At 32.5% G+C, this 144,179-nt stretch overlaps 3 protein-coding genes and 4 long non-coding RNA genes across 7 annotated transcripts; 4 read left to right on the plus strand and 3 right to left on the minus strand.

The window, feature by feature from the left end:
* Nucleotides 1–7,039: 7,039 nt before the first annotated feature.
* On the plus strand, nt 7,040–7,474 carry LOC148766366 (uncharacterized). The gene has a single exon (XM_088827257.1). It carries the CDS (start codon nt 7,040–7,042, stop codon nt 7,472–7,474), a length of 435 nt encoding a protein of 144 aa, XP_088683383.1.
* Nucleotides 7,475–51,482: 44,008 nt separating this feature from the next.
* On the minus strand, nt 51,483–52,532 carry LOC148766367 (zinc finger BED domain-containing protein RICESLEEPER 2-like). Its single transcript, XM_088827258.1, has 3 exons — nt 51,929–52,532; nt 51,618–51,805; nt 51,483–51,542 (listed from the first exon to the last, which is right to left on the minus strand). Exons 1-3 carry the CDS (start codon nt 52,515–52,517, stop codon nt 51,483–51,485), a joined length of 837 nt encoding a protein of 278 aa, XP_088683384.1. The 5' UTR covers nt 52,518–52,532.
* Nucleotides 52,533–56,973: 4,441 nt separating this feature from the next.
* On the plus strand, nt 56,974–57,504 carry LOC105965768 (uncharacterized). The gene is made up of 2 exons (XR_016034910.1): nt 56,974–57,201; nt 57,301–57,504. It is a non-coding gene; the product is annotated as an uncharacterized LOC105965768 (long non-coding RNA).
* A 16,633-nt stretch (nt 57,505–74,137) lies between these two features.
* Nucleotides 74,138–75,229, minus strand: LOC105965764 (uncharacterized). Its single transcript, XM_012990328.2, has one exon. The coding sequence runs from the start codon at nt 75,227–75,229 to the stop codon at nt 74,138–74,140; it is 1,092 nt and encodes a 363-aa protein (XP_012845782.2).
* A 7,397-nt stretch (nt 75,230–82,626) lies between these two features.
* LOC148766368 (uncharacterized) lies at nt 82,627–84,241 on the plus strand. The gene is made up of 2 exons (XR_016035010.1): nt 82,627–82,893; nt 83,716–84,241. It is a non-coding gene; the product is annotated as an uncharacterized LOC148766368 (long non-coding RNA).
* A 1,903-nt stretch (nt 84,242–86,144) lies between these two features.
* LOC105971581 (uncharacterized) lies at nt 86,145–89,492 on the plus strand. Its single transcript, XR_001174075.2, has 4 exons — nt 86,145–86,257; nt 88,153–88,230; nt 88,360–88,434; nt 89,231–89,492. It is a non-coding gene; the product is annotated as an uncharacterized LOC105971581 (long non-coding RNA).
* An 18,209-nt stretch (nt 89,493–107,701) lies between these two features.
* LOC105971580 (uncharacterized) lies at nt 107,702–109,387 on the minus strand. Its single transcript, XR_001174074.2, has 4 exons — nt 109,199–109,387; nt 108,677–108,700; nt 108,132–108,570; nt 107,702–108,017 (listed from the first exon to the last, which is right to left on the minus strand). It is a non-coding gene; the product is annotated as an uncharacterized LOC105971580 (long non-coding RNA).
* Nucleotides 109,388–144,179: the final 34,792 nt, after the last annotated feature.

Consider the following 144,179-nt stretch of genomic DNA (forward strand, 5'->3'; position numbering starts at 1 on the left):
GTGGGGATGCTTTTAGAAAGATGATCCCCACGAAACAAATCCACAAATAGTCTGCATGAGATCAGCCCTTGATCATGTGCCAACAATTAACATAAAAATATCCAGTGAAGCCATCTCGATCCGGAGCACTGTCAGGAGATAAAGCTTTAATTGCTTGCAAAACTTTCTCTTCATCAGGAATTTCGATCAACTTCATATTCATGGCAGCCGTAACTCTAGGCTCCATGTGTGAAAAAATCTCAGAGTCTAAGTGATATGGCGATGCATGAAAAAGGTCAGAGAAATATTCCACCGCTTTTCCTCCAATTATCCTCTCGTTAGACGTAAAAGAACCATCCTCCAATTTAAGAGAAATGACATTATTCTTTCGACGATGTTTTATCCTTGCATGAAAATACTTAGTGTTTCGATCCCCCTCAATCTATTTAATCCTAGCTTTACTAGCTAGCAACTTATGTTCCCACACCATCTGTTGATTGAGCGATTCTTTGACCTTTAGACATTCATCGAATAATGCCACATTCCATGCAATCGAAATTCTTCACTCCAACTCCTCAATACGTGCCTGCATGGCCCTTTTATTATCAGGGATGTTGCCAAATGTGTTCCAATTCCAATGTTTTAAAGCCGTACGGAGATAACTTAGTTTGCCTTCGAAATTGATCTTCCCATCGATATGAGCCTGCTGCCAAGTGGACGAAACAAAGGTCTAAAACTCGTCGTGATCCAGCCATACTTTTTGAAAGTAAAAACGAGATTTATGATGCTGCAACTTGCTGAATTTTGTGAGCAAAGGAGCATGATCAGATTCCACCCGAGAAAGGTGGGTAACCGTAAAAGAGTAAGCAGCCACCGCCTCCGCATTCAGCAAAACCCTATCAATCCTCTACCAAATACACTTCTTACCCAGCTTATTGTTACACCACGTAAAAATATTTCCCACAAAACCTGCATCCGAAAGCCTGGCTTCAAGAAGGAAAGTTTTAAATTCATGCATCCCAAGAAGATGTGCATTGGACCCTCCCCTTTTTCTCTTCCAAAGTTTTAATAACGTTGAAATCTCCACCTAATATCCATGGTTCCGTAAATGAATTACTAAGATCACTGAGATATTCTCATAACAATACTCTCTCTTGGCGATTACATCTGGTGTAAATAAATGATAGCTTGCCACTAAAGTAATTTGGCAAACAAGCCTCCATTGTAATAGCTTGATTATGAATGCCAATCACCTGCAAACTAACCTCCTCCTCCAAGAAACCCATATATAGGGATTTTCTAAATCACCATGAAGAATTTTGTTGAAACCGATCTTTTAAGCAAATCGGGCAATTTTGGAATTTTGCTGCTTGGGTTCTAAAAGAACTACAATTGAAGCTCTCTGTTGAGAAATAAAATTTTGTAAACACAAAAGGGAATTAGGGTTCCCAATACCCTTAATCGACATAAAAAAAACAATGTCTTTAGTTGATTCCATGACGACTCGTTCCTTCCTTGGACGATCTGGACCTCGTTTATTAGTGAGAGGCGATTGATGTTGCTGATTTCCATCGATTGTAACTACCGCTTCCAATGGATTATCCAACCTAGTATTTTGTTCATCAGTCATCTCATAGTCCTCTTCCCTTTGTTGACCATCGGAGAGTGACCCTTTATCAACATATTGTAATTCAAGATTTGTGAAGAGATCCTCCTCCTCATTGCGTATAGTAATATCATCCATTATAATTCCCGTTGGTGAAGGAGCTGGAGTATTCTTAACTTGATCACCCTCGATTGTCGAAATATCTAACTCAGTAGGCGGTGCATGTAATGGAGACGGGAGCAGGTCTTCGTCCTCTACATTATCTTGCTCCAACCAGGATCGTCGCCCGTTAGGGATTGAAGCTAAGGCTTGAGGACCTTCAACCCCCATTGAGTTGTTTGGGGCATCCACATCGATTACCACGTTTTTCCTTACATCCTTAGTTAATATACAAACCCCCTTACGTTTCCATTCTGGATGATTTTCCTTCCTATTTCCATCCACATGACAAGGAGGAATAGAGATTGGGTTATTAACAAGAGGCTTACGATTATTCTTCTTCCTGCAAATTTCATGAGTATGGCCTAATAATCCACAATGAAGGCAAAAAGAAATATTAACTTCGTAATCTATCTTTTGCCAAAAACCTTTCTCTTTTGACTCCTCGATCAAAATTCGCTGAGGAAGATAAGAAGAGACATCCACCTCAACACACAAAGTAATGAAGAGTGAAATAATAAAACGGCAGCTTTGGTAGCCGTATCCAAGCAGCAACGCGGGTACTATCTTTATCAAAATTAAAGTCTCTAGTCCAGCGAGAAATTCCGAACATGGAGGTTCCGATGGAATTAGAATCTCGCGCGAGCGCCATTATCATATCTTCATATGATGCGGGGATGAGCAAGACATGGCGAGGATTGATTGAGCTAATCACCGGCTCTTTGGCAAGATGCCAAGATTGATATATTTTTTAGTGAATCTAGAGACTAGGTTGGCCACTGGAAAATTTCAATATCAAGGCGTGCTAAAATTTCTTTGTTGTCAGGTCCATCTCAAGAGGGGAGAAGAAACATGTTGGAAACTCCTCAATAGAAGTAAACTGTTGTGGTGGAAGCGAAGAAGCGATATGATGAAACCAAGAGGGAGGAGGCTTAGGGGATGTTGGGATCGTTACTTGAGTAAAAGTGCGACCCAACAGATTGATATTGTCCGACGAAGTTGGCGGATGTGAGGAGGACGATGGAGTTACTGAGGGAGGAGGACCACTGGCAAGAACCGGTGGTGATTCTAACATAAACTTAGGTAAATTAGGACGATATTAATTGCTTTAACTAACATAAACTCACTTTAAAAAATTATGATTTAATCGCATTTTTAATCTTGAACCCATTTTGTGCAAGGTTGATGTGACGATACTGAGAATCAGCTTGTTGAGCTGAAACAACATTTGATGAAGCTTGAGCAATGGGAGGCTGAGCTTCCACAACATGTTTCCGACGTTGAAAGTAACCCACCTCGCTCGAGTTGCCTCAGATCATGCTCCGTTGAGCGTCGCATTTGAGCAGGAACAACGTTCGGGATTTTAGAGTAGGTGACCAACAAGCCAACTTGTGGTTGTGGTCTTTCATTTATTATTGTAATAAATAATATTTTTTCGTATTAATGATAAAACACCTTTTGGCATTATATATCTTTGTCCCTTGCCTAAGCATATATATAGTCCTTACATTTATTATAATTACTTATATTTGATCTAGTAGGAACATGAAATACTTAGTTAAGTAATATAGCTGTTAAATCATGTTTCTAGTCAACGGGTTACGCCACCAATGAGGATATCGGCCTTTTCCATTAGAGTAGCACTTAGTTTATGTGTACTGGGTCTCATCAATAAACGGTATTGTGATATCGGCATGCATAAGTGGGTGCTCATAATTTGATGAGTTCACTGAACTCCCTTATCCTAAAAGTGGTTCTCAATAACCGAGTAGAGGTCTCAATGATATAGTTGTACACCATTAGTCCTTAAGATCCAAACATCACCGTGACTTCGCTAGAGGACCAGCTGTATCGTGACATGTCTCTGAGTTCCACCGAGGACCGCCCAAGGGCCAGTGGGAGGTCTGTGCATTATAGTCAGGGATTCAATCGCTGGAATAGTCTTGGATGTCCTGTGTGTTCTTATAGATTGTAATCATTAAGTTTCTGGCCAGAGCTGACAAAGTGATGATTAGGGAATGTGATTCTCTAAGTCATGCACGAACCGATTACCAAACTTAGAACGATCGTAAAATTATTGAATTATAAAGGGGGTCTCGATGAACCAATGCCTCTAGTTCAATCGGGACATATGTATCGAAGGGATCGTACTGTATATTAACTAATATCACATGTTTCTTGCAGGAACTTCATATGTATCTAGGGAATCATGATGCATAGTTGCTAGACGTCAATCTTGATTCTTTGGGTGATTAAGTTGAAACGAGCTTCATCTTAATCATAACTTTAGGCGAGCTTAAATCACAAAGGGTTGTGGGCCCACGGCTAGCTTATACCTGAATCATCGTGGGTCACACTGCTTGTGTACTCAAATTTATTAAATAAACGGTCAAAGATAAAAAAATGTTTAATCTTTGCATGATTGGAAGTCAATACGATTGAGTCCAACATTCATAATTGTGAATTATGAATTATAATAAGAAAAAGGAAAGAACTAGGTAATTATCTTAGTGAACTTTCTAAATTTGGATGTTTCCAAATTTAGCAAGTTTACTAAATTAGGGTTTCTACTTTTAGAAATGGCATATCGCGAATGGGCACTTGTATCGACGAAGACGTTACAATGATTCCAAAAATATAATTTTTATAATTTTCCGATCATTGGTTTGTGAGAAACGAGCATAGAGAACTAACGGGCTTAAGTTGTTGGGCTCCGTTCAACTTAAGCCTGTTAGGGCTTGTATACAAGACATTATAAATACAAGATTTATAGATCTTGTACACAAGAGAGAAACCGTAGTAGCCGCTCCACACACGTCCAGCGCCGCCGTCGCGCCGAAATTTGGCCCCATGCGTCGCCTACACCTCGGTAGCTTCTTTCTTTTGTCTTTATTCTTCCGTTTGTTCTAACTTTTGCGTGTATAGTGTGCCACATAACTGTAGAATTAGGTATACAAGGTGAAATCCGAGAGGAGGAAGACGAAGGAGTCAGACGCGCCAGCACGCGCCGCCCGAAGATAGCGCATGATCTGCACACGCCGCCGCTGACCCGCGCGTCCGTCGCTGCCGCTTCTCCCGACTGCATGGATTGGTTTCCGTGGCAGTTTTCTTCGAATCCGAGAGTTCCCCTCACGCTTCAAGAGGTAAATTCAGATCCGTTAGTATTTCATATATTTACTAAATATGATTAACTATAATGTTGATATTCGCAGTATGATTATTACTTGAACGATTTCGTGAAATTGTTTAATGTATGATATGTGATTTACACCGAGCATATTACGTGTTTTATGATAGCAAATTAATTATATATATGTATATTTGTAATTTACGCTGGAAGCGATAAGGTACGCAATTTATTGCTAAATTGTGCACATGGTTATATGTAAAGTATGTTTTTCATATAATTTTTTTTTGTTTTCCGCAACGTACACGTGTCTGATTCCAACACGGGACACATGCGTTACATCTTCCATCACATGTGGGCAGATCACCCTTCCTTCCTTTACGTGGTGAGAGAGACGTGGGATGTGCCTACTTTCAGATCAGCCTCCAACGTTTTCCACCAAAAACTTATGAATTTTGGGAAGGCGTTAAAGTGTTGGAACTGGGAAACATCTGGGGACATTCAGCGGAACATCAAGAAGAGTCAAGAAAAAATCAGGTAATCGAAACCAATTTCGTGCAAGATTGGTGCGACGCTACGGAGAATCAGCTTGCTGAGCTGCAACAACATTTGTTGGAGCTTGAACAATGGGAGGTGGAGCTTCTCAGCACGAAGGCGCGTATTGCTCGGGAGAAGGATGGAGACCATAACTCTGCTTTTTCCCATGCAAGTATGAATGATCGGCGTAAAAAATCTTTGACTCTAGTGGCTCGCTTCAATGGGACTATTACCATAAACCCGCAAGAAATTGGGAGTATTGCAGAGAGTTTTTTCTCAAATCTCTTCAAGGCTTCTGAGTTATTACCTGAATCATGATCTTTTTCAGAATACACCATATAGAGTTACGGATGGGATCAACAGGGATTTTCGCGATGTCCCAGAAGAGGGAGAGATCCTTGAAGCAATTGAGACGATGAACCCGACAACCTCGCCAGGAAACGATGTATTTACGGGCCATTTTTACACAATATGCTGGGACATAATTAAAATCGAGTTAGTGCATGTCGAGTGTAGATTTTACACTCAATACATTTACTTTACGTGGAAATTTTATTTACATTTAATTATATTTGTGCTTTAATTGATTGATTTTTGGTTTTATAGGTGAAAAATGAGTATTAGGTGTTCATGAAGGAAAAATGATCAAAAAGAAAGGTAAAAATTATTATAAGGATGTATAGGAATCTCGTAACAACTTTGGCAGTGTCCACCATTTCGAGCATATCTCACTCATACGAACTCCAAATTACTTGATTCAAGCGGAATTGGAAAGCTAACTCAAAGCGCTACAATTAGTATTTCACGCAACATTCCAAAATTCGTATTCCAACATGGTCAAAATCGGATTCAAAACCGACCGAAGTGTAGACAAAGCTTCAGACGGCCGTCCCAATTTTGTACTAAAATATGGGACGACCGTCCCGTCATGCGAAGTTGAGTAGTAAGCTACGGAAATTGAGATGGCCGTCCCAAAATGGTGAAATCTCAGACGGCAGTCCGAGACCCCAATTATGCATAGTTTGGAAGTTTTAATTGCACAAGGAAGCTCTTTCCTTTTGATCAAGTCTTAACCACTATATAAACACAATTCAATGAGATCCAAGACGAAGGAAATTCGACATCACAAAACGCGAAGAACGATGATCGAAGACTGAAGCATAGTTTTTCTTATTTCTTTTATTAATTATATTTTGTTTATTATAAGAATTAAGAGTAGCTAAGAATTTATTTCTAGGATTTTATTCAAATCCTATGTTGGATTTGTGAATCCAATTATATGTTCTTATGCAAGTATTTTAAAGTTGATTATTTTTTCTACTTGATTTATTAGGTGCATGAACTTGATCACTTTATGTGCTTATTGTTATTGTTGAATGCATGAATCGGAAGATCGGTTTTATATTAGCGTATATATTATATATATATTACGTATATTATTATTATTTATTATAGTTACCTTGTGTAATAGGTTAGGGTTTCCTATATGTAACTATATATATGATTAATATACGTGAGAGACATAATTCTCTCTTTCTCCAACTCTATTTCTCCTATATGGTATCAGACACTAGGTTAACCTAGTCGTCACCACACTCTTCCCTTCTCAACCGTCGCCCAACTTCTTGTCCATGGCCGGTGACGCTTCTTCCTCCACCGCTCCTCTCAATCCTTTCCACCTTGCTCATGCCATCTCCAATATCAAATATCTTATCCCCGTCATTCTAGATCTGAAAAATCCCAACTATCAAAAGTGGAGCCACTTTTTCACAATTACCGTCAGTCGTTTCTGCCTCTCCGATCTTCTCCATGGAAAACCCCGACCGGATTCAATTTCCGCCGATGAATGGCAACGCGCCGACTATCTCCTCCAATCTTGGATCTACGGCACAATCTCCGATGATTTGTGCAGCATGGTTCTCTCCAAAACCTCCACCGCTAGTGATCTATGGACGGCCATCTCTTCTCTCTTCACCGAGAATAAAGATTATTGGGTCATTCAACTTGAAGAAAAATTCAAGTCCCTCACGAAAGGAACTCTCTCCAAACACGATTTTGCCAAATAATCAAAACCATGGCGGACAGCTTGGCCGATGTCAGAAATCCAATCTCCGACAAACAACTCATCCTACAAACCCTACACGGCCTTCCGAAAAATTACGGGACCGTCGCCAATCTCATCTCCTTTCAGAATCCCCTTCCTACTTTTCTACAGACTCAATCGCTTCTTCAGATGGAAGAAACAAGACTTGCTGAACCTGAGCAGACTGCTGCTGTTTTCTACGCCTCCAACGCGAACTGTACATCCATCAGTTGCAACAGTTCCCGCGGAGGTGGTTCTTCGCGCTATCAGCGCAAGGGTGGCCGATCCAACCGTCGCGGAGGTCGCGGCACTAACCCTCACCCATGCAGCACTACGGCTACCATAGTGCTCATAGCCCATCTCAAATACATCGGGCCACCCAATTTTTGTTTTTTTTGTAAAATATAGTTGATTTTGCATTTTTTTGAATTTTTGATTTGTTATTTTTAGTAGCAGACTTTTGATCGACTATGCTTCATCATAGTCAATTAATAAACTTGATATAAAAAAATAAATTAAAGAACAATTTTTTTTAAATAAAGAATTTCCTTAATCGACTATGAAGCACAGTCGATTTAAGACTAATCGACTATGCTTCATAGTCGATTAAAAAAACGGAAAAAAAACAAATTTCGCGGAGCGCGTGTCCCAGTGATGAGGTGGCGAGCGGGGATAAAGCTGGAAAACATAATGGCTGAAATTGGAACATGGGCTTTTCTCAAATGGTCTAAAATATTTTGGGCTTATCCCCTTTAAAAAAAATATTGAGGGGGTTATGTCAAAGTGCCCCTTTAATATAAATCGGATTCCACTAATTTTTTTGAAATATGACACTCTAATAAATCACGCTGATTATAATTAGGGTTAGTGGGGTTATGGGTTCTGCTGGATTTTTTTTTTCTTTTTTTTTTTTCAATTATTAGAATCATAATTATATTTTTATTTAAACTATCCACGTGTCAATCATCCTATGACATCCGATTCTCCTAATAAAACAGACCATCTGGTCTAAATTTGCACCCTTATAATAATAATAACAACTATAAGTAGTTACGAATTCACAAATTTGTTATTGAATTTGTGGAGGTCTCGGGAAATGCCCCTAAAAAAATATGATTTTTTTGGGACAAAAACATAAAGTAGGAAGAAAAAAAATTAATAACAAAATTTAAGAGTTTTTTTTTTTTTTTTTTTTTGCATTAATTTGAATTTTGGGTGGACTAATAATAAAAAATGATTTTTTGCATAAATTTATATTTTGATTGGGCTAATTACTAAAAATTCAGCGAGCTAAATGGATATATATGTATAATATATGAGAAAAGTTATAAAATGAGGATGGACTCGCCCCGAACTAATAGCCAAATGAACCGGCTTCAATTTTGAAATCATATTTCACGGATTCAGTGTTTAGGTGGTTTATGTTGTGTTGTGAAATATATCGTGTACATTTTTACGATTCATCTACACACAATTACACATATTAACATTTGTGTGTTAGATCAGCGATAAAAAACAATTGAGTGTAATTTTCACTGATCGTAGAAATAACACACATTACAGCGAAAACACACACTAGAAAATATACATACACTACACCGTAAACACACACTTAAAAACATATACGCACTAGACCAAAAACATACACTATAAAAAATACAACACTACACCGAAAACATATACTACACAGAAAACACACGTTAAAAAGAATTACACACACTACACCAAAAACACACACTAAAAAATATACACACATTACACCATAAACACACACTATACCGAAAATACACACTAAAAAATATACACATATTACACCGAAAACACACACTATACAGAAAATACACACACTACACCGAAACCACACACTAAAATGAATTACACACACTACAAAGAAAACATACACTAAAAAAATATACACACACTACACCAAAAGCACACACTAAAATAAATACACACACTTCACCGAAAACACACACTAAAAAATTATACATACACTACACCGAAAACACACACTAAAAAAATAACATACACTACACCGAAAACACACACTAAAAAAATACACACACACAACTACACCAAAAACACACAATAAAAAGATACACATACGACACCGAAAACACACACTTAAAAAATATACACACGCTACACCAAAAACACACACTAAAAAATATACACACACTACACCAAAAACACACTACATAAAATTCGCTCACGACACCGAAAACGCACACTAAAAAAAGATATACACACGACACCGAAAACACACAATTAAAAAATACACACACTACCAGGCCCATTTCAGGTCCAATATTTTGGCCACTCTGCAATTAAGCCGGCACATTCCAGGCCCATTCAGGTCAATTTTTTGGGCGATTCCGTAAACAATCGGTCCAGAAATTGGCTCATTTCAGGCCCATTATACAATTGTTGGGGCACAAAACTGGCCATTCGAGGCCCATTTAAAGTGAAATGTTTGGGCCACTCCGCAATTTAGCCCATTCGAGGCATTTCATTTGCAATTTTTGGGCCACGCCGCAATTAAGCCAGGCCCAAAATAGGCTTATTTTCTTGCATGAATTAATTTGAATAAAATATGCGTAACTCACTTTAATAAAATATCAAGTATATAACCTACATGCTAGGAGTCGGTCTTATTCTAGTCACAATGTCATTACTCAAATCCTAGGTATATTTCATTTTAACTGCGTCTTTGTTGTTTTTCTTCATGACAACGGTAATATATGTGATATGCCTAATTGGGCCAACCCAATGGGCCTACAATTTCTTTACCTACTGGGCTACGAACCCAATATCGAAGACTAATATCACCGAGGCCCAAACACCTTCAAGTAAGGCTTGGGCCCAATAAAGCAAACCCAACCCAATAAACGACATATAAATAGAGGTTTTCCTCATTTTATTAAGGTACGTCCTATTAACTGAGCAATACAAAAACGCGTATTCTCTGGACTATTTCTATGATCAGCACGTCTGACTTGAGCGTCGGAGGGGTTTCCGCCGGATCAACCCCCGGCTTAGTTCATGTGTTCTATGATCGCAGGTACCTCAGGATCATCAAGTTGACAAGCTACTGATCTGCTTTGCTCTCCCAGTTCATTTTCTACACCACCCTAGGTGAGCTACATTTTAGCATCATCATTTTGGCGCCGTCTGTGGGAACGATGCAAACCAGATCACGTAGCCAACAAGATCCTCCTGAGGCGTCTGCTCGGAGAGTAAAAGAAGAAGAAAGAAGAAGAATTAGAAGAAAAAAGAAAAACAACAAAAAAAAGAGAGGAAAGGAGGCGCGCGTGCAGTGCACGCGCGCGCGCGTCAGCAAAAGCGCAAAAAAAAAAAAAAAAACAAAAGAAGAGGCGCGCGTGCACAGCACGCGCGCGACAGAAAAAAAAAAAAAAAAAAAGAGGAGGCGCGCGTGCATCGCACGCGCGCGTGGAGTACACGCGCTGACGCGTGCGCGCGTCAGCAGAAAAAGAAAAAAAAAAAAAAAAAAAAAAAAAAAAGAAAAAATTGCTTGGAGCACGTGCGCGCGCTTTCCAAGACACCCTTGGACTGCGCGTTCCCATCAAATCGCGCGCAACTTTGCCTACTCTCTACTAAATTGCGCGTAGATTTTGACTCGCTTCGCCAAATCACACGAAAATTTCAACGCGCTCAACGAAATTGCGCGAGCTCTCCCGCGCGCCTCACCATAACGCGCGCCTCCCAAGGCAACCTTGGAGCGCGCGCTCCCACTTAATTGGGCACAACTTTTACTACTCTCCACCAAATTGAGCGTAGATTTCACCCCGCTTCACCAAATCGCGCGAGAATTTCAACGCGCTCAACCAAATTGCGCGAGCTCTCCCGCGCGCCTCACCATAACGCGCATGCTCTCACACGGATAAAAAAAAAAAAAAATTATTTAACCACGCCATGCCAACGATTAACGCAAGACTACAGTACCGATCTACTCTCAATACGATCCGGTACTCCTTTCAAATTGGCTCCCACATCGTCTCGAGAGTGGGGGGCTTGCGAGACAACTCCCACGAGTAGCCAACTTGCTCAGTACTACCACCCGCAGCGAGATAACTCCCATGAGGAGCCAATTCCTTCGGGTCTACGAAACCATAGCGAGATAACTCCCACGAGGAGACCACTCGCTCCGTCCTATAACCCGTTGCGAGGTAATTCCCACGAGGAGCCAACTCCCTCGGGTCTCATAACCATAGCGAGATAACTCCCACGAGGAGACCACTCGCTCCGTCCTATAACCCGTTGCGAGGTAACTCCCACGAGGAGCCAACTCCCTCGGGTCTCATAACCACAACGAGATAACTCCCACGTGGAGACCACTCGCTCCGTCCTATAACCCGTTGCGAGGTAACTCCCACAAGGAGCCAACTCCCTCGGGTCTCATAACCACAGCGAGATAACTCCCACGAGGAGACCACTCGCTCCGTCCCACAATTCACAGCGAGACAACTCCCACGAGGAGCCAACTCGCTCGGTACTGCAACCCGCAGCGAGACAAGTCCCACGAGGAGCCAACTCGCTCAGTAATACGACCCGCAGCGAGACAACTCCCACGAGGAGACAACTCGCTCGGCCATACAACCCGTTTTGAGATAACTCCCACGAGGAGACAATTCGCTCAGAGCGACCTCAGTCCGCGCGCTCCTCAGTCGCGCGCCATCCGATGCTTTTACAACTCCCCTGCGAGACAACTCCCACGAGGAGCCAACTCGTGCAGTAATACAACCCGCAGCGAGACAACTCCCACGAGGAGACAACTCGCTCGGTCCTACAACCTCTTACAAGGAAACTCCCACGAGGAGCCAACCCCCTCGGGTCTCAAAACCACAGCGAGATAACTCCCACGAGGAGACCATTCGCTCCGTCCTATAACCCGTTGGGACAACTCGCACGAGGAGCTAACCCCCTCTAGTCTCAAAACTACACCGAGATAACTCCCACGAGGAGTCCACTCGCTCAATCCTGCAACCCGTTGCGAGACAACTCCCACGAGGAGCCAACTCCCTCGGATCTCAACACCACAGCGTGACAACTACCACGTGCAACCACCTCACTCGATAAATATTACTCACCGCGAGACAACTCCCATGAGGAGACAACTCGCCCGAAATTCACTATATAATCACAAGCTCAAGTTAGCACGATTACAACCCTAGAAGCATTTAGAGACATTATGAGAATCTATATAGCCTGGCCAGCTTGATTACTCAAATTTATCTACTTGTTGTCGATGGGTCATTCATTAAAACGTGGCCACGGTCCAAACATACTTAAGACCCACGAGGTCTAACAAGGGGCACGACCCCCATAAAAAAAATCTTGAGAGCCTGATCCCCTCCTCAAGTACATCACGCACAAAGCTATATGTAAACACATACAAGCAACGCGTCAAAACATTGACAATGTCGATAAATAACAACTCCCATGAGGAGAATACTAGCTCCGTGCTACTACATTATCACGAGACAACTCCCACGAGGAGATAACTCGATCAACTCTATTACCCCACGACGAGACAACTCCCACGAGGAGATTACTTGATCCGTGCTACCACATTATCGCGAGACAACTCCCACGAGGAGATAACTCGATCAACACTATTACCCCGCGACAAGACAACTCCCACGAGGAGATAGTTCGCTACTACATCGTCGCGGGACAAAACCGACGACTCAATTAACTTACATCGCGACAACCTTGTCGCGTTATGCGCCAACGCGCATTCACGCCCCTCCGACATACGCTCCAACGCGTTTTCGCATACCATTAGGCCATACGCCAATGATCGACTTCTCCAATTTTTACTCTCGACACGATTTGAGACCCATCACAACATGGCCCCCACATCGACTCGAGAGTGGGGGGCTTAATGATATGCCTAATTGGGCCAACCTAATGGGCCTACAATTTCTTTACCTACTGGGCTACGAACCCAATATCGAAGACTAATATCACCGAGGCCCAAACACCTTCAAGTAAGGCTTGGGCCCAACAAAGCAAACCCAACCCAATAAACGACATATAAATAGAGGTTTTCCTCATTTTATTAAGGTACGTCCTATTAACTGAGCAATACAAAAACGCGTATTCTCTGGACTATTTCTATGATCAGCACGTCGGACTTGAGCGTCGGAGGGGTTTCCGTCGGATCAACCCCCGGCTTAGTTCATGTGTTCTATGATCGCAGGTACCTCAGGATCATCAAGTTGACAAGCTACTGATCTGCTTTGCTCTCCCAGTTCATTTTCTACACCACCCTAGGTGAGCTACATTTTAGCATCATCAATATGTTATGCATATTCGGGCGCGTAACATTTGGACGACGTAAAAACTTTTACTTACCATGTGAATCAATTAATGCTAATCAGTTCAGCGACTGATCTTTAGCTGATCGATCAACTCGGTGAAAACAAATGTATTTTCACTTATAAAAGCATATGCATATGCAGCGGATTAACAATTTAAAGCATCTTTCGAACTCAGTTGTTTCTTCTGAATTAACTCTAGGCAAGTTTTTCGACACTTCAAATATTTCAGTTCCTGTGAATCCAAACCAAACACTTGAGCTATTCTATATGTTCACGGAAGGCAAATTCAACTGGATTTACAAGACTAATTGCAATTTTTTTTCTTTTTTCTTTTTTTCGGTTGGGTATACGTTGTTAACTGATAATTTATTACACACACAACATATTTGTTTCTCCTTGTATTTTTACAACACATATGTTATTTCAAGGGTTTAGAAGCAATAGGGGCTAAGCTACTACCTGCTTAAAGCCAAGGGAACGAGTGAAGAATCTGCAAACCGGGTTTTTTTAGTTGTTGTCCCGTCAAAGGGAAAGCTCGAGTGTAGTTACAGTGACAGTTGTTTGTGATTCTTTTAACTAATTTATCTCGTCATTTTTTGCTTCGTATGATTGATTTATACACAAGGATGTATGTATGATACGCAAACGCAAAGTAATGTCCAAGGCGATATTAGGAATACACGTAAAGTTCAACAATTATCACTGAACAGGAATTCAAAAAATAGTAATCACTTAACTTCAACCAGACCAAAACCTCCAAGGTTCAACTTTAAACACTTTCGGTCCTCGCCGTCATATATGTCTGTTAGCAAATAACGGAAAATACTATTTTGGGGCCAAAATTGATATTTAAATTTTTTTTGGGGTTAGAAAATAATTAGAAATTTAAAATATACTACTTATAGTTAAATTTTTAATTAGTTAAAAAAAGAAATTAACTAAATAAATTATTTTTAACTCTGACACCATAAAAACAAATCCCCAACCTTAAATCTCTTCAAAAACCAAACCACAAAAAAAAATCCCAAACTGAAAAAACAAAATTAATTAAAATATTTTTGGGCTGAAAAATAGTTAGAAATTTCATTTATACTTAATATTTTCAAAAATATAATTATAAGTAGTATATTTAGAATTTCTCATTATTTCGAGCCACAAATTTATTTTAATTAATTTTTTTTCGATTTGGGATTTTTTTTTTGTGTGTGTGGTTTGATTTTTGAGGAGTTTTAAGGTTGGAGATTTGTTGTTAAGGTGACAAAGAGTTTCTAATTATTAAAAATAATTTGGTTAGTTAATTTCTTATTATTATAAATAAATTAATTATAAGTAGTATATTTTAAATTTCTAATTATTTTTCAGCCCCCCAAAAATTCTAAAATTTCAATTTTGGCCTAAAAATAGTGCTTTCGGTTACTTGCTAACGGGCATGTGGCGGCGGGGACCAAAAGTGTTTAAAATTGAACCTTTGGAGGTGAACTTTGTTCAGACAATCTTCTGTTGTTTTATATAATTTGGTAAACATAACTGTACTAAACTATATAATCGGAATTTTTAAGTTGAAAATGTAAAAAACTGGAATAAAACAAGAAAATGACTACAGTTGATACAATCACATATAGTCATATTAGACTATAATCATATTGGGCGTAGTAAACATATCGAGAAAAAAAAATCATTTTTTTGTTTAAAAAAAATGAAAAATATTAAAAAAAATGCTAGATGAAGTCCGAAAATAATTAAAAAAAATATTTTTTTTTTATTTGGTAGCATATTTGTAGGAATTAGTTAATTAACGCAAGGGTAGTATTGGGAATAAAATTTCCAGGGGTTATCACAAAGAAATATTTAAGGGGTGGGCATATCACCATTTCTTAGTTATATGAGCGGCTTATTGCTAATGGTCCCTTAATTTTAACTAACAGTAGTTAGTTAGGAGATACTATGTTCACTTCTTATAAAGGGTTAATCGCATTTTGACCCCCAAACTTTAGCGTATTTTGCATGTTGCCCCCTAAACAAAAAAAAATTGCACTTTGCCCCGTAAACTCCACTAGTTGGAGCACCGGTCACTAAGATGGCTATTTATGGCCAAAATTTGCCCTGAAATGCGAGTGTGCTCCTCACACGTGATTTTACATGGGTAAAATCGTCAAAACAACTTTTGCTTTCTTAACCACCAATGGAGTTCATCCACGTCATCATCATCTTCATGAGCATTTTTCTTGTTGATCAAGTCAAGACTAAAAAATTTCAAAGAATATGGTAAACCGAATATTTTGAATCCTCACAGTGACCGTAAAATCAAGATTATTCTGCCAGAATATCAGAATTATCATACTTTTCAACTTCTTTTTCAAGAGCAGCACCACTCAACATTTTGGGCTCAACAGGCCCATTATTGTTGGTGGTAATAAAAGAAAATGTTGGTTTGATGATTTTACCCTTGTAAGATCACGTGTGAGTGGCACACTCGAGTTTCAGGCGAAATTTTGGCCACAAATAGCCATTTTAGTGATCGGGTGCTCCAAATAGTGGAGTTTGGGGGGCAATGTGCATTTCTTTTTTAGGGGGCAACGTGCAAAACACGCTAAAGTTCCGGGGGCAAAATGTCATTAACCCTTTTATATATAATACATTAATTATTAAAATAAAATTTTATTCATTATTATTTATTAATAATATTTCGGTATAAAGTACGGTAATAATTCGGTACAAATCTTTCGGCAGAGAATCAGTAGGATTCGGTAGGACGATGGGTTGGTAGCGCAATTTGGTAAAACAATCCACCCCTAAAAATAATTGGCCTACTGGTTTATAAGATGTTTAGTATCAAATTTTAATTTTTTTATCCCCATTATTTTATAGTATTTGATGTTTGGTTTCCTTAGCATCGACACAATTACTTAAAAATGACCGAATTACCCTTTCTTATTGTACCGCCCTTATATGCAATTTTCGCTCAAAACTGTATTTAGCATTTTCGTTCATTTTGTACTGAAAATGACTACATGTAACTATAGTCATTTGCAGTGATGTTCTTTCTTTTTACCCCAAATTTTTAGTCGACCAATTATGTACACTTACGAATATTGGCTTATACAAAAGAAATTCATAAAAACCAACAACAAAAATTCACAATTTCAATATTTATATTATAAATCAACTCATAACAAACAAATATTAATAAAAAAATACATAAATAGATGCATATGTTACATGTTACCATATGTAACTTGTAATGTATACAGTCTGTAGAACACTGTAACTTGAAGCAGATGTAACTTCAACCAATTTTTTTGGCACCTTCAAGGAGATGATCAATGGCTTCCATTAAGTTGCAATTTCAAAATAAAAAAATTAAAATTAGTGCAAACTAACAAAAAATGACGAAACATCAAAACACTCGAAAATCGATAAACACTGAGAGATCGAGAGATCGAGAGAGAGGGTTCATAGTTGCGAAATGCTACGTAGACAAACCGCCAATAACTCCCCACCCTAAGTGCCTCCTACCAAAACCCTAACCGCCGCTAACACCCAGATTTCGCGCTCGCAATGAAAAAAATTATATAAATAAATTTGACAATAAAAATATGAATGAAATTCTCATCAAAATATAGATCTCGACGAGAGGAATTCAACAGTGAGTAGCCCGTCGCGTTCCGACTGCCGGAACACAAAGTACACCTCCGGTAAGACTCGCCGTTGTCGAAATACGTGCCGACTGTAAAACGATTGCAGAAACAGACCCAAAGCTCCAAACTGTGCGAAATCACCACCCAAAAGAAAGAGCTCGATGAGAGGAATCCAACGGTATTTAAATTAAACCATTGAATTCCGACCACTAGAGTGAGAGTTATGTCTCCGGGAAGCAACATCGATGGTTGGAAACCTAAGGGGCGAAAATTTGGATCTAACTCTTGGAGAGTGAGAGAGGAAGAGAGAGATGGTTGTGAGTTGGCTAAGGTTTAAAACTGATTTTCAAAGAGCGTTTTAAGTACTTCATAGTGGCCAAGGGGTATCCCAAATTAATATAAAAAGGGAGGCGTATACACCAGGATCTAATCTCCTTGGGCCCTATTTGGTTGGCAAAATTAACTAAATAGTAAGGTTTAGATTGATGTTTGATTAGCCCTATTATTTTTCAAATCGACATGCCAAAATAATTTTGTCATGGCTTGTTTTGTCTAATTGTGAGATAACTAATTGGATCTTGATAGGTCCAATAAAATTACTGTGTTGTGATTAGATACGTTAATGACAAAATTGTCCTTCTAGGTTTTCATCTCTTTATCACAATGACATATTCAATTATTTTAAATAATTAATATAAAAGTAAAATAAATAAAAATCGAAAAAAGAAGAACCGAAAAAAAATAAACAATATTTTTTTGAAAAATATATTTTCTTTTCCAAAAAAAAATTCTGAAAAAATCGAAAAATATAAAAAAATAATAAAAAATATTTTTTTTGAATTTTTTTCGTAAATAATATTCTGAAAAAAAAATCGAAAAAAATAATAATAATATTATTTTTTTTGAAAAATAATTTTTTTTTACGAAAAAAAAACTTTGAAAAATGTAAAAAATATAAAAAATATTTTTTTTCAAAAAAATATTATTTTTTTCGCAAAAAAGTTCAAAAAATAATAATAAATAGTTTTTTTTCGAAAAATAAAATAAATATTGGAAAAACTGAAGAAAAAGAAATTCGAAAAAAAAATTGAACAAATATTATTTTTCTGTAAAATTTTCGAAAAATATTGGAAGAACTGGAGAAGACAAAAAATTCGAAAAAGAAATTGAAATAAAATAAAAAGTAACAATTATAAATATTAAAAAGAAGAAGAAAAATAAAAAGTAACAAATATAAATATTAATAAGAAATGTTAACTCAGTCATTTTCATGTAATTGGGTAGATGTTAAGGAAACTATACATCAAACACTATTAAATAATGAGGAGATAAAAATTCAAAATTTGATAACAAACATCTTATAAAATAATAGGGCTATTAGTTTATAGTGAAAATTATGTTATCTTGGATATTTCAAGGTCCAATTAGTTATTTTTCAATTAACCAAGATAAGCCATGACAAAAATTATTTTAGCGGACCGACCCAAAAAATAATAGCACCAAACACTAAACTAAAATTTTGGCGGACCGACCCAAAAAATAATAGCACCAAACACTAAACTAAATTTTATTATCTATATAATATATAAAGAGAGAATACACAATTGAAGTTTTGACATCTTCAATTTTGGTCCTAAATCTTTTCATCTCTTTTATTTGTGGACTTCTTTCCTTAATTAGTCCTTATTACATTTTGTCTTATTTATTATTTAACTTATTTCAAAAAAATGATTTCTTTATTAATATTTTTCATTTCATTCAATATGAAAAAAACGGATTGTAATAACGAGTTTATGGTAATCAAATAATCACGTTATTTTAATTATGGAAATTTTGTAAATATCACACGATTTTACTAATAATATATTTTTTATAGTTAATCAATATTTTCCGTTTTTAATATGAAAAGGAAAGACAATGATTATGGAAAACTATTTTAATATGAACCGGATTAACTATATTTTAGTCTGCTAATTCATCCCCGTGCATAACATATAAAAATCACCAATTCAATATTATAGAAAATATATTAATAAAATATTGAATTGGAATGACGTATGAAGATGGAAAATCAATAACGGATGTGATAAATGATTTCGTATTTGGGCAAGTAATCAATAATTTTCTCAATTAGCTCCAATCTTATCTGGATTTTCTCAATAATTGTATCAATTTAGTACATTAAAGGTGTATTTCCTTTTATATATATATATACTTAATATATATATATATATATATATATATATATATATATATATATATATATATATATATATATATATATATATATATATATATATATATATATATATATATATATATATATATATATATATATGTACATATATATATATATATATATATATATGTATATATATATATATATATGTATATATATATATATATATATATGTGTATATATATGTATATTATTTAAAAAATATATATATTAAGTATATATATATATATATATATATATATATATATATATGTACATATATATATATATATATATATATGTATATATATATATATATATATGTATATATATATATATATATGTGTATATATATGTATATTATTTATTTTTTATTACCAAAAACACAAATATAAATATCACACTCCAAATCCGTTCTTACTCATTCATATTCTCCATCCAAATATTAAGAAGCACACGAAAACAAGCAAGGGTATATACTCTAATGCCGTTTTCTCATTTATTTATTTATTTTCGCATTGTTTATATATTATTGTCTATACCCTAAAAATATTTTGATTTTTCTATGGTTTTCTGTTTAAAATTTACAAATTTCCTTTACATTTGATGATTATGTTAGTATTTTGGGTTTTATTTTTTACAAGATCTTCGAATCATGTCTTTAGCAGAAAGATTTATGTGCCGAAATTTATGGAGGAATGTCCGTTGTGGTATTACAAGGAGACATGAATAGTTCCGATACCGAAAATTGCATGGAATCGCCTTCTTCGTTTCTGGCGAATAATGTGTATGTTTTACATATTTTTGTATATTGTTTTCGGATTACAATTTATGGGAAAACAAAATAACATCGAAATTAATTATGTTTGTTTGCTCTGTACTTTTATATCCATTGCAACGTATGTGTCATATACGGCGACATCGGCGCGAAGAAGCCTTGCGTTGTTATATACAATGCAAGGATAGAATCCACATATATTGTATGGATGGATTGTTAAAAAAAATAATTTTGATTTTGAATATGTGGATTTGCAACATTTTGCTTCGACCTTTGAATTTGGTTTTTGAACCTAATTATTATCTTCTGATTTTGAACTATATATCAAATATTATTTGTTTTATGCGATCAAAGTGTTTTGTTTTCATACACGCTAATTCTTTACATTTCGCGTAACGGCACTTTCACCCTAACTTGGGGTCAATTTGTAATTACACCAGTTTGAGTAGCAGGCTCTAGCTGGGGCCATTTAATAATTTCATAATTTTGTTTTTCCTTAGTTAGGTAGTTTATTATCTCACTTTCACCCCATCATGGGGTTTTTATAGTCTTGCTTTTTAACCCCATTAGGAGGTTTTTATTTAAAATTCTGCTTAGGATTTAATTCGTTTTGCAATTTAATAAAATTTTAATTGTAATAAAACAAACTACCAAATATTATCGTCATATTTACAACTATATTTCAAATATTATTTGTTTTATGCGATCAAAGTGTGTTTTTTTTTCATACACGTTAATTCTTCATATTTAGCGTAATCAAACTAGAGACCCTGACTTGGGGTCAATTTGTAATTTCACCAGTTTAACTAGCAACTCTACCTCGGACCATTTTATAATTTCAGTAATTCTGTTTTTCCTTAGTTAGGTAGTTTATTATCTCACTTTTCCCCTATTAGGGAGTTTTTATATTTTCTATTTTTCACCCCTATTAGTGGGTTATATGTATGCCTAAATTAAAATAATATATATTGGCTTAATTATATGGGATAACAATGAAACAATAATTATATTAAAAATAATGTTGTTTCTATAGATAATAATCCAATATTAATCATTGTTAACCCAATTTAATCAATTAGATATTCTTTACGACCCTTCATTAGCATTAACATTAGTCGATTAGTATTACCATTAGCATATTAGTATTAACAAAAGTATATTAAGATTAGTATTAGCATTGGCATTAGCATAGTAGTATTATCATTACTATATTAGTGTTAGAATTGGCATTAGTATATGAGGATTAACATTAAATTACAATTAGCATATTTGTAGTAGTATTAGTATTACTGTATTAGTTTAGGATCAACATTAAGATTACGATCAAGATTAAGATCGAGATAATGATTAGGATCAGGATTACAATTATGATTATGATTAGAATTCAGATTAGGATTATGGTTGTGATTAGGACTATGATTAGCATTGGCATTAGCCTTTTATGATGAGCATTAGTATTAGCATTATCATATTACTATTAGCACTAGCATATTAGTATAAGCATTAACATATTAGGATTTGTATTAGCAATGTCATTAGGATATATTAGTATTAGGATTAGCATATTATAGTTATAAACTAATAATAAACATTAGCATATAAGGATAAACATTAAATTACCATCAACATATTAGCATTAATATTAGTATTATGATTAGGATTATGAATAGTACTTAGATCAGATCACGATGAGGATCAAAAGTAGTATTAGAATTCGTATTAGGATTAAGATTAGTATTAATAATATGATTAACATTAGGATTATAATTAGTATTAGTATCATAATTACAATTATATTAGAATTATGATTAGGATTACCATTGAGATTAAGATTAGAATTACCATTGAGATTAGGATTAGGATTCTGATTAGGATCAGAATTAGGATCAACATTAGGATTAGGATCAGGATCTTGATCATGATTAAGATTAAGATTATGATTAGGATTGTGATTGGGAATAAGATTCGGATTATAATTTATAGTAGGATTAGGATTAAGATTAACATTAGCATTAATATATGAGTTTAGTATATCAAGATTAGTACTAGCATTGGTGTTTGCATATTAGTATTACCATTAGCATATATTAGTGTTAAAAATTAAGATTAGGATTATGATTATTATTAGTATTAGTATTAGAATTATGATATTGATTAAGATATAGATTGAGATTATAATTAGTATTAGGATTGGGATTAGCATTAACGTTATGATGAAGATTAAAATTAGTATTAGCATTAACATTAGGATTAAGATTAGTATTAAAATTCTGATTAGGATTATGATTAGGATTAGGATTAGCATTAAGATAGTATTCGGATTAGCATTATCATTAACAAATCAACTTTTCTGTTGGGATTATGATTAATATATTAGTATTAACGTTAGTATTAGTATTAGTATTATGATTATTTTTACTAGGACTTGGATGAGGATTATGATTAAGATTATTATTATGATTATGATTATAATTATGCTTAGGATTAGGATTAGGATTAGGATTAGGATTATGATTAATATTAGGATTAGAATTAGCATTTACATTAGGATTACAATTAGAGTTTGCATTAGCATTATGATTAAACATTATGATTATGTGTAGGATTATAATTAGGATTAGGATTAGGTTTAGGATTAGGATTAGGATTAGCATTAGGACTAGAATTAGTAGCATCAATATTAGGATTAACATTAGCATTAGCATTGGCGTATAAATATTGGTTTAGTATTATGATTAGCATTAGCGTTATAATTAGCATATTTATTTGAATATTAGTATTGCGATTAGAATTATGATTATCATTAGTACCAACATTCTAATTAGGATTAGCATTAGCATAAGCAATAGTATTAAAATTATTATTAGCATTAGCATATTTGCATTTCTATAAGGATTAGAATTATGATTCGTATTATTATTAGGATTAGGATTATAATTAGAATTAGTATTAGGATTAAGATTAACATTAGTATTAGGATTAGGACTATGGTTAGAATTAGCATTATTGTAAGAAAATTAGTATTAGCATAGCATTATGATTAGGATTAGCATTAGGATTACTAATAGTAATAGTATTATTATCAGATTAATATTAGTATTAGTATATTACTTTCAGTATTAGAAATGATAATGGTAATGGTAATGGTAACGGTAATTGTAATGATTAGTATTGATATTGATATTGGTATTGGTATTGGTATTGGTATCGGTATTTCTATTAGTATTATGTATCGGTAATGGTAATGCTAATGATCTTGGTACTGATATTGGTATTGTTGTTGATATTAGTCATGGCAATGGTAACAGTAATGGAAATGGTAACGGTAAGAGTAACGATGTATTCGCCTTTTGTATACGGAAATTAAACCTTCGGTATTTAGTTTTTTGGGATTTTTATGCAAAAGTCCCCAACCAAGCATGTTTATTATTCTAGGTATAGGGGACATATCTCTTTCACCAATAAGCCCATCCCTTTAATATTTATTATAACTAAAGGAAACATTCATGTATATCCCAATATTACCCTCAATCATTTATACCCAATTCTTAATTGTAATCCAAATTAATCAATTTTGTCCATAAAAGTTCAATTTTGACCACAAAAATTCAATTTTGACTTTTTTTTGGAGTATAATTTAATATGCTCCAATTTCATCCTTAACTTAATTTAATCTCAATTTGACCCCAAATTTCACAAATTATTAAATTTTGACCCAAAATTTTTTTTTTTTCAAAAAATTTTTTTTTTTCAAAAACTTTTTTTTGCCGCCGGATTCCGGCGTTGACCGGCGGTCAACGCCGGTCTCCGGCGTTGACTTTTTAAACTTTTTTTTTTTTTTTTTCCTTCCGGATTTTTTTTCCGGATTCCGGCGTTGACCGGCGGTCAACGCCGGTCTCCGGCGTTGACTTTTTTTTTTTTTTTTTTTTGCTTTTTTCTTTTTTTTTTCTTTTCTTTTCTTCCGGATTTTTTCGCCGGTTTCCGGCGGTCTCTTTCTTTAGTGTTTTTTTAAGTTTTTTTTTTTTTGTTTGGTTTGTTTTGTTTTTCCACGCCCGCCGCTACACGTTGACCGTAATTGTGCTGTCATTGACAGTAATTTAGCGTAATTATACTGTCAATGATAGTTAATTAACGTAATTGTACTGCCGTTGACATTACATTTATGTAATTGTGCTGCCGTTGACAGTAAATTAATGCAATATTATATTTTTTTATTTATTATTATTTTTTTTTTATTTTTTTTGATTTGTTGACAAGTCAACGTAATTATATTACTGTCGTTGACAGTAAAATAACTGTAAACACAATAATATTACTGTCAACAACATCAATATTATTATTTTTTTGGGGTGTTTGTTTTGTTTGAGTTATTCACGGAGTAACGTATTAATATTACTGTCTATTATTGTAATATTACTGTAAACACAATAATATTACTGTGGTTGACGGTAATATTACTGTTGTTATAGTAATATTCCTGTCAACCACATCAATATTATTATTTTGTTTGGATTTTTTGTTTGTTCGAGTTATTCACGGAGTAACGTAATAATATTACTGTCTACTATTGTAATATTACTGTTGCTATAGTAATATTACTGTCACTCACAGTAATATTAATTCTTTTGGTTTTTTTTATTTTGTTTACATTTGTTGAACGGACAACATAGTAATATTACTTTATTATACAATAATAATGAATTTTGTTGTGTTAATACTAATGTGCTAGAGATTAATATAGCAATATCAATGTGTTAAACTATAGTTTAGTTAATTTTACTGTGTTTAACAGTAATATAGTTAATATTACTGTCATTCACAGCAATATTGCTGTTTAAACGGAGAAAAAAAAAAAGAAGAAAAAAAAAAAAAAATTTAAAAAGTCAACGCCGGAGACCGGCGTTGACCGCCGGTCACCGCCGGAATCCGGAAAAAAAATCCGGAAGGAAAAAAAAAAAAAAAAAAAATTAAAAAGTCAACGCCGGAGACCGGCGTTGACCGCCGGTCAACGCCGGAATCCGGCGGGAAAAAAAAGTTTTTGAAAAAAAAAAATTTGTGAAAAAAAAAAAGTTTTGGGTCAAAATTGAATAATTTGTGAAAGTTGGGGTCAAATTGAAGTTAAAGTAAGTTAAGGATGAAATTGGAGCATATTAAAGTAAGAGGGGTTATTTTAGTCCTTTACATAAATCTGGACCATGTGTGGACTTATTGGTAAAGGAGAATATTGTCTGGATCTCTTTATGAATAAGTTCCCACTGATGGGCTTATTTGTAATATGCCCTAGTTGTTTTTCACCTATGTTGTCTTAATTCGTTACTTACATGGAATCGATTTTATTACTTTGAATTGCACATCAACCATTGATTTTACTATTTCGAGAACTTTTTAAAATCAAATATTTATTTTAATGATGAATACCCCGTGCAATGCACGGGTGAAGTACTAGTTTAGTTAATATTAACTAATTTTTCCAACCTAATTGGGGCCTCAATAAAATGTCTTAGTTACGTACACTTTTGTTTGTTGTGCAAATTTAATTTGTTAAGAAGTATTATTCAAATCTCACTTAACTTCAGATTCTTATTAATAATCACTATAAACCCATCAAGTTCTGCTTCCTATAATGTTATGATACCCGATAATTATCGGTAATAACAATTTGTCTAAATTTGACTTGTTAAACATGAATAAATCATGGTATCAATTACAACCTTGTGGTAAGTCTTATTCCTATGGTGGGAAGTTCTGGATTAGATGACGTGTGTATATGTTGTTGTAAGGTATAATTAGTACATGCCACTAAAAATATTTGTTATTTTTTTATCATCTGATTTGCCACTAAAATATGTAACTTTTTGTTCAAGGCAATATGTCGATGGGTGTAAATTAATAATTAAGTAATATGTGAAATAGTATCATATGATTAGGGTGGAAAATTGCTATTATAATTTGTTTATGGTTTTATTTTTTTTATCATGCCACTAAAATATGCATCTTTTTGTTCAAGCAAAAATGTCAATGGGTATATTTGAAATTAATAATTAAGAAATGGGTTAAATACAAAAACACCCATGTACTATGAACTTTGTATCATTTACCCCCATTACTACATATAAATACAAAAATCTCCCTCACATTACATTTTTCCCAAAATATGACCAAAATACCCTTACTCAAGCGCGCGCGCGCGCACACACACACACACACACACACACATATATATATATATATATATATATATATATATATATATATATATATATATATATATATATATATATATATATATATATATATATATATATATAATGGTTTGTTTGAGACATTTTCCATTATATATTTTACCATTTTCAGTTAATTTTACGTGGGAAATTTTGGTATTTATATTTTTTTCTAGAAAAACATCCAATTGCTTAGATTTTTTTAATTTTATGAATAAAACATTTTCTTTATGTCATTTTGAGTTTCTTCATTTTTTTTCCTCTTAAACGTCTTCTGGTAGTTCAAACATCCTAAGATTACAAGCATCTTTACAAACCTATAATTGTTGAGAATTTGAACTACCGTAAGCCATTTAACAAAAAATGAAGAAATTCAAAATGATAAAAATAAAAGGTTTTATTCAGAAAATAAATAAATAAAAATCTTAGTAATTAAATGTTTTGGAGAAAAAAATAAAAATATCAAAAATTTCCAAGTAAAATTGACCGAAAATGTTAAAAAATATAGTGGAAAAATGGCTCAAACAAATATATTTATAGGCTTAACAGGGGTATTTTCATCATATTTTTTAAAAAATGTAATGTGAGGGGGGTTTTGTATTTTTGTGTAGTACAGGGGTATATGATACAAACTCTATAGTACGGGGGTGTTTTTGTATTTAATCCTTTTAATTATTAAATGAGAAATAGGAGTAAAAGGGGGTGTCTTCAGTTTGGTGATGGTGCTGAGGAACTCTTGGAGCGACGAGTTGTGAGGGCATAACAGTAATTTACGGTATGCTCGCCGTGGTGACATCGGCGGTGATGGTCGGAGGAAGATCGTCATATTTGCGGTGGCTCCGGCAGTCCTTGCCGCCAGCCTCGTAGGTAAATAAAAAATCACCACTTTGGTGAAATTCTTCTTCAATTGTAGCCCTAGAAAAGAAACATACAGATAGTCAAATTAATATTCAATTGTAGCCCTAGAAAAGATACATATGTCAAATTAAGGTTCAAAGCTTTTGGTGTTTGTTCCTCTTTCTTGTTATCCCTTGATTCAAGCTTAAATTAAATTAATCGAGAAGTCTCTTGTCAATTTTTCTTTCTAATAGGATATCGTTTAGGTGTTTAAGTATGAAGTGAGGGTTTCGGTCGAAAATCTCGAGATATCGGTACCATTTGTGAAGATCAAAGAGCAAGAAAATACATTCTTGGAGAATTAACAAAGATTGGTACTGTACTGTACTGTTTGTTGATTCAATGCATTCTAAAATTAATTCCGACGGTTGAAGGGATTTCAAACTTTTGAGGTCGATTTAATGTTGTCTGACAGTTGAAGGGATTTGAGTTCATCAAAGCCGTTCATCTCGACCCTACACCGTTCGACAATATCTGTGAGAATTAATCTTCGTATGTGACAATATTCAATCAGTAGAATGTTAAGTGTTTTTGCTTAAGAGATTCCGTTTCTACTTTTGCAATTTGTGCTTTAACTTTGGTTGATTTTAAAAAAACAGGGTCTTGAGGATTCAATTGTCTTTCATTACCAATTTATTTCGATTTGTCAATGGCTATTATCATTCAATCGATATGAAGTTAGGCATACTTGTCTTCCCACGTTTTATTTTATATTGTCTTTCATTACCTTTTGTCGGTCTTTTTCAACACACATTTCTCTTGAAACTATATACAAATGGTTAAGCTGCTTTGCTAATGTCAATATGATAGTAGAGTAGGTACCGTGTTTTCCACTCGGAACAAGGTTTTCTAGTAGCTCAAACAAATATTATGTTCACTCTCGTAAATTTTCGACTGACTATACGCCAGTTACGGAGGAGATAATTATTGCATGTAAAACTTGTTCGTACTTGGATTCATTGTTGTGACAGAAAACAATACGTAGAGTTACCGAAACATAAGACAACGACCATATCTACGACCACGACGGTCCCACCCTCATAAAGTCCGAAACGGGGCCCACGTCCGAAAAACTTCTCCACATGGCAACGTATCATTCGCCGTGTTGATTTTCTTTGGCATGTTCCATTTTCCAATAATTATGGGTTTTCAAGAGGCTATCAAGACTGTAACTTGAAATCGATAATGATCGGTTAAGCCTGGTCAGTGTATCCATATGGAAATTTGTGTTTGTTTCTGATGCAGAGTAGCAAGGGATGTTTTTATAAAATCATTTCCTGCATTTGTTTCCTTTCTCGATTCTTTTATGAGCTCCGTACATTCTTTAGTTGACATAAAAGCTTGCATTGCCAATCAACACTCAACAGTACAAAAGATTATATGAAGTAACACACAAAGAAAACGAAATAAATTAAGATAACTAAATTAAATTACAATAAAGTCAAACTACAAGTCTAAAACCAAACACAAGAAAAATCATGTTTACACACAAACTAGAATCTAGGAAAGAAACAATTTCCCGAATGTCATCACAATAGCCAATGCAAGAAAGAAGATGACCGCCTCGGGCATTGGAGGAGCTAGTGGAGGAGCCACGTCCTCGGCTGGTGGTGGAGCCATAGGCTCGCCCGCTGGCACTTCCTCGGCCGGTAGAGAAGCCATAGGCTCGACCGGTGGAGATGAAAGCAGAGGCAGCTCTATATCGGAGTCTGAGTCCGACTCGGGTAGAATCTCCTGTGTCTCTATATCGGCCTCCTCCAGTTGATGCAAACCTTGCTCGGCCGGTGGAGATGGAAGCTCGTGTAGCTCTGAATCCGACTCGGGTAGAATCTCCTGTGTCTCTATATCGGCCTCCTCCAGTTGAGGCAAACCTTGCTCGGCCGGTGGAGATGGAAGCTCGTGTAGCTCTGAATCCGAGTCTGAATCCGACTAGGGTAGAATCTCCTGTGTCTCTATATCGGTCTCCTGTAGCAGGGGCAAACCATGTTGTCTAATATAGAAATATAGATACAACATGATTTGTACCACTCCGAGAACTGCTCCAATGGCATTTGGAATATGTAGTTAAAATGATAGATTAATAAATTAAAATAATTTTTAGTATGAACTTACACTTCATATTTATATTTACTTACCAACAATGTCGTTTGCTGTGAGATGAGTGCATTTACCGAATATACTATCCCGTCTAGTGTTTGGAAGAATGTCAGCACGATTGGAAACATGTTCAGATTCTGTGTCGTGATTAGTTCTCGCTGTAAAAGATAATAGCATGTGAATAAATAGATTATATAAAATTCAATTTAGCAAATAAAGTTTGGATATCTTACCATGTGGCCTAACGGTCCCACGATCGCCACCAACCACCCAATGGCATAAATATATAATACGATCAGAACTCTTGCATTGCCTCTACTCCAGATGCACATGCAGCTAACCATACTACCAAAATGCTCGCCCATTTTATAGCTCGAATCTGAAAAACAAATGTATACAACAATTGTTAATTATTTATTATTGAACTAGCTATCTTATACAAAAAATGTTGATAGTTGATGCTTACCGTATGATTGTACACAACAAAGTACATGTACGTGACGATGTACACGACTTCAGCCATGCACCGGAAGACATCCAAGCCGATCTCTATAGGCTTTGCAACTCCCTCAAGAATGTCGTAGTACATAGCATAACAGAGGGGAACAACTCGATCAAGTGAGCTATTTCATATAACAGACAACTGTATTTTTCAACCACATAGTATATTAATGATTTCAATATAGTACATTAATTTGCTATGATAGTATATTACGGTTATAGTAGTAGTATGGGACGATCCCCATATATATATATATATATATATATATATCACTCTTTCCCAGGTTATTTAAATGTGTATAAATAAAATAGAAATTTGTTTTGTCAAAAACACGAATCGTGAACCCTAACAATTTATTTTTGCATGTCATGTTATCATATTAAATATTTCATTTATGTCTCTAAACATAACATTTACAAACTAATATTAAAAAATATCATATTCCGTTTATTTTGAATTATTATTCATTCCCGAAAACGCTCACGAGATAAATAAAGGTACGATTTGCACATATAATCACATAATATGCACAAGATCTGCACATGAATTTGGTTGGGAAGTCAAGCAAAATAGTGCGTAGTTAATATAATATAATTTTCTTACATAAATCATGAATAAATAGGAGAGACGACAATACCACGTTTGTTCAAACATAATATAATATATGTATGATTACTAGTGCAAATATTTCCGTTGTTGTTTTTTCATGGTTTATTTCTTATGAGATTTATCTTGCCATGCATTATTTGTTTGAATGGAAAGTAAACATAACATAATCTCCAATAAAACTTCTAAAATGTTCATAATTTTTAAAACATGCACGTCGATAAAAGTAAAAATAATAACTACTAAATTTCAGTTCAAAAAAATAAATATAAATAAACACAACATAATATCCAATAAAACTTCTAACAACAATTCATTATGTCAAAAATCCTAAAACAAAACTTATAGGTGTATTTTTCGGAAAGTAAGTATTATATAATAGATATTATTTATAGGTGTATTTTTCGGAAAAATATCGGAATTTTTCAAGGCTGAGAGATGATGATGATGTTTTGTGAAACTATTGTATGAAATGTATTGAATTACTTATTTGTATTGAATTAAACTATTGTATGTCACTCTTTCCCCGGTTAATGAAATGTGTGTGAATCGAATATACATTTGTTTTATCGAAAACACGAATTTTGAACCCTAACAGTTTTATTTTTGCATGTCATATTATTATATTAAATATTTCAGTTATGTCTCTGAACATAACATTAACGAATTAATATTAAACAAGATCATATTCCTTTTACTTTGAATCATTATTCATTCTTGAAACTCGCAAGAAAAATAAGTACAGATTTGCACGTATAATCACATAACATGCACGAGATTTGCATTTAATTTGTACGTGAACTGGTTGGGTAGTCAAGCAAAATAATTTATAATTAATAGAATTTTCATTCATAAATCCTACACAATTAGGACAGACTACAATACCACGTTTGTTGAAACATAATATAATATATGTATGATTATCAGCCCATTCAATGAATTATTGTAACTTACAAGTATCCAAATTAAAGCATTAGATGAAAATATTCGAATAACGTGCTTTAACAGAACATTATTAATTAGGATTAAAATACTGGTTTTATGAATTATTCATTTCTTGAAATAATTTTTACATGAAATTATATTTTGTCCATTTACTTGATTTTGTGTTATTGGACAAAAGATATATATATATATATATATATATATATATATAAGTTTCCAAAAGTATTTGAATAATTTGCTTTAAAATAACAATAATTAGGATAATTATAGTGGTACTTAGTGAAATATTCGTTTCTTGTAAATAATATTTACATGAAAACATATTTTATATATGTCTATTTGCTTGATTTTGTGTTATTCGACGAATTACATCCATCCTTAGGTAGTACCAGCTACCTCAGCTACCTCCCCAGCAACAACCATTTGTGTACGATACTTCAAGTACACACTAATTTGTCCAACTCCAAGTATGAACCCAACAATGTTGGCGACCTACAAACTAAATTTATAAGATTAGAACATTTATTTAACAAAGTTTAATTATTTATTAAAAAATTATATTTACTTACCAAAATATTATCATCTTCTAAAAGAAACCCATAAATTCCCCAGATGGTTGTGTTCCCAGTCAGAACGCGTGTCAATGTAATGGGGATAAACTCCACACTACCTCACTTGATAGCTCGAACCTTTTTTAAAAGGGAAAAAAATTATATATATATATATATATATATATATATATATATATATATATATATATATATATATATATATATATATATATATATATATATATATATATATATATATATCGCAAACAAAGAAAGTAGATGACTCCCATTCTTATGGGTATGTGAATTAACCTGCAAAGATATTAGAAATAAATACTAAAAATGTAAAACCAAAATAGAAGTAAACATATATATTGTTCGTTCCCATTTCAAAATACACACACCCAAATAACAAACATATGATTCACGCAATACATGTGGATTATACACGGATAAGTGGATAACAACACAACTATGGATGTAAAATGACCGAGCTAGGTTATTTTGGCGAGCGAGCTCTCTAGCACATTTGAGTTATTTTCTCTAAAATAGTTATATAACACACGATGTAACAGTGCAAAATGTCAATATTCCAAGAAACTGTTGTTCTACTTTCCAAATCTTGTTAAAATCACCAGAGGCAAGTTGAGGATTCGGCATGTATATTTCTGTTACTAATAAATTCATCCAAAAAGGAGGCTCACTTGTTAGCTATTACGATACTTTGTGTGTTTGTAAATTATCTACCTAAGTGGAATATTTTGTATGGAAAAAGACAGATCTAGAGAATGTACATCACTCGTGTACAATTCTTCAAGTGCAGGCTGTGTAATAATACACATACAAAAGATGAGCTTTTTTTTGTCAAAATACATATAAATACCTTACCTGTAAGAGAGAGAGAGAGAGATGGGAGGAGTCGGCATTGAGAAGGAGGAGACGAGAAGAGAGAGAAGACAAGCGGTCAGCAGAGAGAGAGAGATAGAGAGAGAGAGGGGTCAGCTGAAAGCCAGTGGCGGCAGAAGAGAGAGGAAGAGAGAGAGAGAGGGGAAGAGAGCAAGAAAGATATAGGGAATCTAAGTGCCAAAAATGGAAACCAGATTTGTGCTGCATTCTTCATGTATACTATTGCGGAAAGTTTTTATTGTATTTTTATTGCATCTTATAATTGAGAAATTTTTAAGGATTTATTGAGATTTTCTAATGAGGTGGATCCATTTGATTTTTCCCTTTTTGAGATACACCCAATTATGCCAACTTGGCACAATATATTATTTAATTTCCCTTTAATACCCCTATTTTATTTTTGAATGGCATTTATATCCTTAACAACGTGATATGAGATTGCTGATACGTTGCGTAAAATCACGGAGTAAAATTACGTGAGTATACTGGTGGTTTCATCGGTTTCGTCATTATCAAATCGCGTACAATCCGGCTACGAAGAATTTTTCACCGGCGTGGTAGTATTTTCGGATCTGAGCGTTTCATCGTTTTCCGTCGTTACGTGAGTATGAACAGTTTTTGTTCGTTTTTTTCACTGTCATGTGCAAGGTTGTTGTGTTATGGTGATTAGCCATTATAAGATTTGCGTTGATACGTTGATTCAATTGGTATTAAAGTAGATCGTTTTAAAAAAAAAATTACATCGTCACATATACATCCTTATTTTTGTCTGATGATGTTTGTTTGGAAGAGGATTCACATAGTTGCCAGAGGAGGTTCACGCAGTTGGACTAGAGTTGGTTTACCCAATAATCGAAATAAATGTCTGGTGTGGTCGAGTTCATGAAGTTTGACCCCGATTGATAGTTGTTTGTTTGTTTACAACAGTCGATTTTAGTGTGTTCGGTAGTACATTGAAATATATTTCGTAGTCTTTTTTAATTGATTTATCTGGATTATGCATTTTTAAGTTTATTTTGATGATGTTAATTTCTTGTCATTGAAATGTATTTGGCAGTCTATTTAATCAATTTTCAGTATTCTCCATTTTTAAGTTCGTTTGATGATTTTAGGTTTTTTTCGATGGCGAATTTTGTGCGGATTTTGTTGAGGTTTGGTGGGTTGGTTGCTATAAAGAGGTGTTCGAATGGGTTTTTTCGCGGTTCATTGGTTGCATTTGCTATTTCAAAGTGGCCACAACTCGATGAATGGGATATAATAATGACATATAGGCTGGATAACATTGGTGAATGTATTTTGGCTAATGACGAGGACATGATGTCGATGTTTGAAATGTTTTCAGAGCTTTCGTTGGATCGTATGGATGCTAACATTGTCTGCAACACTTTCGACACATCAAAAAACAAACATGTGATGAATAGCATATTACTGCAATCGATGATATAATCTCATCACAATTATGATTTTACATTAGTATACATAAAAATTTCATATAACAGACAACTGTATTTTTCAACCACATAGTATATTAATGATTTCAATATAGTAGATTAATTTGCTATGATAGTATATTACGGTTATAGTAGTAGTATGGGACGATCCCCATATATATATATATATATATATATATATATATATATATATATATATATATATATATATATATATATATATATATATATATATATATATATATATATATATATCACTCTTTCCCAGGATATTTAAATGTGTATAAATTAAATAGAAATTTGTTTTGTCAAAAACACGAATCGTGAACCCTAACAATTTATTTTTGCATGTCATGTTATCATATTAAATATTTTATTTATGTCTCTAAACATAACATTTACAAACTAATATTAAAAAATATCATATTCCATTTATTTTGAATTATTATTCATTCCCGAAAACGCTCACGAGATAAATAAAGGTACGAATTTGCACATATAATCACATAATATGCACAAGATATGCACATGAATTTGGTTGGGAAGTCAAGCAAAATAGTGCGTAATTAATATAATATAATTTTCTTACATAAATCATGAATAAATAGGAGAGACGACAATACCACGTTTGTTCAAACATAATATAATATATGTATGATTACTAGTGCAAATATTTTCGTTGTTGTTTTTTCATGGTTTATTTCTTATGAGATTTATCTTGCCATGCATTATTTGTTTGAATGGAAAGTAAACATAACATAATATCCAATAAAACTTCTAAAATGTTCATAATTTTTAAAAAATAAGAACATGCACGTCGATAAAAGTAAAACTAATAACTACTAAATTTCAGTTCAAAAAAATAAATATAAATAAACACAACATAATATCCAATAAAACTTCTAACAACAATTCATTATGACAAAAATCCTAAAACAAAACTTATAGGTGTATTTTTCGGAAAGTAAGTATTATATAATAGATATTATTTATAGGTGTATTTTTTCGGAAAAATATCGGAATTTTTCATGGCTGAGAGATGATGATGATGTTTTGTGAAACTATTGTATGAAATGTATTGAATTACTTATTTGTATTGAATTAAACTATTGCATGTCACTCTTTCCCCGGTTAATGAAATGTGTGTGAATCGAATATACATTTGTTTTATTGAAAACACGAATTTTGAACCCTAACGGTTTTATTTTTGCATGTCATATTAATATATTATATTAAATATTTCAGTTATGTCTCTGAACATAACATTAATGAATTAATATTAAACAAGATCATATTCCTTTTACTTTGAATCATTATTCATTCTTGAAACTCGCAAGAAAAATAAGTGCAAATTTGCACGTATAATCACATAATATGCACGAGATTTGCATTTAATTTGTACGTGAACTGGTTGGGTAGTCAAGCAAAATAATTTATAATTAATAGAATTTTCATTCATAAATCCTACACAATTAGGACAGACTACAATACCACGTTTGTTGAAACATAATATAATATATGTATGATTACCAGCTCATTCTATGAATTATTGTAACTTACAAGTATCCAAATTAAAGCATTAGAAGAAAATATTCGAATAACGTGCTTTAACAGAACATTATTAATTAGGATTAAAATACTGGTTTTATGAATTATTCATTTCTTGAAATAATTTTTACATGAAATTATATTTTGTCCATTTACTTGATTTTGTGTTATAGGACAAAAGATATATATATATATATATATATATATATATATATATATATATATAAGTTTCCAAAAGTATTTGAATAATTTGCTTTAAAATAACAATAATTAGGATAATTACAGTGGTATTTAGTGAAATATTCGTTTCTTGTAAATAATAGTTACATGAAAACATATTTTATATATGTCTATTTGCTTGATTTTGTGTTATTCGACGAATTACATCCATCTTTAGGTAGTACCAGCTACATCAGCTACCTCCCCAGCAGTAACCATTTGTGTACGATACTTCAAGTACACACTAATTTGTCCAACTCCAAGTATGAACCCAACAATGTTGGCGACCTACAAAATAAATTTATAAGCTTAGAACATTTATTTAACAAAGTTTAATTATTTATTAAAATTTTATATTTACTTACCAAAATATTATCATCTTCTAAAAGAAACCCATAAATTCCCCAGATGGTTGTGTTCCCAGTCAGAACGCATGGGATAAACTCCACACTACCTCACTTGATAGCTCGCAAACAAAGAAAGTAGATGACTCCCATTCTTATGGGTATGTGAATTAACCTGCAAAGATATTAGAAATAAATACTAAAAATGTGAAACCAAAATAGAAGTAAACATATATATTGTGATGAATCAATGAATTCTTTTTAATGACATAAAATATGTATACAAACTAAATAAGAACTGCCAAGAAAAATATGAAAAAAAAATTAATATTGTTCTAGAAAAAAAATAGAAAAAAAAAACAAAGAACAGCCTAGCAAATTAATGAACCATTAACAATTATCTAATATTGTTCTAGAAGAAAAAAATAACTATTTAATACCAAAACCTTAAGAAATTACTTACCATATTAATATTTAACACTTTTCCATCTCCACTGTAAGTTTTGAGAATCCATATTCTTCTTCTTTGTCTTCTTTTTTTTTTATTATTATATTTTTTTTTCTCCCTTAGTTTATAGAGTTGCTTAAATGTTTTAACAAGCAATCCTCTCCCTTTTATAATCTTATTTAATAAGGTTTTTTTGATTAATTTTCAAATACTAATTTTGTTTTCTAATTAAGTTAGATAATACTACATTTGGCCTTAGTACTAAATGAACACGTTTCTCAATAGAAATTGAAATATAAATATTGTCATTAGTGAAAATCTTACTTGAACTTAAATAGCTAGAGGCAAAAAAAAAAAAAAAAAGACAAATGGAGTAGTGGGGTTTTGATATTTGTAAAACCAACAAATATTGATAACATGGTCAAATTTAATAATGTAGTATTAATTTTACATATTGAGATTTATAATCCAAATATATAGATTAAGATTTAACCATTAGGGTAGAATTGTTCACGGTTTAGTTTCATTTTTGATAATTGAAAAAAAAAATTGGTTATCAATTAGTAGAGAAAAAATATTAAAAATAAATATTTACAGAAATACCATTAGGGTTTTATTAGAGTTGTCCAACGTTTATTTCTTTTATATATACTAGCAATTTTTCCCCCTGCGATGCACGGGATATTATTTAAATAGCGAAAATATAATCAATTTAATACATAATAAGAAAATATATTATACTAATATAGTAAAATTTAATAATGTAGTATATACTAATATAGTTTAAAATTTAAAATATATTACATGACTTTTAAAATAAGGAAAATGAAATCAATGACTTTTGAAATCCCAGTTGTGTTTGGTTCCTAAGCAAAATGGTGATGAAAATAATTTTGAGGAAAATCATTTTCTTTAGTTTTGTTTGGTTCTTAAGGGAAAATAATAGAGAAAAATACCAAGTAAAATGAAAATAAAAATGAATTGTTATTAAAAACTAAGGCTTTATTTGGATCATTTTTATTTCAAAATAAATTCTAATCCAAAAAAAATGTCATGTAACGAATAATGCAAAATGTAAAATAGGATGGATTTTAATTAATGCATTTTAATTATCAAAAAAAAAAAAGAGGAGAAAGAGACATAAGAGAGAGAAGAGAAGGATGACTGATGAGAGAAAAAAAGAGAGAAGAAGAATATGTAAAGAGAGAGATAGAATGACACATTTTTCTAAAAAAATTTTAGGGAAACTCATTTCTCTTGTTTTCGTGTAATTTTTTTCCACATTTTCCATGAAATTATTTTATATTGTATTTTACTTATCAACTAAACGAGAAAACTATATTACATCACTTTTTCACTATTTAACCATCAATGAACCAATTAGACCCATACTTTATTAATTGAAAAGAAAAACATATTCACTGTATTAAACTGGGAAAATAATTTATGTCAAATAGCTCGTACAAAAATCATTCATGTGTGTAAATTACACAGTTATCGAGCAACTGTACTGGTAAACCCCTAAACTATTCCCTATAAGGCGGGGTCCACATGCCACCTCATCAATTTATTCACTCTCTAAAGGTAATGTCAACTTTTATCATTCTCCAAATAAAAATGTGCTCTAGTAGTACATCTTAATCCTCCTTAAAATTAGATTTACACGTATTAAACTATAATATATATATATATATATATATATATATATATATATATATATATATATATATATATATATATATATATATGTATATATATATATATATATATATATATATATATATATATATATATATGTGTATATATATATATATATATATATATATATATATATATATATATATATATATATATATATATATATATATATATATATATATATATATATATATATATTATGTTTATTTTAATCAATATAATTTTCTTATTAATTTAAGTTTAAATATTTCATTGTCTTAATTATTTTTATAATTTTATCAGATTTGTGTTAATACTATATACACTTGGCTAGAGTTTGAAAAATATTAATCCAACAAAGCTGACATTTTTAAAAATATTTTATGAATTAATTCTAAAATGGTATGAATAAATGAAATAAACTGAAGAAAAAGAATAATAATTATATAAAATTGAAATATTCAATGAAGAAAAGAAATAATATTCATTAATCTTTATTTAGAAAACTAATAAAATCATACGAGATTTTATTATTATTAACAAAAGTCTGTTGGGGATCGTGCATGTATACGCAGCGGAATTTAAAAATTTTATATCGAACTAGTTTCGATTACATGCAATACTAATCACATAGTCAACGTACCTTAACGCTTCCGCCATACATATGGTAATTATCGATTTTAATTAAAATTACATAAAACCGAAAATCACGAAACATGCTTATTCATCATTCAATGAAATCGAAACACGTAATCATATATTACTCATAATCGCAAATTATAATTCATACAAACATGCTCGAATTAATTTACGAAAGTTTCGTTTCATTTACCTTTTGTAGCGTGCGATTTCGACGAATCGAAATCCTAGAACGAGTCACGTACAAGCTGCTAATTACCAATCCACGGGGCTGCACCTCACGGCTGGACCGAGCTGATCCAGCAGGCAACGAACGGCGACGAACGGCAGCAGCAGCGGCGGCGCGTGGCAGCGGCAGCGGCGGCGCGTGAGCGGCGGTGCGGCGCGTGCGGTGGTGCACGGATTCGTCGGGGCAGCAGCTCCTCTCCAATTAGGTTTCACCTCGTATTTTCGACCCACTCGAACTATAGCACTAGATATAAACGAGTTAGATAACAACACGAATAAAACGAAGGAGAAAGAGGAGAAAACCGGCGGCGTTTCCGGCGGTGGTCGGCGGTGGCGCGGCGGAGATGCAACGGCCGAGAGGTGTTGAGCGGCTAGGGTTTTTGTGCTGAAAAATCTGATCTCAAAACTCCTTTTGAGGTCTATTTATACCTAGGGTTTTCAACCCTAGCGGGCTTAAGTCATTGGGCTTGACCCACTGATGCATTAAGCCCATCCCCTTGTCGGCCTCGTTTCTAACAAACGATCGTCCACAAAATTATAACAAAATTATATTTGTGACGAGCTCAAAGTCCTCGTCGATACGAGTGCCTCTTCGAAATTTCCAATTTCCAAAATTGGAAACTTCCACTTCAGTGGACTTGCTAAATCGGGAAGCTTCCCAATTTAGAAAGTTCACTAAATTCCGCATGTCTCTCTTTCTCTACGTTTATTCCAATTCGCAATTCACAATTGCGAATCTTGGATTCAATCATATCGACATCCAATCGTTCAAAGATTAACACATTAATCTATGCTTGTTGTTATCAAGGATCTATATTACACGAGAAGTGTGACCCTCAATGGTTCAGGTGTATGCTAGCCGTGGGCTCACAACTCTTTGTGATTCGAACAACACATTGTTCTTATACGAACTCCTCCCAAGAGTCCCGATTAGAGTAAAACTCATTTTACCTAATCCCGATCAAATCGGTGCCCAACGAATCAAGATTGGCGTCTAGCAACTACGCATCATGATTCCCTAGATACAAATGAAGTGCCTGCAAGAACCTTATGATATAGTTAGCGTACAGTACGATCCCTTCGTAGCACATGTCCCGATTGAGCTAGAGGCATTGGTTCACCGAGACCTCTTATAAAGTTCAATAACCGTGCGCACGTTCTAGGTATTATAAATCCGTTCGTGTGCGACTTAGGGAAACACATTTCCCTAATCACCCCACTATCAACTCTGGCCAGAGATTCCATGGATTATAAACCGTCAGAACACACAGGACATCCATGACTACTCAAGCGCTCGAATCCCCTACTACAATGCACAGACTTCACACTAGATTTCGGATTGCACGAACGTTGGCCCTTGGAGCGGTCCGCGGTGGGACTCAGGGACAGGTCACGATACAATCGGTCCTCTAGTGAAGTCACGGTGATGTCTGGGTCTTAAGGACTAATGGTGTACAACTATATCTTAGAAACCTATTACTCGATGAATGAGAACCACTTATAGATTTCTAGGGCGAGGGAGTTCAGTGAACTCATCTAATATGAGCACCCACTCAAGTATGCCGATGTCACAACACCGATGACTGATGAGACGCAGTACACATACACTAAGTGCTAGTCTCAAAAGGGAAAGGCCGGTATCCTCATTATTGGCGTAACCCATCGACTAGGAACAAGGTTTAACAGTTACATTACATTGCTGAGTTATCTCACGATTCTACTAGATCAACTCACAGTAATAGAGTAACTCGTTAGGACTATATCTATGCTGCTTGCATGGGATAACAGATATAGAATGCCAAATAAGATATTTTATTATTACGAACGAAAAACGATTGTTTTATTACAAAGAAAAGAGAAAGACCACAGCCACAAGTTGGCTTGCCGGTCACCTACTCTAACAATCTCCCACTTGACCTAAAGCCAACTACTCATAAATCTAAGTCCCATCGACTCTCGATGTTTCTCGTGGACTGATCCTGACAATGGCTTGGTGAAGGGATCTGCAATATTGTCCTCCGAGGTGACTCTGTCTAGCTTGACTTCACCTCTCTCTATGATCTCTCGGATCACATGGTATTTTCTCAACACGTGCTTCGACTTCTGATGAGCTCTTGGTTCCTTAGCTTGCGCTACGGCTCCGTTGTTATCGCAGTACAGCCGTACTGGATCGCTAGCGTTCGGAAACACACCCAACTCTTGGATGAATTTCCTAATCCATGACCCTTCCTTTGAAGCATCTGATGCTGCAATATATTCAGCCTCGGTGGTGGAATCAGCCGTCGTGCCTTGTTTGGAACTCTTCCAACACACGGCACCCCCGTTGACCTTGAATATATACCCCGAGTTTGACTTTGAGTCATCCACGTCCGATTGAAAACTAGAATCCGTGAAGCCTTCTAATTTCAACTCGGTATCCCCATAGACCAAAAACAAATCTCGAGTTCTTCGCAAGTACTTGAGAATGTCTTTTACAGCCTTCCAATGGGCTGGGCCGGGGTCGGACTGATATCTGCTTGTGACGCTCACAGCATACGCAATATCAGGTCGTGTACACAGCATGCCATACATTATGCTTCCTATAGCGGATGCATAAGGTGTCCTTTTCATCTCCTCGATTTCCATTTGCGTTTGAGGACGCATGGATTTCGAGAGACGAACCCCATGGGACATTGGCAAGAATCCCTTCTTGGATTCTTCCATGCTAAACCGTTTGAGAACGGTGTCTATGTACATGGATTGGGACAAGCCAAGCAATCTCCTCGATCTATCTCTATAGATCCGTATTCCCAATACGTAGGATGCTTCTCCCAAATCCTTCATCGAGAAACGTGTGGATAACCATACTTTAGTCGACTGCAACATCCCTACATCATTCCCAATGAGTAGTATGTCATCAACATAAAGTACAAGGAAAGTCACTGCACTCCCACTAACCTTCTTGTAGACACAAGGTTCCTCCGGGTTTTTCACAAATTCAAACTCTTTGATAGTTGTGTCAAACCTTTTGTTCCAACTACGGGATGCTTGTTTCAATCCATAAATGGATCGCTGGAGTTTGCAAACCTTTTGCTCATCTCCAGAAGATATGAAGCCTTCCGGCTGCGCCATGTAAATTTCTTCCTCAATGTCCCCATTAAGGAAAGCGGTCTTCACATCCATTTGCCATATCTCGTAGTCATACCACGCAGAGATGGCCAGCAAAATCCTAATGGACTTAAGCATAGCAACTGGAGAGAAGGTTTCCTCATAGTCAACTCCTTGCTTTTGAGTATAACCCTTCGCTACCAATCTAGCCTTGTAGGTCGATACCTTTCCATCTACTCCAATTTTCTTCTTATAGATCCACTTGCAGCCTATGGGAACGATTCCCTCGGGTGGATCTACCAAGGTCCATACCTTGTTGGAGTACATAGAGTCCATTTCGGATTTCATGGCATTTAGCCAATGTCCCTTGTCTGTATCCGATACAGCTTCGTTGAAAGTTCTAGGATCACATCCTTGGTCAACTTCATCAACGAGGAATAACCTATCGGGCGCTCTCCGAACTCTTTCGGATCTACGCAGCGACGGTTCAGGAGGTATGTTAGTGGTTTGTTGAATTGGTTCATTATCTGATTGTTGTGCTTGAACTTCAGATTGTGGTTCTCGAACTTCTTCGAGATCAACTACACTGCCCTTTCTATCCGATAGAAATTCCTTCTCAAGGAACACGGCATTTCTCGAGACGAACACCTTTGCCTCGGAAACATAGTAGAATTCGTATCCCATGGAATCCTCGGGATACCCCACAAAATAGCATAGGTCGGATTTTCCATCCAACTTATCTCCCACTAGCCGCTTCACGTAAGCGGGACAACCCCATATCCTAATATGTTTAAACGTGGGTTTCTTGGAGTGCCAAAGTTCATAAGGTGTGGAGTTAACTGCTTTGGTATTAACCCTATTCAGCAAATACACGGCAGTTAGGAGTGCATGACCCCACAGGTATGTCGGTAGCTCGGTGAACCCCATCATAGATCGAACCATGTCTAACAGTGTTCGATTCCGACGTTCGGAAACTCCATTAAGTTGAGGAGTTCCAGGAGGAGTCCATTGAGACAGAATCCCATTCTCTTTAAGATAGTCTATAAACTCAGTACTTAAGTATTCACCACCACGATCGGATCGCAGTTTCTTAATACGTCTACCGAGTTGGTTTTCTACTTGGTGTCTAAAATCTTTGAACTTTTCAAAAGTTTCAGACTTATACTTCATTAAGTACACGAAACCATACCTAGAATAATCATCGGTAAAGGTAACGAAGTAGTTAAAACCACCCCTAGCACTAACGCTTAGTGGACCACACACGTCTGAATGGATCAAATCCAAAAGACCCTCGGCCCGTTCCATTTTCCCTTTGAAGGGAGTCTTGGTCATCTTTCCTTTAAGGCAGGATTCACAAGTTTGAAGTGATTTAACGTCCTCCAAGGAGAACATTCCTTCACTAACAAACTTGTTCATCCTTCTCAAGGAAATGTGACCAAGTCGAGCGTGCCAAAGTTGTGCGGGGTTAAGACTTATATCTTTTCGTTTTGCTGATATAACGTTAATAGGTATTTCACTTGGATTCAGTTCATATAAGTTGTTTATAAGTTGTCCCTTACAAATCATATTTTGTTCCTTTTGTATAATGCAAATCGAATTTCCAAAAACAAAAGTAAAACCTTCATTATCCAAAACAGGAATAGAAATAAGGTTTCGAATAAGTGACGGAACAAATAAACAATTGTTCAAAACAATGGAAAAACTAGAATCCAAAACAGAAAGATAAATTGTCCCAATGGCTTCAGCAGCAACCCTTGCTCCGTTGCCCATTCTCAGGTAGGTCTCACCCACATTAAGCTTCCTACTTCTTGTCATGAGCTGCAAATCATTACAAAGATGTGAGCCACAACCAGTATCCAATACCCAAGCAGAAGATTTAACGGACAAGTTAACTTCAACTAAATACGTACCCTTTTCAGAACGTTTCTGATCGAGGTAAGCCTTGCAGTTGCGTCGCCAATGGCCCTTCTTTCCACAGTGATGGCAAGCGTCATCAACTTGCTTGGTGACCTTGTCATTCTTCACTCCGCTCGACTCGCCCTTCTCAAGTTTCTTGCTCGGGCCGAAACTTCTTTCTTTCCTTTTCTTCTGCAAAGAACCTTTCTTCACAGAAGGAGCAACTAGGAGAACAGATTTCTCCTTCTTGATCGTGGACTCATAGCTGACCAACATGTTCAACAACTCATCCAATGGTGGATCGAGCTTGTTCATGTTGAAGTTCACTATGAACGATTCATAAGAACTAGGAAGGGACAGTAGGATCAAATCCACCGAGAGCTCGGCCGGGAGGGTGACATCAAGGCTTACTAGCTTCTCAAGGAGAGTGATCATCTTGAGACCGTGCTCGTGGACCGAAGCCCCTTCACGCAGCCTCATGGTGATCAACTCCTTGGTAGCTGAGTACCTCGATGCTCTAGTATTCTCACTGTACATGCTTTCAAGATGGTGCTTGATATCATAAGCATGCACGTGAGACTCATACTTCCTCGCGAGCTCTGGCACCATGGATGCTAGCATGTAGCACCTCGCATGGAGGTCGTCCTTCTTCCATGCCTCGAAAGTGGCAGTCTCGTCAGCAGTAGCAGTCGCAGGAAGAGCAGCGGGGGGACGTTCATTGAGCACATAGAGACGCTCCTCCACTTGGAGCACAAGTTTCAGATTGTGAAGCCAATCCAAATAGTTTGGACCGGTGAGTTTGTTTTGGTCGAGGATTGAGGAAAGGGGATGTTTGGACATTGTTGCTGAGAAAATTTTAAGAAGACAATAATTAGAGTTTAGTTCGTAATAATCGTTACAATTAAAATTTTGGACTTGTATGTTTTAATTGTTCTCCCACTAATTTTATCGAATTCCACCACCCTCTAGCAGACAATCGAGAAAACTTATTTTTCTTTAATGGGCTTTAGGTCCAATAGCGCAAATGTAACCCGTAGTTAATCTATCCCGATTACATAAGCCTAAAGGTAGAGTACTATCAATCACATCACTATGTGACCCTAAAGATCGATTTACCTCACACTTGATAATGACCTAAGTTAATCTAGCGAATATCAAAATCTTCGTGTGTCAAGTCTAGCCTACCAATATGAGATGTCATAGATCCAACTATATCGAACTAATGCAGTCCCTAGTTAATCTAGCCGACCACATTAATCCAACATAATTTTATCTATGACCGTATCTCCATCTAATGTCAATTAAATTACAGCTTATCCCACAATAGCACTCCCCGCTAACACGGCTTACTGCACTATTATGAGAGGCTACTCATAATCTAATTGTTGGTAGAAGGAAAGAAAAATTCAACAATTTGTTTTTTCTTTATAGCTTGATAATTATTCTTGATTAAGAATGAGGGATTTTATTTTTAAATCTTATTAGCTCATCGGAAGTTTAAGGTTATGATCGTTTGTGATTCCTACAACTATGTTCTCTAGGTATGTGGAAGCGCATATGGATCCTAAGAGAGACATACGATCATCATCGTACTTAATTACAATTATTCATCTCATGAATTAATTAATTAAAACGATTAATTGCAAATATTATTAACGGACCCCTTTCATTCATAAATCATTCAAATAAGAATGAAGTCCATTAATTATTTGCCATCTAATTTGTGTTCCATTAATTAAACTAATTTAACGATTAAATTAAATAATTAATCCAACACTATTCCTTGAATTCAAATTAAATTAATGGATCAATTATCTAATTGGGTTTAATTGATAAATAATTTCAAAAATTAAAAATCAATTAATTTTAATATTAATTCTCAGAAAATCGAATAAAATTTTTTTTTTTTTTTTTTTTTTTTTTTTTTTTGTTTGCGCTGACCGGACCGGTCGGACCGGTCGGACCGGACCGGTTCGGCCAGCTGGAAAAACAGCAGTGAAAATCCGAATTTTTCAAAAATTAAAAATTTTATATTTTCTGAAATATTCAAAATATTTAATTAATATTAAACCCCCAATTTGATAACACCAAAAATTCAACAATTCAACAAATCGAAGCATGCTTTCGAAAACGATAAACACGTTGACAAATAAACGATTAACCCGTGGCTCTGATACCACTGTTGGGGATCGTGCATGTATACGCAGCGGAATTTAAAAATTTTATATCGAACTAGTTTCGATTACATGCAATACTAATCACATAGTCAACGTACCTTAACGCTTCCGCCATACATATGGTAATTATCGATTTTAATTAAAATTACATAAAACCGAAAATCACGAAACATGCTTATTCATCATTCAATGAAATCGAAACACGTAATCATATATTACTCATAATCGCAAATTATAATTCATACAAACATGCTCGAATTAATTTACGAAAGTTTCGTTTCATTTACCTTTTGTAGCGTGCGATTTCGACGAATCGAAATCCTAGAACGAGTCACGTACAAGCTGCTAATTACCAATCCACGGGGCTGCACCTCACGGCTGGACCGAGCTGATCCAGCAGGCAACGAACGGCGACGAACGGCAGCAGCAGCGGCGGCGCGTGGCAGCGGCAGCGGCGGCGCGTGAGCGGCGGTGCGGCGCGTGCGGTGGTGCACGGATTCGTCGGGGCAGCAGCTCCTCTCCAATTAGGTTTCACCTCGTATTTTCGACCCACTCGAACTATAGCACTAGATATAAACGAGTTAGATAACAACACGAATAAAACGAAGGAGAAAGAGGAGAAAACCGGCGGCGTTTCCGGCGGTGGTCGGCGGTGGCGCGGCGGAGATGCAACGGCCGAGAGGTGTTGAGCGGCTAGGGTTTTTGTGCTGAAAAATCTGATCTCAAAACTCCTTTTGAGGTCTATTTATACCTAGGGTTTTCAACCCTAGCGGGCTTAAGTCATTGGGCTTGACCCACTGATGCATTAAGCCCATCCCCTTGTCGGCCTCGTTTCTAACAAACGATCGTCCACAAAATTATAACAAAATTATATTTGTGACGAGCTCAAAGTCCTCGTCGATACGAGTGCCTCTTCGAAATTTCCAATTTCCAAAATTGGAAACTTCCACTTCAGTGGACTTGCTAAATCGGGAAGCTTCCCAATTTAGAAAGTTCACTAAATTCCGCATGTCTCTCTTTCTCTACGTTTATTCCAATTCGCAATTCACAATTGCGAATCTTGGATTCAATCATATCGACATCCAATCGTTCAAAGATTAACACATTAATCTATGCTTGTTGTTATCAAGGATCTATATTACACGAGAAGTGTGACCCTCAATGGTTCAGGTGTATGCTAGCCGTGGGCTCACAACTCTTTGTGATTCGAACAACACATTGTTCTTATACGAACTCCTCCCAAGAGTCCCGATTAGAGTAAAACTCATTTTACCTAATCCCGATCAAATCGGTGCCCAACGAATCAAGATTGGCGTCTAGCAACTACGCATCATGATTCCCTAGATACAAATGAAGTGCCTGCAAGAACCTTATGATATAGTTAGCGTACAGTACGATCCCTTCGTAGCACATGTCCCGATTGAGCTAGAGGCATTGGTTCACCGAGACCTCTTATAAAGTTCAATAACCGTGCGCACGTTCTAGGTATTATAAATCCGTTCGTGTGCGACTTAGGGAAACACATTTCCCTAATCACCCCACTATCAACTCTGGCCAGAGATTCCATGGATTATAAACCGTCAGAACACACAGGACATCCATGACTACTCAAGCGCTCGAATCCCCTACTACAATGCACAGACTTCACACTAGATTTCGGATTGCACGAACGTTGGCCCTTGGAGCGGTCCGCGGTGGGACTCAGGGACAGGTCACGATACAATCGGTCCTCTAGTGAAGTCACGGTGATGTCTGGGTCTTAAGGACTAATGGTGTACAACTATATCTTAGAAACCTATTACTCGATGAATGAGAACCACTTATAGATTTCTAGGGCGAGGGAGTTCAGTGAACTCATCTAATATGAGCACCCACTCAAGTATGCCGATGTCACAACACCGATGACTGATGAGACGCAGTACACATACACTAAGTGCTAGTCTCAAAAGGGAAAGGCCGGTATCCTCATTATTGGCGTAACCCATCGACTAGGAACAAGGTTTAACAGTTACATTACATTGCTGAGTTATCTCACGATTCTACTAGATCAACTCACAGTAATAGAGTAACTCGTTAGGACTATATCTATGCTGCTTGCATGGGATAACAGATATAGAATGCCAAATAAGATATTTTATTATTACGAACGAAAAACGATTGTTTTATTACAAAGAAAAGAGAAAGACCACAGCCACAAGTTGGCTTGCCGGTCACCTACTCTAACAAAGTCATACAAAAGCAATTGATATTTAGGAATATAATATAATTAAGAAAATGTTTCGTTAAAGAAAATTGAGATAACATACATTTATGAAATAGATAATAATATAATAATGATAGAGGTCCACAAATCTCCATTTCTCCCCTCCCTAAAGGAGTAGTCAATTGATATTTAGGAATATAACATAATTAAGAAAATATTTCGTTAAAGGAAATTGAGATAACATACTTTAATGAAATAGATAATAAAATAATAATGATAGAGGTCCACTAATCTCCATTTCTCCCCTCCCTAAAGGAGTAGTGACTGTGGGGACCGAGTTAAGGATTGACTAAATTGATGGACTTTTAGGGAGCTACAAATCATCCACTAAAGTCTACAATTTCTCTAAAATTTGAGGACCTAACTCTAAAACGGTAATTGGGAGCTCCACTACATATGCTCCTAATGTTGCTATTTTTAGAGCCAACAACTCTCTCTCTCTCTCTCTCTCTCTCTCTCTCTCTCTCTCTCTCTCTCTCGCTCTCTCTCTCCCTTGTGAATAGATGCAGATCTTTCTGTTTGTGGTGTTTTATTCCTTATTCGGTTTTTTATTTAGTTAGAAGATTGCCCAAAACTCATCAATTATGGCCTTTTTTTCTTTTTCTTTTTTACTTGCACGGCTCATGATGCTCTGGTTTACGTAAAATGGATGTCTGAAATTTTCACAGTAAGAAAAACAAAAACAGAGACTTGTACATCTCTGGAGATTGGGACTACAACAATTTGAGGTTTATACGGCCTTTTTTGTACTCCAACGGTTTCAGAACCGTTGTATAAACACGTATTTGCTGTGAAATTGTCATATAAAGGTGTATTGTTGACGCTTTTCTAAACACTCCCGTTTAAATTTTTTACCGCATATAGAACTTAATAAAATATAGTAACCTAGTGTTCGGAAGGCCGAGGCAAGAAACGAAATAAATCTATATAAAATTATTTTTATATGATATTTTATAGTTAATTTAATTAAAAATGTATTAAATTTTAATTTTCAACTTTTTGGACAAAAGATAAAGCAATAGTGAACAATGAAACAATAGTATAGTTGAAACTTTTGAAATCCTTACACATAAACATAAATATATATAATACAAATTTTTTGAAGGCCTTTTGTCAAAAGAATAGTAGTTAAAGAAAAAAGGGGAAAACAAATATTATTAAAAAGTAATTTATACACTTGGCTCTCCTTTAAAGCAATAGAATTTGGGAATCTATAAATATATATTATGTTTATTTTAATTAATATAATTTTCTTATTAATTTAAGTTTAAATATTTCATTAATTATTTTTATAATTTTATCACATTTGGGTTATTACTATATACACTTGGCTAGTAGTTTGAAAAATATTAATCCAATAAAGCTGACATTTTTATAAATATTTTATGAATTAATTCTAAAGTGGTATAAATAAATAAGATAAACTGGAGAAAAAAAATAATAATTATATTAAAATTGAAATATTTAATGAAGAAAAGAAAGAATATTCATTAATATTTATTTAGAAAACTAATAAAATCATAAGATATTTTATTATTATTAACAAAAGTCATAGAAAAGCAATTGATATCTAGGAATATAACATAATTAAGAAAATGTTTCTTTTAAAAGAAAATGAGATAACATAAATTCATGAAATAGATAATAACATAATTAGGGGTGTAAACGAGCCGAGCTCGACTTATTTTGTGAGCTCGAGCTCGAGCTAGCTACAACTATACAAGGCTCGAGCTCGAGCTCGAGCTCGACGAGCCTATAATTTTCAGCTCGAGCTCGAGCTCGTTTTGTTGCTAAGGAGCTCGAGCTCGTATACAAAACGAGCCCGAGCGCAAGCTCGAGCTCGAGCTCGAGCTCGGCACAACCAAATTTTCATTTAATTAACATGTCTATCAAATCGAAACAAACTGCAAGTAAGTAAAATTATGCAATAAAATTAAAAAAAATACGACGAAAACTTTAATAAATCCACAAAAATCGTCTCCATAATTAAGAAAATATAGAAATGCGCCCATGCCACAAAATCTAAACACTTTTTATCCAAAAAAAGATAATCTCCACAAAATGTACTTAATTTGTATTTTCAAAAGGTTGATATCCAAAATGCATCTGTGCACTCCAAATCCATTATCCTTCAAACTTGGCAGATTATACTTGAGTACTCTAATCCACTTACAAAAATTATGGTTTTTAAATCTGCAAATAAACATTATCCAAATTAGTAGCAAACACACAATATTACTTTCTTGTCATTATGCTATAGAACAACTTAAACAATACAAAACTTACTAATGCAACACATAATCCACCTCAATCATGATTTCGGAACATCATCATCAACCGGAAGAAAGACTTGTATTGCTTTCTTCTCATTCTGCAACGCAAAACAAAGAATACTAAACAAAGACATAAAAATAATGAATAATTCAATCAATTATTCTAATTTTACCTTGGATTTCTTTTTTACCCCAAATTTTTTTCTCAACCAATCTCCTCCACACATCAAAACTTGCACCGTATCCGGAGCCAATGAGGCACGATATTTGTCGATTACTCTACTTCCAGCGCTAAAAGAAGCCTCTGAAGCAACTGTGGTGATCGGAATGGCTAAAATGTCTCTCGCCATTACCGATAATATTTTGTATTTCAAGGCATGAACTCTCCACCACTCCAAAACATCAAATTCTCGTCCATCTTCTTTATTGGACATATAACAATTTTCTTGAAGATACATATCAAGCTCGGATTTTTTTGGTTGAGCTGATTCCACGGACTTCAAATAATCAACATACTCGAACCAACCACATAAAGATTCAGAGCTTTTACCCTGCTGATTTTGAGAACTTCCGTTTCCTACTTCCCCGCTCGACTCTTCACTATTTTGTTGTGCCGCATACTCGACATAAAGTTGATATAAAGTTTCTCGAACACGTATAATTTCTCTCTCGCCCTGTATTGGCCCATAAATCTTGGGAAAACGAAATTGAAGTGCCCTCATCTTACATCTAGGATCCAACACAGCTGCTACAGACATAAGTAAATCAGACTCCCCCCAATACTTATCAAACTTGATTTTCATTTTCTTGACCATTTCCTGGATGAAAGAATCAGTATCTGATGACTTTTGATCCAACATGACCTTCACTCTACTTACTTCATTAAGAAATAAGTTTGAGGTTGGATAATCACTTCCAGAAATAATATGTGTAGTTGTCCAGAACACCTCCAATACCGAGCACACTTTCTCAACTTTTTTCCAATCTTCATTAGTTGGGCATTTTTCAAAATGAGGCTCTCGATCTGCAAACCGTGGAAGCACGTCTTTAAATTTGATAGCAGTTGCTAACATCTCATATGTAGAGTTCCATCTTGTCCAACAATCATCTACCAACTTTCTATCTCGCAAGTTTAATTGCTTCACAATCTCTGAGAATATCTTCAATCTTGCATCTGATCGTCGAATGTACTCGACACTATCACGGACAACTTCTATGATGTCTTTAATCTGAGAAAGACCATCTTGTGCTATCAAATTTAGAATATGTGAAAAACACCTGACATGGAACAAACTTCCTTCATAAAGCAGTTTTTTTTTTACTTTCGATAAAAATCTTTAAGTTGTCAATTGCAGTATCATTCGCTGAAGCATTATCAACAGATATAGTGTGAACCTTAGAATCGATTCCCCATTCTTCCAAGCACCGCCAAACAACATTTGCAATCTCAAGGCCTCGTCAAGGAGGTGGAATATGGACAAAGTTGAGCATACGTTTTTGTAAAATCCAGCTTTGATCAATCCAATGACCAGTTATGACCATGTACTCAATTTTTTGATTCTTCGACTTCCAGCAGTCTGTTGTAAGGCTGATTTTGTTCACATTCTTCAATACAAGTTTCAGTTGCTGCTTCTCCACGTCGTACACTTTCACGCAAATATTTTTTGCCGTAATTTTAGTAAATGATCTCCACTCAGGCATTCCCAGTCTCTGCATCAAATTAAATTCTTCATCTTCTACAATGGAGAAAGGATGCTCATGCGTCATAATCCAATGAGCTACCGCTTCTGTCATCTTTTCCATATCAAATTTCCCATCACGTAATGCTGGAAAAGAAGATAGCTCTACAGTTGTTGGAAGAAAACCAATTTGTGTTTGTGAAAATTTACCCTTATCTCGTGCAGCCTTTTCTTTTTGAAAAACACGACATGATTGCAAGTGCGTGTGAAATTGAGTTGTTGAAGTAGTCTTGTTCCTTGTAAATAGCTTTTTACAGTGGTTGCAACACACCTTGGTGACACCATTATCATCCTTAATCTCTGTAAAATCTGCCCAGATAAGTGATTTTTTTTGTCGCTTATTAATGTGAGTTGATTATGTTCTATTCTCCACGGCACCATCTGCTGTAATACCTACATCGGCATGCTCTTCACTATTTAAATGTCCATTATCCTGTCCCGTTGCTTCTCCAGGATGTGCAATAGTATCATCAAGCAACATAACTGCAAAAAACAAAGGCAACATGTCAATAATTGTTAGTCAATTTAAGTGTTGTTCAATGATTTATTTTTTATTATCTTTAACCAAAATCGTAAATCAGATTCTTATAACAAGAATTTCAGACTTCCACTGTGAACTTATATACATGTAGAGGAAAAAACTATCAAATTTTGGGTCAAACTTTCACATATTCTATACATGTACAGAAAAAAACTATTAAATTTTGCGTCAAACAGTCATCTATTCTTTAAAAATGAAATAGGAAGAATTTTTTGAAGATTATCTATCCTTATGTTTTCTTTTAATTTTGGAGTGTTGAAGAGGAACCACCTTCGCCTTTGGACAAATCTCAGCCGTCGTTGCACAAACAACCAATTTCTTGGGCTGCCTTTGAACTTGTGTTTTCAAAAATCATTAACGCACTCTACCATTTTGCTAGAATAACATTTGAAGAATTGAAAGTTAAATCCAAAGAGAAACTTTTGAAGTTGAACTTTGAAGAGAGAAGACCAAACCCTAAGAGAAACGGCGTTTGGTTGTTGTCTACTGAAGACTTACCATATTCCACTTTTTCATTTGTCTTTTCACTTTTGTGTTTAATTTCAATTTTCTTTTCTTTAATCAAATAATAAATTAAAGATTATAAAACTAACTAATAAATTTATTTTTTTATTCTAATGTTAATATCTTAGCAATGGTCTGATACTATATTTGTTTATTAATCTTTTTTTTCATTAGAAAAGTAATATTATTTTTTTCTATTTATTATTAATAATATCCATTATTATTTATTATTAATATATATTAAAAATATATAAAAAAGGTAAAGCTCGCGAGCCGGCTCGCGAGCTATCGAACGACTACAATGAAGCTCGAGTACGAGATTTTTTCGAGCAAGCTCCGGAAGCTCGCGAGCCGGCTCGTGTCATTTACACCCCTAAATATAATAATGATAGAGGTCCATCAATCTCCATCTCTCTCCTCCCTAAAGAAGTAGTACTGTGGGGACCGAGTTAAGGATTGACTAAAATTGAAGGACTTTTAGGGAGCTACAATCACCCACTAAAGTCCACAATTTCTCTACAATTTGTGGAGCCGACTCTAAAACGGTAATTGGGAGCTCTACTACATATGCTCCTAATGTTGCTATTTTAGAGCCAACAACTCTCTCTCTCTTGAATAGATGCAGATCTTTCTGTTGGTGGTGTTTTATTCCTTATTCGGTTTTTTTATTTAGTTAGAAGATTGCCCAAAACTCATCAAATATGGCCTTTTTTTTCCTTTTTCTTTTTTCGCTTGCATGGCTCATGATGCTCTAGCTTTTTTCTAAACACTCTCGTTTAATTTTTTTACCGTCATATAGAACTTAATAAATTATAGTATTACTCAGGGTTCGGGAGGCCCGAGGCAAGAAACGAAATAAATTTATATAAATTATTTTTATATGATATTTTATAGTTAATTTAATTAAAAATGTATTATATTTTAATTTTCAACTTTTGGACAAAAGATAACAACAATGAAACAATGGTATAGTTGGAACTTTTGAAATCCTTAAACATAAACATAAATATATATAATATAATTTTTTTGAAGGTCCTTTGTCAAAGAATAGTAGTTAAAGAAAAAAGGAGAAAACAAATATTATTAAAAAATGATTTATACACTTGGCTCTTGTTTAAAGGAATAGAATTGCGGAGTCTTGAAATCGATCTAGAGACGTGCAACAATTTCGTAGGTTTGACAAATTGATAAGATAAAATAGGGCATATAAAATGGTTATTAAATTTATTTTTCTATGACATTGTGAACAGAGGGGAAGAGCCTTGTGTGTGAGTTTACTTCTATTTTTCCAGCATTATTCTATTATTCGATTCTCCAATATTTGATTCATAATTTATGCAACTAGCTGCAAAGACTCGCTGCATCGACTGGAGCAGCATTTATGCTAAGGTTTCTGACGAGAAATTAGCGGTGCTTTTATCCAAGATCTGAAATATCCAACAATGGTTAGTGTGTGTGTGCGCGCGCGCTTCATGATCAACTTCGTGCATAATTTTCAGATTTAAGTTCCATATGTTTTTGGTTCTGGTAAAAAAAACAAATTACACAGCAACTGGTTGTTGCGACATTGAAAAGTTTGGGTGGCAGGTCTTTCTTTGGCCTTGCTAAACATATATAAAACCCAAGGGATAAACAATTTTATCTATGAATAAAAGTCGGATTAAAATCTGAAATCGATTGCAGCCCGAATACGTAAATGGTGTCAAATCATGTCAAATGTGGATTGGGGGATGAAGTTATGTGTCCGTGTATTAAGTGTCAAAATTTAATGAATAGGAAATAGTTTATGAACATTTGATAATGTATGTCTCTAAATTTCTCGGCTTCATGTTTGAGGAACATGGTATCTTTCGTGTGATAGTAAGAATTGTGATTTCCCTTTGTCTTCTTCTTAGGGTTTTGTGGAGCCATGCCTTTGAAGATGCATAGTTTCCCGAGTTGCGGAAAAAAATGGTAAGGAAAGAATATTCGCATTAGATTTTGAAACTATGAAAATTTCAAACGCAAAAAGCGAATGAAAAAAAAAATTAAAAATTTGTAGTACGTTTGGTTTTCTAAGGGAAGTAGTGATGAAATTGATTTTGTGGAAAAAAATTTATGTACTCGAGAAGACGTCTTTGTTGAGATTCTGCCATGCAACCAGTGGCGGAGCCAACATAGGGCTAAGGAGGGTCATGCCGCCGCCACCCCTCCCCCAACCATTTCTCAAGCCCTTACTATTTTAAATAGAGATATAAACTAGTCGCATATAATCTGAGCTATATTAATTTTTATTTAAGGAATCCTTTGTGTGATTTGTTTCCGAATATCTTGTTGGACCTCCATTTGATAATTCTTTGCTGAAGTGATAGTTGTAGAATTAGCTTTTATGTAGAATTGTTTACTTGATATGATATTTGGGCTGCTCAGATGCTTTGATATACATGTAGTCCTTTTGGTGTCACCTTCGAATTGATTTATGGAAAATTGCTCTGTAGGTGGTTAATGAAGCAGCCGATGTACGATGTTCTGTAGCAAAAGTGTCCACGAGATCGAAACTTATCTGTTTAAGCTGTAATAAGTACGCCAAAAATCAGATTGCCAGCAGTGAGACTATGAAGGCATTGTAACTGTGTAGGATGTGACTACTCGACAGGTAGCGTACTTATTCTTTTCAATTAATCAGTTTCTACATTTTTAGTTTTGTAGACTAAAGTAAATACTTATTTGAACTTCCTCTCGAACTATATTGTATGAATCCTTTAGCGTGATGGAGTATGAGGAGCATGAAAAACGTGCATGGAGTGTTGATTTTTTCATCAAATTAACAACTTGTTGAGGAAAGAGTTTACATCATATGCCATCTGCTGATACACAAGGCGCTCATGCACTCTCTGAGTCATGTAGCGTGGTTCATATGCCAGCTCAGGTTCAAGAAACTCAAACTCGGCAATTATGTGCGAATGACGTGTATAAAAGGAAATCGCTAAAAAGGTAAACTTTTGCTACCAGGGTTTTCTTCAAAAATATTTCTTTTTCATTACTTGATTTTAACTAGTAGTCCTTGTTGAATTTTGAATTTTTATTTTTCAGAAATGTTCGAAGATTGTATGGACAAATGTGAACTATTGCGGTGGCTAGAGTTTGTTTTTGAAATTCAGATAAACCAGCACAAGTTTGGACAATTAAAATATATATTTTAAATTAAAGAATCACTTATGAGTTTTTGTCATCTGAATACGTAAACCTTGAAATGATCATTTTCAATTTCAATAGTCTAATTCATCTATTTATTTAGTATTGGTCAGTTACTTTTCATTGTCTTCGAATTTTTTATATTCAATACAATTGATGGCAACAAGATTCAGGAAAAAAATGGATTACAATTGGCAGAAAACAGGAATCCTAGAAAAAGACACTATTGTCTTGAATCTTGGATTTGAATTTATAAGTTGTATAAACAATCATTAAGTAATAATATAGATAGAGTAAAAAATAGTTTACTCTCTAAATTAATCGTCGATTTGCACTTTGCCCCACCAAACAATTTATTTTTTGCACGTTTTTACCTGAACTAACTAATTTGTTGCACAATGCCCAAAAAGTGGCATTTTCAGGCAATATTCACCGGAATCTTAAGCATGCGCCGTTCACGTGAGTTTTACAGGGGTAAAATTGTCACTTTACTTCAAAATAAAAAAGTAATAAAGAAAAGGAAAAAAAAATGTATCTTTCTTGAATCATGGCCTTGTGGGAAATAGAAAACATCGGTATTTGAATCATGCCTCCGGCACCGGCGTCCTTTTTCACCAATTAAATTATTCTCTCAAATTTCTTCAAAATAGTGACAATAACAAAAATACAGTCGGTACTCAACCCAATACTCGAATTGGCAGTTAGATTAATAAAATTCCATTCAAAAGAGATATCCAAAGCATTAGCCAAAAAATTTGGAGTGCAGGGTTTGGACGGCAAAAATTGGATTAGGAAGAAGTAAATGAAAAATATATGTAAAAGGACATATTTGCCCCAGCCAAAGTCACGTGATTCGCGTGTGCCTTGGGTTCCCGTCAAAATGGCCTGAAAATCCCATTTTTTAGGCACAATGCAACAAAATTTGGAGTTCAGGCAAGAACGTGCAATTTTTTTGTTGTTTGGGGGGCAAAGTGCAAATTGATCATTAGTTTAGGGGGCAAACTGCTTTTTACTCATAAAAATATAATGAACATTTGGTTTAAAAAAACAGCGAAAAAATATGACAAGGCAAACTAAGCCGTGAGATAGAGATTGCAACAAAATAACACTATCAAGAATTTCAACAACATCTATTTAAAGGGCGAATGTCAAAAAGAAGACACGGCCCCGGGCCGGGTCGGGTCTGGATCCGGGTCTAAGTCCGGCTTTTAGATGACCCAAAACTGATCCGCGGGGAGGCGGGTCCGGGTCCGGGGCGGATCCACTTGGGTCCAATCGGTTCCGGATCGGTTCCGGGTCCAAACCTGATTTATTATTTTTTTTCAAAATGTGCTTTGAATGGGGTTCGAAGAAATATACTTGCAAGAATGATCACTTGTAAGAAATATATAGCATAAACAAATAGTGTAAAGTGATTATAATAAATAATGTTAAATGGATTATTAATTATCATATTCATAATTATTAAAGAATTTTAGTTAAATTATAACAAATATAATATAATTAAAAAATTAAAAAAAAAATTGAAAGAACTTGAGCTTAATCCATTTAAATCTTACGATTCAATTCTAATATTTGAATAAGGGGTTTTTATGCAAAAGTCCCCAACCAAGCATGTTTATTATTCTAGGTTTAGGGGACATATCTCTTTCACCAATAAGCTCATGCCTTTAATATTTATTATAACTAAAGGAAACATTCATGTATATCCCAATATTACCCTCAACCATTTATACTTAATTCTTAATTGTAACCCCAATTTATCAATTTTGTCCACAAAAATCCAATTTTGACGACAAAAATTCAATTTTGACTTTTTTTTGGAGCATAATTTAATATGCTCCAATTTCATCCTTAACTTAATTTAATCTCAATTTGACCCCAAATTTCACAAATTTCTCAATTTTGACCCAAATTTTTTTTTTCAAAATTTTTTTTTTGCCGCCGGTTTTCGGCGGTCTCCGGCGTTGACTTCTTTTAGTGTTTTTTTAAGTTTTGTTTTTTTTTTAAGTATTTTTTTCCACGCCGCCGCTAAACGTTGACCGTAATTGTGCTGTCACTGACAGTAAAGTAACGTAATTATACTGTCAATGATAGTTAATTGACGTAATTGTACTGTCGTTGACATTACATTTATGTAATTGTGATGCCGTTGACAGTAAAATTAATGTAATATTATTATTTTTTATTTTGTTTGATTTGTTGACAAGTCAACGTAATTATATTACTGTCAACAATTACTGCCGTTGACAGTAAAATAACTGTAAACACAATAATATTACTGTCAACAACATCAATATTATTATTGTTTTGGGGGTTTTGTTTTGTTTGAGTTATTCACGGAGTAACGTAATAATATTACTTTCTATTATTGTAATATTACTGTAAACACAATAATATTAATGTGGTTGACGGTAATATTACTGTTGTTATAGTAATATTGCTGTCAACCACATCAATATTATTATTTTGTTTGGATTTTTTGTTTGTTTGAGTTATTCACGGAGTAACGTAATAATATTACTGTCTATTATTTGTAATATTAGTGTGGTTGACGGTAATATTACTGTTGTTATAGTAATATTACACAATAATAATGAGTTTTGTTGTGCATGGATCGATTTTAACCACCAACCAACCCATTTTCGACCCACAATTTGTGATGGTTAATCAACCATCAACCGACCCATTTAAGTTGGGTCGATAATGTCAACCAACCCATGTATAGTTGGGTCGATAATGGTTTCTAATGTGCTAAAAAGTTGGTTAGTTGGTTAATATCGGCCAACCAACTTTATTCATTAATTTATTACTTATTAATTTTAATTAAAATATTTAATATTTAATATTTTTTATTTCAAATTTCTATTTTATATCGCATTTATTAAATTGTTTAATATTAACCAAAATCTTAAAAGCAATAAATCTAACCTAATTATCTAGTTTGAATTATTTTAATTTTAAGACATATAGTCTAAATATTTAGACGATTATTATTTGTTGAACTATTTATGTTTAATTGCAATATATATGCCCGTAATCTTTTGAGTCTTTTATTTGAATATTATTGAACTAATCGCATTTAATTTATAAAAGATATAGCGTTGTAATAAGTAATAAAATATTAAAAACAATTAAAAAAATATTTAGATGGATGACCCATCAACCAAACCATCAACCAACCCATTAAATTGGTTTTCAACCATCACCCAACCCATATAAATTGGGTCGATAACGGATTCCAATATTTACCAAAGTTGGTTGGATGGGTTGGGTTGGTTTTATGGCTGGTTTTTAACCAAACCAACCAACGCACAGCCCTAGTGTTAATATTAATGTGCTAGAGATTAATATAGCAATATTACCGTGTTAAACTATAGTTTAGTTAATTTTACTGTGTTTAACAGTAATATAGTTAATATTACTGTCAATCACAACAATATTGTTGTTTAAACGAAAACAAAACAGTTACAGAAAAAAAAAAAAAAGAAGAAAAAAAAATTAAAAAAGTCAACGCCGGAATCCGGCAAAAAAATCCGGAAGAAAGAAAAAAAAAGTTGAAAAGTCAACGCCGGAATCTGGCGGGAAAAAAAAGTTTTTGAAAAAAAAATTTGAAAAAAAAAATTTTGGGTCGAAATTGAATAATTTGTGAAATTTGGGGTCAAATTGAAGTTAAATTAAGTTAAGGATGAAGTTGGAGCATATTAAAGTATGAGGGGTTATTTTAGTCTTTTACAAAAATCTGGAGCATGTGTAGACTTATTGGTAAATGAGATTTTTGTCTGGATCTCTTTATGAATAAATACCCATTGATGAGCTTATTTGTAATATGCCCTTTGAATAAAACGTATATGTAAAAAAGGATTAAATCATCTGATCTACAATTTAATTCTTACGATTTTTACAAATTAAACCAATTTTTAAAAGAGAAATTACATCATAATATTTTGATTATACTAGTCATATATAACTTTATTTTTAAAGTAAGAAAATTAATTGAGTTGAGATATAATTTGTTTTTGTTAAAATAAACATCATTTACATTTTTAAATAATTATCTTATGATATATATATTTAAATGAGTTATAATCTATATTTTTTTAAATAAACATCTTATTTTATTTTTTCATTCGATTTTTTCACACTATCGATTTTAATAACATAAGTGAGTTTGCATTAAGTCAACGCATTTCTTTAAATATTGAATTGATTCAATTCTATATATTTTTCAATAGTGGAGATTATATCGATATAGTAATTAATAATTGATGTTTTGAAATATTAAACCGTGATTATATATATATTTTTAAAGCTGCATTTGTTAATAATTTAATTAAACTTATTTACTAATAATTAATATGAAAATTAATAATTTATTTAACATATTTATATGCCAATTAAATCATTTTACCGGCGTTTTATATTATATATATTTATTGCCTATACTTTATCAAACAACGTTGCGTTTGGCCCAGTGAAAAGTTATGCCCATTCTTTTCAATTTGCCTGAATTCGAAACCCATCTCACCCATTCTTGGATAAAAAAGCTGCAATTAACACTCGGGTCCCCTGTCCTGAATTTGGGGACCCGAAACGGACCCATATATGGGCGGGTCCGGGTCCGGGTTAACGGTCAGCGGGCCGTGGTGGGGCTGTCCACGGGTCGGGTCCGGATCAAACCCGGCCCGCGGCCGTGCCTAGCAAAAAAGTCCATCACAAGTGACTTAAATGAACATTGGTCCACAAAAAAAACAGTCTTTCAAATAAATCCATCACCATGTCTTTAGTCTAAAATACCCTCCATAATATAATTCTAATCAATTCCATTCATTATACTCTAACTTCCCTAATATTACACATTGACCCCGAATTTACACAAATATATCACATTAACCCCCAATAATAATAATTTTTTGAAAAAAAAAAATTTTTTCCGGCCAGATTTCGGCATTGACCTTTTTTTTTTGAAATTTTTTTTTCCAGAAAAAAATATTTTAATTTATATTACTTTCTTAGCTGCTAAATTACTGTCTTAGAAAAGGCAATTATTTGTGAAATTACTTGCAAGATATATATACATAACATAAACAAATAGTGTAAACTAATTATAATAAATAATGTTAAATGGATTATTAATTATCATATTCATAATTATTAAAGAATTTTAATTAAATTAGTAACAAATATAATATAATAAAAAATTAAAATAAATTGAAAGAACTTGAGCTTAATCCATTTAAATCTTACGATTCAATTCTAATATTTGAATAAAACGTTTATGTAAAAAAAGATTAAATCATATGATCTACAATTTAATTCTTACGATTTTTACAAATTAAACCAATTTTTAAAAGAGAAATTACATCATAATATTTTGATTATACTAGTCATATATAATGTTATTTTCAAAGTAAGAAAATTAATTGAATTGAGATATAATCTATTTTTGTTAAAATAAACATCATTTATATTTTTAAATAATTATCTTATGATAAAATACTCAATAATATTAATAAGTTCTTGTCAACAATTAAGGTTAATCGATTTAAATTAATTGAAATGAGTTATAATCTATTTTTTTTTAAAATAAACATCTTATTTTATTTTTTCGTTCGATTTTTTCACATTATTGATTTTAATAACACAAGTGAGTTTGTACTAAGTTAACGCATTTGTTTAAATACTGAATTGATTCAATTCTATGTATTTTTCAATAGTGGAGATTATATTGATATAGTAATTAGGGTTAATAGCATTTTGCCACATCGACTTTACCCGTTTTTGCACTTTGCCACCTTAACTAAAAAAAGTTGAAAGCGCACACCCAAACTCATATTTTTTGACGCACTTAACCACCTAAGGGGAATATTCCGGCGAATTTTCTCATTTTTCAACTCACGCGCGATGCACCTGCGAAAGTACAAGGGCTTTTTCGTCTTTTCACCTGGAAATATCATAAGGGGGTGAAATTGAAAGTACCAGGGACTCAATTGAACTTAATTTGAAACTTTCACAAATTCGAAATTAATTGAAGCTTTGTGGCTTCATCTTCCATGGAATCAAAACACCCACCGCTGCACGCCTATTTCAAAATGGAGCAAAAAATCTCCAATAAAGAGATGAAGAAGAACAACGACATCAATCTGCTGAAATTTGCCATGGACAGAGACGAAAAACCCAACTCCGGAAGCGATTGAATCGGATTGAATATGTTGAAATACCGCATGTACCACCGTTCTTCCTCATCGCCGAGGTACCTTTTCACGACATGCGGACCGATTTCGACGCTTTCCCACGAATTGTCGGGGCCCAAATCGAAGACTAAAAACCCCTAGAGAGCGACGAATTTGAAGGAAGTGGTGGAATTGAAGTGGGCATGGGCGTGGATACTTGAATTGGGAAGTGATCTGTTTCTTCAGTAACTCTCATTTGTTGTCTCTTTGTTGGGGCTTCTGCTCATCAACAAGCGTTTGAGGAATTCTCCAGCCAGCTCCCCTTTGTTCACCGGGACCAGGCGGTGGGTGTTTTGATCCCATGGAATGTGAAGCCACAAGCTTCAATTAATTTCGAATTTATGAAACTTTCAAATTAAGTTCAATTGAGTTCCTGGTACTTTCAATTTTACCCTCTTATGATTATTTCAAGTAAAAAGACAAAAAAGCCCTTGTACTTTCGCATGTGCATCGCGCATGTGCTGGAAAATTAGAAGATTCGCCGGAATATTCCCCTTAGGTGGTTATGTGCGTCAAAAAACTGAGTTTGAGTGTGCGTTTGCAAATTTTACTAGTTAAGGTGGTAAAATGGAAATAGGGCCAAAGTTCAGGTGGCGAAATACTATTAACCCTAGTAATTAATAATGGATGTTTTAAAGTATTAAACCATGATTATATATATTTTTATAAAGCTGCATTTGTTAATAATTTAATTAAATTTTTTTACTAATAATTAATATGAAAATTAATAATTTATTTAATATATTTATATGCCAATTAAATCATTTCACCGACGTTTTATATAATATATATTGAGTAAACTGCAAAAGATACTCTGTATAATCTCATAATAGCAAAAACCCCCTGCAATAAATAAACTAGCAAAAACACCTCAGTGTTTTTTTTTTTAAATAGCGCACTTGACCCACTACCAATTTAAGGGCTGACCTTGTGTAAATAGACAAAAAAAAACCCTGTGAAATATCTATTTTTATAGTATTAAAAAAGCACAAATGAGATATGTAAATTCTTATTTTCTAATGTAACTATTTTATTTTGTTATTACTGATAAAAATAACTAATTTTATTTTTGTTATATCTTTTAATTAAAAAAAAAGAAAAAAAAAAAGATCGACAAAATCCATTGAACACGAACGCAGATGTGATATGTGGTGAGGAAAGGCTCGAACGCCAGTTTGTAATCGGGGTTGTTGGGCTACGCTAGGCTCCAATTGCCGCCGCCCCGCCGCCGAAGAGGGCTTCTAGATCAGAGCCCATTCTTTTCAATTTGCCCCAGTTCGAAACCCATCTGACCCATTTTTTGATAAAAAAAACTACAATTAACACTTGGGTCCCGGGTCCTGAATTTGGGGATCCCAAACCGACCCATATATGGGCGGGTCCAGGTCCAGGTAAACGGGCCGGGGCGGGGCGGTCCACGGGTCGGGTCCGGATCAAACCCGGCCCGTGGCCGTGTCTAGCAAAAATGCCCATCACAAGGGACTTAAATGCACATTGGTCCACAAAAAAAAACGGTCTTTCAAATAAATCCATTCTAACCTCCTTAATATTACACATTGAACCCGGATTTTTTTTCTTTTGAAAACTTTTTTTTTCTAAATTTTTTTTCCTACCAATCTCCGGCGTTGACTTTTTTTTTTTTTTCTTAGAAAAAATTATTTTAATTAATATTACTGTCTTGACTGCTAAATTACTGTCTCAGACAGTAATATTACTGTTAGGAACAGTAATATTACGAATATTATATATCCGAACAATAATATTACTGTCTGAGATAGTAATTTAGCAGCTGAGACAGTAATATTAATTAAAATAATTTGTTTTAAGAAAAAACAAAATAAAAAAAGAATTCAGTTAACAGATAAATTACTGTCTCCGACAGTTAAATAACTGCTGGAGACAGTAATTTAGTAACGAAGACAGTAATATATATTAATTAAAATATTTTCTTTAAGGAAAAAAAAGGTCAATAAACAGTTAAATTATTGTCCCCGACAGTTAATAACTGATGTAGATAGTAATTTAGCAGCCAAGACAGTGATATTAATTAAAATAATTTTTTTAAGAAAAAAAGTAAATTAACAGTTAAATTACTATCTCCGACAGTTAAATAATTGTTGGGGACAATAATTTAGCAGCCAAGACAGTATTAATTAAAATACTTTTAAGAAAAAAAATATAAAAAAAAAAGGAAAAAAAAAAAAAAAAAAGTTAACGCCGGAGACCCGACGGTCAACGGCGGTTGACCTACCGAAAAAAAATTCAGAAAAAAAAGTCAACGCCGGATATCGGCGGTCAACCGTGGCTGACCGGCGGTCTCCAGTGGTGGCAGGTCAAAATTGAAATTATGGTTAAAATTGGTTAATTGGTGAAATTGGGTTAAATTGGCGTGTAAATCATGAAATTGGAGTTGAATTTGGTTTCAATGAATTGAGGGTAATTTTGGTATATATAAAAGGATTTTCCTTATTTGCAAATAAGTTTGAATGAACTGAATTTATTTAAAAGACAAAAAAGTTGAATGTCCCTTTGTTAATTAAGTGCCCTTGTGGGCCTTTATGATATTAACCCCTATTTAAATAGAGCACATAAGTCTCTTTTTTTTTGAAAAAATAGAGCACATAAACCTGATGTCACTGAATTCTGATACTATGTGGAAATTAGATTTATAATGGTGTGTAGATGCAGTTCATAAGAAATACTATCTACCATTAATATTTAATAGTAACGGATAAATGAAATTTCTAACGGGTATAATCTGTTAGAATTTTCTAATGGAGATATCCGTTAGTAATAAGAAAATAGTACCGTTAGAAAAACCTCTATTTGATGCAATGTAGGGTTTGGAACACTACACCACAGTAAACCATAGTACAATGTAATATATTATATATAGTACACCATAACAACAGATAAAAAAATTATATATGTTAACAAATATATAAATTGAATTACAGAAAAATGAAAAACACATTTTTTTATAATTTTCAATATTATCTAGATAATTTTTTTAATAGTGTAAAAAATACTTAAATGAAAAAATAGAAAAAGTGAAAAGAAAAAGACAAATGTGTTTTGAAAAACAAATAAGAAAGTGTTAGATTGAAAAATGAAGATATTAAATGCAGACTAAAGAAATTATAAATGCATTATGGATTTTACTTAATGCAGATTTCAAATTTGTGAGTGAATGGTATTTTTGGAATGAATTTTATGAAGGATGTGTGTCGAAGGTTTAGTTGGACTTGTCATTTAATTAGTTATAATATTTTTTTCCACTTAAGACCAATATCTTAAGTCCCAAAAACATAAAAGACATATATCATAACACCAGGAACACCAGCCATACCTCCCACATTTTTCAAATCCCTACTTCCATAAGAAATTATGAAAGTTGGATCATTGTATTTGAGATCCATATATCTGTATTGAAGTTACTATTCAAATATTGCATACTGAAAATGCATCTAGAAAACACCTAGCAAAGTACTCTTTTTTTTTTTCGTTTTCAAGATACAATAAAGATTTGGTGGTATGTGTCTGGAACACATGTATAAGTAAAAGTTACATATGAAGAAAAAGAAATATAAATATTTGATTCTCTCTATAATTTATTCACTTTAATCTTGACTTTGTTGTTTTGAAAACAACAAGTAACATATTTGATATTGACATATATCTCTTAAAGATACATATAATTGAAAAATTATGAGAGAAAATATTCTCTAATTTATGTGACTTGAAATACTCCAGCAATATTTTAGGTTCATATTATGTTCAAGAAGTAGAAATATAAAAACTAAAGTTGAATTCGTTAGTAGAAAAATCAATAAATTTGATAGTACATCGTATTAAAATACGAGTTGTGAGCTAAAATTGAAATATTATGAAACTATTTCAACACTTCTTATTCCTTGAAGTGAATACAACAATATTCAATATTTGAAGATAATTTTTTGGAGAAATTGATATGATGGTGTTTATCACATTATAACTGGTATCTCACCATTAGAAGTGGGAAAATAAGAAATATGAAAACGTATTTGTCAAATATCCATTTTACGATAAATTATTTTGATAAAATTTTATGAAGCACCAACTGAAAAGAAAAGAAAATTGCTTCGAATTTTGCCGTTATGATTTTGACCAATATATTGTGCAATTCAACTTAAAAATTTTGAATCACAAGAGTTTAGTAATGCAAATTTTATTTCATAGCCATATTTATGGAGGTATATATATATGTACACAATTTTTTTTCTTGAATATAATTGGTTTAGAGGAGATAAAATTTTAAAAAACCAAAAAAAGAAAAGGAAATCTGATTTTCTTGATTACAATTTCTAACATTCTGCATATTCTGACTTTGTAAAATTTATAGTTTACTCCTTCAACTTTTCAACATTTTCATTTTAGTCCCTATGTTTGAAATTTACATTTTTTTCCAGAATTAGCAGCCCATTTCTTTTACCATTTGAAATCATGAATATGTTTCAGAATTTTCAGTTGTCAATGAATTTTGATTGGCTAAGTAAATCCGATAAACTTTAACTAGGGAAAGTTCAAGATGAAATATTTCACCTATCCCAATGCCGTACTATTCCTAAAAGAATTTTATGACAATATGGTCTCATGAGATGAGGTTGGAAGAATAATTTTATTCATGGGGGGATTGTTGGAATTTTTAATTGAATAAAATAATTAGGGTATTTCAAATAGGTGCATGTTTGGAATGAATGGGTTTCTTTCCAAACAACACATCTATTTATGAAATAACTCTTTTCAAAACAACATATCCCTTCACAAAAGGACTCGTAAATTTCTATAAATTAGACAAAACCTGATCAGTTTTGCACAAGAGATAATAAGACGTTTGTGAATATCTTCCTAAAACCCTTATGTCAAAATTTCGTTCCTACGTTTCTAGTTCGCCGTGGGCTTCGAATTTGTGCAAATATCGAAGTATCCGACTGTTGTATCTTGGGAGACTACCGGGAGTGACTGTTGCACCGGAGACAGCCCGGAAACTTGCAGCTTTGTACCTCGAGTTTTAACAATTTACAATTTGATCCCTAAAATTTCAAAATTTAAAATTTGATCATATAATATTTTTAGAATCTGTTCAAGAATATTAGATTCTCAAACGAAGTTACTTTTCATTAGATGGCATGCTATATTTTATTACGAGAAGATGCTCAATCTCACGAACTTGTCGAAATTGACGATAATCTTCACTCCGATGATTCCAACAAGTCCGAGAATGATTGTTGCAATACTACTAGTGTAATAAGAGAATTTAATGGTTGTAATAAAAATATTGGGATTAATTACGAAGAAAAATCGCTTGAGGGTTTGCGCGTACTTTTTGCCGAAGATACTCCAGTGCTACAAAGAGTCGCGAAAATAATGCTCGAGAAATTGGGAGGAATAGTAGTTGTTGTAGGAGATGGGATTCAAGCAGTTGAAGCCCTCGATCGTGATGGAAAATAAGACTTGATTTTGATGGATTGTCAAGTAAGTTATCAATGTTGATTGTGTTACGAGTCGATTTAATTGATGAATGTGCGATTTAATTATAATATTGTGCTGATGCCGAAAATGGATGGATATGAAGCGACGAAAGCTATAAGAAGATCGGAGTTAGGGAGTGGTATGCACGTTCCGATAGTTGCATTAACTGCACATGCGATGTCTTGTGATGAAGCAAAATGCTTGCAAGTAGATATGGATGCTTAGCTAACAAAGCCGATCGATTTTAAACTACTGATTTCGACTATCCTTTCGTTGACTAAGCAAATTGTGTGATGAACACAAGACTCGTTCGACAAACGTACACGAGAAACATTATAAGAGCTACTAAGTGTGGTATACAGAATATCGGCACCTTTTTTTTTTTTGTATGGAAACAGTGACAATTGTAAATGTAGTAAAATTTTGATCCTCAAATAAACTACTTTAATTTGCAGGTGATTCAGAACAAAGTCTTGGTATCCAAACACAACCTTAGCTAGTGTCACATAATTTTTATCATATTTTTATTCGGAAAAAGAAAATCAAATTTTTTATTCAGATATAGGTTTATGGAAAATTACAGCCACCCCTGAGATAAGGTCAAATTAGAGAAACCCTCTCATATTTGGGTAATTACAATCACTCCACTAGTAGAAAATGACTTTTTACTACAACCATTAATTGTAGCAAAAAGTGCTAAATTCGTAGTAAAAAAGTTTTTGCTACACATTTGCTACGAATTTGCGCCGCAGCATATACGGGCGTGTGTTAAGTGTATATTTTTACATCTAATCATACCTTTTAATTGGAGCTTTTGGTGTATTTTATTGGTAATTGGTGCTTAAGTGTTTATTTATTGTATTTTAGGTACAAATTGAAGAATTGAATAAATAGAGGGTCAAAACTGCAATTTGGAGAAAATATGAGCGAAAAGTGAAGAAGTAAAAAATCTGAAGAACAAGAGCCCAGACGGCCGTCCGAGAAATACGCATGGAATTCGGACGGCCGTCCGAATATTTTTCTTGGAAGAACAAAGTCTCTGGAATTGAGACGGCCGTCTGGAGTTTGAACTGCAAATCCAGACGACCGTGCAAGAAGACGTAGAGGCGCTGTTGGCCGAAAAACCTACACGCAAGTGCACGTATCGTACAAGTAATAAAGTGGATTTTTAAAGTCCAAGTATCGATCCCACAGAGAATATTTAATTATCTAATCCTAGAAGCTAAATTCTACGAATTGTCTTCAAGCCCACCCTACACAATCGAATTTGGAAAAGATTAACTAAATTAAACTAAATTAAAGCAATTAAAAAGATAAAAACAAGAAAGCAATTTAAACACGAAGATTAATCAAAGTAGACAAGCCTAGGATTTTATTCTTCCCCCTATGTGATTATTACTCCCCCAATTCCTTCAATTATGCAAGCAATTAACGCGGATTATTAACCTGATATGCTAAAATAATCATAACCCGCTTCCGCGTGTATTACGATTCTAATACTCTAGATTCATTTACTATATTCCTATGCAATTAATTCTACAACACATCATTAAGCACAAATTTCAATAATGGCTACCTAAGAGATTAACTATATTCATATGTTAATACCACAAAGGCTCTTCTACCACAGTTCTAATTATTAACCCGATCTTCCGATTCATGCGATTAACAATAACATAAAAGCACATAAGGTGATCCAATTCATGCACTTAATAAAACAAGTAGGAGAAATAATCCGGAATTAAAACTTGTATAAAATCATAGAATTGGGTTAATAAATCCCACATAGGGTTCCAAATAAAATCTTAGAATCTAAAGATTTAGCTACTCGTAGTTCTTATGATAAAGAAAATAAAATAAATAAATTAAATAAGAAAAACTATGCTTCAATCTTCGTTGATCTTGAATTTGGGTCCAAAGATTGATCCCCAATTGTGTGCTTGTCTTGGTCTTATATAGGGTGGAAAATTTGGAGAAGAAGATAGTTTCCTTATGCAATTAGGATTCTTTTACTGTGCCTTTTCGTCATCTCGGACGGCCGTCCCGAATTTTGTACTAAAACTCGGATGGTCGTCCCAAAACCAGGGGCAGCTTCTGCTTCTCAGACGGCCGTCCCAGTTTTAAGTGTAAATCTGGGACGGCCGTCCCATGCTATACATCTTCAAATTTTTTATTTTTTCACTTTTGGCCTATATTTTCTCCAAAATTGCAGTTTTGACCCCATACTTTCCAATTCTTCAATTTGTACCTAAAATACAATAAATCAACTTTTTAAGCATCAATTATCGTTAAAACACACCAAAAGTTCAAATAAAAAAGTACGATAAAGTGTAAAAATATACACTTAGCGCCGTAAAGGAATTCTAATTGCACAACAAAACTACCTTATTCTCCAAGTTTTCCACCCTATACAAGACCAATTCAAGCTCACAATTGGGGATCCATCATTTAGGCAATTTCAAGAGCAAAGAAGCAATAACGAAGACGAAGGATTCGAAGATTCCAAGCATAGATTTATCGTCTACGATTTATTTTACTTGCATTTTTACTTTAATCATGAGTAGCTCATTCGTTTATTTCTAGGATTTTATTACGAACTCTATGTGGGATTTATGAACCCAATTCTATGATTTTATGCAATTTTTAATTCCGGATTATTTCTTCTACTTGTTTTATTAAGTGCGTGAAACTGGCCACTTTATGTGCTTTTATGTTATTGTTAATCGCATGAATCGGAAGATCATGTTAATAATTAGAACTATGGTAGAAGAGGCTTTGTGGTATTAACATAGGAATATAGTTAATATCTTAGGTACCCATTATTGAGATTTATGCTTAATGATGTGTTCTAGAATTAATTGCGTATGAATACAATAATTGAATCTAGAATATTCGAATCTTAATACACGCGGAAGCGGGTTATGATTAATTTAGCATCTCAGGTTAGTAATTCGATTTAATATACTTGCATAATTGAAGGAATTGGGGGATTAATAATCACATAGGGGGAGAATAAAATCATAGGCTTGCTTACTCTAATTAAATCTTAGTTTTTTTTGCTTTCGTGCTCTTGTCTTTTTAATTTGCTTAAATTGCTTTAGTTAGTTTAGTATAATTGTTCATCTTTCGACTGTTTAGGGTGGGCTTGATAATAATTGTTAGGATTTAGCGTGTAGGATTAGATAATTAAATATTCTCTGTGGGATCGATACTTGGACTTAAAAATCCACTTTATTACTTGTACGATACGTGCACTTGCGTGTAGGTATTACAGCCAACAACATGATAAAAACTTTGCTTCGGTAAACGGCCAAAGCAAATATTTTTTTGTTACGATAAATCCCACTACGACTCCAAGATTGTCCTGTAGTAAATGGTACATTTTGTTACGTTTTTTTATCGTAACAGAAAAATTCGTAGTAAGAGGTCATTTTTCTACTAGTGCCCTCAACTATGAATCTTCTAACACGTTCACCATGGTGGTGTCAATTTTAGTGGAAACTTCTAGATAATGTGGAATATACTCAAATTTGTATTCATTTTATCTCATCCGAGCTTCACATTTTGAAACAAGATGATCACAAGATGTGTCTCTTGGCTTGTAAGTATCAGATTGTGGTGCATCAGAAAATACATTTGTGCACAAAACAAGTACAAACTAGAAGAACCTTTCACTAAACCTAAAAGATTATGTTAAAATTAACACCATAAGAGTGAACGTGTAAGAAGATTCATAGTTGGAGAAGTGATTGTAATTACCCAAATATGAGAGGTTTTTTTGCAATTTGACCTTACGGGTGACCGTAATTTACCCTAATTTTTTTTTCTCTCTCTACCTATATTATTGGTACGTAGTAAATAAAACGTCTTGTAATTCTTCTAATTATTACTCGATCAACACTTCATCTCTTCCTTCTAATAAATATATAAATAACTTAAAAGTAATTCGTATTCAAACTCATGAATAATTAGATGGAAATATGAATATGTATAAACTAGAAGCAAGAACAAACATCAATGGAAATAAAATCAATATTCAATTAAATTTCAAGAAACTCCGAACATACATAATAATCGAATATTCAATTAACTAAGAGAAGAATAAAATTTACACAAAATATCCCCTTAATTAATTCTTCCAACTCATCCTTAATTCCATAAGTAGTAGTAGTAGTTCATGACAATTCTTCTTCGATCCTTTCTCTCTCTAACTTTATCCTTTTATTTTCAAAATCTTTTCTTTCTTCATTAGAACCCTTGTGTTGCAGTTGATGTTTGGCTTTGAAGATTGTGTAACATTTCTTCGACGTTCGATGAAGACATAATCGAAGCAGCAGCATGCTGCCTTTGTTTAACAAATTAAATTTGTATCTTTGTTGAACGAGATAGATATGGAGAAATAATAAGGAATTAAACTTTCGCTTTATGACAAGACTATATATTTTACTAGGGTTTGGAATATTTAAGGAAATTACTTATTAGTTATTACACAAGGAACGATAAAAGAAGGGGATGAGTTGTTTTATAGGGTTTTCATAAAATTATTTACTAATCCTTCCTTTTACCATAATGTTCCTATATGGTAATTATTATTATTACTATTATTATTTTTTCTTAGAAAAAGCCAGCTATTTATTACCGTTGTCACATTTTTTTTTTGAATGATAGATTTGCTGTACAAAAAAGATATTATCTCCTCTCATCCACATATTACCGATTTATTATATATATATATATATATATATATATATATATATATATATATATATATATATATATATATATATATATAAGATAACAAATTTCAAATATAAACAAGAACAAAGAAGAAACATCAAAGGGAAATCAATATTCAATTCAATTTCACAGCAACTTCCGACATACAAAATATTCAATTCAATTATTTGAGAAAATAATATAAATTTTTACATAATTAGAAATCTCTTACATAGAACTAATTACAACGAAACAGCAGATCGAGAGGAACTAAACTAACGAACCTCCCCTTCTTCCAACTCATCCTCGATAACTAGCAGTGCACGATCTTGTTCTTCATCTTCTAAATAATCATCCTCCTTTAGATAGAGGCTGAGTTTCTCGAGAGGGTTTACAACCACACAATTACTAGCAGTAGTAACCTTTCCGTAAAATAGATCGTATGCCGAATCGCCGCACAAACTCTCCAACTCTTTCAACAGATGGGCGTTATCGTCATTTATACTAACGCTTTTTTCCATCTGTTCAAGAGTCATCCTCTCAATCTTGCGTCTCGTCTTCAAATCTTCCTTTTGTGCAGCTCTAAATTCTTCTTCGATTCTTTCTCTCTCTTCATTAGAACCCTTGTGCAATTGTTGCTTGGCTTTCAAGATTGTTTCTGCAAACCGACTTCTCAGCATCGCAGCTCTCATAGAGATATTCAGAGACATTTCTTCTACGTTCGATGTAGACATAATAATCGAAGCAGCAGCAACGCCCTTTATTGAATCCAGTTTTGAATCAGCAACGGAATCTTTTTTCCGTTTTTGGACATTAGCAACAGAAGTACTGGAGGCCGCAGGGGTAGAATCGTCCTTCGAACCAACCCCCACCGTACATGGTTGAATACAAAAACCCTGACCTGTAGACAAATCTTTTTTCAATTTCTTTCGAACACACTGAGTATCAGAATCTTTCTTTCGTTTTCGATCGGCCTCGAATTTTTTCCATCTCTTACAGAAGAGAGAATCCAACTGCTTTGCCAAGTGATGAACTTGGTTCCAACCGGGATTGTACAAGATCGCATTCGCAAAAGTCAGTTTCACATCGTCGAAAAACTTGTCGGCACAAGAGTAAATATTGAGTTTACCCTTTACCGTTCCAAGATCCATAGGTTTGGAAACAATGGAGAAATAATCAGGAATATGTAACTTCACAGGATCAACAGGCTCGCTGAAAACCCATCCAGCAGGGTGATTCATTAATTCTTTTAAAATATTACCGCACTCAACTTTCAATACCGGATCCAACTTCCGATTTTTCCCAACTCGTACCGAAACGTTAATCCTCGTATTTTCACGCATCCTTTTCCTCGTATGCGACAACATTATCTTTGTCGGAAACAAACAACCAGCAGCGTATGTTGAATATATCAGATTATAACGTAACCTGAGAGTTGAGAGAGATTGGAAAGAAAAATAAGGAAAATTCTTGTTTACGACAAGATTATCTATATATATATTACTAGGTTTAAAATATTTAAGGAAATAACTTATTACACAAGGAATTATAAAAGAAGATGAGGAGTCGTTTTTAGGGTTTTCATACAACTATTTTCTTTCCCTCTCCGCTCTATTTGGTAGTTATTTCTTTCATAATTGTTTCTTTCCTTTTTACCGTTATTTTTTTTATGAAACTTCAGCAATTACCGACTTACAGTGGTCATATTCTTTTATTTTTATTTTTGAATGACATATATTATTCTCTCTTCTTAGTTTAAATTTACACTTTTTTTTATTACTATTTATCAAGGTTCTAAATATCAGTTATCGGGTTCGAGGCGGTTAGGGACCGCCACACGATAAATCGGTGTGGCGGCGATTAATCGGAGATATATCGGAAATAAATTGGTTTTTAGATTTAGTGTAATATATTTCTAAATATTATTTTTTAATACTTAAAACGTATAAAAAAAATTGAACTTGATTCTCTCCTCATCGTTTATATAATCTAATCACATTACAAAAGTTTAACATTTAGAACTTGATTCTCTCCTCATCGTTACGTTCTAAATGTTTTTATTTTTAGGGCAGGTTCTTCTTACGGGATCGGTGAGTTTCGGTTTGATTGAAAGAGATAATGGGTTGGAATTGAAAAAAAATAAAAATAAAGATAAACACCCTATTTTCATTGTAATAAAAAATAAATAAATAAATTAGAAAAAAAAAATATTTTCGATGTATCGCTCGAAATTTGACCCGATATATCGGTTTGACCCGCCACATCGGTTTGACCCGCCACAGACCGCCACAAACCGCCTTGGACCGCCTCACCGTCAAAAAACAGATTTTCAAAACCGCACACAAATATCGTAAAGGTTTGTTCCCGCCACCGATATGACGGTCGATATATCGGCCGCCACAACCGATATTTAGAACACTGCTATTTATCACGGTTGTAAAATGTCGGGATGGAGTCCGATGCGGTTAGGCCCTGCATCACGATTAGTACGGCGGTGATCAATTGGGATAAAATAGAAACAGTTCGATTTTTTAAAGTAACATATTGTTAGATACTATTTGTAAATACTCGCAAGTCACAATATATATAAAAAAATATTTAAATATAATTTTATCCCCATGATTTATATATCATACGCACATAATAAAATATTGATAATAGTAAGATCATAATATAATAAAAATCCTACAAAATAAAAATAAATCTAAAATTTTATGCATTCAAAATTATGCTTGAACATTGCAAGCATATATTATTAGGTCCTTCAAAAATAAAAATTAGTATAGACAACATAAACAAAGCATAAATTCATTTTTGATTAAAGACCCTTTCTTATTAACAAAAAAAAAAAAAAAAGTCCGATTTTTGACCGATTTTTTCGAATAAAATTTGACCCGCCTCAAACTACCTCGCAAGCGAAAACCGATTTTTCAAACCTTTAATTTACACCAAAGCCATAAAGGTTTTAGACCATCTCTCCGCCTTGGAGATCGATTAATCGGCCACCTTAACCGATTTTTAGAACACTATTATTTATGTAAGAGCTATTAGTGAGAACCCCTTCTATGATTTGTTAACAAAGATGAGTCTGACCACTTTTCTCTTATTAGTGGGAGACTCACCATTACTTTATTACAAATATACCACTATTAACTACTCAGTATACACTACTAGGGGTGCAAGTTGGAACGGATTTTCCAATTTCCGTCGGTTTCGATCCGAAAAGTTCCGATTTTGGAACAACTTTTTCATTCCGACTTCCGAAATTCCGATTTCCGAAATTTTTCGATTCTTTTGGATTGGAATTAGAATTATATAAAATAAATTTGGGATTTCCGATTTCCGATCCGATTTAGTTCCGAAATTAATTCCGAAAAATTCCGATTTTTTTCCGAAAAAATACACCTATAAATAGTATATAATACTTATTTTCCGAAAAATACACCTATAAGTTTTGTTTTAGGATTTTGACATAATAAATTGTTGTTAGAAGTTTTATTGGATATTATGTTGTGTTTATTTTTATTTATTTTTTTGAACTGACACTTAGTAGTTATTAGTTTTACTTTTATCGACGTGGATGCTCTATTTTCAAAACATTATGAACATCTTATAAAATTTCGGCTAAGTTTTGAAATTTTAAAGCTTATGTGATTTCCGATTTTTTTCCGAAATTCCGAAATTTCCGGGCCTTTTGGAATTGGAATGAACTTTTAGATTCCGAAAAATTTTGAATTGGAATTGGAATTGATTTTGTACTTCCAAATATTTTTGGAAATTTTCCGAAAAGGCTAATTCCGATCCAATCCATCCGACTTTTACCCCTATACACTACTGATGCAGTTTTCATTTTATTATTTTATTATTATTTTTTTTTTTTTTTTTCAATTTTATATTTTTGGTTTACGGTGTTTTTTACGAAAATTAAATATAAAATTTTCAATATCAACTACAAAAGTTCTGAAATCTAAGTATAATTTCATTTTTTTTCCAGAATCAACAATAAAAATGTGGTAACCAAGTACAAAATGTTGGTGTTCACTATAAAATTGGAAATATCTGTACATATATTTTCTTCTTCTTTTTTATACCTTTTTCTATACAAGTATAATATTAAAAATATGCTAATTTAGTTTTTGTTAAAGTCCTAAAATTTCAAACTTCATTAACCCCCAAAACCGTTTGATTCTAAAAATCTTAAAACCATTATCGATGTCAAAATCCTATACACCCATCCAAAATCATGTGTCGGTTCCGGTTCTTAAACCGGTCAACTCGATATGCATCAATCCTGAATTTGGTTCTATATTTTAAAAACATCTATTATTTTATTGATATTAATATATTGTATGATACATAATTCTCTACATATAGAATAGGGGTGTGGACGAGTTAGTACGGTTCGGTTTTTGCGAAAAGCCAAAGATGTACCGATAATTTTGGTTTTTCTCATTTTAGAAACCAAACATGTCGTGATTTTTTTGATTCGGAGCCAATTGGTTTTTCAGTTTTTGGTTTACGATTTTGAAAATATCAATTCGGTTTATTTTTTATTTCGGTTCAGGTCGATTCGCACTAAACCGGTATTTGATTAACTTGGAATTTGGTATTTTGATCACGTTTGTTTGAAGATTAACAAATAAATAACTCTCTGAAAATTCGAACAAGATAAAAACCATTTGGTATTATGAATTTAGAATTCCTCCTCCAAATCCCTCCATCCAAATACACCCTTAAATAAATTAAGACCATTTGGTTGGATGTTAAAAGTTAGTGAAGTTAGCAAAAATAAAAACTATGGGGATGTTTGGTTATGTTTCCAATGGGAATTTCTAGTTTTCAAAATTTCTGATGGAAAAAGTAGTTTATTGGTTTTTGTGTAGAAAATGGGAATATGTTTGGATGAAGGGGTATTTTTAGTTTTATGTAGGTGTAGAAATGAGAATATGTTTGGTTGTGGTGAATTTTCTCTACGAAAGTACGTGCAAAAGTAGAATATAATGATTGAGGATGATGATAATGATTATTATTATTATTATTATTATTATTATTATTATTATTATTATTATTATTATTATTATTATTATTATTATTATTATTATTATTATTATTATTATTATTATTTATTATTTTTATTATTATTATTATTATTATTATTATTTATTATTATTATTATTATTATTATTATTATTATTATTATTATTATTATTATTATTATTATTATTATTATTATTATTATTATTATTATTATTATTATTATTATTATTATTATTATTATTATTATTATTATTATTATTATTATTATTATTATTATTATTATTATTATTATTATTATTATTATTATTATTATTATTATTATTATTATTATTATTATTATTATAAATATTATTATTATTATTATTATTATTATTATTATTATTATTATTATTATTATTATTATTATTATTATTATTATTATTATTATTATTATTATTTTTATTATTATTATTATTATTATTATTATTATTAGTATTATTATTATTACTATTATTATTATTACTATTACTATTATTACTATTATTAGTGTTATTATTATTACTATTACTATTACTATTATTATTATTATTACTATTACTATTACTTTATTATTATTATTATTATTATTATTATTATTATTATTATTATTATTATTATTATTATTATTATTATTATTATTATTATTATTATTATTATTATTATTATTATTATTATTATTATTATTATTATTATTATTATTACTATTATTATTACTATTAGTATTAGTATTAGTATTAGTATTACTATTACTATTACTATTATTATTATTATTATTATTATTATTATTATTATTATTATTATTATTATTATTATTATTATTATTATAATAATAACCATCTACGATCAGATCCTTTCTGAACTCCCCTATGACTGCTATCAAAGAGAAGCTTTTTCCTAGACTCTAGTTGCAGGTCTTGGCTTTCGGAATTCTTAGGGGAAAGAAAGCTTCAAGAAGTAGAAGCTTCCTGGCAAAGCTTCAAACAAAGAGGTTGGGCTGTTCACTTCATTGATTTGATTTCACTTTACTTAAGATTCAAGATAGGGGCCGGGCGGGCAGTGAAGGCTCATTTAGTAGACAGCGAGCGAGCAGCAAGCACCTACTCCTATCAAATTATTATTATTATTATTATTATTATTATTATTATTATTATTATTATTATTATTATTATTATTATTATTATTATTATTATTATTATTATTGTTGTTATTATTATTATTATTATTATTGTTGTTATTATTATTATTATTGTTATTATTATTATTATTATTGTTATTATTATTATTATTATTATTATTATTATTATTATTATTATTATTATTATTATTATTAGAAGAAGAAGAAGAAGAAGAAGAAGAAGAAGAAGAAGAAGAAGAAGAAGAAGAAAGAGAAATTGGGAGGAGAGAGAATGTAGATAATGAGGAGAGAGAAATGAGAGGAGAGAGAGTGTAAATATTAATGAGGAGTGATGAATATAAGGAGAGAGAAATGAGTTGGTGGAATAAAATATATAGGTTAGTAGGTTTTAGTAGGTTTGGAAATTGAAAAAAATATGAATAGTGTATTTTCAATAGAAATTTGAGAAGAGAAAATGGGATTTTTTGGATAAAATTATCAAACAAACATGATCTCAGTTTTATGAATAGTATAAAACTGGAAATGGGTTTTGGAAATAGAAACAAACGTCCCCTATGAGTTTAACATCATGCGATTCATTCCTCAAGGTAAAACAAGACTAGAGAAATAAGGGGGAAAATAGTATTTGTCCAAAGATATCAAAATGACGTTGTGAAAAAAGAAAGTATTTGCACTATTTAAGAAAATTACTTGCTTAACAAGGAACGATAAATTTTTTTAGGTAAATTCAGCAATTACAGTTGTCATAAGGCTTTTTTTTTTTTTTGAATGATAGGCTTGCTGTAAAAATAAATTCTCTAATGTCATATGTTTTGCCGATATACATTATTCTATCTTCACTTTAATTATTTTTTTTTATTTTAAATTAACATTTTTTTTACCGGTTTATTAAGGTAAAATGGTCGTATTTACCAGTTTATTAAGGTTTTTTTAGGTTTAATATCACGTTATAAACTCTATCTTAAGCAAAACGGCTCGACAAAGAAAACGCATGAGCATAGCTCATGATTTACGTCAGCTTTCGGTGGTTCGACATCGTTTGACTCCTAAAATTCATTTTTTGCTACTTTAGGAAAGTTTTATGAAATTTATATCAATTGATAGAAACATCAGATATGATTTCGCTAGTTGTGTTTTTTTTTTTTTCTAAAATTACGAGATCTATTAGAATTAGGTTTTAACACATTTTTTTAAATGGTGGTTTTTTTAGTTTATTAAAGTTTTTGAATTTTAATAGCACGTTAAAAACTCTATCCCAAGCAAAACGGCCCAACAAACAAAATTCATTAGCATATTTTTTTGTCTTTTTTTTTTTGAGTGATAGGCTTGCAGTAAAAGGAAATTCTCTCACGTCATCTATGTTTTACACCGATATATATTATTCTATCTTCACTTTCAATATTTTTAGTTTAAATTTACTCTTTTCTTTTTTTTACTATTTTTATAGGGGCGACTAGAGAGAAACCCTTCTAGCTTTTTTTAAAAAGGATGGATCTGGTTTGTTAAGGGATGGTCTATCGGTTGAAGTCAAAGAGCTTAGTGTCAACTGACCAAAGTTCGAATCATATTGCCAACGGTTGCTAGGTCGAGCTTATCACATATGGTTAGTTTAGTGTGGTTTGCACCTCTCATATTGTTTGCAAGATATTATACGAGAGTGTAGATTTACTCAGTGTATCTCTCAATATACATATATTTAAACATGTTTTCGGTCAACGGTAGCATTTGAGCTTGAGGGGAGACAAATACAATCTGACGTTTCTCTTGTACATTCAGTAGTAATGAACCATAATCAATTGTGAATTAAAATTTGTATTATTTCTATTAAAAAATTAGTATGCAATAAATATTTTAGAAAATATATCATGAATAAATGTAATTACTGTGCAATATTTGCATTTTTTTTTTTGGATTTATCCGGATGTGAGTTGTATTTTGTCAAACTGAATAGAAGAACTTCTTAGGAACATTGTTAGAAAAATTGAAAGGAGCACGACATTGAGAAATATACTAAATAAAATGAAAGTTGTGAGAGTGAATTGATGAAGATTGGGTTGGAGGTATTTATAAATGAAAATAGTATCTGAGACTTGACAAATTTTTCAAACATCAAACTTCAAAAAATTTCAAAATTCAATCTTTCTTTTAAAGAACAAAGTTTGTACCGTATTGTTTTTTGTATTTTTCAAAATTTATTATATATATTTATTATTAGTGGAATTTTTATATTAATAACAATGAATATGCAAATTACTAATTTATTAAACATTTTTTTATATAACGATTATAATATTTTACACTTCGTTTTTCAACTATATAGATTTATGGTTAGTATAATTTTAAGGGGCTTTAAGATATGCATCCCCAGTGGGAAAACTTATAAGATGCTACACCCAAGTCTATAAAATCATTTACCTCATATCCTTTTGTGAAATTGTGCCTATAATACCCTTAAGGTGATATTAACGCCGTTTATTTTGGTATTTGGCAAGGTGAAATTAAATTCCACCAATCTCGCCATTAGTAATCTATAAGATCCTATTTTCCCAAATCACACATTAACCGTATCATAATCCAACCCTGCCCCCCACTCCCCCAGTTTAGGGTCTCGTTTCTCTCGTTCTCTACTGCACATCGGCGGCGAGCACCCTCATAGCAGCATAAAAAATCAAATTGTCAGGCATCGTTTACTCCTATGGATATCTATTACAAGTAGCATATCAAGTCAGTTTTGGTTTTGTTTGATTTTATTTAAAATAAAAAATTAGGGTTCTTACAAAATCAAATAAGCAGGGGAGATGCGGATGAAGGGGCAGCATGACATAAATGCGCTTGATCTTGGTACGATTCAACACATATATATTTTGTTGTTTGCTTTTGCCTAAATCTTTGGGTAACTATGAATTCCACCCACAACAAAAAATGTCTGGGCGCGTAAAATATTTTTGTGATTTTATTTTGTAATTCGTTATTTGGTAATCGTAGTATGTATTCTGCATTTTTTTGTTTTGATGTGTGAGTGTCGTTGTATATTTTGTTAATGTTCTGAATTGTGTGATTATTGCTAGTTGTTGTACATAGACTCTATATTTCTATGGTAGCCTGTAGACTGACAATTCTATTTGTATGGCAATTTATGGATTGATACATGTATTTCTATAGTAGTCTATAAACTGCCAATTGTATATAATTTTTTGTAGTCATGTTGTTGTGTGATTCATTCTTTTTTGCTGACCGATGTTGCTGACCTATAAAACAGTTGATATTATATGATTGTCTAGGTAATTGATATAGCTTGCCTCCAAATGGTGCATCACCTAACTGGCATCAATTGGTAATGTGAACAAATATACACATTTTGTGCACCCACAATGTGACAGAGATGATATATAGCTACATGTTTAGCTAATTTGTAAGTTTACTGTTAATGGAGGGTGTATATGAGCTCTATATGCATATGTAATTATCTGTATAATCAATGTAGTACTGTGGTATTCTATGGGTACTGTGATAGTCTATGTTTGTCTATCAATTAGAAATATTCAAATTTCCTAATAAAAAGCTACTGATTATACCATTGAGTGGTATGTGTACTTTTTTTTTTTATCTTCACCCACACATTTAACTTTCATGACAAGTAAATATGGTTCGTTAAATTTGCAGGAGAGGCCATGAATGTTGCGTGAAGAACGTGAAATAAAGGTGGTTACATATCTCAATTCAAGTATAACTTGACGTCTACCGTGACTTCCTTCGAATTACATACACTGATATTTTAAATTCTATAAATAAAACGCATAAAACATATGTGGAAAAAACTGCAAAAGTAACGGGGCTATAAGAGATTCCAATCGACAAACCGTTGACGGTTGAAATTAGTCAAACAATAGAAAGTTGGTTCCAACGATTGTGGTGTAATGGTGCTCTACATCATTAGGGAATATTTTCTTCAGATGCCATTGGATATCAAAGAAGCAGATGATGATATTACAGATATGAGAAAGAACATTGTAGAACATCTTTTGAATTACAAGATCAATTGAGCAATACAGTAGTCTCATTTTGTTTTGTCTTGTGTACGCAACTCCGTTTGGAAAAATGACATTTTTATTGTTGGCGTGTAAACATAATTATGGTTATTAACTCTAGTGTTTGGGTAAAATATTCGAAACAAGTTGGTCGCTGTTGACATTATGTCTTATTTATATATTATTGTTTTTATTTTGTATAAGTACCTTTGGTCATAGTTCAACATAGTTTTTTTATACATTTGGTTTCATTCACTACTTCACAGAAAAATGAATGTACCAAGTAAAGATTGTTGTACACAGACTCGTATTCAATATCACAAATGTTGAACTATACTATAATATAATGTATTCATCTATGGTATCCTACAGATTACTGAAGATACTTTGTATTTGCGCAATGAATGATAAAAGTGAACCATCCTTGGGAGAATACAGTACTGGAAGATGATTTCAAAATACTTAAACCAATCTCATATTCAATATCTCAATATTGAACTATATAGTATGCTATGATATACTGTATTCATCTATAGTATCCTATAGCATTAACTCAAATACAAATAATCATTGTGCACGTTTCCTTGTTGTGATTCCCACACTGGTTACATCGGCTACACTTCATCATCCTGAACACATTCCCCCTTCTTGAAACAATCATTTTCGTTTTCAGACTACCACGTTTACACTGGTAATCATGAGGACCATTGACAGCTAAAGGAAGGTCAACATCACGTCTCCAGAAGGGGTATATCGCTTAAGCATAACTTTGTTTGTACGAGGAAACAGGAAAGTAGTCATCCCCTCCTATGCTCTATTCCTGTATAATCATCATCCTAAAACACAACCACATCCACAATAAATTTCTCCAGGTTATTGTATACAACAACTTGTATGCAACGTCTACAAATAATCACTCATAATCCTAACAAATAATCATATAAATAATATGCGTAATGAACAATTATTACAATATCTTATAAAAAAATAATACAAACATAATATGTCTAAATGATACTACAAATTACATTAAGATGACTATATAATATTAGTCTAAACACAATGACATGCACAACGAAGCAGATCCAAGGTTTATACTATGCTACATTGGGTGAAATACATCGGGTAGATCTTTATCATTTATATACATACAAAAACACACACCCACATTGGCGTGTGTAAATTAACGGTAAAAAATCACTCGGTGTAACCGTCATCGGGTGTAGCATAGAAATAACCGCATATCCAGGTTCCTATATATATATAAAACAACTTGTAAACAAAATCTACTAATAATCGCTCCTAATCCTTAAACTAATCATATAATTGTATAAACAAACAACACATAGACATATATGTAAACTATAATAGACTATGAATATTTGGCAGACATGAAGATGACTATAATATACTACTATGTCCTATTATTCTAACACCAACAACAAATTTTAAGGTTATGTATACACTCGACTATATAAGCATTCACATCAAATAACTCAGACATGAAATTTGCAATTTGCAAACACAGATACAATTCGCAAACACAGATACGATCGATAATAAATCATTAATAATATCAATATGTAAACATAATTCAAATCTTAGCAAAAATTCAAAGAGCCTAGAAGATGCACTTCGAGTCACTCAGTAAACCATACAAATTCGATATTTGCACATCAAATTCCTCAAAATTAATATCAAAATTCACTACAGGAATACATACTTTTTATAGCATATTATTATAGCGTTTTTTATTAGGTGCTATTGTTTCGTTTTTAAATTTTTAATCACTTGAAAGAACCGCTATAATACTTTATAATTATCGGCAATCCTAAACATAAAATAAAACGCTATAATAACGTGTTAAAATTTTTAGCCGGCAAAAATATTTATTCTCCCAGTATCCTAAAACGAATAAGTTTTAGAATATTAAAAAAAAAAAAATAGGTTTAATTTGACTTTTCAATTGGGCCATCGTTCTCTTTTCATCAATTCATCTTCCCTCTACAGAATTTTCTTTAACCGAACTTCACCAGCCAAAAAACCTAATTCTAAATCATCACATCGCTTTTCTGAAAATCGATTTGTTGAAACTCTTCACCAGGATACGCTATTGGAGAAAACAAAGAGGCCCTGTTGCGACTGTATCTCAACAGTAGGGGACGAATATCATACAAGTAATTACACGGTTCTCTCTTCTATTTTTGTATTTCTAATTCAATTCTTCAAAATCAGGCTATGGATGCTTCAATTTGTATGTATTTTTTTTATATGTTACTGATTCTTGCATTATGCCCACACTTGTGAAATAGCATTGGACTTTTTTTTGTAAGTTTGTGATTCTTTGCCCAGGCTTAGGAAAGGGGCAGACTTAAATGATTTGGATTGTGTTTTTAATTTTTTAATGATTCATGTATTATTGAGAATTTGGTGTGTTGAGAATTGAGTAGTTATATTTCAATTCTTCAAAATCATGCTACGCATACTCCAATTTCTATGGATTTTTTTTTTTATTTTTGATATTTTTATTTTTTTTCCGATTCTTGCATATGCATGCCCAGACTTGGAAAATAACATTGGACCTTTTTTTGTAACTTTGTGATTCTTTTGCCAAGGTTTAGGAAAGGGGCAGACTTTAAATGCTTTGCATTGTGTTTTTAATTTTTTTGTGATCATGCATTATGCACTAATTGCAATATTGAGAATTTGGTGTGTTGAAAATTGATTTTATATAACTTACATAGTGGTGTTTAATTGGGGAAAAAAATATGAACCAAACATGTTTTTTCGGAAAAATATAATGAATGATAAAGCTTATTTAACTACAGTTTTAAAATTTATTTGCAACTAGTGTCAAAGCCTACTTAACTGTTACTTGTTTTGTTTTCTTTTTTTTTTTTGTTTTTTTGGTTTTTTTTTTCATTTTGTAATTCTTATTTCTCTATGTTTCTGTTCTTCACATGAAACGACCGGTCACTTAACTAATATTTTTTTTAATTAGCTTTTGATGCGGATGTAATTATTGCGTGAATCTAAATTTTTTTTCTGATTTATGAGTTCCACTTTCGGACGGATCACATCTGACTCTAAAATTTGCAGATAATCGCATTGATTTTTAGTTTTTGTATATTAATGTTGATTTTCAAAGTTTTTTAGTATTTCACATTGTCCAAAGTTTGTTGAGTTAAATAAGATTTTTATTGTCCTTTGTTGAGTTAAATAAGATTTTTATTGTCCTTCTGTCTCTGGTTTATTGAATCATGACCTGAATTCAATATGTGTGGTCGTTCTCTGCAATTTTGTTTTGGCTACGCTGGGGTATAAACCTCACATTAATTTACTTTGTGAGATTTTATTCATGATGCGACTATGTGTAACATAATTGGTGAATTTAATGAAATACTTGTCAATTCGGATTTAGATTGGTAGATTTTCTTCAAAATTTGGAAATAGCGGCAGTTGTTTGTATCTTTTTTCTCTAAGTAAGTGCAGTTCTATAACTGCTAGACTGTTTTTTCTATAATTAAATTTTAGTTTACAACATGTTATTTCGGATAATGTAGTTTGCACAGAGTACGCTCTGTGAGATATGGAATTATCCGATAAATAATATCGATTACTATAGTTTTATTTGACCTCTGAAGAACATTCCATTTAGAGAATAAAACAATATGACTGCTCTGTTAATAACTATTTGACATTTCTTGAATATTTGGTCTTCAAGCAATAATCTGGAGTCACTCGTAGTAATGACTATTTGACGTTTTTTAATTATGTATTTTAATTAAAGGAACATTGTTGTTTATCTAGAAATTCATTGAGTCATAAGTTGTGGATTGAATTTGCATTGTAACCAGTTTACTAGTGTTTTAATTGCTTGGTGCTGAGAAATTTGTATGTGACATAGTATGAAGTTTCATTCTGTATGTTGCTTAAAGTGTGGCAATTTATTTTTTATGTTGGTTCAGTTTCATATGTATTTATCATGTTGGTTCTGTATGTGTTTTAAATTTATACAGTGATTAATTAAGCTTTCATTTTAAAGGTTTTTTTTTTTTTGATAAAGATAAAGGATTTAATCTCATAGTGGAAACTTTATCAAATCAAGGCTGCTAAAATAAGATTGGCGGCAATTTGTTTTGCAACTCAGGTACATAAGTGCCATGTGTGTCTTTTATTTCATATATATATGATTGTGATAGCTAACAAACTGTCTCTTTATTCTTTAGTTTTGTAAAGATTCTAATTTCATTTAAATATTTTTTCTTCAATCCATTAGTGCTCGGTGAAGGGAATCTGATTTGGAAACATTTACTTGGAATCGTTGGTGATAGTAAGGCCGCTTTCTTGAACGGTTAGCACCTATTTCACCTATGTAATTGGTTATTTATATACAAATTTGTTGCAAATGATTTTTTATTTTATCATTGTTGATGCAAATTGATACTGGTTTTGGTTTTAGCTTAGTTTTTTGTTATGGCAATCTGATATTGTCGTTGCTTACATTGATAATTGTGTATTTTATTTTGTAATTTTCTTTGATTTTCTTAAATACTAACTAGTTGTTTTCAACTTGATTTTTTTAGAATTTAGTTGTGTAAGTTGTACTTGGAACATGATGTATGATAAAGGTTTGGTGCACCTTAACAGGTAGAGTTATATAGGGGTCCATTTGGATGGAGGGATTTGAAGGAGAGATTTCAAATCCATAATAACAAATCCCTCAAACTTGTTTGGATTGAGGGATTTGGGGATGAATTTCAAATCCACACCCCTCCTTTTTAGTTGTTTATGGAGCAATTGGGGTGGATTTCAAATGACTCCAAATTGGAGTCATTTCAAATCCATTCCCCAAATCAAATCCTCCTCCAAATCCCTCCATCCAAACGCACTCTAGGAGAAAACAGTAGAAAGTGAAGAAGAAAATCTTTCATCTCCTCTGGTAAAAAAATGTGTGTATGTTATATATATATATATATATATATATATATATATATATATATATATATATATATATATATATATATATATATATATATATATATATATATATATATATATATATATATATATATATATATATATGATGAATTATTTATATATGGGCATCTAATATTCATCTTTCTCAATTTATATGTTTGATTTCTTAGAGTGTCAACACCAATAATGTAATAAAAAGTGCAAGTTATTGGATGTTTGTGGATCTGGTCAAATTGTTGCAGAAGGACGATGGTCCTCAAATGATCCGAGTCAAGTTGTTCATTTTGTTCCATTGGGTCCTAATGCTACGAGAGTTTGAGTAGAAACTGCAAAAGTCCCAGCCGCGTCTCTCTGGAGATCTACATCTGAGATGGAATTCATTGAAGATGCCATAGGAACTACAGTAGCATGGCGTTATATTTAAGAGTACCGGTAAGTGATTAGACTCTCTCTATTCTAAGTTTAATTTTTTTCTCCAATCACGTATTGTACTTAATTTGATATTGTCATCGAAATTGTAATTTATGGATTGCAAATCGAATGATTCACTTGATTTAGTTAAATGTCCTCTATCTCTTTCTTTGTATTACTTTACAAGTACAATATATTTATTTTTTTCAATTATTCTTACAGGAAATGGAAGGAGAAAATAGAGAAAAGTAAACATGGGGAGTCACTAGCCTTTTGGGGAGCCAAATGTTAGAGTAAAATATTTTTTATTGTTTATTTTTTAAATAGCGGAGTAGGTTGTTCTCTGATGTTGAAGTTATCAGGATATTTCATCAAACATAATAAGTATTTTGTTCTTTCATTAATAAAAAATTATGAGTCATTAATATTGCACCATAGTATCGTATGTGTATTTAGTACTGTGATTTATCGTGCTGTTATTGTAGCAATTGCAAATAGTGATAGTAATAACTAATTACATTAAAGAGATGCTACAATAGTGAATAATACAGGGATATATAATGCTATAAAAGATTGAACCGTAGCATATAATAGCATTTACAATGTGATGTTACAGAGTTTTACCATAGCACACTATAGTTGTCATAATATAGTTTATTATAGCACATCATAGGTGCTCTTAAAAAATGTATAATAGCGCCTGATTGTTGCAGTTATAGTATTTGTTATAGCGTTACTTAGTCGTTATTAAACAAATTACAATAGCGTCGGGTAACTGCTATTTTAGAGTCTATTATGGCGCATTACAAACGTTATTATCGAGGTTAACATAGCGTTGACGGCGCGCTGTTGTAGTGGTTTTTACCATAGCGCCAGGAAAACGCTATGAAATATCCGGTATCTATTATAGCTCCGGCAGACATAGCGTTTTCAAAAACGCTATCATAGGCTACGATAGCGTTTTGCTATGGATGACAGTTTGTGGTGTAGTGATTAATGTGAATGGTTATACCTTTGATTTCACAATACGTACAGTCTGCTAGTGTCGAACACAACATATCCAATTTTTATTCAATCACGTAATCGTAGCTGACTTAATTATTCACCTCCACAAATCAGCATCTAATTGGATTCATTGACTGGGAAAAAGTTAGAAATTGCGAGAATGATTTTTTTTGGATAGTAGTCGAGAAGAATCAAAAAACAGAAACGAGAAGAGAAAAAAATTAGGTGGAGGAGAAAAAATGGGAAGAACCAGAATATACAGGAGAGAGACGCGAGGAGAAATGTTGGTAGAGGAGAAGAATCGGGAGGGAGATAGAGAAAAGAGAAGGAACGTGATTAGTTTCCATTTCCAATAACTGTTACCGTAAGGGCAGTCTTGGGATAAATTAAATAAATCGTCCGTCTTTCAAATTTATTCATTAATGAGGGATTTAGTTAAGAAAAAATATTATAGTTGTATCCTACATCTAATTATGTTTGATTTAAGGGACCTCTAGCATATTACCCCTAATTTTAATGAGTTTCTTTGTTTGTATTGTTAGTGCTCTAGAAATGCAAGCAAATGTCTCAGGTTCGAACCCCAATTAATGCAGCTTTTTTGGATTATTTACACATTAAAAATCCGGGTTCTGGGCGGATAAACCTGTCATGTCTCGGACCCTAATATATGGGAACCAAAATTGACCGATAATACAATGGATCCGGTTCTGGGTCCGTGGTCAACATCTCGGGTTGGGGCGGTCAACGGGGTAGGTTCGGGGCAAAATGGGCCCGCGGCCATGATTAATATCAACTACTCATAACTCACTACTTGATGCATTTTATTATTTTAGTTTTTTCTTTTATAATTATTGTTTTTATATCTATTAACTAGAAACATAATTTAATTATATTTCTTAATTTCTTTTTATTTTTATTTTCATTTTCTATTTTCTGTTTTTTTTAAATCAACTATAAATTTTAAAAAACAACTATATTTTTTTTGAAATTAACTACAATTTTATTTTTTTCTTTTTTTCAACCTTTTAGAATTAACGATAAAAATACCGTAAATACATACAAAATGTGGTGTTCAATATAAAATTGGAAATATTAATGTACATATTTTTTTTATTTTTTTATATCCATTTTTCTATACAAGTTTAACATATAAAATATGCTTAGTTTTTTATTACATGCCTAAAACTTCAAACTCGTTAACCCCCAAAATGGTTTGATTCAAAAATCTTAAAACCGTTATCAGTGCCAAAATTGTTTACACCCGTCCAGGGGTGAGGCACTCAAGCCCCCCTCAATTACTATTTCTCCGTTATATTATGGGGGCAGCTACAAATAATACAATTTTTTTCTCACTTCAATACCACCAAAATAAAAATTCAATAATAAATAGGTAATGACATAAATACCGTTAATGAAAATTAATACCAAAAAACATACAAAATCTCGTTTTTCTTTATGCAATACCAATTAAATAAAAACCCTGAATCCCCTTTTTCCTTCTTCACAACCCCCTCAACCTCCTCCTTCTCTCTCATAACAAACCCTACTAAAATATCTCAAAGCCAACAAAATCAAAACGTCACACAACTTGCAAAATGGAGTCAAATAACAACAATATGGTATTTTATGTCCAAGGATAACCCATTAAGGTATGTATCCATGTCATGTTTGAGCTTCGAGTTCAATTTTGAAGGTTTTTTTTTTAAACTCGCCTCCAGCTTTTGACATATACAGGTCGAATTTTTGTTCAATCTTTGACACCAACTTATCGACATCTTAAAAAAAAGAAAAAAAAAGAATTTTGACATAGACATGTTGAAATTTCTCACAATTTCGACATGTATGTGTCGAAAAAACACTGCTTCTTTAATTTTTTTTTCTTGCAGCAGTAATTTTTTGACATATACATGTCGAAATTCGTTTTTTGTAATATATTTTTCGACAAGTTGGTGTCGGAAATTGACAAAAAAAATGACATGTATCTATCGAAAACTGTCGACGGGGTTGAAAAAAAAACTTCAAAATTGACTTCGAAGCTAACAAAACATGGATACATACTTTAATGTGTTCTCCTTCCGTGTAAACTTGTATTTTATTGTCTTGTGACTCCATTTTATAAGCTTTATGAGGTTTGATTTATTTTGAGTTCTGAGATTTTTTGGAGGGTTTGTAAGAAAATGAAGAAGAAGAGAGGGTTTGGGTTTGGGTTTGTGTTTGGTGGAGAAGAAGAAAGTTTTTTTTTTATTTGTTTAATCTTTGGTGTATTGAAATGAGAAAAAAAAATATTTGTTTGTATAAATTGTATTTTGTTTAATTTGATGAGGGATTTTAGTACTTTGTTAATACAAATATAATATTTGTGGCATTTATCTATGAAAAAATTGTAAAAACTTCTGCAAACTATGATATTAAACTTGGTGGTATTGAAGTGAGAAAAAAATAATAGTTTTAGCCGTCCCTTACATTATACTTATATTATTATTTAGCCCAACCAATTCTTATTATTTAGTAAATTAAAAATTCAAAATATGCAAAAAAAAAAAAAAAAAATCCGAAACTTTTTCTCCTCCTAATTTTTCCAACCAAATAGGGTCCAATTTTTTTTCAAGGGCACTTTCCCCCGGACCTCGGAAAATTTAAGCTCACACCATAATAAATTTTTAGACTCGCCTCTACACCCGTCAAATCAAATTGCATCAATGATAGGATTTGGTCCTATAATTTGAAAAACATCTATTATTTTATCAATCTTAATATTGTATGATACATAATTCTCTATATGTCCACTAGGAGTGTGCACCCAGTCGGTACAGTTTGGTTTTAATTTTGCGAAAAACAAAAGATGTACCGATAATTTCGGGTTTTCCCATTTTAAAAAACAAATAGGTCGGATTATTTTCGGTTCCGAGCTAATCGGTTTTTCGGTTTCGTTGTCAATTTGGTTTATTTTTTGTTTTCATTTTCCCTTTCGATTCGAGTCGATTCACAAAACCCATATTTGATTAACTAGGAATTTTGGGTTTTTCATCCTGTTTTTTTGAAGATTAACAAATATATATAGAGAAAAAAAATAACCCTCTAAAAAATATTCAATAAATCAAGGCCATTTCGTTGGTTAAAAGTTATTACGCGTAGTCAAGTTAGCAACCCAAAAAAAATCTCAAAGTTTAACATCACGCGGTTCATTCCTCAAGGTAAAACAAAGACTAGAGGTTCTAACGGAAGCTAGAGAAATTAGGGAAAAAGGAGCATTTGCACAAGATATGCACTCTAATCAGTTTGGTAAACGGTTCGGCATTTATTTTTATTCACTATAAACAAACCAATTTTTTCGTTTTTCAAAAAATAATTGTCATACATGCAATTTTTAAATCGGGTCGGTTCATATAGGCTCGGTGTCTTTGGTTATCGATTTGGGTTTTCTATTTTTTGGTATTTTTGCTCACCCCTAATACACAATATCACCAATATCGTTCAAACTTTATCCCATGTTGCGTGTGAGGCTCCTTACTTTCTTAAGAAACAAATAATTACTTTCCTTATTTTTTGCAGTTATTTAATAGGGACTATTAGCCATAACCCCCTCTATTATTTTTTTTAATAAGTGGGATCCAACCATATTTTCAATATTACTAGAAAATCGACTATTTTAATGATTCCCAAAAATAGCATTCTCGAAGACACTTACACAAAATCCGGAAATTTGAGATCCATGCAATCGTGTGTGATTATATCTCCAAAAAATCGCTTCCGAAATCTTTCCGTAAACTCCCACAAATTCTATTTTTTTATATATATAATTTAAATAAATTTAAATTTTCGTTTTTTTATTGTTTTATCTAAACACTAACAATAATAGCTCTAAAAAAATATTATTCTTTTAATTTTTTATTTAAAAAATATTTTAATTTTTTTAATTTCGGTGTTTTTGTTCGGGAATCAACTATAATGATTCTGAAACCAACTATAATATTTCTGAAATCGACTATAATTTCTAATTTTTATTTAATTTTAATTTTCAATTATTTTTGGCATTTTTTTGAGAAAACAACTATTTTTTTGCCATTTTTTTAATATTAAAAAATATAAATTCTAAAACAACTATTAGAAAATAACTATTTTTTTCAACTGTTCGTTTTTTTCGCCATAATCAACTATTAGAAAACTGTAAAACAATTATATAAGAAACAGTGATTTACAAATAACAAATTTACAAAAAATAAAAATAACTACAAATGAACGAAATCAGTTATAAAAGAAATGGTAATCAACTATAAATTGTATAAATTAACAGAGAATATCGAAAATAATTATAAAACTATCGAAAACTATTGTAAAGTTATCGACAATAATTACAAAAATAGCAAAACCTAAAATCAATTACAAAGTAACGGAAACAAGTATAAAGAAAATTAAAAAAATCATAGGAAACATGATATAAATAAAATTGCAATAAACAAGAAAAAAATATAAACTTTTTGCTTGAATTAAACGGCACCAGATCTGAACTTGGTCGCGGAGCATTTTGCATTGTCGGGTTCGTCGGAATGACGAGATCAATATATGCACTTGTAACCGTGCTTCCTATCGACGTTGTTTCATTTGCGTGTTGGATTCAAGGCGGTTGTGGAGGATCGGCGACGAGGGCGGGAGCGGCGTTGTAGGAGCCTGTTGTGGAGGAGAACGACGATGTCAAAGCCTTAGGCCGACGATGTGGAAGAGGTGGGGGCGGCGGTGGGGGCGGCACAGAGGTGGAAGGGGATGGAGGTGGCGGTTGTAGAGAGAAAAGAAAAAAGGAGAAAAGGAAGAGAAGAAACGTCAAATAGTGTTTTATCACAAATTTAATTATTTAGAGATATATTAGTCATGTCAATTCCAATTTAAATTAAAAAAATTAATAAATAGGAAGGTCTCACTGATAATGAAAGAGAGAGCTATATCAACTTTAATATAAGTCAATGATTTGGGGGAGTTCCACTAATTATCCCTATTTAATATATGGTAATTTTTTTCTTTTTAGGAAAAGTTAGTAGTTACATTAGTGATTTTCTATATAGTACGTTTTTTTTGTTTTTACCTGCAAATTAATCGATCCCCGTCGGTGATCAAATGTTAAAATATTTCATAAAATATTGAATACTTAACAATTTGCTTCACCAACCCTCATTAGGAGAGTTGGTACCTAGCCTTACCAATAGGGTAAAGGTCTAGGGTTCGAGTCCCCCCTCCCCTACTTCCCCTCGTAATGACTTGAATTACTCAAAAAAAAAAAAAAAACAATTTGCTTCGATTTCAAATACTAAACTTAATTATAACTACATTTTTTTTTATATATTTATTCTACTCTTTCATTACCGTAATTATATTTGGATTGCTTAAGCTATGTACAATGTGTTTTTAAATATATTTAAATTATATTTTTTAATTACGATGTAAACTATTAATTTGATCTTATAAGCAAGCTCCTGCAATCCACATTTATATATATATATATATATATATATATATATATATATATATATATATATATATATATATATATATATATATATATATATATATATATATATATATATATATATATATATATATATATATATATATATATATATTACTTAAATATTAAACTAATATATTAAAGAGCTAGACTCTAAATAAAAACATTTTTATAAAGAGCTAGACAGAAATTTTCTTTTAACATTCCCAAATTGAAGTCTTTCTGTGAGAGCAAAAATAAAAATATTTAGCAATTTAATTGCTCAAATTGGAACAAGTATTTGATGTCAATTGTCAAGTAGTATGTTAGCCAGATATTAATGAACCTACAATTATGAAACATCTAAAAAAACGAAAGTTGATTTTAAGGATATGAAGTGTATGAATTTTAAAGAGTTAATTGCAATACCACATCTATGTTATCTATAATTGGCAAATAGCTCTCTACCAACAAAAGGAAAAAGTAAAAAAAAAAAATTCACCAACACCCTTTGTGTTAACAAAAATATGAAGTTCACTGCATCCACTTTGCTTTTAGGAGTTTCCTGCAAGTGAAAGGACAAAAATACTCTAGGGATTTTACAGCAATTAGTAAAATATATTTAATTTACAATTTTTTTTAACTTTGTAATTAAGTTAACTACAACAAATTTTATAACATAATTAACTTCAATTTTATAAGCATTACTTTTTATTTAATTTTGTGATATTAAAAGTCTTTATACATTTTTTTTTTAATTTTTTCTTTACATTTTTTTATTGGGGTTTTTGCATAAACTTCCCCTGTGTAATCTTGAATAGCTAAAAAATTCCCCGCGTTAAAAATAATAACAAAAAACCCCATGTGAAAAATAGTCAAAGCCAAAAAGGACCCTATGAGCTTGATGTGTTATACACTCGCGCTTTGTGCGACTGGGCGTCTAATTTTGGAACTAGAAAATCCTAAATACCCTTGAATTTGTTTTTTTTTTGAAATTTATAAATTTATCCAGTATTTTTCATAAGCTCAAAAATGAAGTTTTCAGAATTTTCACTTCAACCCCTAATAATTTCAAAAAAGTCCTCTCCAAATTGCATTGGATCAAATTGCAATTTTCATAATTTCTCAAAATCTCATCTTCTTTCTCTCTCTCCTTCTACAGATCTGCTCCTCGCCAAGGAAAAAAATAACAAAGGAAACATAAACAGCTCGTTTGCAAAAGAAGGAAAACCCAACAAAAGTTGCCCTTCACAAAAGGCCCCCACCCCAAACCCACATGAAGAGATGAGAAGAATAGGGTGGTGATATGTTATGTTAGTTCCCCAATAAAATCACCAAAAAACCCAGCACAAGAGACACACACGCACAAAACATAATTCGATCCAAAATCTTGATTCAAAAGAGATCTAGAAGAACCCATCAAACATAAAGAATATTTTTTTTTGGGTGGGATTGTGGGAAGGCAGGTAGTGCGGCCGTGATGGTGAGGTGGTGGTGATGCGGCGGCGTAGGGCTCGATGGAAGAATTTTGGGTTGGGGAAGGAGATGATGGCCGTGGGTGATCAATTATTTATTTATTTTTTCTTTTTTCTTTACGGATTTTTACTAATTATATTCATTTTGTATTTTATTTATTTATAATTGAAAAATAAATTATTAATATAGAGGAATCTATGCTAATATATTTATTTATGAGAGTTAATTTAGTCATTTCCTATAAGTCAACTGCTAACTTCGAAATAAGGGGCAATGTGCTTTGTCAAAAATAATATAGAGGAGTCTATGCTAATATATTTAATATGAGGGGCCATTCCAAATTAAACAGGGGTTATATGAAATTAGCTTTCTTTATATTATATATAAAAAGAAAAAAAAAAAAGAAAAAAAAAAAGAAAAGGTCGTGATCTTCTCCCACCCAGCCACCCAACTACACACTTCATCCACCGTTTCTCGAGACCGCTGCCGCCGCCCTGCCACCTCCCCACCACTAGCTCACCCCTCCTACACCACCACCTTCCTTCCTGATCCCACAACCCATGCACATCCAGCCGAAGACCTCTCTCCCCAGTTTTACTCTTTTGGTGGCAGACCCAATCTCCAGATTAAAGGCAGGACCCTTTGGCAACGGTGGGCTCCAGCCCACTCTCATTTTTTAAAAATTTATACTATATATTATATCTATATAACATAATTAGCCCCCCAAAATAGTTTAATTTAGCCCACTCAAGTAATTAGTAATTTAGTTTAGCTTAACTATCAAAAAAATTATGTTATATTAGTTGAAGTTTATAATTTGTAGTTATTTTATGCTATTTTATGTTAATGAATAAAAATAAAATCGGGGGCACACCCACTCAAGTAATTTAGTATAGCTTATATTAGTTTAAGTTTATAAATGTGTAAGTATTTTGTGCTATATTTTTATGTGAATGAATAAAAAAAAAGAAAATTGGGGCCGCTGCCCCCGAACCCCCGTTAATGTTAAGCCCACCCTGTCTCGAATTCCTGGCTCCGCCACTGACGGCAATATTGCAGAATTTTTATATTCAAGAATCATCTAAAAAGCCGAAGTCGGAAAGAGAAAAAGAAAGTCTAAAGAACTACAAGGTCTTGCCATAAGAAGATAAAGAAGATTTACAGAAAGTTAAAGATGGACCAATGAAGGAAAATGAACAAAATGCAACGAATGCGAGGAGTTTATTTATGAGAAAGAACAGCTAGTCTTGGAGGAGATGTGTAATTTGACTCAAACATATGTCTGTGTACTTATTCATGGTGTAATATTTGTATATTTCTTGGGGATTTGATGAATATTGTATTTTTCAATGGAATGTAATTTAACTTTGTATGAATTGTAAATGAATTGTACAATATTATATATAGTAAATGAATTGTACAATAACTTTTACTACGGGAGACAGATGTACCAAAAGGATGATAAAGCGCAAGTAAAAAGAATGTATTTGCTACTGGGATATGTTGTACCAAATGGTCGCCATATTTGATACAATTTGGTGGTCGTAGTAAATTTTAAAAATAATGTAGCAAAAAGTATTTGCTACGATAATTTACCGTAGCAAAGTATTTGTCACGGCCGTATTAACTACAAAGTAAAATTTGTAGCAAAAAAACGTTTTGCTACGAATTTAGTAATTTACACTACGAATTCATGCCGTAGTAAAAATTCATATTTCTACTAGTGAATGATGGCGATAATGCAAAGCATGAGAAGAAATTGGTGGTTCCAGACGGCGGCGGTGTCGAGGGAGAGAAATTTGAAGAAGTGAGTCGGTGGCGGTGGTGTGAGACACCGGCGGTGCTGAACTTATTTTTCTGGTTGGAAGGTGTTCCGGTGGACTGGAACGGGGAAGAAGACGTGAAAACTCTTATTTTCTCATGATTTGTCTCCCGGGGTCTCGATGGTATCAACAAAGTCAGGACTCGTTGGTGAGTTGTTTTTGAATAGGGGTTGTTGACATCAAAATTGGGATTAAATTACGAATTAGTAGCCTTAAATAAATTGGTTATTAATTCGGATCTTGATTAAAAGTCTATAAAAAATTTGGGCTCATATCAAATTTTTGAGATTAAATTACAAATTAATAACCTAAATAAATCGGTTACTAATTTGGATCTCAAATCAAAGCCCATGCTGAATTTGAGCTTTATATCGAAGTCCACACTATATTTGGGCTTCACAAATGTGTTTTGTGAGTTAACCCAATATAAGCACAAATTCTTATTTATTCGGGTTAGTCATCCGGGATTATAAAAGTTAGCCCACATGAATTTAAAAATGTCCAAGTCCACCGGCCCAAGTTTCAAGTCAAGAAACCCTAAATCGAGCGTACAAGATGAGGTATCAAACACAGACAAAGAGGAGACGAGGTGACAAGGACACAAGCATCAAGCAAGGCGTACATCAAGCACTCAAAAGCTCTCAAGTTTCGAGCACTTGCCACGACGAAGAACAACAACCGCGGAGGTTCTACATCTTCATCAAGGCACCATATCCACAAGACCTAGAAATCCCCAAATCGATTTCTAGATATCCATATCTACTTGCGCAAATCAACGGTGGAATCAAGCTCTCAATTCAAGAACAAGCTTTGGCCCTTGGATTATATCTAGGAGAAGAATCAGAGGAATGAACAAAGATTGTAACCCATTTCGTTTTGATTAAAATTTATTTATTTGTTCCTATTTTTTTTGTCTTGTAATTTATTTTGCAGATATTTAAATTTGAGGTTAACAGGGGTATTTGATAATTGAAGATAACATAAGGGTGGTATTTGCAATTAACTCGAATTTTCAAACATCATCCGCTTTTTTGGTTTCTTTCTTTCCTTTAGTGGAAGTTGAAAATTGTAATAGATGGTACTTCTTGTGAACTGCATGTACACACCATTATAGATCTAATTTCCACATGGTATCAGAATTCAATGACATCAAATTTATGTGCTCTATTTTTTCAAACAAAAGAAAAAAAAAGATTCATGTGATCTATTTAAACAGATGCTGTTGAAATTCTTGGTAGTGTTATTTTTTTGCAATCTCTTTCTCACATCTTAGTTTGCCTTGTCATATTTTCGCTGTTATTTGAACCAAATGTTTATTATATTTCTATTGCCTCTAATGTTGTACTTTATGATCATCAATAATATACTAGCTTATTACTTAATGATTATTTATACAACTTATAAATTCAAATCCAAGATTCAGGACAATAATATCTTTTTTTAGGATTCTTGTTTTCTGCCAATTGTAATCCATTTTTTTCCTGAATCTTGTTGCCATCAATTATATTGAATATAAAAAAATCGAAGACAATGAAAAGAAACCGGCCGATACTAAATAAATATATGCATTAGACTATTGAAATTGAAAATGATCATTTCAAGGTTTACATATTCAGATGACAAAAACTTAAAAGTGATTATTTAATTAAAATATATTTTTTAATTGTCCAAACATGTGCTGGTTTATCTGAATTTCAACAACAAACTCTAGCCACCTTAATAGCTCACATTTGTTCATAACAATCTTCGAACATTTCTGAAAAACAAAAATCTAAAATTCAACAACAAGGACTACTTAAAATCAAGTAATGCAAAAGAAGTATTTCTGAAGAAAACCCTAATAGCAAAAGTTTACCTTTTTAGCGATTTCATTTTACACACATCATTCGCACATAATTGCCGAGTTTGAGTTTCTTGAACCTTTTCTTGAACCTGAGCTGGCATATGAGCCACACTAGATGACTCAGAGAGTGCATGAGCGCATTGTGTATCAGCAGATGGCATATGATGCATACGTGAAGACTCCGGGATTGATTTATGTGGTTGAGCGCCTCCTTCATCGTGCAAATTAGACAATGTAGGAAAACTATGATTTTGTTGGAATTCGATGTATGCCAAAAATATTAATTACCACATACATTTGCAAAATATAATTTCCAAGTAAAATAATCACCCGTCTAGACGTGAAAGGAGCTGAAACTGCAGCAGATTCAGGAGCCAAAGAGTTTTTACTTGTGAAAGATCGTAAAACATCTTGCATTGTTTCTTCGATTATGCTACGCAAGCCAGATTCTATCTCTTCCTTTAATCCCTTCTGAATGGAATCCACAAGGATATAAAATATTTCCTCAACAAGATGTTAATGTGACAAAAAACAAACACTCCATGCATGTTTTTCATGCTCCTCATACTCCATCACGCTCTAGGATTCAAACAATATAGTTCAAGAGGAAGTTCTAATCAGTATTTACTTTAGTCTATGTAGACTAAAAATGTAAAAACTAATTAATTGAATAGAATAAGTACACTATCTGTCGAGTAGTCACATCCTAAACAGTTACAATGCCTTCATGCCGGCGATCTGATTTTTGACGTACTTATCCGATCTCGTGGACACTTCTGCTATAGGATATAGTACATCGGCTGCTTCATTAACCACTTACAGAGCAATTTCCATAAATCAATTCGAAGGGGACACCAAAAGGACTACGTGTATACCGAAGCATCTGAGCAGCCCAAATATCATATGAACTAAACAATTCTAGATAAAAGCTAATTCTACAACTATCACTTTAGCAAAGAATTATCAAATGGAGGTCCAACTAGATATTCAGAAACAAATCACACAAAGGATTCCATGAATAAAAAAGAATATAGCTGAGATTATGCGAAAACTTTAAATCTATATTTAAGGGCTTGAGAAATTTTTTTTTTTGTGTTGGGAGGGGGGGGGGGGGGGGGGGGGGGGGGGTCTAGTGGCGGTAAGACCCTCCTCAGAGACGTCTTCTCCAGTACATAATATTTTTTTTCCACAAAATTAATTTCATCACTATTTCCCTCAGAAAAACCAAACGTAATACAAATTTCCAAATTATTTGTTTTTTCATTCGCTTTTGCATTTGAAATTTTCATAGTTTTAAAATCTAATGAGATTATTCTTTCCATGCCAGTTTTTTTCTGCAGCTCAGGAAACGATGCATATTCAAAGGCGTGGCTCCACAAGACACACATAAGAAGACAAAGTGAAATCAAAATTCTTACTATCACACGAAAGATACCATGTTCCTCAAACACGAGGCCTTGCTAGAGATATTTAGAGACATACATTATCAATTGTTCGTAAACTATTCATTTTCTCCTGATCATTAAATTTTGACACTTGATACAGGAAAACTTAACTTCATCGCCCGATCCAGATTTTTCGTATGCAAAGTTAAGAAATGATTTGACACCATTTATGTATTCGAGCTGCAATCGATTTCGGTTTTTAATCCAACTTTTATCCATAGATAAAATTGTTTATTCATTGGGTTTTATATTATGTTTAGCAAGGCCAAAGAAAGACCTGCCGCCCAAACTTTTCAATGTCATAATAACAATCAAACTCACTTTCTCGATATAAATTGGAATTTCCACTTCTAATTCCTAATTGATAAGAACCAATTGCTCTATAATTTGTTTTTTTTTACCAGAACCAACAAAATATGGAACTCAAATCTAAAAATTATGCACTTCTAAAGTTGATCATGAAGTATACACACACACACACACACACACTAACCATTATTGGATATTTTAGAGCTTGGATAAAAGCACCGCTAATTCCTCGTGAGAACCCTTAGCATCAATGAATGTTCCATTTGAGGCAGCGAGTTTGCAGCCAGTTGATGCTAACATTGAAAATTGGGAGAAATTAATAATCAAATATTCCCATTTTTACCTCATTAAATTCGAGAATCGAATAGTAGAATAATGCTAGAAAAATAGAAAAATAAATAACAAGCACAATAATGTTCTGCAAAGTCGATATTGTTATGGACAAATGTGAGCACACAACAAAAAAGACAAAAAAAAGGGGGGTACGAACAAAATAACCCTTTTATATGTCCTATTTTTATCTTATCAATTTTGTCAAACTTAGTTCCAACATTCAAATTTAATAATTCAATACCACCTCATTTTTTCCCAAAATCTGAAGAAAGAGACTACCAAAGTCAATAACAAGGGGAGATGACGATTTAAGCAGCGAAGATGACGATGTCAGAATTGGTGTCGGTGGCGGTGGCAATATCTAATTGAGGCCAGAGATCCAGTTGTTGCAGATCTGCGACCGTGATAGCGGGATGTGGGAATAACAATCGGGACAAAAGCACGATATTGTCACACTGAGATGGTGGTGGTGGCGGTGGCGGTGGCGGTGGCACTTGCCGGGCGGGCTCTGGAGGCGGGTTTTTTCTAGGGATGGCAATGGGTACGGATTTGCCAGGTCTTAGACCCGGACCCAACCCGTTTGGGGCGGGTCTGGGTAAGTTAAATGGTTTTGGGTCGGGTAATGTGTTTAAGTTTCTAGAACCGGATGGTTCGGAGTTGGGTTACGGGTCTTATTGGAACCGACCGAGAACCGACACCCATAAATATATTATATTTTATAATTAATCTATATATATAAATTAATTTATGATTTCATTTATCAAGCTTTCAATTTTCATCGTGTATATTCCATTTTTCACCATTTAATTTTTTTGAATCTCATTTCTCGTAAGTAAAATCTATCACTTGTCGACCACCGCCAGCTATCTTGCCTTTTAAGCTTTACTTATCGTAGAAGTTATATATAATTAATTATAAAATTTTATTATTCACTTTATATCACTCGTAGAAGTATTTTAAAATATTATATTTTAATTTTTAGATTATTCTGTTAAAATAGAAGCAAAATATTATGATAGTTAAAAAATAATAAACTTTTTTTTATGTTAACGGGTCTAGCGGGTTTGGCCGGTCAGGACCGTTTAATTCGGGTATAGGTTGGGGGTGTTTGAGTTCTAAACTGAACCGGGTTGGGGTGGGTCTGGATTTATATATTTTTTGCGGATCAGTTCTCGGGTTTAGGCAAACCCAACCCAGAACCGACCCGTTGCCATCCCTAGTTTTTTCGTGCTATTAATTGAGTAGGGTCTCGATGGGTTTAATTTGAACGAAAAAATAGTTTAGTATTATTATTAGTTTAGAAAACAAAAAACATTTTTGAATTAAATTCAAATTTTTTGCTCAAGTTTGAAATCATTGCTTGGACTTTCACGTTTATAAAATGGGATTATTTTGTAGATCTCCTCATTTCTAACTTATATAAAACTAACTACCAAGTGGATTATGGTGGCTATGGTGGGTGGTGGTCGGAGAGAATTACAGGTCTGCAAATTGCAGCGGTGATACAGGGCTCATGATGGTTGAGAGCCGTAGCGGTTGTCGTATATTAGAGCGGATGGTTATGGTGGTAGATGGCCATAGGAGAAGGTGGTGTGAGGTGGTTGCATATAGGCCTCTTTGCTGGTGCTAGGGTTTTGGTTGGCGGCTAGGGTTTGGTGGATTGAAGTTGGCGACGACGGCTGTGAATTTGTTGATGGCTAGGGTTCGACGATGGCTGAGAGTTGTTTTGCGGCTAGGGTTTGGAACAGTATACCGTAGTAAACTATAGTACACCGTATTATGTTATTGCATAAGTATGCTATTGTAACCCGTAGTATGCTACAGTACACTGTAGTATACTATAGTCTAGTACGGTACTATTAACAACAAATAAAATCAAATTGTTTTTTTTTAAATATGTAAATTGCATTTAAAATAAAAAATATTTTTTTCGTAATCTTCAATATTATGAAGAGAATTTTTTTTTTAATTGTGTAAAAATTACTAAAATGGAGAAATATAAAGAAAAAGAAAATTAAACGTGTTTTGTATAAAAAAAATTAAAAATATTGGTTGGTAAAATAAAAATATATTTAATGCACGAGGGAATTTTTGCAATGAATTTTATGAAGGATGTGTACCAAATGTTTAATTAAGGTTGTCATTTAGTTCTAATAAGGTTTGTCACTAGGGACCTATATCTTAAGGCCCTTTCTTTGTTTTTTTTTATTCACTTCCCTTTAAATAAAATATTTTTTAGTTATGCTATTCCATAAATGCCAATTACTTTTGTATGACTTTTACTATTAATAATACAATTATTATGATTTTATTAGTTTTCTAGTAAAGAATAATGAATATCCTTTCTTTTCTTCATTGAATATTTGAATTTTATATAAATATTATTTTTTTGGAGTTTATTCTATTTTACAATTAATTTATAAAATATTTAAAAATTAATTTCAAGTTTGATGGATTAGTTTCTTTCTCACTACTATTGAGGTGTATATAGTAATAACACAAATGTGATAAAATGTTAAAAATAATTAAGATAATGTGATATTTAAATTTAAATTAATAAGAGAATTATATTAATTAAGATAAATATAATACATATTTTATTATATTAAAATACATGTACATTCAGGGTCGGCTCATGCATATAGGCAGGTTGGGCCTTTGCCTAGGGCACCACCTTGTTAGGGAGCCCCACCAAATAATTGTTTATTATTTATACTTATTATTTATGTTATATATATATATATATATATATATATATATATATATATATATATATATATATATATATTACCTTTTTCTTAATAAATTGAAAGGGCTTGTGAATTGTGATAAAAGAAAATGGGGTCTTACTCCATTTAGTATTTCAAAGTCCACCTTGGACTTATCCATGTAGGAAAAGAAAAGAGAATAATTGATGAAACATAGCCTTTTTATATTATCTCCTTAAATTAATGACTGTAAATTTCAATACAAAGCTTTAAAAATCAAATCTCGAAATTTTGTGATTCTCTCTTGTGCTAGCCTTTTTGTTCTTTGAGTTTTTTTAGTTTCTATATTTTATATTATTTGAAAATATAAATTCAAAGCTATATGTCAAATAAATTTCTAAAATGATTTTCTTTTCTTTCTATTTATTTCAGGTGATTATTGGGTGAATAAAGTTTCTATTACGTTGACTTTCAACTTACTATTTACCATGTTCTACCATTTTTTGTCATTGCTCATAATTTTACATATATTATGTCGAGTGGATAAAATATTTGTTTGGATCTAAAAATAAAAAAAATAGAATAAGATAGTAAATCTCAAAGTGTTGCAGAAAAATCAATGCATTTTCATCTATTAAAACACGACTAATAAATTTTAAATAAATCCCTTTTGAAAATAAAGGGCCCCATTTTTTTTCGCCTAGGGCCCCCAATAACCTACAGCCGGCCATGTGTACATTTAATTTTAAGGAGGATTAAGATGTACACTAGAGCACATTTTCACTGGGGGCTGATAAAAGAGGATCCTAGCTTTAGTGAGTGAATAAATTGATGAGGTGGCATGTGGACCCGATATTTTAGGGAATTATTTAGGGGTTTACGAATAGAGATGCTCTAGAGGCTTTCTAGTTGTGGGGAATAATTTAAGGAATTCATAAAATTAGAGGACTTTTAGGGAGCTACTAGTCATCCACTAGAGCATATAATTTCCGTAAAATTTGAGGAGCTGATACTAAAACGGTTATTGGGAGCTCCACTATAGATGCTCTTAGGGAGGAGAGAGATAGAGATTGGTGGGCCTCTATCATTATTATATTATTGGGGTTATTAGGGAAAACCTCCTCATATCCATTGTATCATTAGACTAGATTCTTTTTTTCCTAAGAACTAACATGAGATTTGAAGTAATAAACAAACAAGACAAGATAAAAGGCAAATTATGTACACCTTTTTTTTGGTTTTCTTTTTACTCTTTATTTATACAACTAGCATTTTTCCCCCGTGCGATGCACGGGATATTATTTTAATAGTGAAAAAAATAATCAATTTAATACATAATAAGAGAATATAGTACACTAAGGCCTCTTTTGGTTTGATGTATAGGATAGATAAATTTATTGGGATTATATAATTTTACACTATTCATGATTATATAGTAGCCAAAATTGTGAATTTGGTTTGTAGGATTTACTACTAAGGATAACTCTATGTGACTTTTAGTTTGGATGATAAGGACTGATAACATCTGCAATGAAAAAATCACCCTTTCCATTTATGTACTGGTGGTTTCATACTTGGATTTCATTTTACCTCTGTTTTTACGGAAAAAGAAAAAAAAACAATACACAGATAATTTCTTTTTTTAAACAATGAAAAACTAAATTATGTTAATATAATGCATTAAGCTAATGGACAACTGAGACTGCCGCCAACAGATTACAAGTCATTATGAATCCAACTACTAGCAATGGTTTTTGCCTCTGAAATGAACCAAACCAAAAAATGACCACAAATTCATCCAAACAGGAAAGATAGAGAACAATAGTGAACCATTTTTAATGTTCATCTGGCTACACATTTAGATAACAACATTAAGGAAGGGCAAAATACAAGACAATCCACATCATTAAAGCTAGACAGATTGAAGTTTTAACAGATACATAAAAATAGCAGCTTTCGATCCAACAATACAAATTAACTAAAAAGGAGTTTAATAATATAACATTCTTGAATAATTTCACAAAGTTGACTTGTTTAGAAATGAATCTATGCATAAATGCTCAAGGGTTTTGCCTGGTTCAACAAAACAAGTCCACGCTCAGCGGTTGGCAAACCGGTGATCAATTTCCTGAAATACAAAATTTTTGCAATCTAATTTAATTTGGAAAAATCCTAAAAGAAATTTTATGAATCGTGTTTTGCTTTTGTATTGTATTATATTAATATCTAGGTAAGTAATTACCTTTCAGCACCATTGTGCTTGGTTTCATAAGAATATCTTTTAGCAGACTTTTTAAACTCACAGCATCGCCATAGTCGACCAAAACATGTCAACAAACACAGAGGATCACATATGTAATAATAACTTAATTATTTATTAACCTTAAACAATGTGAGTATTTTTTTACCTGAAGGGTTCATCACCAGCTTGTTTAAGAGCAACCATTGCATCACGATAAAACACGTGGCTCATAATCTCCGAACTTTCAATTCCAAACATATGTCCAAGCCTCTTGAAAGAATCTTCGTACGACCCAAGAGAAGACAAATTAAGAGTCTGGCCTACATCTTCGGAATCCAAGAACACTTTGCAGTGACCAGTGTCCAACCCAATTTCAGACGAATGATAACCCGATTTCCTAAAAAACTAGGCACCATAACAATCCAATGAATGCATGGACCTGTAGATTTTGCATGCCCAATTTCATTGTTTTGCACCCATTCCCAAACATGAGCAGCAACTTTAATAATTCGAGAAGGACTCTTGAAAATTATCAAGAAACTCACCCGAGAACAGATTTTTCCTTCGAGCTGCATGAAAAGAATACCAAAGACAAAATTGTTAGAAGTAGAACTAATAATTTCCCAAATTTGAAACAAGATTAGCATGTAAAAAACAAAAGATATAAATATATTCCTTTTCAGATTCCACTAACAGGTTAATATCCAAACGGGCAATAGATATATGAAATAATAATAATATAAATTAAAAAAAGCAAGGAATCTACCCAAAAAAAATGTGAAGATTTAAAGTATGTATACAAATACACGCAACAAATTCTTCTAACATCAAAGTGCCTTTTTGAAGAGTTACAAGAAATTTAAGTATAAAAAGGGGCGGAGGAAAAATAATTTTGAGAAATACGACAAATTCTTCCTCGTTCTCTTGCAAGGACTGACTGCGATATTGAGCAGAGGTCTGAAAAGTTCGAATTAAATTCACAAGATTTCGAATTCAATTTCCAAAAATTGTTCCAATTAGATGTGTAATCGATTTCATTGAAAGAAGAATCAAAGAAAAATACTTACCCATAACTTTCAGATATTTTAAGATCTACCCGTCGTTTGTTCGGAGGATGTTGCTGCAGTCGCGCCAGAGAAAGGGGTTCGTCGGAGACCCACTGGTGAAGATGAGGAGCAGAAATTTGTGAAAGTGAGAAAACGGGAGCATATACGTCTTTTTTACACCCAATTTTGTGTAAAGAATGATACATCTCTGACCCTTTTGGTCATTTCATCTTCACCTGTTATACTGATTGTACAATCCTACCTCAGAGCGTGAGATAATTTATCACCCATATGCATGATTCGGTACCGGGCCCTCAATCAATACCGGGTTTATGTCCCACATACCAAACGTCTGATTAAGGGTGACTATTCTGTCTATCACCCCTTATCCGCCAAACCAAAAGAGCCCTAATATAATAAAATTTAATAATGTAGTATTATTCATATTGAATTTCTAGCTTTATCTCTTAAGATTTGAGATGTATTGATGAAAATTAGGAGATCAATAATTGTTGAAAATTATAGTTAAAAAATTAGTAAAAAATATTAAAAATAAATAATTGCATAAGTAGCAATAAGGTAGGATTCTTCACGGCTTAGTTTTAATTTTGATAATTGTTAAAAATTATAGTTAAAAATTAGTAGAGAAAAAATATTAAAAATACATAATTACAGAAATACTAAGGTTAGGTATACCATTATTTTTGTGGTACGATAAAATCAGTACGTGATATTCTACCGTACTTGTGATGCTTTGAAGATTAAAGAAATAAATGGTCAAATAGTATGTAAATCTCAATCGGCAATAGTTTTCCAATTAATTAATTTTCTAAAAAGGCATAGGTGTATAATCGTGAACAATTCACATAATTTGTTATAATTTGCATAATAGAAATAAGAACATATTATACCAAAATTGGAAATAGAAAACTTACGCAGGAAGAAAAACCATCACCGAGACAATAGTACCAAATAAAAAACTATAGATTAGTTAAAAATCAACCAAAAAATAAAAGGAAATAAACTACTGATTTTCTAATATCCCAAACAAAGAAACTAGATGACCTCCATTCTTATGGGTATGTGAATTAACATGTAAAAATATTCAAAATAAATACTAAAAATGTAAAACCAAAAAAAAGTATACATATATATAGTGATCAATCAATGAATTCTTTTTAATGAGATAAAATATTTATACAAACTAAATAAAAACTGCCAAGAAAAATATGAAAACAAATTTAATAAGATAAAAATATTTATATAAACTAAATAAAAACTGCCAAAAGAAATATGAACAAATTTAATAAGATAAACATATTTATACAAACTAAATAAAAACTGCTAAGAAAATATGAAAACAAATTTAAAGTTTACATCTTTCACATATAAGTATAAATTTTAAATAAAAGTGGAAAAGTACCACATCCTATTAAAATTTGAAATAAATTGATAAAAAAAATGTCTATAATACCCTTAATTATTAATCTAATCATTTAACAGCTACTATATTTATATTCCACCACCATCGATCGTATTATCATCGTTCCAAAAACCAATGTTATCAGAACCGGACCGGACACAAAACCGGATAGGTTTTCGGGTCACGGTTGGACCGGTTCAACCGGGTTCGACCCGGGTTTTTTAATTTTTTTATTTATTAATTTTTTTAATTATTGTATTAATTTTAAACTTTAAAAATACAATATTCCTATATATCTTTTATATATTTTACATGTCTTTTCCATTTTAATATCATATATCTCATTTCATTTTGTTTTATTTATATTTTTATTAACATTTTTTATTAACATTTTTTATCTCTCATTTGACATGTCTCTTTCTCTCTCTTCCCACTTTCTTTTTCCTTTCTTCTTCACGCAGCAGCCCCCCTCTCCCCCTCTCTCTCTCTCTCTCTCTCTTCCTTTCTCTCTCCTCTGTAAATCCAAAAACCTTCCTCTTCTTCTCTTCTTTTTCTCTCCTTTCTCTCCATTTCGGCCTCCGACCACTGAATTCAGCCCACCACCGCCAAGATTCGCCCACCTAATATAGTCTTTACAACCAAGATCCGTCCACCTCCAGCCTCCGACTACCGGATTCAACCCACCGCCGCCCAGATCCGCCCACATAACAGCCTTTGCGGCCGAGATCCGTCCACCATATACTTTTTTGACAAAACCCGGGGTCATTAACCGGTTCGCCGGTTTCCGGGTTTTACCCGGTTGAACCGGGTTTGTTCATTTTGACCCCGGTTTTCAATTTCTCCGGTTTTGGAGTTCAAACCGGACCGCCAAATTGTTGGGTCCCGGTCGAACCGGTCCGACCGGCCGGTCCGGTCCGGTTCCGATAACATTGCCAAAAACTGTTCTTACCAAAAACAAAAATTCTTCACACCAATCTTTAAATCTTTAAAATTGTAGGTTATCTTTTTCCTGTTCTAGATTTTTAATGGGCCAAAATAATTGCACAAAAATATTATATATCCTTTTTTTTAGAAAAAAAAAGATAAAAGGCAGATTATGTACAACTTTTTTTGGTTTTCTTTACTCTTTGTTTATACAACTAGCATTTTTCCCCCGTGCGATGCACGAGATATTATTTAAATAGTGAAAAAAATAATCAATTTAATACATAATAAGAAAATATAGTACACTAATATAATAAAATTTAATAATGTAGTATTATTCATATTGAATTTCTAACTTTATCTCTTAAGATTTGAGATATATTGATGAAAAATTAGGAGATCAATAATTGTTGATAATTATAGTTAAAATATTAGTACCGAAAAAATATTAAAAATAAATAATTACATAAGTAGCAATAAGGTAGGATTCTTCACGGGTTAGTTTTAATTTTGATAATTGTTAAAAATTATAGTTACAAATTAGTAGAGAAAAAAAATATTAAAAATAAATAATTACAGAAATACCATTAAGATTTTTTAGGATTGTCCAGCTTTTCTATCTTTTATATATAAGATACACAGTATTTGGCCCCTAAAAAATTAACATAGTCATTTATATATATGCATTACTTCTAAGTTTAAAACATTTCAATAAACATATGGAGTCATATAATATTTTAGTTTCTACTTATTTTATATAAGAAAAATTTAAAAATTAAAAAAAAATACTTGTTTATTGTTGGTTTTACAAATATCAAACCCCCACCTTCACCCCAACTTTCGTAAATTGGCAGTAGCATTAGTTCAACTATATATATATATATATATATATATATATATATATATATATATATTCTTGAAGCATTAACATTAAATGTTAAAACTCATGGTTATAATTACATACCTGGTACTGAAATTATGTGTATTTGCTATCGTTTATATTATAAACCTTTATTTACACTTAATCCCATGTGTAAAAGAATTGAGAAAGATAATAATGAAACTATCTTAATTGAAACAAATTTTAGTAAATCAAACGTTACTACAAGGAGGTCTATTAAATGGGAAGAAATCATTTTTCCTGAAAACTGGATTTTAGAACAATCTGTTCCAAAGATCCCTGTTATCAATAGTAACTTTCAACACATCACTCAAAGTAATGATGGAATCATTAAAATTGGTTCTAATAATTTACTTCGAAGACATTCGACTTCTTATTCTGGATCTAGATCCAGCCACTCCTTCATCTCTCCTTTAGATTATGAGGTAGATCTACCTTGTACCTCTAGAGCATCCACTTCTGCTTATAGAGAGGATACTTTTAAGAATAACAATTATGAGAGAATCATCATTAATGAAAACAACATCATTCATAAAGATGAGATTGATCCCGAAACAATTTCGGATTGTAATTTTAAGATTTGAATGGATTTTAAAACCTTTCTTGATTTCTCAAAGGGTTCTTCAATAAGAGCTCAGATTAATGATGAATTTTATAATCCCAAATGGGATGATTTCAGAAATTGGTATTTTAAATCCTTTTCAAAAACCGATTTAGATTACTTTGTCAACAGTTTTTATAAATTCTGCACTCATCATAATGAAGTTACCTATTATGTTCCTTGGTTCATAAAAACCTTTTATATTGACCATGTTTTGGTTATTGAAAGAGATTTTAAAATTATCTCTGGTGGTATACAAAAATCTGTTCACCCTCCTCATGTTCCTTTTCAAATTGAGAAAAATGGTAGAGTTTTTAGTTTTCTTCCATTCTCTAAAATTGTTGAAAATGATGTTCTTCAAGTTACGGTTAAACAAATCAATTTAATGATTGAGCAAAATAATTTTTGCAATCTTTATCTTTCAATTATAGGTGAGGAGATTATATCTTTACATGATAAAATTGAAAAATTTTTATCACAAACTAAGACTCAGACTAAGTCTGATTTACTCGATAAAAGTACAATTGTTAAGACTGCCTCTTCTATACAGTCTCCTATTGAATTAGACAATTTCAAAATTGAACCCTCTGTTTCTGATTTTGAAAAAATTATTTCAAATAAATTCAGCAAATTAAATATTTCTACTTTAGATAATGATTTTGAAGATAGTCCTAGCACTAGCTCTACGAAGTATGATAATACTGATAGTATTAATAAAATGAGATGGGCAGATAAGCCCAATCTTTCTAAATTCTATTATAATAGACCTACTCCAATGGATGTCCTTCATGAAGAAAACGAAAACTTCTTCAATACTTCCTATTCAGGAAAGAGCATCTATGAATGGAATATTGATGGCGGTAGTGATAAACATATTATTACTCAATGCCATCGCATGCTTATGTATGGTTCTGCTTGCAGAATTAGTGGTAACAATGATTTACAAACTGCTCAAGCCATTACGGTTGGGTTTACCGGCCAGCTTAAAGGTTGGTGGGATAATTATTTAAATAATTTAAATAAACAAGAAATTTTCAATTCTATTAAAATTGAAGATGGTGAAACTAAACCTAATGCGGTTTACTCTCTTGTTCTTACCATTCTCGAACATTTTACTGGTAGATTTACTAATAAATCTGAAAACACCAAAACTCTTCTTTTAAATATGAAGTGTAAAACCCTTTCTGATTTTAGATGGTACAAAGATACTTTTCTATCACGCATTTTCGATATTCCTGAATGCAATCAGGATATTTGGAAAAACAAGTTTGTTGATGGTCTTCCTTACTTGTTTGCTGAAAGGATCAAAAAGGTCCTTAGAAAAGACTCAGATCAAATTGCATATGAGGCTTTTACTTTTGGCCAAATTGTCAGTACTTGTATTCAAGAAGGACTAAGTCTTTGTAATGAAATCAAGTTAAGAAATCAGATCCGTAAGGATAATCTGCTTGAAAGAAAACAGTTAGGTCATTTCTGTGACCAGTTTGGCCTAGACAATCCTGGCAAAAAAGATTCTCATAAAAATAAAAGAGAATTTAATCATAAACCTAATTATAGGAAAAGGAGAAGACATTATGATAATAGTAAACAGATTAAAGAAAAGCAAGATAACGACAAAGGTAGAAATCGTTATCACAGAAAAAAGTCCTATAAAAGGGATAGTAATTTTCTCGGCAAAATTATTTGCAGAAAATGTGGTAGAACAGGTCACTATGCTAATCAATGTTATGCTAAAGATAAGATTAAAAATCTTGATATTGATGATGATTTAAAGGAAACCCTTTATAAAATTGTCATGAAATCTGAGGATGATACAGATTCTAATAGATCTGATTCCTCCCAAGAATCGGATTTTTCCGATGATATCTCTACTAAGAGTGATGAATGCAATAATTGTGCTCTTGGTAAACCATGTCTTAATTGCATCAAAGATACAGATAATCCTGTTGAAGATGAATATTATAAACTCATGAGTCAGTTCCAAGACCTGAATATAAATGTGTTAACTAATAATAATATTCTTGACTTTCTTAAACAGATTAAGGATCCTAGTTTAAGAGATAAGGTCATTGACCAGTTACATGATTCTGGTCCATCTACTAGTAATACCAGTCTCTCTAGTAAGATTGATAATAATTATTACAACATGGGAGAATTAGATAACCTTCTTAAACTTAGGAATATCAAGAATAGTCCTATAACTATCAATGATTTGAGTCAAGAGATTTATAATCTTAAAAATGAGATTAAGATTCTTCAAAAGAATAATTCTGAATTTTCGTCGCGTCTTTCTATTATTGAAAAGGGCAAAGAAAAAGATACTTTTACAGAGTTCATTAACTCCGATGAGTTTGACACTCTAAATAAAAATCATTTATCTACCATTAATATTATTATTTCTCAAAAATGGTATACAAAGATTTCTCTTCTTATTAATAATTCTTATAAGGAAGACTTCATTGCTATGATTGATAGTGGTGCTGACCTAAGTGTCATTCAAATGGGAAAAATTCCCACCAAGTTTTTTGAAAAAACTACACATTCTCTTTCTCACGCAGGAGGCGGATCATTAAAAATCAACTATAAGCTTAAAAATGCTTATGTTTGTATCGAAGGTTGTTGTATTGCTAATGACTTTCTTATTGCTGAGGATATTACTAGTCAAATGATTATTGGCCTTCCATTTCTTTATAAGATTTATCCCCTTACATTTATTGATGAAAGAGGGATTACAGGTACTTATAATGGTAAACCTATTTCTTTTAAGTTTATCACTAAACCTATTCATAAGGTTCTTAACTCTATCCAAGATCAAATTGATTTTAAAAATTGTCAGGTCAATTTTCTCAAAGAAGAATTTAACTCTTTAACTATTGAAGATAGATTGAAGAATTTAAAACTTCAAGATAAAATAAAGCTTTTATATAATAAATTCTCTATTGACATTTGCAATGAATTCCCTAATGCTTTTTGGGATAGAAAAAAAACATATTGTTTCTCTTCCCTACGAAGAAGGATTTAAAGATAGTCAAATCCCTACTAAGTCTAGGCCTTGCCAGATGAACTCAGAATATTTAGAGTTATGTAAAAAGGAGATATCATCCTTATTACAGAAAAAGCTTATTTCCCCTTCCAAGTCCCCATGGTCTTGTACTGCCTTCTATGTTAATAAACATTCAGAGCAAGAACGAGGTGTTCCCAGATTGGTGATTAATTACAAACCTCTGAATAAAATTCTTAAATGGATTAGACACCCTATCCCTAATAAAAAGGATCTTCTTGATAGGTTAGTCAATGCTCTTGTATTTTCAAAATTTGATTTAAAATCAGGATTCTGGCAGATTCAAATTAATCAGACTGACAGGTATAAAACTGCCTTCAATGTTCCTTTCGGTCATTACGAATGGAATGTTATGCCTTTTGGCCTTAAGAATGCTCCTTCTGAATTTCAACAAATCATGAATGACATCTTCTATCCGTATAGTGATTTTATCATTGTTTATATTGATGATATTCTTGTTTTCTCTAAAGACATTGAGACGCATTTTAAGCATCTTGATATGTTCAAAAACATAATCATTAAAAATGGTTTAGTTATTTCAAAACCTAAAATGGTTCTTTTCCAAACTAAGATAAAATTCTTAGGTCATACTATTGAAAAAGGAAACATCATTCCCATTCAAAGAAGTATTGAGTTTGGAAATAAATTTCCCGATGTCATTACCGATAAAACTCAGCTGCAAAGATTTTTGGGAAGCCTTAATTATGTTTCTTCTTATATTAAAAATCTTGCTAACGATTCTGCTATTTTATATGATAGGCTTAAGAAGAATCCTTCTCCTTGGAGTGATAATCACACTAAGGCTGTTATTAATATTAAGGAGAAAGTTAAAAACATTCCGTGTCTTATGCTTGCTAACCCTTTGTGGGAAAAATGCGTTGAAACTGATGCCTCAGATCTGGGGTATGGGGGTATTTTAAAACAAATCAACCCTGATAATAAGATTGAATACATCATTCGATTTTATTCCGGTAAATGGAATAATGCTCAAAAGAATTATTCTACTACAGCTAAAGAGATTCTTGCTATTGTTAAATGTGTCCTTAAATTTCAGGATGACTTATACAATCAAAAGTTTACCATTAAGACTGATTGTAAAGCTGCTACGTTTATGCTCTTTAAAGATTTTGAACATAATGTTTCCAAACAGATGTTCGCCCGATGGCAATCGCATCTTGCTTACTTTGATTTTAACATTGTTTATAAACAAGGGAAAGATAATCATCTTCCAGACTTCTTAACTCGTGAATATATTTCTTCATGACAGATATGAGCTTTCCTGGAAGACACCCTTTTTCCTCTCAAAGAGGAAGGGGAGGCAGAGGTTTCCCCATTGTTCAGCAAGGGAAAAAATCCCTTTTTAACCAGAATATTTCTGGTGCGAGTTCTTCTTCAAAAGAAGTCCAAAAGGAGTTCCAAGAATTCCTCAGACAAAGAGAGAAAAATATACCAATGGAGGACAATTCCTCAAAATCAGAAGAAGAATCATATTCTTCAATGGCTCTGATACCATACAAGAACAAGATCGCTTAATATATCAGTAGTATCCTGTTGGGTCTTTTAGAAACACAGATCGGATATTACTGAGGACATCCATAGTTCATAAGTTAACCTGAAAAAAGCTTAACGCCCGAAAACGCCTGCGCCTCACATCGGCATAACGGCAAACAAGGCAAGCCCACATGGTTAACTTATGAATATCACTGGAAACCTCATACCCTCTGGTTAAACCAAACTCTACCTTTGATATCTTAAGTAAAATGATTCTTACATTTCACAAATGCACATGATAGTAAAGTAATGTTGAGTCAAGCCATGATTTAATACAGGAACTTAGCCGACCATTGAGGCGGCGATCATTAAAAAATAAAAGAAAAATACAAGAAAGAGTACCTTAAAGAACACCAAGAACTCCAAACAAACTTATATTGCACACGATAATTATACAAGGGGAAAATTCAAAAGAGAGAGAGAGAGTTCAAGGGCCGCAATCTTCTTTTTAAGAATCTTGAGATAATTCTTATCTGTGATCTCGTTAGATTTTTCATCGAACCTAACATGAAAGGGAACTTCCCAGATGTTCCAACCCGGTGATGAGCTGAAGCGTACGAGATAAATCTCCCAGTCTTCCATCAATCCTTTCTTTTAATTTTCTCTTTAAGAGAAGACTTAAGTAAATCAAAACTTTCTTGTAAAGAAAGATCTTGATAATCCTCATTAGGATCCTGAGCATCTTGGAGATCAGTAACCGAACTCATGGAAGCATCTGATTTTGAATCAGAAAAGTCGATATCATCGAACAAGTCTTTCTTGATATGGTCCATATAAAGATCCATAATTTTATCTTTAGGGAAAATGTCTAAGTACTGCTTGGAGAACTCAGAGAATGAAGGAAGACTATATGAAGTATTCTTAGTAGAGATCTTTTTGTGATCTTCCATTTTGGATTTAATCCTCTGGATATTCTCTTGTAAAGGTGACTCATTGGAGCCAGGAGTGATGACATTTAGATTGTTCCAAAACCTTGTAGTATGGATTCTCCATAAACACGGTGAACCGTTTGTCGTGAAACCGAATTGTGGTTTCCACTTCCAGACCCATGGGATTCCGGAATCAACAAAAAACATACAAATAGTTTTACTACCTGTATTGTGTGTTTTAAGAGAAGAAAAACAAATAGAGTATTCTTCTAAGAGAGATTTAATCTCTTCAGGCAAAATGTCTGCCATAGCCCCAAAGATTTCCCACCACGAGAAAAGCCAGTTTGGAATTTGATTCCTACTGATATTATCGCAGATTTTTATAAGCCAAGTATGAGAATGCTTGGGATTCTGGTATAGAAGGGTTTTATAAAAGCTCTGTAAGTAATCCCAATAATTATATTGGAAAGCTGACCTGGTAACTTCATTGGTAATGGTCTTTTCAGCAAAAGGGGAAGTACCCCATTCCTGGATAGAGATGATCTTTTTAATAACAAATTTAGAGTAGTTAATAATCTTACTCTTAGGGGGATAGTGCTGAATATCAACACTTCCTAGACTGATGAGGATATTCTCATAGAATCCTCTTGTCTTGTAGGTTTCGACCTTCCAATAATTTGTCGGAAGATATTTATCCATAAGAATCCATGGGGACTCTTTGAATGTTTCATCTTCATTTTCAATGACTAAGATCAACTCTTTCTTAGGGGAGTCAAAGAATTTGTATTCTTTTTGAGCCATTGAAGAATATGATTCTTCTTCTGATTTTGAGGAATTGTCCTCCATTGGTATATTTTTCTCTCTTTGTCTGAGGAATTCTTGGAACTCCTTTTGGACTTCTTTTGAAGAAGAACTCGCACCAGAAATATTCTGGTTAAAAAGGGATTTTTTCCCTTGCTGAACAATGGGGAAACCTCTGCCTCCCCTTCCTCTTTGAGAGGAAAAAGGGTGTCTTCCAGGAAAGCTCATATCTGTCATGAAGAAATATATTCACGAGTTAAGAAGTCTGGAAGATGATTATCTTTCCCTTGTTTATAAACAATGTTAAAATCAAAGTAAGCAAGATGCGATTGCCATCGGGCGAACATCTGTTTGGAAACATTATGTTCAAAATCTTTAAAGAGCATAAACGTAGCAGCTTTACAATCAGTCTTAATGGTAAACTTTTGATTGTATAAGTCATCCTGAAATTTAAGGACACATTTAACAATAGCAAGAATCTCTTTAGCTGTAGTAGAATAATTCTTTTGAGCATTATTCCATTTACCGGAATAAAATCGAATGATGTATTCAATCTTATTATCAGGGTTGATTTGTTTTAAAATACCCCCATACCCCAGATCTGAGGCATCAGTTTCAACGCATTTTTCCCACAAAGGGTTAGCAAGCATAAGACACGGAATGTTTTTAACTTTCTCCTTAATATTAATAACAGCCTTAGTGTGATTATCATTCCAAGGAGAAGGATTCTTCTTAAGCCTATCATATAAAATAGCAGAATCGTTAGCAAGATTTTTAATATAAGAAGAAACATAATTAAGGCTTCCCAAAAATCTTTGCAGCTGAGTTTTATCGGTAATGACATCGGGAAATTTATTTTTTATCTTTTTGATCTTTTTGAAATCCGGGGTTGATGTCCGGCTCTTTCTTTTTCTATTTATAGTGGGAGTTTTCTTCTCCTCAGGCATCACTTTTTTAGACTCTCTCTCTCTCTTTTTAATTTTCCCCCTTGTATAATTATTGTGTGCAATATAAGTTTGTTTGGAGTTCTTGGTGTTCGTTAAGGTACTCTTTCTGGTATTTTTTCTTTTATTTTCAATGATCGCCGCCTCAATGGTCGGCTAAGTTCCTGTATTAAATCATGGCTTGACTCAACATTACTTTACTATCATGTGCATTTGTGAAATGTAAGAATTATTTTACTTAAGATATCAAAGGTAGAGATTGGTTTAACCAGAGGGTATGAGGTTTCCAGTGATATTCATAAGTTAACCATGTGGGCTTGCCTTGTTTGCCGTTATGCCGATGTGAGGCGCAGGCGTTTTCGGGCGTTAAGCTTTTTTCAGGTTAACTTATGAACTATGGATGTCCTCAGTAATATCCGATCTGTGTTTCTAAAAGATCCAACAGGATACTAATGATATATTAAGCGATCTTGTTTTTATATGGTATCAGAGCCATGTAAGTAAAGTATGTTTTGTTCTTAGTCGTGATTTAATACATTTCAATTAAATGATGAATATCTTCAGAAATCAGGATACTGTTAAAAACAGTATGACCCAGGAATATGATGTTCCTGAAAACCTTGATTTATTAAATAGATGGACTATCCCACTTATTAAACCTAATATGGTTTATAAACTTGGTACCTTTGAAAGATTAGGGTTAAAACAAATTGTTAAAACCACTGAATCTTCTATACCTCTTCATGAATCTGAAATGGTCATTAAATTACTTAGTAAAAATGATATTTTACCTTTTAAAAGAACTCATAAGTTCTTACATATTGGTTGTGTTCAAGTTGCCTTTAGGCCACTTACTTTGAACGGATTACCAGAAAGTTTCCTTGCTACCCTCAGAGATGGTAGGAATCTCAACTGGAAACAATCCCTTATGGGAATTATTGAGTCTAGCTTAGCTTTAGGACCAGTCTATTTTGACGCCTATCCTAACTTATCCCTATCCTTATCAGATAGTAATATTCTTGAAGCATTAACATTAAATGTTAAAACTCATGGTTATAATTACATACCTGGTACTGAAATCATGTGTATTTGCTATCGTTTATATTATAAACCTTTATTTACACTTAATCCCATGTGTAAAAGAATTGAGAAAGATAATAATGAAACTATCTTAATTGAAACAAATTTTAGTAAATCAAACGTTACTACAAGGAGGTCTATTAAATGGGAAGAAATCATTTTTCCTGAAAACTGGATTTTAGAACAATCTGTTCCAAAAATCCCTGTTATCAATAGCAACTTTCAACACATCACTCAAAGTAATGATGGAATCATTAAAATTGGTTCTAATAATTTACTTCGAAGAAGTTCGACTTCTTATTCTGGATCTAGATCCAGCCACTCCTTCATCTCTCCTTTAGATTATGAGGTAGATCTACCTTATACCTCTAGAGCTTCAACTTCTGCTTATAGAGAAGATACTGTTAAAAATAACAATTATGAAAGAATCGTTATTAATGAAAACAACATCATTCATAAAGATGAAATTGATCCCGAAACAATTTCGGATTGTAATTTTAAGATTTAAATGGATTTTAAAACCATTCTTGATTTCTCAAAGGGTTCTTCGATAAGAGCTCAGATTAATGATGAATTTAATAATCCCAAATGGGATAATTTTAGAACTTGGTATTTTAAATCCTTTTCAAAAACCGATTTAGATTACTTTGTTGACAGTTTTTATAAATTCTGCACTCATCATAATGAAATTACCTATTATGTTCCTTGGTTCATAAAAACCTTTTACATTAACCATGTTTCAGTTATTGAAAGAGATTTTAAAATTATCTCTGGTGGTATGCAGAAATCTATCCACCCTCCTCATGTTCCTTTTCAGATTGAGAAAAATGGCAGAGTTTTTAATTTCCTTCCATTTTCTAAAATTATTGAAAATGATGTTTTACAGGTTACAGTTAAGAATATCAATTTAATGATTGAGCAAAATAATTTTTGCAATCTTTATCTTTCAATTATAGGTGAAGAAATAATATCTTTGCATGATAAAATTGACAAAATTCTATCTCAAACTAAGACTCAGACTAAGTCTGATTTACTTGATAAAAGCACCATTGTTAAGACTGCCTCTTCTATACAGTCTCCTGTTGAATTAGACAATTTCAAAATTGAACCTTCTGTTTCTGATTTTGAAAAAATCATTTCTAATAAATTTAGTAAATTAAACATTTCTACTTTAAATAGTGATTTTGAAGAAAGTCCTGAAACCAGCTCTACTAAATATGACAATACATATAGTATTAGCAAAATGAGATGGGCTGATAAGCCCAACCTTTCTAAATTCTATTATAATAGACCTACTCCAATGGATGTTCTTCATGAAGAAAACGAAAACTTCTTCAATACTTCCTATTCAGGAAAGAGCATTTATGAATGGAATATTGATGGCGGTAGTGATAAACATATTATTACTCAATGCCATCGCATGCTTATGTATGGTTCTGCTTGCAGAATTAGTGGTAACAATGATTTACAGACTGCTCAAGCCATTACGGTTGGGTTTACGGGCCAGCTTAAAGGTTGGTGGGATAATTACTTAAATAATTTAAATAAACAAGAGATTTTCTCTTCTATTAAAATTGAAGATGGTGAAACTAAACCAAATGCGGTTTACTCTCTTGTTCTTACCATTCTCGAGCATTTTACTGGTAGATTTACTAATAAATCTGAAAATACCAAAACTCTTCTTTTAAATATGAAGTGTAAAACCCTTTCTGATTTTAGATGGTACAAAGATACTTTTCTATCACGCATCTTCGATATTCCTGACTGCAATCAGGATATTTGGAAAAACAAGTTTGTTGATGGTCTTCCTTACTTGTTTGCTGAAAGGATTAAAAAGGTCCTTAGAAAAGACTCAGATCATATTGCATATGAGGCTTTTACATTTGGCCAAATCGTTAGTACTTGTATTCAAGAAGGACTAAGTCTTTGTAATGAAATCAAGCTAAGAAATCAGATCCGTAAGGATAATCTGTTAGAAAGAAAACAGCTTGGTCATTTTTGTGACCAGTTTGGCCTAGACAATCCTGGCAAAAAAGATTTTCATAAGAATAAAAGAGAATTTAATCATAAACCTAATTACAGGAAAAGAAGAAGACATTATGATGATAATAAATAGATTAACCATTCTCGAAATAAGAAAGATAACGACAAGGGAAGAAATCGTTATCATAAAAAGAGGTCCTACAAAAAGGATAGTAATTTTCTTAGCAAAATTATTTGCAGAAAATGTGGTAGAACAGGTCACTATGCTAACCAATGTTATGCTAAAGATAAGATTAAAAATCTTGATATTGATGATAATTTAAAAGAAACCCTTTATAAAATTATCATGAATTCTGAGGATGATACAGATTCTAATAGATCTGATTCCTCTCAAGAATCGGATTTTTCCGATGATATTTCTACTAAGAGTAATGAATGTAATAATTGTGCTCTTGGTAAACCCTGTCTTAATTGCATCAAAGATACAGATAATCCTGTTGAAGATGAATATTATAAACTCATGAGTCAGTTCCAAGACCTGAATATAAATGTTTTAACTAATAATAATATTCTTGACTTTCTTAAACAGATTAAGGATTCTAGTTTAAGAGATAAGGTCATTGACCAGTTACATGATTCTGGTCCCTCAACTAGTAATACTAGCACCAGTCTCTCTAGTAAAATTGATAATAATTATTACAACATGGGAGAATTAGATAACCTGCTTAAACTTAGGAGTATCAAGAATTGCCCTATTACTATCAACGATTTAAGTCAAGAGATTTATAATCTTAAAAATGATATTAAGATTCTTCAAAAGAATAATTCTGAATTTTCGTCACGGCTTTCTATTATTGAAAAAGGCAAAGAAAAAGAAACTTTTACTGCTCAGCCTCAGTTTATTGACTCCGATGAGTTTGACAATTTAAATAAAAATCATTTATCTACCATTAATATCATTATTTCTCAAAAATGGTATACTAGGATTTCTCTCCTTATTAATAATTCTTATAAAGAAGACTTCATTGCTATGATTGATAGTGGTGCTGACCTAAGTGTCATTCAGATGGGAAAAATTCCCACCAAGTTTTTTGAAAAAACTACACATTCTCTTTCTCACGCAGGAGGCGGATCATTAAAAATCAACTATAAGCTTAAAAATGCTTATGTTTGTATCGAAGGTTGTTGTATTGCTAATGACTTTCTTATTGCTGAGGATATTACTAGTCAAATGATTATTGGCCTTCCATTTCTTTATAAGATTTATCCCCTTACATTTATTGATGAAAGAGGTATTACAGGTACTTATAATGGTAAACCTATTTCTTTTAAGTTTATCACCAAACCTATTCACAAGGTTCTCAACTCTATCCAAGATCAAATTGATTTTAAAAATTGTCAGGTCAATTTTCTCAAAGAAGAAATTAACTCTTTAACTGTCGAAGATAGGTTGAAGAATTTAAAACTTCAAGATAAAATTAAGCTTTTATATAATAAATTCTCTATTGACATTTGCAATGAATTCCCTAATGCTTTTTGGGATAGAAAAAAACATATTGTTTCTCTTCCCTATGAAGAAGGATTTAAAGATAGTCAAATTCCTACTAAGTCTAGGCCTTGCCAGATGAACTCAGAATATTTAGAGTTATGTAAAAAGGAGATATCATCCTTATTACAGAAAAAGCTTATTTCCCCTTCCAAGTCCCCATGGTCTTGTACTGCCTTCTATGTTAATAAACATTCAGAGCAAGAACGAGGTGTTCCCAGATTGGTGATTAATTACAAACCTCTGAATAAAATTCTTAAATGGATTAGGCACCCTATCCCTAATAAAAAGGATCTTCTTGATAGGTTAGTCAATGCTCTTGTTTTTTCAAAATTTGATTTAAAATCAGGATTCTGGCAGATTCAAATTAATCAGACTGACAGGTATAAAACTGCCTTCAATGTCCCTTTCGGTCATTACGAATGGAATGTCATGCCTTTTGGCCATAAGAATGCTCCTTCTGAATTTCAACAAATTATGAATGATATCTTCTGTCCGTATAGCGATTTTATCATTGTTTATATTGATGATATTCTTGTTTTCTCTAAAGACATTGAGATGCATTTTAAGCATCTTGATATGTTCAAAAACTTAATCATAAAGAATGGTTTAGTTATTTCAAAACCTAAAATGGTTCTTTTCCAGACTAAGATAAAATTCTTAGGCCATACTATTGAAAAAGGAAACATCATTCCCATTCAAAGAAGTATTGAGTTTGGAAATAAATTTCCTGATGTTATTACCGATAAAACTCAGTTACAAAGATTTTTAGGAAGTCTTAATTATGTTTCTTCTTATATTAAAAATCTTGCTAATGATTCTGCTATTTTATATGATAGGCTTAAGAAGAATCCTTCTCCTTGGAGTGATAATCACACTAAGGCTGTTATTAATATTAAGGAGAAAGTTAAAAACATTCCGTGTCTTATGCTTGCTAACCCTTTGTGGGAAAAATACGTCGAAACTGATGCCTCAGATTTGGGAGATTTGGGGTATGGGGGTATTTTAAAACAAATCAACCCTAATAATAAGATTGAATACATCATTCGATTTTATTCCGGTAAATGGAATAATGCTCAAAAGAATTATTCTGCTACAGCTAAAGAGATTCTTGCTATTGTTAAATGTGTCCTTAAATTTCAGGATGATTTATACAATCAAAAGTTTACCATTAAAACTGATTGTAAAGCAGCTACTTTTATGCTCTTTAAAGATTTTGAACATAATGTTTCTAAACAAATGTTCGCCCGATGGCAATCTCATCTTGCTTACTTTGATTTTAACATTGTTCATAAACAAGGGAAAGATAATCATCTTCCAGACTTTTTAACTCGTGAATATATTTCTTCATGACAGACATGAGCTATCCTGGAAGACACCCTTTTTCCTCTCAAAGAGGAAGGGGAGGCAGAGGTTTCCCCGTTATTCAGCAAGGGAAGAAATCCCTTTACAACCAGAATATTTCTGGTATTGGTTCTTCTTCAAAAGAAGACAAGGTCCAAAAGGAGTTCCAAGAATTCCTTAGACAAAGAGGAAAAAATATACCAATGGAGGAAAATTCCTCAAAATCAGATGAAGAAGAATCATATTCGGCAGTGGCTCAGAAAGAATACAAATTCTTTGACTCCCCTAAGAGAGAGCTGATCTTAGTCATTGAAAATGACGATGAAACATTCAAAGAGTCCCCATGGATTCTCATGGATAAATATCTTCCGGCAAATTGTTGGAAGGTCGAAACTTACAAGACAAGAGGATTCTATGAGAATATCCTCACCAGCCTGGGGAGTGTTGATATTCAACACTATCCTCCAAAGAGTAAGATCATTAACTACTCTAAATTTGTTATTAAGAAGATCATCTCCATCCAAGAATGGGGTACTTCTCCTTTTGCAGAAAAAACCATTACCAATGAAGTAACTAGGTCAGTCTTCCAATACAATTATTGGGATTACCTGCAGAGTTTTTATAAAACCCTTTTATACCAGAATCCTAAGCATTCCCACACCTGGCTTATAAAGCTTTGCGATAATATCAGTAGGAATCAAATTCCAAACTGGCTTTTCTCTTGGTGGGAAACTTTTGGTGCTATGGCAGACATTTTGCCAGAAGAGATTAAAACTCTCTTAGAAGAATACTCCATTAGTTTTTCTTCCTTCAAAACTCACAATACAGGTAGTAAAACTATTTGTATGTTTTTTGTTGATTCCGGAATCCCATGGGTTTGGAAATGGAAACCACAATTTGGGTTTACAACCAACGGTACGCCGTGTTTATGGAGAATCCATACGACAAGGTTTTGGAATAACTTAAATGTTATTACTCCTGGCTCCAATGAGTCACCTTTACAGGAAAATATCCAGAGGATTAAATCCAAAATGGAAGATCACAAGAAGATCTCTACTAAGAAGACTTCATATAGTCTTCCTTCGTTCTCTGAGTTCTCCAAGCAGTACTCGGACATATTCTCTAAAGAAAAAATTATGGATCTTTATATGGACCATATTAAGAAGGATTTATTCGATGATATCGACTTTTCTGATTCAAAATCAGATGCTTCTATGAGTTCTGTTACTGACCTCCAAGATGCTCAGGACCCTAATGATGATTATCAAGATCTTTCTTTACAAGAAAGTTTTGATTTACTCAAATCTTCTCTTAAAGAGAAAATTAAAGGAAAGGACTAATGGAAGACTGGGAAATTTATATCGTACGCTTCAGCTCGTCACCAGGTTCGAATATCTGGAAGGTTCCTTTTCATGTTAGGTTCGATGAAAAATCTAACGAGATCACAGATAAGAATTATCTCAAAATTCTTAAAAAGAAGATTGCGGCCCTTGAAGAATTTCTCCTAATTGAAGAAAGGATCAGACAGAGAAACAATTTTGTTGTCCAGTCCTTAGAAGATTTTAAGAAGACTCTAAGACTTCTGAAGAAACAAGCTTCTTTGATGGCGATTTAAGGAAGATTCAATCTTAGAGCATTCCAGCAAGATGCATCTACAGTACACGACAAATTAAATTTCGTCATTGCTTACACCAGCAGACCAAGCACTGTTTATGAATAGTAAAAACACTATTCACACTTTTTATAGGTCACCCAACTGAGTTAGGTCAAATTATGATAAAATTTCTTTTGTTCCTAATAAAGTATTAAAATTTGAACACAAAACTCTTTTTTTATTACCGTGTTAAAATATAAACTTGTAGATAAAAATGTATAGGCTCTGAATGGTTCATCGATTTCAAAATAAGGAAAATGAAAATGCAAAGGAAAAGGAAATCAATGACTTTTAAAATCCCAATTCTGTTTGGTTCCTAAGAACAATTGCGAAGAAAATAATTTTGAGGAAAATCATTTTTGTTAGTTTTGTTGGGTTCTTAAGGGTAAATAATAGAGAAAAATACCTAGTAAATTGAAAATAAAAATGATTTTTTTATTAAAAACTAAGGCTTTGTTTGGATCATTTTTATTACAAAATAAATTCTAACCCGAAAAGAGATAATTTTTTTATTTTAAAATAAATTTTAACCCTAAAAAAATGTCATGTAACAAATAATGCAAAATGTAAAATAAGATGGACATTCTATGTGTGTAACATAGAGGAGATATATATCTTTTCCTTTCCTATTAATGCATTTTAATTATCAAAAAAAAAAAAGAGAGGAGAGAGATACATAAGATAGAGAAGAGAAGGGTGACACATAAGAGAGAAAGAGAAAGAGAGAACAATATGTAAAGAGAAAGATATAATGACACATTTTCCTAATACTTTGTAGGGAAACTCATTTCTCTTATTTTTCGTGTAATTTTTTTTTCACATTTTCCATGAAGTTATTTTATATAGTATATTACTTATCAACCAAACGAGAAAAATATTTTACATTACTTTGTCACAATTTTACCATCTTTGAACCAATTAGACCCATAGTTTATTAATTGAAAAGGAAAATATATTCACAGTGTTAAATTGGAAAAACAATTTATGTCAAATAGCTCGTACAAAAATCATTCATGTGTGTAAATTACACAGTAATCGAGGATATGTAGTGGTAAACACCTAAACTATTCTAGAAAACGTGGGGTCCACATGCCACCTCATCAATTTATTCACTCCCTAGAGGTAGGGTCCACTTTTATCACTCCCCAAATGAAAATGTGCTCTAGTGGTAGTCTTAATCCTCCTTAAAATTAGATTTACTCGTATTAAACTATAATAAAATATATATTATGTTTATTTTAATCAATATAATTTTCTTATTAATTTAAATTTAAATATTTTATTATCTTAATTATTTTTATAATTTTATCACATTTGTGTTATTATTATATACATATACACTTGGCTAGTAGTTTGAAAAATATTAATCCAACAAAGCTGTCATTTTTAAAAATATTTTATGAAATAATTCTAGAATGGTATAAATAAATGAGATAAACTGAAGAAAAAGAATAACAATTATATAAAATTGAAATATTCAATGAAAAAAAGAAAGAATATTCACTAATCTTTATTTAGAAAACTAATAAAATCATAAGAAATTTTATTATTAATAACAAAGGTCATACAAAAGCAATTGATATCTATGAATATAACATAATTAAGAAAATGTTTTGTTTAAAGGAACTTGAGATAAGAGAGATTCATGAAATATATAATAATATAATAATAATAGAGGTCCATCAATCTCCATCTCTCACTTACCTAAAGGTGTCGTGGGGACCGAGTTAAGGATTTCCTAAAATTTGAGAACTTTTAGGGAGCTATTAATTACCCACTAAAGCCTACAATTTCCCTAAACTTTGAGGAGCCAACACTAAAACTGTAATTGGGGGTTACACTACATATGCTCATAATGTTGCTATTTTTAGAGCCAACAAATCTCTCTCTCTCTCTCTCTCTCTCTCTCTCTCTCTCTCTCTCTCTCTCTCTCTCTCTCTTGTGAATAGATGCAGATCTTCTTTCTATTGGTGGTGTTTTATTCATTATTCGAGTTTTTATTTAGTTAGAAGATTGCCCAAAACTCATCAAATATGGCCTTTTTTTTTTCTTTTTTTCTTTTTTCACTTGCACGACTCATGATGCTCTGGTTTTCCTCGTAAAATGGATGTCTGAAATTTCCACAGTAAAAATAAACAAAAGCAGAGACTTGTACATTTATGGAGATTGGCACTACAACAATTTGGGGTTTATACGACCCTTTTTGTACCCGACGGTTTCAGAATCGTTGTATAAAAACGTATTTATCAATTATACGACGCTTTTGAAAATATTGTTGACGCCATAAAAATGTCATATAAAGGTGTATTGTTGACGGTTTTCTAAACACTCCGGTCTAATTTTTACTGTCATATAAAACTTAATAAAATATAGTATTATCCAGGGTTGGTTGTTAAGTGTGTATTTTTTCACTTTATCGTACCTTTTAATTGGATCTTTTGGTGTGTTTTAATGATAATTGGTGCTTAAAATGTTGATTTGTTGTATTTTAGGTACAAATTGAAGAATTGGAAAAGTATGGGGTAAAAACTGCAATTTTGAAGAAAATATGGGCCAAAAGTGAAGAAGTAAAAAATCTGAAGATTTATAGCCCAGACGGCCGTCCGAGTTCTAGTACAAAATTCGGAACGGCCGTCCGAGATTTTAATTTTCAGAAGGAAACTGCCTTCTTTCCCAAGTTTTCCACCATATATAAGACCAAGCCAAGCACACAATTGGGGATCCATCTTTTACGCAATTTCAACAGCAACAAAGCAATAACGAAGACGAAGAATTCGAAGACTCCGAGCATTGATTTATCGTTTATGAGTAGCTAGTTTACTTATTTCTAGGATTTTATTTTGAACCCTATGTGGTATTTGTGAACCCAATTTTATGATTTTATGCAAGTTTTAATTTCGGATTATTTCTCCAACTTGTTTTATTAAGTTCATGAAACTGGCCATTTTATGTCCTTTTATGTTATTGTTAATCGCATGAATCGGAAGATTGAGTTAATAATTAGAACTGTGGTAGGAGAACCTTTGTGGTATTAACATAGGAATATAGTTAATCTCTTAGGTAGCCATTATTGAGATTTGTGCTTAATGTTGTGTTCTAGAATTAATTGCGTAGGAATACAGTAATTGAACCTAGATTATTAAAATCGTAATACACGCGGAAGCGAGTTATGATTAATTTAGCATCTCCGGTTAATAATACGGGTTAATTGCTTGCATAATTGAAGGAATTGGGGGAGTAATAATCATATTGGGGGAATAATAAAATCTTAGGCTTGTTTACTCTGATAAATCTTCGTTTTAAATTGCTTTCTTGCTTTTAACTTTTTTAATTTGCTTTAATTTAGTTACTTTTCTCTAAAGTCGACTGTGTAGGGTGAGCTTGATAATAATTGCTAGGATTTAGCGTCTATGATTAAATAATTAAATATTCTATGTCGAATCGATATTCGGACTTAATTGTCCACTATATTACTTGTACGATACGTGCACTTGTGTGTAGGTATTACCACCAACACCGGTCCCAGGTTCGGGAGGCCGAAATGAAATTGAGGTTTTTTTTTTAATTTTTTTTCTCTATTAAATAAATCTATATAAAATTATTTGTAAATGAAATTTTATAATTTATTTGGGTCGGTCCCAGGGTTCGGGAGGCAGAAACGAAATAGATAAACCAAACGTGATAGAAGAAATGTTCGAAGTGTTTGGCAGTGATAGAAGATATTGTTATGGACAAACGTGAGCTATTGAGGTAGCTAGAGTTTATTGAAATTTAGATAAACCAGCACATGTTATATATATATATATATATATATATATATATATATATATATATATATATATATATATATATATATATATATACTTTAATTAAAGAATCAGTTGTGAGTTTTTATCTTTTTTCAGTTCCAATAGTCTAATGCATATACTTATTTAGTATCGGCCAATTACTTTTCTTTGTCTTGGATTTTTTCTTTTTTATTCAATACAATTGATGTCAACGAGATTCAGGAAAAAAAATGAATTACAATTGGCAGAAAATATGAATCCTAGAAAAGACACCATTGTCATGAATCTTGGATTTGAATTTATAAGTTGTATAAATAATCATTAAGTAATAATTTAAGTATTTTACTGTTTTATGACAGTCATTCTACTATTTTATATGACTTGGCTCAGTTGCTCTAAAGCACATCAACTTCAACACCATCTATTTAAATAGAGTGCACATAATTCGGAAGTCAATGAATTCTGATACCATTTTTAACTTTCACCAAAGGAAAATAAAGAAATCAAAAAAGAGGAGGAAGTTTGAAATTCGATTTTATTGCAAAATACCACCCCGTGTTATATCTAATTATCAAATACCCATGTCAAAAACAAAAAAAAAAACTCACCAACACCCCTGTGTTAACAAAGTCAGGGCATCGAGACCCCTGGAGACAAATCATGCCAATCACTCGCGGGTTATGCAATTTTTTATGGTATTTTATCAGTGAAAATGTCATAATACCCCTTTATAAATTTAGTTGGGTGGCTGGGTGGGGGAGGGGGGTGGAGCGGGGAAGAAGAAGAAGACGACTTTTTTTTTCGCTTTGTTTTGTTTTTTATGCAATATAAAAATGTATTGAAAAAATTAAAAAAAAACATATAAAAATTTTAATGTCACAAAATTAAATAAAAGTTAATTATGTTATAAAATATGGTGTAATTAAATTAACTACAAACTTTAAAAAAATTAATAATAGAAATACATATCAAATTTATAAATCAAATATACTTTCCTAATTGAAGTAAAATCCCTAGAGTATTTTTATCATTTCACTTGCAATAAACTCCTAAAAGCACAGTGGATGCAGTGAGCTTCGAATTTTTGTTAACACAAGGGGTGTCGGTGAGTTTTTTTTCTTTACAGGGAGCTATTTGCAAATTAGAGTTTACAGAGAGGTAGTGTTTGCAATTAACTCTTTGAAATTCACACACTTCATATCCTTAAAAAAACTTTCGTTTTTTGTACATATTTCATAATTGTAAGTTCATTAGTTTCTAGCTAACATACTACTTGACATCAAATACTTGTTCCAATTTGAGCAATTAAATTGCTAGATATTTTTTTTTTCTCTCGCAAAAAGACTTCAATTTGGAAATGTCAGAAGAAAATTTATGTTTAGCCCTTTAATATTAAAAATGTTTTTTTTTTTTATTTCAAGCTTAGGGTGCTCTTAAATATATTACTTTAATATTTTAAGTAATATATATATTTTTTTTCATACTAACGTAGATTGCAGGAGCTTGCTTATAAGAGATCAAATTAATAGTTCACATCGTAATTAAAAAATATAATTTAAATATATTTAGAAAATATATTGTACCTGCCTACATGGCTTAAGCAATCCAAATAGAATTAAGGTAATGAATGAGTAGAATAAATATAAAAAAAAATGTAGTTATAATTAAGTTTATTATTTGAAATCTAAGCAAATTGTTAAGTATTCAATATTTTATGAAATATTTCAAAATTTTATACCAATAGAGGTTGATTAATTTTCAGAAAAAAAAAATAATAAAATAAAAAAATAAAAAACAAACAAACTTACCATATAGAGAATGATTAATGTAACTACCAACTTTTCCTAAAAGAAAAAAAAAATACTATATATTAAATTACTGCAAAAAAAAAAAGAAAAGGAAAGTAATTATTCATTTCTTAAGAAGGGAAGGAACTTCACAACCAACGTGGGATCAAGTTTGAATGATATTGGTGATATTGTATATTAGGGCTAAGCAAAAATACCAAAAAATAGAAAACCTAAATCTATATGAACCGGCTAGTTAAAAATTGAATGTACGGTAAAGATTTTTTGAAAACTGAAAAAATCGGTTTGTGTACGGTGAATAAAGATAAACACCGAACCGCTCACCAAACCGATTAGAGTGCATATCTTGTGCAAATACTCTTTTTTTTTTTTTTTTTCCTAATTTCTCTAGTCTCCGTTAGACTCTTTAGTCTCTATTAAACTCCGATGATTTGTTTTTCGTGTTGCTAACTTGACTACCCGTAATAACTTTTAACCAACCAAATGGCCTTGATTTACTGAATAGTTTTTAGGGTGTTCTTTTTTTTCCCTCTACATTTATTTGTTAATCTTCAAACAAACGGTATGAAAAACCCAAAATTCCAGTTAATCATATATTTGTTTTGTGCCGAATCGACTTGAACTGAAAGGGAAAATCAAAACCGAAAATAAACCAAATTGATAATGAAACTGAAAAATCGATTAGCTCCGAAACGCAAATAAGCCCAACCTATTTATTTTTTTTTTTAAATAAGAAAAATCAAAATTATCGGTACATCTTTGGTTTTTTGCAAAATTAAAACCAAACTGTACAGACCCAGTGCACAACCTTATTGTACATATAGAGAATTATGTATCATATAGTATTAAGATTGGTAAAATAATAGATGTTTTTCACAATATAGGACCAAATCCTACGAATGATGCATATCGATTTGACGGGTCTAGTGGCGTGTTTTAGGAATTTACTTCGGTGTGGGCTTAAATTTTCCGGGGTCCGGGGGTAGCGCCATTGAAAATAAAATTGGACCTTATTTTGTTGGATAAATTTAGGATTTTTTTTTTTGCATTTTTGAATTTTTAATGACAAAATAATAAGAATTGGCTGGGCTAAATAATAATATATGTATAATATAAGGGAGCGGCTAAAACTACCATTTTTTTCTCACTTCAATACCACCAAGTTGAAAACCATATTTCGTAGAAGTTTTTACAATTTTTTCTTAGATTAATACCTAAAAAAAATTTATTAGCAAAGTACTAAAATATTCCCTCATCAAACAAAATACAATTTATGCAAACAATTTTTTTTTCCTCATTTCAATACCAAAGATTAAATAAATAAATAAAAACTTTCTTCTTCTCACACAAACCAAAACCCTCTCTTCTTCTTCATCTTCTTACAAACCCTTTAAAAAATCTCAGAATTCAAAAAAATCAAAACCTCACAAAACTTATAAAATGAAGTCACAAGACAATAAAATGCTAGTTTACAAAGAAGGAGAACCCATTAAAGTATGTATCCATGTTTTTTTGAGCTACGAAGTCAATTTTAAAGTTTTTTTTTTCAACCCCGTCGCCAGTTTTCCACATACATGTCGATTTTTTGTCAATTTCCGACACCAACTTGTCAAAAATATATTAAAAAAAAATTCGACATGTATGTGTCGAAAAATCACTGCTGCAAGAAAAACAATTTAAGCAACAATGTTTTTTCGACACATACATGTCGAAATTGTGAGAAATTTCAACATGTATGTGTCGAATGTTCTTTCCATTTTTATTTTTATTTTTCGACAAGTTCGTGTCGAAAATTGACCAAAAATTAGACATTTATGTGTCGAAAGCTGTAGGCGGGTTTTAAAAAAAAACTTTAAAATCGATTTCGAAGCTAAAAAACGACATGGATACATACCGTAATGGGTTCTCCTTGGACGTAAACTACCATCTTGTTGTCACTTGACTCCATTTTGCAAGTAGTGTGACGTTTTGATTTCTTTGGTTTTGAGATATTTTAGAAGGGTTTGTTGTGAGAAAGAAGAAAGAGGAGGTTGGGGGGCTTGTGAAGAAGGAAAAGGGCTTTGACGGTTTTTATGTAATTGGTATTGCATAAAGAAAAAAAAATTGTATGTTTTTGTGGTATTGATTTTCATTAAAGATATTTATATCATTACCTATTTATTATCTAATTTTTACTTTGGTGGTATTAAAGTGAGAAAAAATTGGTATTATTTTTAACTGCCCCCATAATATAATGAAAAATTAGCAATTGAGGGGGGCTTGGTCCACCATAGCCATAGACTGGACTCGCCCCTGGATGGGTGTAAACGATTTTGGCATCGATAAGACTTATAAGATTTTAGAATCAAACGGTTTTGAGGGTTAACGAGTTTGAAGTTTTAAGTATGTAATAAAAAACAAAGCATATTTTATATATTACACTTGTATAGAAAAAGGGATGTAAAGAAAGAAGAAAATATGTGTGCAAATATTTTCAATTTTATATTGAACACCACATTTTGTAGATGTTTACGGTATTTTTATCGTTAATTCTAAAAGGCTGAAAAAATAAAAAAATAAAACTAAAGTTGATTTCGGCAATTTTATAGTTGTTTTTGAAAATTTATGGTTGATTCTGAAAAACAGAAAAACAAAAAATGAAAAGAAAAGGAAATTAAAAAATATAGTTTAAAAATTATGTTTCTAGTTAATAGATATAAAAACGAAATTTACAAAAGAAAAAACTATAAAATGCATCAAGTAGTAAGTAATGAGTACGTAGTTGATAGTAGACATGGCCGCGGGTCCTTTTTGCCCCAGAGCCGTCCCGTTGACCGCCCCGACCCTATATTGACCACGGACCCGGGAACCAGACCCATTGTATTATGGGTCAGTTTTGGTTCCCATATATTAGGGCCCGAGACATGACGGATCGACCCGCCAGGGACACGGATTTTTAGTGGGAAAGTTTTCCAAAAAAATACATTAGTTGGGTTTCAAACCTAGACCTTTGCATGCATTTCTAGAGCACTAACAATTCAGACAAAGAAACTCATTAAAATTATACTAACCATAAATCTATATAGTTGAAGAAAGTGTAAAATGATTATATTGTTATATAAAAAAAATGTCTAATAAATTATTAATTTTCATATTCATTGCTATTAATACTAAAAATCCCCATTAATAACAAATGTATATATAATAAATTTTGAAAAATATAATGAATTACAGTAGAATCTGTGTACTTTAAAAAATAATTGAATTTTGAAATTTTTTGAAGTTTGAAGTTTGAAGTTTGAAGTTTGAAGTTTGAAAATTCTCTCAAGTCCTAATTATTGTTTTCACTTAATACCTTCATTCCAATCTTCACCAATTCACTCTCACAACTTTCATTTTATTTAGTATATTTCCCTAAGTCTTACTTGTTTCAATTTTTCTAAAAATGTCCGTAAGAAGCTATTATTCGATTCAATTTGACAAAATACAACTCACATCCGGATAAATCCAAACAAAATGCAAATATTGTACAGTAATTACATTTATTCATGATTTATTTTCTAAATTATTTATTGTGTACTATTTTTTTATAGAAATATTTTAAATTTGAATTCACAATTGATTATGGTTCATTACTACTGCATGTACAAGGGAAATGTCAGATTTAATTCGACTCGCCTCAAGTTCAAATGCTACCGTCGACCGAAAACATGTTAAAATATATGTATGTTGAACTAAGGTTGTTTGAATCAATAAAAGACATCAGCCCAATGCGTGTAAAGAAAATGTTTCGTATTAAACGTGGATGATTTCTGCAATAATTATTTGAAGTTAAAATTTGTTTACAGTTATTGTTGATCTATAATTCAACTTTTGTAACAGTTATAAATTCTTCTTTTTTTTTTGTAAATCTTAATTTAAAGTTAAGCTCAAGTGCTTTAAAGTTTCAAGTTCCTTTATTTTTTTCTTTATTGCAATTTATTGTCAACAAATTTTTTTTTTTTTTTAAATCTAGTTCAGACCCGATCGTGGTCTGAACCCGTCGGGACCCGCCCCACCCGGACTCTCCCCCCAAGTCTGTTATGGGCCATCTAAAACTCGGACTTGGACCCGTTCTGATCCGTGTCTAGTTAATAGTGGTAAATTCGTAATCAAATAATGGGTGGATCTACCATCCATATTGTTTTTTGGTATGAAGAAACCCACAACCAACCATTAGTGGTGAATTTGTTTTAGCATATCGTCCTACCAACCCGTTGCCCTACCGAACTCTACCGACATTCTACCGAATAATTAAAGTTCCATACCGTACTGCATCAAAGTATTTTGATAGGGTAGCAATACTCAAAATTATTAAAACGGTATTGTACCGAAATATTATTGATAAATAAAAGTGAAGATAGTAGCTAACTAACTATTAACAACTGAAATTAGTTGTACTTTTCCGATATATCAAAAATATTTTGAATCATTTATTAATGATGATATAATTTATGTTATGATTTTTGATGTTATAATTTTATTTAAGTATTTTATGTTAGGTAAGTTAAAGAACATGTATTTAGAATAGTTATATCTTCAATATGAGTTTTGAGAAATTTAAAAGTTGTATATGCCATGAATTGTTTTGAAAATTTGATATTCAGTTTTGACACAAATAGTGGATAACGTAAATTGATAATAACCATTACCATACTGTAACATACCGAATTTTTTGTATACCGAAGTTTTGGTAGGGAAATGCTAATTAATTTCATAATACTGAAATTTTGGTAATGGTGGTAATTGAAGGGGTTTGGTACGGTTGCCTTCCAAAAACCCACCCCTACCAAACACATAGGTACACTGAGTACACTCTCGTATAATAGATTGCAAACCATACGAGAGATGCAAACCACACTAAACTAACCATGTATGACAAGCTCGACCTAGCAACCGTTGGCAATAGGATTCGAACTTTGGTCAATTGACACAAGCTCTCTTACTTCAACCGATAGACTATCCCTTATTAAAAAAAGCTAGAAGGGTTTCTGACTAAACCCTCGATAAAAATAGTAAAAAAAAAAATAGTAAATTTAAAATAAAAATATTGAAAATGAAGATAGAACTTTATATATCGGTGTAAGACATAGATGACGTGAGAGAATTTCTTTTTGCAGCAAGCCTATCATTCAAAAAAATGACAAAAAACTATGCTAATGAATTTTGTTCGTCGGGCCGTTTTGCTTAGGATAAAGTTTTTAACGTGCTATTATAATTCAAAAACTTTAATAAACCAAACAAACGACCATTTAAAAAAACAGAAAATGAGTTAAAACTTAATTTTAAAAGATCTCGCAATTTTATCAGAAGAAAAACACAACTAGCGGAATCCTTATCTAATGTTTCTATCAATTGATAAAATTTTATAAAACTTTCCTAAAGTAGCAAAAAATAAGTTTTAGGAGTCGAAACGACATCGAACCACCGAAAGCTGACGTAAATCATGAGCTATGCTCACGCGTTTTCTTTGCCGGGCCATTTTGCTTGATTGAGATGGAGTTTATAACGTGATATTAAAAATAAAAATTAAAAAAAAAAAAAAACCTTAATAAACTGGTAAATACGACCATTTTACCTTAATAAACCGGTAAGAAAACGTAAATTTAAAATAAATAAAAAATTAAAGTGAAGATAGAATAATGTATATCGGCAAAACAAATGACATGAGATAAATTCTTTTTACAGCAAGCCCATTATTCAAAAGAAAAAAAATTATGACAACTATTATTGCTGAATTAACCTCAAAAATTTAATTATGACAACTGTAATTGCTCAATTACCTCAAAAGTTTCATCGTTCCTTGTTAAGCAAGTAATTTCCTTAAATAGTGCAAATTCTTAGGTTTTTCACAATGTCATTTTGATATCTTGTACAAATACTTTTTTCCCCCTAATTTCTCTAGTCTTGTTTTAACTTGAGGAATGAATCGCATGATGCAATGTTTTGAAAACCGGACCGGATCGGCCGGTCCGACCGGTTAAACCAGGAACCGGAGATCAGTCCGGTCCGGTTAAGCATGAAAACCCGGATGCTCCAAAAAACCGGTCAGAAGGCTGAAGTCCCGGAAAACCGCCGGTTGAACCGGAATCTCAAGAACCGGACAAAACCCGGGTTTTGTGAAAAACTGACATTTCAAGACAAATAAATTACAATTCTGTAAGAAAATGCAGATCTGATTAACGAGAGGAAGAAGAAAAACAAGAGAACTCAGTCCTCAATATTGCCGATGGAATAGACGTAAGGCTGCGTGTTGAAATCTTGGGATGAGATCTACAATGGTGGTTTAGAGGGAGGTGTGATAATTGAGGAAGAAAGAAGACTGCGATGAAATAGAGAGAAAAATAAATTTGCGGTGGCTGGGGTGCTTCGAAGTATGTGAAGTGTTTGTTTTAAGATAGAGGAATTACTGCTTTAAAAATAAAAAATAAAATGTAAGTATAAAGAAACAATATTTAAATATATTAATAAATTTAGTTAATTAAATTATTTATGTTCTGTGTAGATGTTCAATATATTAATTTAAAATTATTGAATTGAATTTTAACAACGAATAAATTTACTAAATTATATTTTTAAAAGATAACCATATATAATTATTCACAAATAATTCAAAATGAAAAATATTAAAAAACCCGGTTGAACCTCGGTTGAACCGGTCCAACCGTGACCCAGTTGGCTAACCGGTTTAATGTCCGGTCCGGTTTTCAAAACATTGGCATGATGTTACATTCAGAGGTTTTTTTTTGCTGACTTTACTAGCCCATACTAAATTTTAACAACTAACCAAATGGCCTTGATTTATTTAATAGTCTTAGAGGGTATGGTTTTTTTTTTATTTTTTTTTTATTTTTTATTTTTATTTATTTATATATATATATATATATATATATATATATATATATATATATATATATATATATATATATATATATATATATATATATATATATATATATATATATATATATATATATATATATATATATATATATATATATATATATATATATATATATATATATATATATTTTTTATCTTGTTCGAATTTTCAAAGAGTTATTTATTTGTTAATCTTCAACAAATGCGATAAAAGAAAAACCTAATTCCAAGTTAATCAAATACCGGTTTATTGCCGAATCGACTAGAACCGAAATCGAACATAAACTGAATTGATATTTCTTTTAAATCGTAAACCAAAAATTGAAACACCAATTGGCTCTAAATCGAAAAAATCCCGACATGTTTGGGTTTTAAAATGAGAAAACCCAAAATTATCGGTACATCTTTTTTTTCACAAAAACCGAACCGTACCAACCCGTGTGCACCATTCATAAATTATCGGTACAATATATTAAGATCACTAAAATAAATAGATGTTTTTAAAAATATAGAACCAAATTTAGGAATGATGCATATCGAGTTGACAGATTTAAGAACCGGAACCGGCACATTTGGGACGGGTGTATACCATTTTGACACCGATAATGGTTTTAAGATTTTTAGAAAGGGCTTGCTATTATCAGTGCGATTTTTACCATTCGCAGTGCAAAATAATTCATTTATTTTTTGTTTTCCAAATCTTATCCAACCCCTTCTGAAACACCCTCAACCTTTAATTCTTGAAAATTTTCAAATCCAATAATTTTTCGACCAATATCAGTTTGAACACAAGTATTATCAACATGGATGACAACGGCTTCGATTTTGAGGTGAAAATACATGTTTTTTTCATTTCCAACGTTTTTAGACATTTCGTGTTATTTCACACGAAATATATTCTTCCATTTCGTGTAATACTATACGAAATATGTCTTAAAATCGTTTGTTGTTTGTTTCGTAGGTTGTGGTACGAAATTTTACATTTAATTACGTTTTATGTCAATTTCGTAGTAAAACCCACGAAACTTTAAAGCTTACATTTTATAGTAAAACCTACGAAATTAAAGCTCTTATTTCGTATGTTTTTACACGAAATTGTAGCTTACATTTAGTGTTATTTCATACGAAATCCCTTAAATATTGTCTTTTAATTATAAATATTTATGCAGTAACTAAGAGAACAATCTCACGATCATAGTCACTTCTTTGAACGTGGTATTGTGTGTGATAGTAGAGAAGCGCTAATTATGTGAGCAAAAGACAAAGCAAGTAGTCATAATCATCGACTGATTAATCATTGTAAATCAAAAAAATATCATGTTTTAACTTGTGCAAGATATCAATTTGGACGACACATACTATTGAAGAAACGTTCTTGTCCGTTCAGGTTAATTGGCAAAAAATCAACGGAGGATGGATTATGGCGATTGAGTGTGAGTAATGGTAATCATAACCATCTGCCGTGTATTTAAAAGTTTAACTTATGTTTAACTTTGTATTTGTTTTAATTTTGCATTTCAATGTTTAATTTATGCTTCGGAATATTTAAATTTGTAGTGTTGTGTTTTGCATTTTTATGTTTAACCTATGTTTTTGGAATGATTAAATTTGTAAGGTTGTTTGTAAGGTTGTTTTGGGATGTTTAAATGTGTACTTTAATTGCTTTAGTTGTACATAGTTTCTAAATTCAAATCATAAAACTAGTAAATTAAAATAAAAAAATAACAAACTAGTAAATTAAATAGTTCGTGATAATAATAAACTAAATTAGTAAAATAATTAGTTCCTAATAATAATAAAAACAAATTATTACATTAAATAGGTCCTAACAATAATAAAAATGCATAGTCTAATAATAATATAAATAAACTTTAAAATTAAATAGTTCATAAAAATACATAACTGGCAAAAAAAATCTATAAACTACCGCCTCGCTCTTCTTGGCGGCTGCACCTCATGATCGTCGTTGTCGTCGTTGTCGTCGTTGTTGTTGTCATGGTCGATGCCAATATATCGAGTGGCGGGCTGCATAATATCTCCACGGTGGGCACGTAGATCGGCAAACTGCTGCATCCAGTCCTGTCCAGTGCTCCCGGTGATTGGGTACAATGCACGTACTATCTGGTAATAAGCCGGCTGATCTGGTGGCCTCACATTCTCTCCCTGGAGTTGAGCCAGGCCTACGTCGGGGTTGTTGATCTTTAGAGGAGTCCGATCGGTGTACCAATCCATGTAGTGTTCGTCGACTTTCCCCTGTTGTCGTGCCGTCTTGTATACGTTGGCACGAAAGGAATGAGCATGGACCATGTCCCACATACCACCCGAAAATGGGTAGTTGACTTTCTACAATGCACCACCTTTGGGACCGCGTGAACATGGCTCCATCGACGGACTCAAGCCGCGCGGAATATCCTGAACCCACCCGAACTGTCGGACGCAACGATCAGGCATATATGGCTCTACGACCCACATGTACTGGATCGTGCCATGATACAACGTACGAGGGATACTCTCGTGTATATCCCGACCATACAGTAGCCACTCGACCTAAACAGAAAACAATACAAATATATAAATCAAAAAGTTCATATTTAAACAAACTACAAACATAAATCGAAAAATTCATATTTAAACAAACTACAATTACATAAAATCGAAAAATTTCATATTTAAAAAAATATAAACACATAAATCGAAAAATTCATATTTAAAGAAAATATAAATACATAAATATAAAAAACATACATCATCCGCAGTCATATTATCGAGTAAACCTCAAATATGTTCGAGCGTGCCCGCTTTTGGCGGCGCGTTCCACCTCTTGCATCGAGGCTGAAACTCGCGGTACCGCTCGCTCTCCTCCGACGACTGGAATCTCGGGAAATACTCGTATATCCAGCACTAATATTTTATTTATAGATATTTAGGGAAATAAACAATAGAGAATATATAAATTTAAAAACATTATGAAAAAAATAAGTACCAAAATTTATTAAAATTTACCTGAAGAAGGGTGGTGTAACCTGCCAAGCTCCTCGAGTGTGCTCGACTGCATATACCCAACTCTCTGTATAGATTGGCCAAACAGGCCAAACCCCATGAATACATGCCGACCTGATCAAGCACTGAATCCTCGAGCACGTGCATATACCACGGCTTCACCCGATCACATGTCTTGTCGGGGAATAAAATCGATTCAAGGAGAAACACCAGATATATCTGAACTCGGCGTCTCATGGGCGTGTCGGGCATCAACAACTGTCCATGTATCATCCTCCATGTGGGGCCCCCATGCTTCCATGACTCGTCAATCTCCTCAGAATCGAGGTTTAATACATCGAACAACAAATACACGCAGTTTTTTCCGCTCGATAAACTCGTCGTACCTAGGCGCGACCACCCGTCCCTCCACATTGGCACCCAGAATCATCTGGATATCGTGGACAGTGATAGTCATCCCTCCCCACGGCATATGGAAGATGTCCGTCTCAGGCTGCCACCGCTCCACGAATGCAAACAACAGCGGACCATCTATGCGCGGTAAATAACATCGGGCTAAGGGGTATAACCCGATCATCCGCAGAAAATGCTTGTCTGCGGATACATCTATGTCTAGGGCAGCTGCTATCTTCTCGTAGTTGAAATGGTTCAGAAAGTTGATACGGGACTCCACTCGTCCAACCGGACATTCCTGCAATTATTTATTTAGAAAACATATTATTTAATCAACTATACAAATATTTTAATATAACATACAAAAATTATAATATTAAAATTAAAACAAGTAATTAACATACTTGTCCCCTCCAAATATATGCCGCTAC

Source organism: Erythranthe guttata, chromosome 12, assembly GCF_056151865.1.
Source record: "Erythranthe guttata isolate IM_541 chromosome 12, IM_541, whole genome shotgun sequence".
NCBI classification, from domain to species: domain Eukaryota; kingdom Viridiplantae; phylum Streptophyta; class Magnoliopsida; order Lamiales; family Phrymaceae; genus Erythranthe; species Erythranthe guttata.

Bases quoted from the DNA above. Each gene is read 5' to 3' on its own strand.
- LOC148766366 (XM_088827257.1), top strand. From the start codon at position 7,040: ATGGCCGGTGACGCTTCTTCCTCCACCGCTCCTCTCAATCCTTTCCAC.
- LOC148766367 (XM_088827258.1), bottom strand. From the start codon at position 52,517: ATGTTAGCAACTGCTATCAAATTTAAAGACGTGCTTCCACGGTTTGCA. The intron at 51,806-51,928 runs CTCAACCAAAAA...TGAAATACAAAA, and splicing joins TTTGAAGTCCGTGGAATCAG to TATTATCGGTAATGGCGAGA. The intron at 51,543-51,617 runs GTAAAATTAGAA...TTTGCGTTGCAG, and splicing joins GGGTAAAAAAGAAATCCAAG to AATGAGAAGAAAGCAATACA.
- LOC105965764 (XM_012990328.2), bottom strand. From the start codon at position 75,229: ATGTTGTCGCATACGAGGAAAAGGATGCGTGAAAATACGAGGATTAAC.